The sequence below is a fragment of the Lissotriton vulgaris genome, chromosome 11, assembly GCF_964263255.1.
Source record: "Lissotriton vulgaris chromosome 11, aLisVul1.2, whole genome shotgun sequence".
NCBI classification, from domain to species: domain Eukaryota; kingdom Metazoa; phylum Chordata; class Amphibia; order Caudata; family Salamandridae; genus Lissotriton; species Lissotriton vulgaris.
Window position 1 is genome coordinate 573,923,841 of NC_141699.1, and position 144,179 is coordinate 574,068,019.

The window sequence follows — 144,179 nt, forward strand, 5'->3', positions numbered from 1 at the left end:
AAGTAAGGAGACGCAGCCAGTGATTGTGTGTGAGTGACGTAGTTTAATAGCATGTCACTACGCCACATCATGAAGAGCTTAACATAGCAGTCCCAATTCCAAATAGCTTACAAAGCCGTCATGGGTTCATTCACCCTAGTACCAAAAACAAGTGTGCCTGGCATTACCTCCTGCACCCACGCACAACATTGCTGCTTCCTCTGTGTACACTGTCCTCACTGGTAATCTGTCCTGTGCCACCACTTTGTCATCCGCTGCGCCTCCTGGACTCGGTAACAGGGGGCGTTTCACTACTGCGGCTATTTGTCTCCTCACTTTCCGCCACATCACCTGCACCAGTATTGGCAGTCTCACTATTTTATAGCACTTCACGTGCAGTGGTCACTGTTACCAGCCCCCTTGCCACATCCCGGCTGCATTGTGCCAGCTCCTTCTGCATGGCCACCGAGCACCTGCAGAGCAGAGAAGTGGCAGTGGAGAGGCGGTTCACCGCCTTGGTGTAGTTCTCCATTTTATGGATCTCCCTGTGCCTTGCCATTCTGTCATCATCCATCTTGCTGCACAGCAGCCTCACTGAGTCGGACATGTCCCTCATGCCCTCAGCCATGCCTCTCATTCCCTCAGCCAGTGTTGTGTTCATTGTGCAGATGCCCTTCTCTATGCACTGCAAGTGTGCTGTCATGTGCCCCATCTGCCGCTGAACTGATCTGATTGCCTTTCCTTGCAGGCATTGCACCTTCAACATGTTCACCTCCAGACCTGCATAGACACTCTGATCCTCACCCTGCGAAGTTGGACTGTGTGCCCTAGCCCTGCGGTGTCTGGCACCTGTGTGTGGTCGCTCTGTGGGGGACTGGGTATAAGCATTATTACCATCGTCTGGCACTGTTGGCTGTTCTTCCCCCCTGCAGTCCTCCTCGGACAACTATATCTGTTGGAGGCTGGCAAATGCATGCCTCCTGGGTCTTGATGATGATGGCATTGGTGACGCTGCTGGTGATGCCGGTGTTGATGCTGGTGGTGGCGGTGTTGATGGTGGTGGTGGTGATGGTGGTAGTGTTGTGGTGTGGCCCGCAGATGAAATGACATCCTCCTCCTCCGCTCTGTCTCTCCGGAGTGCCTTTCCTGCTTTGCCTGGTGCTGCCCAGCACAATGTCTTGCCTGTAGAGACAGATTGTATATTAGTTCACTTGTCTGGCAGCATTTTATTACAAATAAATTTCATGTCTGCCAATAAATCTGACTGTCCTCTGCTTGCTTATCGCTGATGTGCTTAACATGCCTTTGGGTTCAGCGGGCTGACTGTTATGATAGGTGTTACACTGACTACATCTCCCATAATGAATTGCTGGTGTTTAGTAAAACCTGTACTGGAGTTGGATTCACACTGCCTCATTGGGGAATGGGGTTATGGAGTGGGGGGCACAGCTTGGTGTGCATGCATCTTAACTTGTTTCGTTGCAGCTCTGGCTGAGCTGTCTTCATCCCCGATGCCGCTGACACTCTCAAGCTCAATGGGGGACTCCAAAAGCAGTTCCAGGGCAGTCGGTGCAGGTGCTCTATTTTTTCCTCCTTCTGTCATGTTTGCTTGTTTTTTCCTTTCAGACATCCTCTTCTTTGACATACTCTTGAGGTCATACCACCTCTTTTTTAGGTCGTCCACTTCACAGTGGGTCACACCTATGGAATTAATGAGGTCCTGGATTCCAATCCATATTTTTCTTTTTTGTGACTCAGGCACTTGTAGTGATTTTTTACTAAATAGCTTGGTGTGTTCCTTTGCCACCTCCTCAATTAAGATCTCAAGCTCCCTTTCACTAAATGTAAGTTTTCTATTCCTTTCTGCACCATCAGTTTCCCTGTCCTGGCTGTCCATTCTGGTGTTTTATGTCAGGTAGTAAAGTTGCTCCTGTATGTCTTTCTCTGCTGCCTGCCTCTCCAACAGCTTCTGGTTCAGTGCAGCTACTTGGGTGTGGCCATTTCCTTGTTAAGAGTAAATAGGATGCACAGGATTGGCTGATTCCTCATTTGCAGGAATTTTGAATTAGCGATTCAGTATTTACCGATTCGGTAATTAAGAATCGGTAATACCGATCGGTATTAAAGATTCTGTATTTTTTTTCCGAATTTTACCGATCGGTTAAAATGACTGAATTTTACTTACATCGGAAATACCGATTTCTTAATACCGAATCGGTAAATTTCGGTATTAAGAAATCGGTATTTCACAATTACCTACATCTGGCCCTACATTTCCTAATTAACTTTGATAATGAAATGAAGCTAGGCTCATTGGATTACATTTCCCAATAGGTTTTAGGTTTTGTATACCTCAATGTAGGATGGTAGGGTTCCATGTGGTGGTGCTGGTTAGGCTTCACCATGCAATACTCTTGCAAACCTCAAAGATGGTCTTTAGATTCACAATAATAATTCCTTAGCTCAGTCCTGTAGTGTGGCAAAGAGCAGTCAGGCTTTACTAGAGGAGCGAGTGTTAAGGATTTCAGAGTACAAACATAAATGATAAGTAATTGATATGACTCGAAAGACGTATTACACCAATTTATAAAAATAAAGCAGTTTTTTATCTTAATTTAGGCACCAAAATGAACAACATAAATGCATATAAGTGGAGTTATGCATTTTAGAATAAACCATAAATCACAGCAACTAACAACTGCAGAACTTGTGCATTTTGGTCAATGGGAAAAAGTGGTGGTGACAATCTGTCACTTGCAGGTCAAGTTGTGTGGAACCCAAGGAGGGTAAAGGTGATGCGTATCCCAGGACCAAGCCATGACAGTCAGTTCAATTTTGCCTGGCTTGAGAAGCTGGGGTGCAGAATTGTCCTGGCTGTCCTTGGTGTTGACGAGTGAGCCGCGGGAGAGTAGGTTTTACCGCATACACAGTTCTGGTGGGGAACAGGTTGCACAAATTCAACAACGACATCACGGCTGAGATCAGATGAAGGTTTTGCGGCGTTCCCTCAAGGTGCAGCGTTGAGTGAAGGGGGTAGTTGCCAAACTGGCAACCAACAAGCCTTGGCAGCAGTAAGCACAGCAGAAAATTATTTAGACGTTCGGAGGGCCTGGTTACCACAGTAGCTCCATCAAACTTTGTAGAGGTCAAGACTACATTTCCCACAATGCACTGGGTCATCTAATTCTGGTTGATCCCCCTCGGTGAAACTCTTTGATTGCAGTTCCTTTTTTTGCCTTTTGCCTATGGTTGCATGGGACAAATGCCACTTGTCCAGGGGAGTCTGGTGGTGCCATTCTATAATGAACATGGAAGAATATTAGGAAAACAGAATAGGAACGTATTTATATGGCATGACCAAGACCGTACTAAGTGGGAACATGCCAACATCTTTGTTTTTTTTGTATTTGTCACCTTATGAAATGTATAATAATACACCATCAAGGCGTGCTGCCCATACTTTATTATTTGTTTGGCATCATTGTGTTTAAATCTTTTTATTAGGTAGCCAATCCAGGAAACATATATAATACAAAATAAAGGGCAATGCCGCAAACAGCCATGAAACAAAGACGAGGGAAGAGAGAAGGAAAGATGGACGAAACAACAAACCGACCCAACCACAAGATTGGCAGAGCCCTCCCCCCCACAAATGCCGGGCAGGCCTGTGGGACCAGGGCAGCACTGAACATATAGGGAATACTGATAAGAGCCACAAAGAAGGGAGCACATGGGTGCGGTAGTCGGGGTGGGCCGGAGAGTGCCATTTGGCCAGAAACAAAGAAGAAAATACAGCACTTGTGGAGGAAGAGGGTATGTGGCAGAGGGGGCGCTCGAGGGAGGGGACTGATTTGTTTGACATTATTAATGAAGTAAGCACTAATCTCAATGAGCAAGCACCAACACAAGTGTGCACCAGTATCCAGAGGTTTGTATTGTATTGTAATGGATATATATACACTTACAACTAGGGAAACGGAAATTCTATCACTGGGATTAACATTTTGCACCTCAACTAACTTTGATTACACCCAAACCAGGATAGACCTGTTCCAATTTGTAAGGAAACTTAAACTGCAAAAACATTTTATAAACAGCACTAGCAAACAGATGGGCCCAGAGAACACAGGCCAAGGAATCGCTGAGACCCTGAGTATTGCAGACATGGCGGTACTAGGAGACATGATTACCCTGGAATATGAAGAATCCCTTAGCCAAATGACTCCAGCAGAAATAGCCAACGCAGCAGACCTAAGCACATATCAAACGGTACAAACCAAGTTCAAACCGAAATCTATATTTATGCCTGTACTGCTGAAGGATGGACTAGACCTTTTTTCTGAGAATGTCATCAGAGAGTTGAAAGAACTATCAATATTGAGCACACAACAATTTTGCACGAAAGAGCACAACAAGAGAATGGAGTACAGTGCACTAATGGCCAAAATACAAAAGAGATCTGATATTGTCGTGCGGTGGTCTGATAAGGGTGGCAATGTGGTGCTGTGGCAACTAAAAATGTACAATGAAGAAGCAATGAAGCAATTGCTTGATCAAGAATGTTACTGCAGAGTGAGCCCCAACATCATAGTGGGTATACAGGAGAGATACCACTGTGACTTATATAAATGGAGAAATCTGGGTTTAATAAGCAAAGCAGAATTAGCTTTTCTAAAAAATGACTATCCAACAATTCCCCAGCTATATCTCATACCAAAAGTTCATAAAGACCCAAAAGAGCCACCCGGAAGACCGATCATTTCTGCCATCGGCAGCCTGTTTGAAAATACCAGCACATTTGTGGATTATTTTCTCCAACCTTTTGTTAAAGACCTTCCGGCTTATATACAGGACAGTGGGGACTTTTTAAGGCATATATATGATTTACAGTGGGAGCAGGATTTTGTGTTTATGTCGTTGGATGTACAAGCTTTATACACAAGTATCAGACACACAGATGGGCTGCGGGCTTTGGAATACTATCTGAATAAACGCCCAATAGCATTGTACCAACACTCGTTGATGTTACTACAGATGGTAGAATGGTGCCTTAATAATAACACCTTTTTATTTGATAAATTGCACTACAAACAACTGCAAGGTTCGGCAATGGGCACTTGCTTCTCCCCCAGCTATGCGAATTTGCATATGGGCTGGTGGGAGGAGCAGGTATTAGCCGTCAAACATGATGTAGAAATGTCACATAATGTGGTGCTTTATAAGCGCTATATTGATGATATTTTTATCCTGTGGAGGGGCACCATTGAGAGTGCGGAGACATTCGCCAAAGACCTGAATGAAAACAGCCTAAACTTAAAATTTACCAGCACAACTAGCAAAGAAATGCTCCAATTCTTGGACATAGTAGTGTATGTGCAAAATGACAAAATCCAGACCAGAACTTACAGGAAACCAACAGCGGGTAATGCAGTGCTTCATGCACAAAGTTTCCACCCCACTAAACTAAAAGAATCCATTCCTTATGCAGAATGCTTGCGTATGACACGCAATTGCAGCACAGAGGAAGGAGTCACCAAGGCCAAAAAAGATCTATTTGAAAGATTAAGTAAGCGAGGTTATAGACCACATACCCTCAAAAAAGCTGAGAGCAAGTGTAAAACCAAAAACAGAAAGGATTTACTATTTACCAAAGATTTGGAGATAAAAACTACGCCCACTAATGTGACTGGTAACCCCCCAAGAATGATAACTGGCTACAATATGTACCACAATCAGGTCAGAAAAATCCTGCAGAAACATTGGCCCCTGATCAAAAATGATCCTATAATAGGACACCTGAGTGGAAATAGACCTAATATAACATTTAGGAAGGCCAAATCCATGCGTGATCAACTAGTGTGTAACTCCCCTACACTAAAAAAACCAGTCACGTGGCCCCCACCTCAGAAAGGCTTCAAAAAGTGCGCGAAGTGCAAAGCCTGCAGACAAGGGCTTAATATGAAGGAGGTACAGGTACCATTCAGGAACAAACCATATACCATCAGGGGCGGCTACTCGTGTAAAACGGAGTATGCCGTATATGTTCTGGTCTGCAACTGTGGCAAACGCTATGTTGGGAGTACTATTCACCAAGCACATGTGAGAATATTGCAACATTTGCGTGCCATCACTAACAACGACCAAACGTACCCTGTGGCCAGACACATAAATACTATACATGACGGGAATATCAGACATATTTCCTACTATGTGATAGACAGTGTCCCAAAGAACCCTAGGGGAGGGAACCGCAGACTAGCCTTGCGACGTCTTGAGTCAAGATACATAATCCTGTTAAATTCTAAAATCCCGAATGGATTAAACTCAGACGAAGCTATGACTGTCCACCTATGAATCCAAAGTAGAGACCTACCCGTAAAAATATTCTCATTCCAGTTTTAACTCTGTACATTTGTAACATACAATTACTGTGCAATTTGGGACACAATGTGAGCGATTATTTTGTTTATTATTTTGTTTACACGTTACTGTCACAAATACAACTATATGATAATGTAACGCTAGCACATACAATTGAATGTCAGGCACAGACACGACTATAACCTTTGTTATATATCTGCACAGCAGTAATCATGTCCACTTGGAGATAATGTCACAGGTAGCATTACCTAGGAATCGGTATTATTATTTAAATTATTTTACCTAGGCACCAAAGTGTAGCAATATGACTGGCTAGAATATTGCAACAAGACACAATGATACTTAATTGTCATAACCCAGCGTCTAGTCATGTAAACTTTGGTATGTCCACTTGGAGATAATGTCACAGGTAGTCTTACCTAGGAATCGGTATTGTTTAAATTAATTTACCTATGCACCAAAGTGAAGCAACATGACTGGCTATAATATTGCAACAAGCTATTTAAATGCTCATAACTCAGCGTCTAATCATGTAAACTTTGGCATGCACGCATATTTTATTTAGAACTGAATTTACATATATCATGTATTTAAACAATGGGTATATAATTTTACGTGCATTTCCAGCAGTAAATGTCAGTAGTAGAAATAACGTGTTACCATGCAGGTTCTGCGCGTAAAACTACAGACTCTTCTGTGTCTATGTAATTAGTGTGTTTAGCCATGACTCACTCGTTGTCATAACGACTAACAGCCTATCATGTTGTATGACTCTGCTCGTGATGTGTCAGCATGTAATGCATTATAAAAACGTATGCCCATTGCAACAGAGTTAAGTGAGCAAGGCGGAGGCTTCCGCCGAAACGCGTCTGTGCAGCATGTCGGATTAAATCTTTCCTTGAGTTTAAATCACGGTGTCAGTGCCTTCCTTTCATCCGAAGGTTTTGGATTGGTAATCAATATATATATATATATATATATATATATATATATATATATATATATATATATATATATATATTCAATGAAAAAACCATAGGTTATAGGCCATATATAGTTAGGAATTAGCATTTACAAAACCTTATTTTACTCGCATAAAACCATTGAAATTCCATATATAGTTAGAAGCGCTAACTATATATCGCGCACCCGCAATCCACTGCTGATGATGTCACATATTACATCATTCATGACATGGTCAGTGACATCACTGATGACATCTCAAATGACATCACTGATGACAACTCAAATGATTGTATGTGTCTGTAAAGTTTAAATATGTTTCACATATTGAAGAATGAGTGGATGTATAAGTGTCTGGATGAAGAATTTAGTAGGTGCATGACTGACTGTATGAGTGAGTGATTAAATGTGTCTCACTGAGTGCATGGGTTAGTGACTAAACTGTCTTAATTTGTGCATCAGTATGTTTGTTGTTGTGTAAGCTGCTGCATGTGTTGATCAGTAGCTATAAGAGTGGCCATATGGGTTATTGATTGGTTGCCCAAGTATTTGAATGGGAGGCTGAGTGTGTGTGTGGGTGGCTGGGAGGTGCGTGACTCTGTGCATAGATGTGTAAGCAGTTGATTCACTAGGAGTATGAGTTCAAGAGTGCATGTGGAAACAGCTATATGGGCGGTTGACTATGCATGGGTGTGTTGGTGAGTGAATGGATTTCTCATTGCTACATGAGCAAGTAAGTACGTATGTAAAACACAATACATGTGAGAGTTGACAGATATAAATAACTGAACATAAGAGCCAGTGAATGTGTGAGTGGCTGTATCGATCACTGTGAGCTTGTATCAGGGATTATATAAGAGAATAAATATGTGTTATTATATGTTTGAATAAGTAAGATGTGTATAACTTTATAGTTGAGGAAATGGAGGTGTGATTGATTCTTTGCATGACTGAGTAGGTGTGTGAGTAACTCCATGGATGAGTGACAGTCTGTGAGTGTCTGTTTATACTGAGTGTATGTAAGGTTATATTAGAGTCTGAAGAGGTTCATTGTATTATCACATAAGTGATGTGATCAGTGATGACAAATGAGATGTCATCAGTGATGTCATTTGAGTTGTCATCAGTGATGTCATCAGTGATGTCATTTGAGATGTCATCAGTGATGTCATTTGAGTTGTCATCAGTGATGTCATTTGAGATGTCATCAGTGATGTCATCAGTGATGTCACTGACCATGTCATGAATGATGTAATATGTGACATCATCAGCAGTGGATTGCGGGTGCGCGATATATAGTTAGCGCTTCTAACTATATATGGAATTTCAATGGTTTTATGCGAGTAAAATAAGGTTTTGTAAATGCTAATTCCTAACTATATATGGCCCATAACCTATGGTTTTTTCATTGAATTTTCAAGGTTTTGTAAATGCAAATTCCTAACTATATATCCACTATAACCTATGGTTTTTTCTGTGAATTTCATTGGTTTTTTAATAGCAAATATGAAAAGCTTTAAAATGTCAAGTACGTGATAGATAAAAACATTTTCGTATTTATGCACGCTGATGTGCTTTGAACGCTGCAACCCCCCCCCCTCCCCTCTTTTGCCTTAGTAGTACTCTCTCTTTGCAGATACTGAAGGGTAGTTAACGCAGGCCTTTACCCCCGTTGTAATCCGTCGTGCCTCCTTGTCTCTCCATTTGATTGATTGTTGTCCAAGCATTTACTGTTTTAGAATTGGTTCTCTTTGGATCATTCTCTATTTACAAACAAGCACAAAGTCGCAATACTCTGTTTAGTCTTTGCAGATAGTGAAAAATCGTGTAAAAAAATAAAAGTAATCGAGCAAAATCAGTAGGCCACTAATTGGATCTCTTTTTGACCTCGCTAAAATAGAAATATTAGGAACAACCCTTCTTGAGAAATACGAAAATAGTGAGATGAACTGAGCTCCACACCATGAGGGCTGCAAGACAGCTCGGCTCCATCACCCATCCCGCACAAAATAACGACAAACCCTATGCAAATATTAAAAATATAGACAACACACCAGCAAAGAAACAGGGTAAAACATTTTATTAAAAAACTATTTACATAACGTTGGTTTATAAGATGATGTCAGTAGTGGACCGATGTGTGAATAGATCGAAAACAGCACAAGGCTCCAAGATCCAGATAGCAAGCTCCTGGATGTTGGGTGCCATAGTTTAGAGTTCTGAATTTCAGCCTTTTTCAATGCCTGTGCTTTGTTGAATCAAAATGGCGGCTTGACACAAAGCTGACTCAAGCGTTGTTACTGATGCTATGCAGACCAAAACTGGTTTTCAGTTTGTACATTTTTCTAGATTTTTCAATCCAAGTTTGGTTGACTTTGTAGAACGATGGCTTCAGATTTTCAACATACGGTGTGGTGGCGCTGACTGGGAGGGGGCGCTTCGCTCCTGCCCCCTCCCCAAGTAAGATTTTCATACGTGAAAGTACGTTAATGGTTTTGGTCCCTGAGATGCTTCGATGTTACTACCATTCTCAAATAGCATAAGTTCTGGATGTTGGGTGCCATAGTTAAGAGTTCTGAGCAGTGCTTGTAACACTGTCTGAAGCTTATTTCCACCTACTGCAGCTTCACTATTCTCAAAGTAAGTGAGTGTCGTTTGTGGACCTGACTGCATTAGAAAACAATGTGATATGTTACCTTCCTAAACAGCTTGACGGAGGCCCCTGAGGGGCGGTGTGATGGCCATGGACTCGGAGAAGACGCTTGGCTCCGACACCCTCCCCAAGTCTTATAGCACTGGTGTAGCCTGAGATCGCCCCCGACATAGGCGGCCGGCTCCCGGGGTCCGGCGGAACTTTTTGCCTTTTGATGACTCTTCAATTCTGGACCTTGTCCCACAATCCGTTTGACCTGAAGACAAGCTGTAGTGGGGCGCCCCTTTATCGTTTTAGTTGCCATTCCGCCCGCTTTTGCTACACTGTGCCTCTTCCGCCATTCAGCTGTTTACCGCCCGCTCTTGCGACTACAGCGTCTCGCTCACCATGTAGTTGAGATGCGCCCGCTCTTGCGGTGCAGCGATAGGCGGCTGCCACAGGACTCTCAAAATGGCGGCCGGCTCTTCGGTTTTGGGCCTGGTCCACTAAAATGGCCCTGGGACACCTTGGAACTCGGACGCTTGTCTGCTAGGGCTTGGGTCCCATTCTCGAAAAGCGTCCCCTCAGCCGTGAAGATTCTACAAAAGTCTTGGGGGCCTCCGACTCCCGCAGGCTTCTGGTGGGGAGCGGCTGCCATGATTGCTCGTGGAATGGCCACGACGGAGCTACGAGATGGTAGTGGTCTCATGCTGACGCCAGCTTTAGTCTGAAACATCCAGAAACACTGTAGACTACCAATTCGATCAGTTCCGGTAGCGCCCCAACATGACCCGGAAGAGAAGAACTTGCCCTCCCCTCTTTGACTGATGGTTCTTGTTGCCTGTCCCCTCTGTTGTCATTTAACAGAACTTTTTGGACTGCTGAAAGGGGTTGTGTTCTGAACGCTGGTTGGTGGAGACATTTAGACTATATTCTTGACCTACGTTGTCGCGTAATGCGTTTTATGACACGCCGCGTTAGCGCACCCGGAAGTGATCCGAGGCGCGGCGCGCAGCGCGTAACGTAAGCATAACAGGTCATGTGACTTGTTAATAAATCTTTTCATTGGTTCATTTTACTTTTGTTAATTTAATGATGAAAAGCTTGGTCATATGACCTAAAAATTACGTTTTTTATTATTTTCGAACAATATTTTTTTTTCAAACATATGTTATAATATTCCAGGCTAATGTACTTTCCCGGAAAATTTACAACTGTCTTGCAAGTAAAATATATTCCTTTTTCGAGAAAAAGGGCGTTTCTTCCTTCCATGACGGAGCCGTTGAGTAAAAGAGATTCGGCCTGCTGTCTTAGTCGCCGATACGCCTGATTATCAGATTCTTATCGATCACTTTATGTTGCAGACATGAAAAACACAACTGCCCTTGACCATTTATCTTTACTGCGTTCCTACATATTATACCTTTTATCCGTCATGTAATTGGACTGCTTTATTTCACTTGCCTTTTACTGATTCGAAAACAGTCACTAAAAGTAAAAACTTTACAAATGAAAATACTACTACCGTGTTTTGTTTTAAAAACCTTTATTGTGAAAATGTCAGTATACAAATACGGGCCTATAACCACGTGGGCCGGCCACGGAGCAAACTGAAATCGTATATGATGAGGAGACATTTACACTGTAGAAGAACGTAACGAGCGGGCCATTAGGTGACAAGAACAAAGGTGTCTAACAGTTGCGGAATCGGTGGACGTACATTTTGTAATTAAAATACGACAGGGCCACTTACAATAACATTTTCTAGATATACATTTGCGGGCAAGGAGTTACGAGTCCCATTTATACCGGCGCCATTTTGGGCGAGGCCGGGCAGGTCCAAGATATAGTCAAAATGTCTCCACCAACCATCGGCCAGACCAGAACCCCTTTCGGCCCTTTATGCTACAAGATGGTGTCTTCCATTCAGAAAATATTGGTGGCAGCATTTTGAAAGGAAACAGAAACAGCCGTTCTCGAGTTTCACATTGTTACATTTAGGAAGAATGTTGAAGAGTAGTATGTGGAAAATCTGAAGCCATTTTTCTACAAACTCTCAATCAGACTTGGATGGAAAAAAAAAACCTGAAGAATGTACAAACTGAAAACCAATTTTTGTCTGTATAGCACCAACAGTAACGCTTGAGTCAGCTTTGTGTCAAGCCGCCATTTTCATTCAATCAATAGCGTCCCCCTGCACACATTCAGGGACCTGGTCGTGTCTTCAGATGAAACGCATTGTAGGAAAAGAAGCAGAAAAGAAAAGGCAAAAAGTTCCGCCGGACCTAGTGAAGCTGCAGCAGGTGCAAATAAGCTTCAGACAGTCTTCAACTTACTCTGATTCTTATAATAAACTTCAGATAGTCTTACAAGCACTGCTCAGAACTCTCAACTGAGGCACTCAACATCCAGGACTTGCCATTCGGATCTTAGCGCCTTGTATTTTTGTTTTGTTCTTGATGGAGGGGAAACAACAAAAAACAGGCATTGAAAACGGCTCAACTGGAGCAAAAAAAAAATTACTTCTTGGGTGCATTAGGGCATTTATGATTTTCGAATGCCGTATTCATCAGGTTGATGCTCATGTTGCCATAGGACAGCATAGCATTCACCTTCTTTGATCCAGGAGGGATGGAGAAAAACTGCCAGATGAAACTTGAAACTTGGCCATCCAGATCTCGGCGCGTTCGACTCACTGTACCGCAACAGTGACCGCAACTCAGCTGGACACGCCGTCTTTCGGCGCAGCATTGTAGGATGGCCACACCAGTGCGGCAATTTGCTAGACACCACCTCGGTGCCATCCGGATCTCGGCGCGTTCGAGTCACTGTACCGCAACAGTGACCGCAATTCAGCTGGACACGCCGTCTTTCGGCGCAGCATTGTAGGATGGCCACACCAGTGCGGCAATTTGCTGGACACCACCTCGGTGCCATCCGGATCTCGGCGCGTTCGAGTCACTGTACCGCAACAGTGACCGCAATTCAGCTGGACACGCCGTCTTTCAGCTCAGCATTGTAGGATGGCCACACCAGTGCGGCAATTTGCTGGACACCACCTCGGTACCATCCGGATCTCGGCCCGTTGTGCTGCCTTCGGCCTATTCGCACATCGGTCTGCTACTGACGCCGCCTCACGTGCCAACGGATTTTCTACGCTTTTTGTAGCCCTATGTCGCATAACAGGTCATGTGACTTGTTTATAAAACTTTTCATTGGTTCATTTTACTTTTGGTTTCCTAAAGATGGAAGGCTTGGTCATATGACCTAAAAATAACACTTTTCATTGGTTTAGAACATTTTTTTTTCCCAAACGATGAAAGCCCCACCTTGTTTCTGGATCATTCAGACTGAAGCTGGCGTCAGCATGAGAGCACCACCATCTCGTGGCTCCGTCGTGGTCATTCCGCGAGCAATCATGGCAGCCGCTCCCCACCGGAAGCCTGCGGGAGTCGGGGGCCCCCAAGACTTTTATACAATCTTCACGGCTGAGCGGACGCTTTTCGAGAATGGAGCCCAAGCCCTAGCAGGCAAGCGTCCGAGTTCCAAAGTGTCCCAGGGCCATTTCAGTGGACCAGGCCTAAAACCGAGGAGCTGTCCGCCATTTTAAGAGCCATGTGGCAGCCGCCTATCGCTGCACTGCAAGAGTGGGAGCAACTCAACAACATGGTGAGCGAGACGCTGTGGCCGCAAGAGCGAGCGCAACTCAGCTAGATGGCCGCCACCTGGGGAGGCCCGTTCACGCCGGCTCCCCCACGCCCCCCCCCCCGAGCCGCCGCACGCCAATTTTCGGAGCAGCATTGTAGGATACCAAAACCAGTGCGGCAGTTTACTGGACATCACCTGGGTGCCTGTCGTACATGTTGTGTCAGCCATGTGACACTGGACACAGACCGCTACTGACGAGGCCTCCCCCCGCACCACCCGGGACGCCCCACGCTGTTTTTCTGTGCTGCATTGTAGGATCCCTAAACCAGTGCGGCACCCAGGCGACATCACCTGGGTGCCGTCCAGAACTCTGCACGTTGTGCTGCCTTGGGACTATTCGCACAACAGACCGCTACTGACGAGGCCTCCCCCCGCCCCACCCGGGACGCCCCACGCCAATTTTCGGAGCAGCATTGTAGGATCCCTAAACCAGTGCGGCACCCAGGCGACATCACCTGGGTGCCGTCCAGAACTCTGCACGTTGTGCTGCCTTGGGACTATTCGCACAAAAGACCGCTTCTAACCATTGTTGCTTTTTGTGTTGAGAAATGTGTAAATGTTTTTAGTTTTTGTTCCGTTTGTTAAAGTTAGTAGTTAATAAAGTTTTATAACCTTACTTTGTTGGAGTGTTATCTATTTTTTTAAAAACGGGTGAATGGGGCCTTGAATCGGGTTATTGTCATGTGTGGGCTTTGGAAGTGTGCTGCTGCAGGATCGGACATTTCAAACTCAAATGCACGTTCTTTTTCTTACCTTTCCGAAGCATGGAGCGCAATAGCAGGCAGAGAAAGGGTGATGCACGTGTTGAACACTACCTGACCTGGCAAGTTGCTGGCAGTGCCCCCCCGCCCGCTCCTGAAAGAGGGCACACACACACCGCCGCCCCGAGTACTTCACAAATCTTTAAAAGACCATGCGCTTGTTCATGAGGCTTAAATGGTTTATCACCTCTTCTAGAACCCCTGCATCGACCCTCTGACGTTTCATGGAAAAATTACCATGTAACACAATACCAAGCCCTGTCGGCTGAAACCCCCAAGGAATCGTGGGGCATATTATCAAGGGGGTTTATCTCCGCTTTTTTTGGCTTTAAAAGCCATGAAAGCGGAGATAAAATTATCTCCCTATTACCAAGCTGTCGCTAACACCAGTTAGTGACAGCTAAAAGGAGATAGCGACCATCTTGGGCCCCGCTTTGCATGTCAGTGATATTTATCACTAATGACATGCAAAGTGGCGTGCCAAGATGTTAGCGACTGGAAACAGTCCCTAACATCGCTACCTTCTATTACCAACTTTTGGAGATATTCGCGCTAAGCGCGAATATCTCCAAAATCTAACACCTGCCCTGAGCAGTTCTTAGCCATGTTATCCAATGGGAGGTGGATAACATGGCTAAGAGCATTAGGTCAATAATACATGAATATCGCTGACTTTTCTGCGATAATAGCAAGGTTTATCTGCGATAAAAATCGCCGATGTGCGGCGATAATTTTTGTCTCTAAACAAGTTAGAGACAAAAATTATCGCTAGTTGTTCTTAATATGCCCCCGGGTTTTTGCTTGCAGAAATCGGGAGGCGGGAGACTAGCACTGAAATCAGTAGTCACACGCCTGAATCAGGAGGATTGGCATGTCTGAATTCTCTACAGCTGGGGCCATAAACTACATCCGCAGGGTTAGGTGATATCCTGGGACCAGCCTGGCATCTAAAATGGCTGCCGTGCACGACAAAATTGTGGCATTCGAAAAAAAGGCAAGATGGCGCAGCCGCTGGAAGAGATGTATCAACATATATCAGCCTCCTCAGCCACCCTCAGGAAACATAGGGGATTAGGATACCTCTCCCGCACCCCCTTATACCTAGTAATTTAATTAACGAAGCACAAAATGGCGAATTCCCGTTTCGCTACCAGTTTGCGGCCCAGTTCGCGGCCCGTGAAGCAAATGGCGAATTCCCGTTTCGCTACCAGTTTGCGGCCCAGTTCGCGGCCCGTGAAGCGCTTCTACCGTGAAAAATCATTTTTTTTTTTATTTTCCCCACGGGACCCTTTAATAACCCCAACAACATTCCTAGGGGGTGAAGAGGGGGATACCTTGCCCCCTTTCATTAAATTCCCCCTTAGTTTTTCACCTTTTCTTCTCTCTCGATCCTACCGAGAGACAAGATGGCGGCCGCTCCGGACTGTCACGCAGCAAAAAAAAAAAAAAAAGCTCACGCACAGCCGCTGGAAGAGATGTATCAACATATATCAGCCTCCTCAGCCACCCTCAGGAAACATAGGGGATTAGGATACGTCTCCCGCACCCACTTATAACTAGTAATTTAATTAACGAAGCTCAAAATGGCGAATTCCCGTTTCGCTACCAGTTCGCGGCCGCGCTTCTACCGTGAAAAATCATTTTTTTTTTATTTTCCCCACGGGACCCTTTAATAACCCCAACAACATTCCTAGGGGGTCAAGAGGGGGATACCTTGCCCCCTTTCATTAAATTCCCCTTTCGTTTTCCACCTCTTCTTCTCTCTCGATCCTACCGAGAGACAAGATGGCGTCCGCTCCGGACTGTTTAGAATGTTGACAGACACCGGAGAGCCAATCAGCTTTCTGCGCGCAAAGTTCCGATAAGCGAAAAGTAAGCGGACCGGATCGCTGCCCAGAGCGCTGTTACAGATATATATCTTGGTTTGAACGTTAATTTCTCAAAAACTACTGGAGCACATATATTGAGACCTAGCAAAGGCACATCGGGCTAACAGTCCCTACAATTTTGCCAAGTTTCGTGCAAATCCATTCAAACGTTCGAGCTAAAAGTGAGTCCAACCGCCCTATGGAAAAATGAATGGGAAAAACGCGTTTTGGGACCCCCCTTTTTTCTCGGCCCCCCCTTGACGAAACCCCCCCAAATTTGCAGGGGCTGCTCAGAATCAAAATGTGCCATTTTCCTGAAAATTTCAGCCGATTCCGTCCACAAACGCCAAAGTTATTAGACATAGAATTTTCAAAAGTCCCATAGAGAAAAAATTCTAACTATATATACCTACTGGCGATAGCCAGTAGGTAATATATATATATATATATATATATATATATATATATATATATATGTATATATATATTTATTTATTTATTTTATTTATTTGGGCATTTGTAAAGCGCCTGGTTACGCCACTGGCGTGTCCCCGTGCTGGGATAGGTGAAGTGGCTGCCCCCCCCCTCCTACAGAAGGCTACCTGCTGAAAAGGTGGGTTTTAAGCTTTTTCCTGAACAGGACTTCAGATGGTTCTAGTCGCAGTTCTAAAGGAAGGGCATTCCAGCGTCTGGGAGCGAGGTGTCTAAAAGATCTTCCTCCCATACGTGCCTTTCTTACTCTGGGGACTTTTAGCAGCCCAGTCTGCGAGGACCGTAGACTGCGTGTGGGCTCATAGTAGGTCACCAGACTCTGGAGCGGAACAGGGGCTTTACCACTCAGAATGCAGTGACATGATATATATATCTGCTCCAAGAACCCCCCCCCCACACAGGGAAGGAAGCGGCTGCACTCGCGCGGTCAGTTAAAGAAATTTCTATTTATTAACGCACAAACAGGACGCGTTTCGGCGAATGTGCCTTTTTCTCCTGTTATATATTTTTATATATATATATATATAAATATATATATATATATAATATATATATATATATAATATATATATATATATATATATATATATATATATATATATATATATATATATATATATATGTAACCTCCTGGCGGTCGCCAGTAGGTAGTTATAGTTAGGACCTTGTTTCTATTCAAAAAGTGTTTTTTCTTTTCCCAATAACTTTGGCTGCGACTGATAAATGTCTGTGAAATTTTAAAAACTAGTGGGGCGTTTTGATCCGCTCCTATCTTGAAAGTTTTGTGGTGATTCGGCAAGCGGGGAACGAGAAAAAAGCGGGTCCCAAAACATGTTTTCTCCATGGTAATTCCCATAGGAAACTTTAGACACGGCTACAGCCTGAACTGCTGAACGGAATTACACCAAATTTGACAAAAAGGTAGCCCTTGCTTCAGAAAGAACTCTTACTGTTAAATGGTGTAAATCCGTTGAGTAGTATCTGAGAAATTAAAAAAATAGAGGTTGAAAAATGCTTTTTTCCGTAGGAAACTTTAGAGACAGCTGAGAAAATAAAAAAATAAAGTTTTGATATATAGAGGCACGGAGTATCCACGCACCCTGCCGATCACAAGCTGTATTCTAATTAGCTGTTAACACTTCAAACCAGGAAGTGTTGGCAGCCATCTTGTGCCTCAGTAGAACTGAGGCACAAGAAAAGAGAAAAAAAACATGCAAAAAAAGAAAAGGGGGCAGGGTAGAAACAAACTGACCCCTTAGGCCTGCTCAGAGGGTCCCACAATGACACCCAGGGCCCTTAAAATCATTAAAAAAAAAAGAAATCAGCACCACAGATCCGGCTGAGAAAATTTAAAAAACGAAGCGTAATATTTAGACCCCGGGTGGGCCAGGATCTGGAGGCAGTGAAAAAAAAGTGTGGGGGGTCTCAATCCCCCCCCAACACTGACCCGGGGACCACCACCCTGGGGCTTTCATTCTTTAATTTGCAGGGGCACATGGCCCCCCCACTGCACCCGGGGCTTTATTAAAAAAAAATAACACCTGTTTGGGGGGCTCAAGCCCCCCAAATGCCCCGGGCGCTGCTACCTCACCGGGGCACTAACATGCAAATGTAGGGGGTCTGTGGCGGACCCGGGGACCACCACCTCCCCGCGGCCCCCCTCCTGGAGCCAGTGATGGTCCTGGGGACCGCCACCCCCCAGGTCCAGCTCCTGCAGTGTCCCGGGATGCCACCCCTGGGACACTGCAATTTTCTATGGCAGGACGGGAGCCGTGCTGCTCCTGCCCTGTCATAGCAATCTTGATTTGAGTTTAGGAAGAGAGAGCAGGAAACCTGTTCTCTCTTCCAAAATCTAAACCACATTGCTTTTTCACACGGGGAGCTACATGTCAGCAGCTTCCCATGTGGAAAAGCAATGCCGGCTCCCGCAGGAAGCTGGAAGCCAGCAGGGATGGTGGGGAAATTGAGGCTCCCCCCACGGTTCCCAATGAGGTGGCCAGGCCCCGGGGGATGGGGTCCCCGGGCCATAAATGGCCTGAGGAGGGGGGCAACGCAACCCCTCTCCATAATAATAAAAAAAAAATTGGCGATGGCCTGGGGGATGGGGTCCCTGTGGCCCCATCCCATTAATATAATGATATTTTTTTAAATGGGGCTCAGGCCCTGGGAGGTGGGGTCCCCAGGGCCCAAACAAAGTCAAAAGAAGGGGGGGCCACACAGCCCCCATTCCAAAAGAAGGTAATTTAAAAAAATCTCAGGATCGTGCAGGAGGCCCCACTCTCCCCCAGCAGCACTCCGCGAACGCGCCCCCTGGCACATTGTGAGATGGGGAAGTAATTCACCTTGAATACTGGTGGTCTTTGGTGGCCATCTAGCCAATCAGGTACCTCCAGTATGCACCAGGGAGCTGCGTTGCAGAGAGGTTTTCAGAGGTCAAGCCCCTTTTTACACCTCTCTGCAATGCAGCTCTGGGGCGCTTACTGGAGTTACCTGGTGGGCTAGTTGGACCCCAGGGACCCTCAGGATACAAGTGGGCTTAATCACCCAACTTAAAATGTCGCACCGGGCGCGTTTGAACAGTGGTGAAGGGAGGAGGCAGGGCCTTTCTGCACCTGTGGCTTAGAGGTAGTTTTAATCACCCTGCCCTATTATGTACTGGGCCTTACAGAAAGGTCATGCTAATCACAGGGGTACCCCAACGCATAGTGTTCCCGGGCGTGTTTGCACAGTGGTGAAGGGAAGGGGCGGGGCCTGAGGTGACATGTATGCAAACACACTCTGTGGCGCTTTTTAAGTTGGGGAATTAATTCCCCTTCAATCCTGATGGCCCCTGGGGGCCAACTAGCCCATCAGGTACCTCCAAACAGTGCCAGAGGCCTGGTTGCAGGGAGTTGGTCCAGGCCACGCCCCGTTTTACACCTCTCTGCAATGCAGCTCTGTGGCCCTTACTGGAGGTACCTGATGGGCTAGGTGGACCCCAGGGACCCTCAGGATTAGAGGGGACGCAGATATTGTTGATGGACATTTGCGCAAGGTCAAAAAGAAAACGCTATCGCTGGTATCAGAACCTTGTACTTTCATACTATATGAGTCGATCTAACATCTCTTAAAATGAATTACATACACCGCTCTTAGCAGGGCGCCCTTAGTGAAGAGCTGCATGGTCAATCATTTCACGGCGCATGCGTGGAGTTAATACACACGCTGGTCCCATGGCACACGCATGCGTAGTCGATATGACATCTCACATGGCGCAAGCGCATACCAGCGATAGCGTTTTCTTTTTGACCTTGCGCAAATGTCCATCAACAATATCTGCTACAGCTGTAGTCAATTATCCTCTCACTACGGGTATAAAAGGACATGCGCGTTCATCAGCCAGTTACCTCCACTCCCTCTCGGATGTTGGTGTAGAGGTACCGACGGACAGGTAGGGCATCTCATTTTGTTGCCCCCTTTTTCGTAGTCATCATACTGCCAAGCTTAGCTTTGACTTCTTTTTAACCTTCCCTGCATGGTCTTAGTCACTAGCCCAATTGAGGTCGAGTCTCTCTTTTTATACAACTAGTTTTTGTCAGGAGATTGTTGGAAATATGTAATTACATGCATGTACATATTTATTTTATTTTTATTTATTTATTTATTTTATATGCTTCTATAGCGCAAGAATCGAGCCCGAAAGGGTTATCTCCGCGCTTTGACAGCAACAGGCTACGAAGGTACTGTATAGGCAGCAATCCTAAAATTATTTCTCCATAAACAGATTCGTTTTTAACATTTTTCTAAAGGTAAGGTGATTGGAAATCTGTCTTAGACTAAGGGGCAGGTTGTTCCACAAGGCCGGCCCCACTGATGAGAGGGCTCGACCGCCTTGTCTGGCTTTTTTAATGAATGGAGGTTTGAGCAGGAGTAGGTTACTTGACCTTAATTCTCATTCTGGTTTGTAGGGCTGGAGTAGTTTGGCTAGGTATTTGGGACCATTTCCAAATAAACACTATGTACAGTGCAGCAAATTTTGAATTTAACCCGTTGGCGTATTGGTAGCCAATGAAGTTTTTTCAACAGGGGTCCAGAAGATGTTCTGGGGGGCGCATTCAGAATCAGTCTTGCCGCCGTGTTCTGGACCACCTGCAGGCGATTGATGGCATCCTCATTGGCCTGTATCAGAAGCCCATTGCAATAGTCAAGGCGACTTATTACAAGGGCTTGAACCAGAGTCTTTCTGTAGGTGTCAGGTAGCAGGGGGAAGACTCGCCTAAGTAATCCAATGGTGTGAAAGCAAGCACCTGCAATTACATTTGCATGTTCTTTAAGATTTAAGTTTTGATCTAGTTTCACACCCAGATTTTTGATGGTAGGTTTAGGAGAAGGTACAGGTCCCAAATCTTGGGGCCACCAATCAGGGGACCAAAGCATGCTAGCTTTTCCGAAACACATTACTTCGGTCGTCCCGACATTGCACTGGAGGTAGTTGGCAGCCATCCAGTTGGAGATGGCCCTCATACCTTCCGCAAAGTTTTCCCTAACATTAGGGTCAGGGGCATGGAAAGGGTAGAGGAGTTGAGTGTCGTCGGCGTACGACACTGGAGTGAACCCGTACTTCCTCACAATCTCAGCAAGGGGGGCCACGTATACATTAAATAATGTGGGGCTTAAACATGAGCCCTGTGGCACCCCCTTAGTGAGCGCCCTAGAGATGGAATGGTAAGGGCCCAGGCTGACAGATTGTGAGCGACCGGAGAGAAAGCTCTCCAACCATGCAAGTGCCTGACCTCTGATGCCCACTCCTTGTAGCCGGTTCAGCAAGATCTTGTGGGAAACAGTATCGAAAGCAGCTGACAGGTCTAACAGCACCAGAATCATCGAGCCTCCTCTATCCTGTGACATCTTGATGTTATCGGTCACGGAGAGGAGTGCAGATTCGGTGCTGTAGTTGGGCCTGAATCCGGATTGGGATTGGTCCAGACCCCCTGTCGCTTCGATAAAGCTAGAGATCTGAGTGTTGACATGTTTCTCAGCCAGTTTGGTCAGGAGGGGCAAGAGAGAGATAGGGCGGAGGTTGGAGAGTTCAGTCCAGGGGCAGGTGGTATTTTTGTCGTATCGGGTTCACGGTTGCCTCTTTCCACTGTTGCGGAAGCTTACCTTCTTTAAAAGAAAGGTTAAGGATTTTAGTAATAGTAGGGCATACCTCGGATATCTCTCTGAGGTTGTTTATTACATTTCCACCCTAACAGAGCGGGGCCTCCTTCTTCCCGAGTGGGTGCCGGGTGAGGTGAGGCATACTCCCACACAACGCTGGGTGAGTTTATACGTGTCTAAATTGTTAGTGATTGTAGATGCATTAAAACCAGTAAACCCGATTGTTTACTGTGTTCGCGGGGAGACAATTTCTCCACCGTACTGTTTGTGTGCTTAGTGTTTGTTTCTTGTTTCCCTGATACCGTTAGACACTTATTTCTTTTCTGTTGTACACTTCTCTCTTTTCTCTTTAGGAGATACCACAAGATCTGGATTACCACCAGTATACATCTGGGCTCAGAGGAGCTGGTAGGATTTATCCAATATACAGTGTACACAGTCACTATTTTGTTTTTGCAGTCGCAGTTTTCACTTGGTCCTGAAGAAAGCTTGGACCAAATAGTCCATCTAGCTGAAACATGTCGACCTTCACAAATTCTGCCTTTACATAGTTATTATTTAAAACTATTTTGGCATTTTATTTTTGACCTTAGTACCATACCTATTAAACTTATTTTTGGTCCTATGAGTCAATTTTATCCTCACTTTTTCCTCACACTACTTTTTCACTTGCACTACACCCCATTAGCATCACCAGTGAAGCACTGTGGTTTGAGTTTACATCACTATAATCCATCTCCGCATCATTAATAGGTGCATTGGTTGAGATCTGGATTGATGATACATCTCCCAAGTGACGATCCTCCACCAGATGAGTGGGCTGATGGGAATTTTTTCCAGCCCGGTGCTATCACTCTAGTGCTACTAATGGATTCAAGGTTCTAGACTCAATACGGCACACTTACAGTCACTTGGACCAGGCTATTTCTTCTTTTTTGCTAGTTATAGTAAGGGCACAAATAGCTCTGGTCGTTAAACATGCCCTGTTGACCCTCACTACAATATTTTTCCACCTCCAGTAACTGCCAAAGGCCTGCGGTGCAGAGAGGTGGTCCAGGCCACTCACCTTTTTACACCTCTCTGCAATGCAGCTCTGTGGCGCTTACTGGAGGTACCTGGTGGGCTAGTTGGACCCCAGGGACCCTCAGGATTCAAGGGGACTTAATCCCCTAACTTAAAACGCACCACAGGGCGCTTTTGAACAGTGGTGAAGGGAGGAGGCAGGGCCTTTCTGCACCTGTGACTTAGAGGTTGTTTTAATCCCCCTGCCCCATTATGTACTACGGTCTTACAGAGAGGTCATGCTAATCACAGGGGTACCCCAACGCATAGTGTCCCCTAGTGTATGTAGGTGTTTTCACTGTATTCTAAGTGTCTTCAGTGATGTCATGAGTCATGTCACTGACCATGTCATGAGTGATATAATATGTGACATCATCAGCAGTGCATTGCGGGTGCGCGAGTCATATTTAGCTGAACTAACTATAACAGGGGAATTTCTATGGTTTTGTACGAGTGAAATGTCCAACTAACTATAACGCCCCTGAAACCTTTGTTTTTTCAGTGAATATATATATATATATATATATATATTTATATATATATATATTTTCACTGAAAAAAACATAGGTTATATATATATATATATATATATATATATATATATATATATATATATATATATATATATATATATATATATATATATATATATATATATATATATATATATATATATATATATATTCACTGAAAAAAACATAGGTTTCACACCAGTTATAATTAGGTGGAAATTTTACTCGCATAAAACCATTGAAATTCCCACGTTATAGTTAGTTGGACTCACTATAACTTGCGGGTGCAATGCACTGCTGATGACGTCACATATTACATCACTCATGACATGGTCAGTGACATCACTCATGACATCACTGATGACATCTCAAATGACATCACTGATGACAACATCCTTGTGACAAAGTGGCAGACCTCCTATCAGCATAAAATAACCTTTGACACACACTTTCAAAAATAGAAACTAACATTTTCTTAAAAAAGGAGAAACCAATACCAATTACAACAACTTATTAATTATTCCAACATCTACATACACATCCACTCATTCACCAACAGTTCTATATAGTCACTCATGCATGTAATTACTCGTCATATGTACTCGTACACCTATACATCCTGTTACACACTAATACTCATCCATATAGTTACTCACACACAAATTCACACATGCAAATAAACTATCAAAAAACCATTTACTTGATTATACTGCTATATACACACCACTACACATACTTCTACAGAAACGGAAACATATTTACTCTCTTAAACAATCAATTATAAAAACACATACTCCCTAACCCACCCATGCACACAATCATCCACCCATACAGTCTTGCACACATGCTGTCTTCAAAATACATACAAATAGTGAGTCACTCATTCATGCATCTGTGCACTAAGTAATATCCCCCACCGAACCATACAGACACTGATACTGATACTCACAACTAATAATCCATATAAACACTCATGTAGCTACTCACCAACCCATGCAGCCACTTATACACAAAGTGAGACACAGATACAGATATTTAAATATTTAAACATTACTCGCTAATATATGTATTCACTAAGATACATTTAATAAGTCAGTTAACCAATCAATTTTACACAAGAAAAACATCCATTTAGACATTTATTTACCCATTTATTCTTCCATCAACCTTTAGATATACATATAAAAAAAATGTATTTTTCAGAAAGATACACATTCACTGGATCATGTCATCAGTGATGTCATTTGAGATGTCATCAGTGATGTCATGAGTGATGTCACTGACCATGTCATGAGTGATGTAATATGTGATGTCATCAGCAGTGCATTGCACGCGCAAGTTATAGTGAGTCCAACTAACTATAACGTGGGAAATTCAATGGTTTTATGCGAGTAAAATTTCCACCTAACTATAGCTAGTGTGAAACCTATGGTTTTTTCAGTGAATTTAATAGGTTTTTCAAATGCTAATTCCTAACTATAACTGGTGTGAAACCTATGTTTTTTTCAGTGAATATATATATATATATATATATATATATATATATATATATATATATATATATATATATATTGAACAAGTGCAATCTCCCGAGCTCCGACCACAGCGACCCAGGAAATCACGCGAATCCAGTAATTTATAAAGCACAGATTTGTATTCAAAAGCTGAACCAAGCAATCTGACGCGTTTCGGGCATCCGCCCTTGCTCACAGACAGTCAGAGTTGGAAATGCTTGCGTTTTAAATAGTAACCGCTGAGCAGTGAAAAAAGTGCATTTTTTTCTTTTTTTCTTTTTTTCAACATACACCTCGTGATAATAGACAGCGAGGACAAACTACTAGCAAAGAATAGCCTAGTCTGTTTTCCAAACAGTTTTGAAATGGCAACAGTTCGAAAAATGCATTAACTGGTTTAAATCCATGTATTAAATTGACCAAGATAAGAACCCATGATATAAAAGTTAAAAAGATTTTAAAAAACTTTTTTTAGCAGCTTAGAATGCAAATACCAAAGAGTTGTATATAACAAATATATATACATACATACAGCCCCCACCTATATTTGATATTGATAGTGCAAAGTAGCATATTAAAGTGCAAAGTGCATTATTAAAAATAATAGTTGTTGTTCTAACAGATGCATTAAAAAACCAGCAGTAATACTATTGGTTATGTGCAAAATACGCTTGAATATAAACAGTATAATGTTACATCTGTGTCTATCAAAGTGCAAAACAGCATAATAGGTAAACATATGACTGTAGCAGCATAATTCTAAGGCATGGGCTATTTGGCATAATAATCAAGGGGATATCATAGTCAATAAAATGAACTGTTGCAAAAACATATTTCCACATGAATTACAGAGAAAAACTGTTGTCTATGTCCTCAAATGAGTGTACCCAAAAAATAAATGCAAATACCTAAATAATAAACCACCGTGAATTAATATATACAAATGATACGTGCAACAACCCAACAAGGAGACAAATTATTGGACACGTGGGGGAGGGCAGCAGCCAACTAAACCCCACCACCCAAAGTAATGCGAAACGAAGTGGACAAAGCAAGGCTTGATTTACAGAAACACATGTAGGTCTTCCGTGTTATTAAGACCATTAGGAGATCTACTGTCTAATTCGAGAATGAAGTGAGACTCCATTCTTCTCAGCATCTTAACCCTATCTCCGCCTCTTCTGGGTTTGTCTATTGCGGAGATAACAAAGTAAGATAGGCACTCCAGATTATTATTATGTATTGCCTTGAAGTGCCTAGCTACAGGGTAGGCTGGGTCATTATTGACAATGGCACGTAGATGCTGGAGGATCCTAACGTGTACCGGTTGTCGTGTACTACCGACATACCTAAGTGCACATGTGCAAGTTAAAACGTAAATGGCAAATTCAGTTTTACAGTTGTATTGGCTCTTGATTTGAATTGGGTCTGGACTGAATGGCGTGTTGTATTGCCTAGTGCTTTTGCCAAATTTACAAGCCCTGCAGGAGGTGCAGCGTATAAAACCTGATCTTATTTTCATCCATTCCTGCTTTTTTCTAAGTTCAGGAAATTCATGGCAGACGTGAGATCTAAGTGAGGGACCTTTCCTGAAGGTGACAATAGGGACTTCTGCTAGTAGGGGTTTAAGTACAGGGTCTGTGGCAAGAACCGGCCATCTTTTGGACAAAATAGATTTTATTTGTCTGGCCTGTCTGCTGCATGGCGTAAGGAACCTGGGGTTAGTGGTATCTTCATCTGAAGTGCAAGATGTATTAGCACTGCTGTTGATCTCAAGCAAAGAAGCACGGGATCTAGTCTTGGCTTTGGCCATAGCTGTTTTAAGGACTGATTCACGATAACCCCTAGCACGAAACCTAGTCAAAGCTTCATTGGTGCAAGATTCCAAGTCAGAATCTGTACTGCAGATTCTCTTGATTCTTAAGAGTTCACCTAGGGGAATATTGTCTACCACATGGCGCGGATGTGCACTGCTAGCGTGCAAAATACTATTGCCCGCAGTGCTTTTCCGATGTAGTTTGGTGGTAAACTGGCCATTGCGGATTTGGATATTAACATCCAAAAATTCTGCCTCACAATCACTGATGGAACTAGTGAATTTAAGATTTTCATTATTAACATTGATAGAATCAATGAACAGTTGTGCACTGTGTTTGTCACCCTGCCATAACAAAAAAACGTCATCAATATAACGAAGCCAAAATAAAACATGATCAGAAAAAGCTTGAGCGTGTTGCCGCCTGAGGACATGTTCCTCCCACCAGCCCACGTGCAAGCACGCGTAGCTGGGAGAGAAACATGCCCCCATCGCGACCCCACGCATCTGCAGATATAGATCACTCCCAAAAAGAAAGAAATTGTTGTTGAGACACCATGATGTAAGCTCAATCAATACTTTGTTATGCTGGTAACAATTTATGGGCCTTTTACCAAGAAAAAACTCAAGAGCTTTGATACCACACATATGCTCTATGCTCGTATAGAGCGATTCTATGTCCAAAGTAATCATGAGCATTTGATCATTCCACTGGACGTTTTGGATTTTGGCCAGGAAATCGCCTGTGTCTCTTACATACGTAGGTAGTTCATGGACCAGACTTTGCAGGAAGTAATCGATGTATTCAGTGACGTGTTCAGCCACTCCTGCAATAGCCGAAATAATGGGTCGGCCTGGCACTGGTCTCGATAGTTTGTGTATCTTAGGGAGTAAATAAAGTTTGGGCAAGACAGGAAACTCGACATGGAGAAATTCAAATTCTTGTGAGGAAATCATACCTTCCATTTTATATTTGAAAAGTAATTTCTTGAGTGATTCCCTGGAAGTTTCAAAGTGTCTCATGTTGGTGATCGAATAGCAAGTACCATCACTGAGCTGTCGCTTTGCTTCCTTAATATATTCCTCCTGGGGCCAAATGACCACATTGCCCCCCTTGTCAGCCATGGTCACTATGATGTTGTGGTCATTGCTTAATTTTTTAACCAAAGCATGATATTCAGTTTCTTGTTTGCTTCTATATCGCTTTTTATGCTTAATCTGGTGATGTAGTCGCTTTAGATCTTCTACTACCACGTCCTGAAAAACATCAATGGAGTCTCTGGGCATGGTAGGATTGAATTTAGACGTTTGTTTAAAAGGACTGGTATTGGCTCCAATTTGGGGAATGTCAACTGCCCTCAATTCATCCTGTGTGGATGCAAATTCGTTAGTGAGAGCGTCATTGCCCAAAAGATTCAATACTGTAAGTGCTGTTCGAGTGTCACTGGCCGGAAGCATGGGCACATTTGGAAGAACATTGATGGTTGCTCCAATTCCTTGTGGTGTTTTATTATTCAGACCTTCCTTGATCTCAAAGAATTTTTTGAGCTTCCATTTTCTTATATACATGTAGACATCTATGCGGGTCTTAGCATAGTTGAAGTCAGTAGCTGGACAATATGAGAGACCGAGGCTTAAGAGTTGTTGCTCAGCCTATATATATATATACTACTACTATTATAAAGAGAGAACTGTGTCCTTTGAGCCAGGTAAACTCGAAAAGTACACCACCAATCCAAACACCCAAGACATCTTTGGAAACCTCAGGGCAAGCAGAAGGACATAGGCTATATAAAAAAAAAAAATATACGTTCTTTAAAAAATTTAGGAATAAAAAAAAAGTAGTCCCTTGCAAGTAGCGCCAGCCGCGACGTGCGTGATGACATTGGGAGCGCGGGGAGGAGCGGCATTAAGGAGCAAGAGGAGCTGCGGACAGGCAGGGAGGAGCGGCGAGCTGCGGACAAGCGGTAAGGAGAGGCGGAGCAGTGGAGTGGTAAACTCAGCAGCGCGGGGAGAAGCGGCGGCTGATATAAGTGAAGCAGCTGCGGGTGCGCACCGAGGGACAGGCGTGGGCCATGAGTGCTCGCAAGCCTTTTACTCAAAGTCGGGACATCGGGGGGGGGAACATCGGACACAAGCGTGGGCAGAAGCGGCCAGGACCAACAAAACCGGAGCAAGGAAACGATGTAAGTACGCTCTGCTGCTCCCGGCCACTCTGCTGCGCCTCTCCTGCTGCGATGCTGCCCCCAGCCACCTTATGCCCCGGGCAACGCCGGGGCGGGCTGCTAGTATATATATATATATATATATATATATATATATATATATATATATATATATATATATATATATATATATATATATATATATATATATATATATATATATATATATAACATTTCTATGGCAAAATGAAACCCCTCATTTTGTTCCTTTTCAAATTAAATGTATTAAGTGTTACCACTTTATTCCAATCAAGATGACTTCAGGTGTGTCATAAGTAAGACTGTTAGCATTCTAGTTGTTCTTTAGAACACTCTGGGACATTCTCTCATTGGGCTATAGTTGGGCTAAATCTGGCTGACATTTGGGCTACATTTGGGGCCCGATGTAGGTGGCAAATTCCGGTCAGAAACGGCAGAAATCGGCCGTTTCCGACCGGTATTTGGCACTTTGAGATGTAGGGGGCCAGTATTTACCTATTCGGTATATTTACCGAATCGGTAAATTTACAGAATCTGTAAAATACCGAATCGGTATTTTTACCGATTCGGTATCTTCCAGATGTAGGTGGGACTCTTCTGAGTCCCACAGGCCTTTCAGATTCGGTATTTTAACACCCAATCCAATTGGGTGTTAAAATACCGAATCCAGGTGTGCATGCACATGTGTGCATGCACACCTATGCCATGTGACAGACAGACATGCCCTTAGGGCATGTCTGTGTGCCACATGGCACACAAGCCAGTATTGGGGGTGCTAGAGGGTGTCAAAGTGACACCCCCTGCACCCTTGCTGGAATGGGTATTTACCGATTCGGTAAATACCGAATCGGTAATGCCCATTGATTCCTATGGGCTTCAATGCCCATAGCAATCAATGGGCATTACCGATTCGGTATTTACCGAATCGGTAAATACCGATTCCTTCCGATTCGGTAATTTTTAAAATAAAATTACCTACATCTGCCCTTCTCTTTTTTACCACTTTTTAAATACCGATTCGGTATGAATCGGTATTTATGAAGTGGTAAAAAAGATTTACCTACATCGGGCCCTTGGTCTCTTTTGTCTCTGGTGGCCATCTTGGGAGACTGCATATCAGAATTTTTTTAATGAAATATAAGAGGATTTGAGAAGTCACTCAAAATGTGCCCTAATTTTTCTTTCTTCAGCACTAATCATAATTTCTATGGCAAAATGAACCCCCTCATTTTGTTCCTTTGCAAATGAAATGTTTTAAGTGTTAACACTTTATTCCAATCAAGATGACTTCAGGTGTGCCATACTTTTGTCATAAGTAAAACTGTTAGTGCTCTAGTTGTTCTTTATAACACTCTGGGACATTCTGTCATTGGGCTATAGTTGGGCTACATCTGGCTGATATTTGGGCTACATTTGTTTTTTTTGTCTCTGGTGGCTATCTTTGGGCTACATTGGGCTACATTGGGCTACATTTGGGCTCTAACATATATATAGCCCAATGTAGCCCAATATATATTTTTTAAGTTAATTTTCTCAGCAACTACTGAACAGATTTACAACATTCAAAGAAAAGCGTAATCTGCGAGCCGGACTCTACCTTTCTACCAAATTTCTTATACATCCATTCAGCCGTTCGAGCTGTAGCCGTGTCTAAACGTCCTATGGAAAATAACATGGGGAAAACACATTTTGGGACCCCCATTTTATCTCAGCACCCACTTGACGAATCCCCCCCAAACTTTCAGGGAAGGAGCGGAGCGGAGCAGGCCATCTTCTTTGAGAAATTCACAAAGATTTGTCCACCGGCGCCAACGTTATTCTCAATAAAATGTTGCAGGTTTCCTATGGAAACTAGGTCCTAACTACTGTCATTGGGCTATAGTTGGGCTACATCTGGCTGATATTTGGGCTACATTTGGGCTCTTTTGTCTCTGGTGGCCATCTTGGGAGACTGCATATCAGAATTCTTTTTAATGAAATATAAGAGGATTTGAGAAGTCACTCAAAATGTGCCCTAATTTTTCTTTCTTCAGCACTAATCATAATTTCTATGGCAAAATGAACCCCCCATTTTGTTCCTTTGCAAATTAAATGTTTTAAGTGTTAACACTTTATTCCAATCAAGATGACTTCAGGTGTGCCATACTTTTGTCATAAGTAAGACTGTTAGCACTCTAGTTGTTCTTTAGAACACTCTGGGACATTCTGTCATTGGGCTATAGTTGGGCAACATCTGGCTGATATTTGGGCTACATTTGTTTTTTTTTTGTCTCTGTTGGCCATCTTTGGGCTACATTGGGCTACATTGGGCTACATTTGGGCTCTAACATATATATAGCCCAATGTAGCCCAATATATATTTTTTCAAAGTTAATTTTCTCAGCAACTACTGAACAGATTTACACCATTCAAAGAAAAGCGTAATCTGCGAGCTGGACTCTACCTTTCTACCAAATATCTTATAAATCGATTCAGCCGTTCGAGCTGTAGCCGTGTCTGAACGTCCTATGGAAAATAACATGGGAAAAACACGTTTTGGGACCCCCCTTTTATCTCAGCCCCCACTTGATGAATCCCCCCCAAACTTTCAAGAAAGGAGCGGAGTGGAGCAGGCCATCTTCTTTGAGAAATTCGCAAAGACTCGTCCACCGGCGCCAAAGTTATTCTCAATAGAATGTTGCAGATTTCCTATGGAAACTAGGTCCTAACTATAACTACCTACTGGCGACCGCCAGTAGGTACTATACATATATATATATATATACCAACCAACAACGAAAGACTGACTTGGGCGTGTCGTTTGTGTCCACGCGCTGGATTCTGCGTTTGGGATTTCTGCACGGCTACCGGCTGGATTGTAATATATATATATATATATATATTACAATCCAGCCGGTAGCCGTGCAGAAATCCCAAATGCAGAATCCAGCGCGTGGACACAAACGACACGCCCAAGTCAGTCTTTCGTTGTTGGTTGCTTTATTAAATCATGAAGTGCAGGGTGCAAAAAGTCGAACAGACGCGTTTCGGACAGAGCGTCCTTGCTCACTGTATATATATTTCATCATTAAGATGATATTTCTGGTATTCAATTGTATATAGTGAAATTAAAAGCTTTGAAAACAAGTTCAAGTTGTGCCTTAGTTCACATTGTTGGCCGGCTGGTGGGATGTTAGGACCTTTTCCTGGTCCACCCAAACCTTGGCATACAGTGTTAAATTATTTGGTTGCAGAATGTCCAAGCATCAAGACTGGAGCGAGATCCCAGTGGTTCTGGACTATTTGACAAAGATCGATCATTTTATAACATTGCTTGGCTTACCATAATTTAATTAATATGTACTAGATTGTTCACCACATGTTGTTCACCCTTCATGCACTGAGGCTTTTTTCCTCCAGTGCACAGCCCTTTTTCATGTTTTCAGCACTTATCCCTTAAAGGAAAATCCAAAGTGTTTGACCTCTTGAACAAAAACCCCTAAATGTATCACTTTAATGAAACTTAGAAGTAAAACTTAAAGTGACGGTGGGATAGAGTCCCTTCAGCCTTAGACAATATGATTCCTCTAACACTGAATTCGATCAGATACAGCTTGCATTGCACAACTTACATGCAATGTACTAACGAAAGTTTCTTTCACATTTCCCAATAGCCCTTGAACCATAAGCCCTTTTGTTCCATTGCTTTTGTTTCAAATTCTTTAATTACATTTGTTCTTTGCTAAATTCTAATTTGAGAAAACAAGCTCAGAAATGCGATCCAACAATGCATTTTGGGGGCAACCATTCACAAGGGGGTGCTTGTGCTAATTAAACATTATCTACATCTTGCAGATAAGCATAACACTGAAATCATGGTATGGTATCCAGAAACAATCACATACCCGCGGAGTAATGCAGTGTCTTGGAATCTTAATCTATATTCCTGTCGCAAACTTGCTGCTTTACATATGCATATTTTATTGTGATGCCAGGATTTATATGCTAAATCTACATGTGCTCAAATGTAATGGATTTGCACAGTATTCCCAGTTGTGTTGTTACCCACCAATCTTAACATGTCAGTGTTGCCGGATTTTAGGAAGCATATGCTTGCCACTCTGGGAGCTGAGATCGAGAGGATACAATAAAAGCACTGGCAAAGCTAATAGGTCTGCCCTTACCTTCTTCAGTTATGAGGTTTTCCCTTAGTGTAGACCCCTGTTTTATTTTCTTAAGCCTTAATAACCTTTCTTTCATAAATGGGATCTAGGTCAAATTTGTGTGCTTTTTCACAAATGTTGAATATTCTAATAACACCCATGTTTTGTAGTTTTTCTGAATGGAATTAATAAAATAACCAAAATGTGATTTATTTATTTTTAGTTTGGAAAATGTGAAAAAGCGTTGTGTAAGTAATTGTATGAGTTTTTCTAAAACTGGCCTCAATAAAATGATTGCTGTTCTAAAATCGCCTGTTTCTCAGATTTCAAAAACGGAGAGATTTGTAAAAAATATATGCATATGTATTCACAGTTTTTGTTGTAATTTTCTGTATGGCAAACGATTTTGTGGTTTCTACCTATTTGCATTTTGTGTTGGAAGCAGGTGTATAGGTCATATCTGAACACAGATACCTATACATTTATGAAAAGTGGAGAAAAGTATGACTTTTACAAGGGTTCATTTTGTGTAGATCTTTCATGATTTTCCTAAAGAAACTAATCATTGAAATAAAAAAACTTATGAAAATAAGCAGGAAAAACAGACATAAAGGACAAGATTTTTTTCTGTAATGTTTTAGACCTGATTGCAGATTTCCTAAGATAACTATCATTACATCTGTCAGAACCTTGTGGTCACGGGGATGGAATCTTTGATGGTTGTCCGAAAACATGTTCTTCCCAGGTTTGGGCCACAGTCCAATTCCAGCACAGACATCGCTAACCCACTTTTTGTTATAGCTATTAGAAGCTATTAGTGACCCTTGACCCTCGGGTAGGTCACTTCCCCACCGCTGCAGCTCTGCCTGTCCTGATCGCTGTGCCGCCAGCTCCTCCCTCTAGATCGGCACTCTCCTTCCTGCGCGATCGCCGCCTGGACTGCCTTTGCCCTGCTTCTGTGCCCCGTGTGCCTGCCTGCCCCCTTCTCTTTTGTACCATGAGGGATTGAGTGAGTGTTTTCTTCTTGGCTCCTGCCTCCCCTAGGATCATTGCGATCCTTGTAGGGCTCCTCAGCCCCATCTCTCCCGCCGCTGCCTCCTGTGCGGCCCCGCCCCCCTGCACCCATTGGCTACTACCCTCCCGCCTCCCAGCTGACCCCTCCTCCCCTCCTTCCCTCTTATGGCAATGCTGCGCGGCGGAGACAGTGACCCTTGACCCTCGGCTAGGTCACTTCCCCACTGCTGCAGCTCTGCCTGTCCTGACCGCTGTGCCGCCTGCTCCTCCCTCCAGATCGGTGCTCTCCTTCCTGCGCGATCGCCGCCTGGACTGCCTTTGCCCTGCTTCTGTGCCCCGTGTGCCTGCCTGCCCCCTTCTCTTTTGTACCATGAGGGATTGAGTGAGTGTTTTCTTCTTGGCTCCTGCCTCCCCTAGGATCATTGTGATCCTTGTAGGGCTCCTCAGCCCCATCTCTCCCGCCGCTGTCTCCTGTGCGGCCCCGCCCCCTGCACCCATTGGCTACTACCCTCCCGCCTCCCAGCTGACCCCTCCTCCCCTCCTTCCCTCTTATGGCGATGCTGCGCGGCGGAGACAGTGACCCTTGACCCTCGGCTAGGTCACTTCCCCACTGCTGCAGCTCAGCCTGTCCTGACCGCTGTGCCGCCTGCTCCTCCCTCCAGATCGGTGCTCTCCTTCCTGCGCGATCGCCGCCTGGACTGCCTTTGCCCTGCTTCTATGCCCCGTGTGCCTGCCTGCCCCCCTTCTATTTTGTACCCCGAGTGATTGAGTGAGTGTTTTCTTCTTGGCTCCTGCCTCCCCTGGGATCACTGCGATCCTCGTAGGGCTCCTCAGCCCCATCTCTCCCGCCGCTGCCTCCTGTGCGGCCCGCCCCCTGCACCCATTAGCTACTACCCTCCCGCCTCCCAGGTGACCCGTCCTCCCCTCCTTCCCTCTTATGGTGACCACTGCGTGGCAGAGACAGTGACCCTTGACCCTCGGGTAGGTCACTTCCCCACCGCTGCAGCTCCGCCAGTCCTGTCCACTGTGCCGCCTGCTCCTCCCTCCAGATCGGCGCTCTCCTTCCTGCGCGATCGCCGCCTCGACTGTCTTTGCCCTGCTTCTGTGCCCCGTGTGCCTGCCTGCCCCCTTCTCTTTTGTACCCCGAGTGATTGAGTGAGTGTTTTCTTCTTGGCTCCTGCCTCCCCTAGGATCACCGCGATCCTCGTAGGGCTCCTCAGCCCACTCTCTCCTGCCGCTGCATCCTGTGCGGCCCCGCCCCCCTGAACCCATTGGCTGCTCACTCCCACTTCACCTCATATGGAGCCCGCACGTACACGTAGCATTCACGCGCAGCAGGCGCGCCGATTGTGCGCCGAAGGCGTGCCAAAGGCAAGCCCGTCTACGCCCGTCCACGCCTGGACCGCGCCCAGCGCCGGGTTCCCTGGTCCTCGACGATGCCAGCGCACCCGATGAACTTACGACACCGCCACCCTCCACGCACTCAACGCCGGCCGGAACCCCGCCTGCTACCGAGCCACCCCGAAACGCACCCACGGACCCTTCACCTGCAAAGCCTGCCAATTCACCTGCCTCCGAACCTGCACTGCACCTGCCAAGCCGAGCACCAGCAACAACCACCTCAAGTGCATCCTGCTGAACACCCGCTTTGTCCACAGGCACGCCGTCAAACTCTGGAACCTCTTCGATACAACCTCACCAGACGTCGCCTTTCTCACAGAAACCTGGATGACCGCCTCCTCAGCCCCCGACATCGCCATAGCCATCCCAGATGGCTACAAGATCAGCCGGAGGGACCGCGTCAACCAAACTGGAGGAGGCATCGCCATCATCCACAGAAACACCATCCGCATCACGACGAACTCCGGCGACACCCTCACCGCCGCTGAGCACCTTCACTTCCAGATACACACCGACCCCAAGAACACCATCAAAGGAACCCTCATCTACAGACCCCCGGGACCACGCACACAATTCAGCGAAGCCATCGCAGTCCGCACGCCCTCACCTCCACAGACTACATCCTCTTAGGGGACCTCAACTTCCACCTGGAGAACAACAAGGACTGCAACACCACCGCCCTGCTGGACAACCTCGTCAACCTCGGACTCAAGCAACTGGTAAACACCCCCACCCACTACGCTGGTCACACCCTTGACCCCATCTTCTCCTCCAGCAAGCACATCTCCTTCAGCCACTCCACCGGACTACACTGGACAGATCACAGCTGCGTCCACTTCAACTTCAGGAGAACCACGACCCACCACCACCCGCATCAGGTTCCCCGCAGAAGCTGGAGCAAGATCACCGCCGACCAGCTCACCACCACCCTCAGCCAGAACCCGCCCACCAACATGATGGACCCCAGCGAAGCAGCCCACAACCTCACACAGTGGCTCACCAACTGCGCCGACGAACTCGCACCACTGAATAATCCTCCCAGCAGACCCGGCAGCAAGAAAGCCTCTTGGTTCACCAACGACCTCAAAAACTCCAAGAAAACCTGCCGCACCCTCGTGAAAGCCTGGCGCCACGACCAGATAACAGAAAATATGACAGCCCTCAAGAACGCCACCCGCAAACACCACCAGCTGATCCGCACCACCAAGAAGACAACATTCAAAGAACGACTGGACAACAACACCCACAACAGCAAGGAACTCTTCAACATCGTTAAAGAGCTCTCCAACCCCAGCGCCTGCAACAACAACATCACACCCTCGCAAGACCTCTGCGACTCACCCGCCTCGTTCTTTCAGCGCAAGATCGCCGACATACACAACAGCTTCAGCCCACAAACCACGCACCCAACCACCGAACCAGTGCCCCCCACCACCAGCCTCAGCACCTGGACCCTTGTCAGCACCGAAGACACCACCCGCCTGATGAACACCATCCACTCCGGCTCCCCTACCGACCCCTGCCCACACCACATCTTCAACAAAGCCGACTCAATCATCGCAACGCAACTCCGGAACATCATCTACAGCTCCTTCGCATCCGCCACTTTCCCGGAGAGCTGGAACATGCTGAGCTGAGCGCCCTCCTGAAGAAACCCACCGCGGACCCTACGGACCTCAAGAACTTCAGCCCCATCTCGCTCCTCCCCTTTCCAACCAAAGTCATCGAGAAGACAACAGACAACTCTCCTCTTTCCTCGAGACCAACGGATCCCTCGACCCCTCACAGTCCGGTTTCCGAGCAAACCATAGCACCGAGACCGCCCTCATCGCAGCCACTGACCACATCCGGTCCCTGCTCGACAACGGGGAAACTGCTGCCCTCATCCTCCTGGACCTCTCAGCAGCCTTCGACACCGTATGCCACCGCACCCTGTTACAGCGCCTCAACAACACCGGAATCCAAGGAGCGTCACTGGACTGGATCATCTCGTTCCTCGCCGGAAGAACCCAGAGAGTCCGCCTCCCCCCGTTCCGATCCGCGGCCACCTCTGCGGCGTTCCGCAAGGATCCTCACTCAGCCCCACCCTCTTCAACGTCTACATGAGCCCTCTCGCAGCCATCGCTTGCCAACACAACCTCAACATCATCTCCTACGCCGACGACAACCAGCTGATCCTCTCCCTCACCAACGACCCGGCCACCGCCAAAGCCAACCTCCAGGAAGGAATGAAAGCCGTCGCAGAATGGATGAAGATCAGCCGTCTGAAACTGAACTCAGACAAGAAGGAAGTCCTCATCCTCGGACCATCTTCTTCTGCCTGGGACGACTCTTCGTGGCCCCCTTGCCCTGGGCACCGCCCCCAAGCCAACGGACCACGCACGCAACCTGGGCTTCATCCTGGACTCCTCCCTCACGATGACCAAGCAATTCAACGCCGTCTCGTCCTCCTGCTTCAACACCCTGCGCATGCTCCGAAAGATCTTTCTATGGATCCCCACCGAAACCAGGAAGACGGTCACCCAGGCCCTCGTCACCAGCCGTCTGGACTACGGGAACACCCTCTACGCTGGAACCACAGCCAAACTCCAGAAAAGAATTCAGCGCATTCAGAACGCCTCAGCACGACTCATCCAGGACATCCCTCGCCACAGCCACATCTCTGCCCACCTGAAAGACCTGCACTGGCTCCCTGTCAGCAAGAGGATCACGTTCAGACTCCTCACCCACGCACACAAGGCTCTCAACAACATGGGCCCGAAGTACCTCAACAGCCACCTCACTTTCTACACACCCACCCGCCAGCTCCGATCCGACAGCCTCGCCCTCGCCTCCGTCCCACGATTTCGGAAATCCACCGTCGGAGGAAGATCCTTCTCCTACCTGGCAGCCAAGACATGGAACTCCCTCCCCACCCACCTACGGCTGACCACGGACCATCTCTCCTTCAGGAAACAACTCAAGACCTGGCTGTTCGAGCAGTAGCAACCCCCCCCCCCCCCTCAGCGCCTTGAGACCCTTACGGGTGAGTAGCGCGCTATACACATTTTTGTGATTTGATTTGATCTGGTATGTATTTTGCTTTTTGCCCCCCGTGTGGTGCAGTGTAGGGGGAGTTCCTGGGGAATTTTGGCACCCATGGGGCACAGAAAGACTGTTGCTATCTTTAGGGGGATTTAGCTCAATGTCAGGCGTCTGCCCGCACCCCAATTTGTGTCTAACTGTTAAAATCCCTGGTGTTGAATGGCTTTTCTGACCTACCAGTGAGGGAAAATTGGAGGTAATCCTCAAATTCTTCCTCCACAGGGGGCAAAACAGTATTTTGATATTTATGCATGATGTTACAGCATGATGCCTTTGCAGGTCACCCCAGCTATTTTCAATTGTATAAAGGTAAAAACCAATGGTGTCTCATGGACTTTCTGTCCTCCCAAAGGTTGCATATTAGGGTAAACCCCCAATCTGCCCCCAAGAAAGCAGAACAATTCTTGGGGCCTTTAAGAGCGAGGGTATACTCTGATGTCTGCATAGGCCATCCCTCACTGCATTTCTTTGCTTTTTGCCACCCTGCCCCTGAAGACAGATTGAGGTTAAGCTCTTACATTTGCACCCAGAGGGACAGAAAGATGCCCCTGTATTTCACACTTGAGGTAAACTTCACAATAATTAATGCCATCAGCATGTGATGCGCATTGAACTTCATTCAGAAAACAAAAAGAGCCTTAGACTGCAGAGGAAACTTTTTCATGGCAGCCCAAGCTCTAGAGTTTAAAATATCAAGAGGGCATCCTCTAGTGTAAGCACCAGAGTCTTTTCTTCCTTGCAGTGGGAGGATGAAACTTTCACATCCTCTGTACTGCATAGGTAGTGTGGAGTGGGTAAACATCTTTCCCTCAGCTTTGCAGGGGTTAATTACTGACAGGAGATCCCAGTTCATGTCAAAGATATGGTCTGCCATTTTCAAAGACTTAGATATCGAAGTTTGCCTGTCCACCAGTTATCTTTAGAGAAATGAACAAACTAATGATTGAATCAGTGTTTTGGAAAGTATCTGTGATATCAAGCTTTGGCATAGGTTGATTTGGAGCAAGAAGTTATCTTTGGCATTGGTAATGGACACCAACATAGAGCATTAACCTATTGGGCTATAATCCTTGTTGTACACTTATTTTCAACTTCCTTGTTTATTTCCTTTGGGTCAGTCTTTGTCAAATTCAAAAACTTTTAACTGATTTAATTGAGATCCATACATCTGCACAAGAAACCTTGAAAAAAACTGTAGTATACAAATAAGTTGTATTCTAATCAACGAGAAGGCATGCTCCGCAGTCTGTAATAGGTATGAAAGTGCATTGCTTACACAGACTTTGAATTTTTAAATTACCTCTAAATACAGTTTAAATATGTGGGCCAATTTACCATAGAAATTGTTAATCCGTTTAGTGCAAGATTGAAGCTGCTTCAGTCTTGTAAATCCAACCATTTTTTGTACCTCTTTAAAAGCTTAAGCCTACAAAGAAACAGCCTTCTTCTTGTCTGTGCCAGTTGAGTTTAACACAGAGAATGAGTATGCGGTAGATAAATTGTGGATGCAAGAGTTGTAAGGGAAAAACTGCAGTAAATTCATGGGAACCAGCTTCCAATTTGCATGGTCCACAACTGCTATGAGACATCTGTGTAAGATATCCTGATAAACTAGGAGCCCCACGGCTGAGACTGTGGCCTGGAGGCAGAGGCACTGCAGGATGAGAGGTCAGAAGTGATGTTCACTGTCAGGTTGGGTTTGAGTGTAAAGAAGCAATATCTAGAGACAACACTAATCTAGAGACAACACTAATATGCAATCTCTTTATTGTTGTCATAACTAAACTTTCACAATTGCTTTATTAACCTTGCCTTGCTTGAAAAGGCACCATTTGCCCACTCTTTTTTCGAAATGTTCTTGGGGTGAGAATCCCCGCCAATCACTCCTAATGCGGATCGTGCTTGTTCACTATGCTCGCTAACAACATTGTACTCAGCTACAAACTTTACACCCCACCAATTTCAAATGTCACCAACCACCACTGAACACTATGGTGTTAACCCCTGAGCAAGGGAAAGATATGCAGTAACTAAAGAGTATGGGCACTGACTCAATTCAACCTGCACACACATTGGTAACATGTCACATGGTAGAGCACCAGCAATTTACTACATTTTCCATGGGGCCATGGACTCTTGCATGTCTGGAGAAATGGTCCTCTTGGATATACAGGTATAACTGTTTCCATGATGCTCTGCATAATTGCTAGACAATTGTGCTATTATGTTGCGGAAGCCGGAAATTGGAATGTGAATGTGGATTATCAAGTGACAAGACTTCTAGTTCTCTAAGGACTGGATTATGGACATTATTATTTTCATAGAAGTCTTGTGTAATTTGAAAACAAAAATGTAACTATTTCTGTGCAGTTGTTTATACTTTGAATACAGGCGTTACATTTTCTGCTGAGAGTTACTAAGATGAAACAGGATTAATTCTAAGAGGACATGTATATAGATGTGAAAACATGTATGCCCTGATTCACAAAGGTTTAGTGCCGAATAGCATTACTTTTTTAATGCACACCTGATGCTAAACTTGTTTGGAGATTAACAAACCAACGCAAATTGGTATTTGCTTTGATTTGTATGAAGAAGTAACGCAAACAGTGCCAAACTCTGCATTGCATTACTTTGCTTCAAGGGGGCATTACATGGGTGGTACATGGGCATTCCCAATCAACCACCGATGCTTTTTGATGCAAAACCTTATAGACAGGATTTATCGCCAAAAACTAATGGAGCTGAAAACAGGCATTAAAAGGAGAAGTGTTTTAATTTCTCCTTTCTTTTCCGTCTTTGCATGCGTGCTGCACTGTACAGCAGTGGCGGTGCGTCTCTGAACTTAAGTAAACTCTCAGTTTACTTAAGTTCAGAGTCGCTGAGGGAGAACTGACAATCATGTCAGTCAGCATGACGTCGGACCGCCCACCCCCTTCTGAGTCTGAAGGGGGTGGGCGGTCCGACTTCATATTGAATGACATGCATTGTCAGAGTGAAGACCAGGGGCAGGCAGCAGCACAAGTGCGCATGACTGGTGAAGGTCGGCGAATTTTTCTGACCAGCCAGTCATGCTCACTAGTGTCTGCTCAGGCTGGCGGCTGCGCATGAAGAGACCGAGGGTTGATCAAAGGCTCAAACTTCAGTCTCCTAATGGGCAGGCGGGCGGCGAGTATCTCCGCTAACCCAATCCTGGCACTGTTGGAGCAGCGCCAATATTGGCTGAGAGGGGTTGCCAGCAGTGATGCAGCTGTTCCAGTAGGCGCCCCCGGGACCCCGGAGTACAGGCGGCACGGACCCAGTACGTATATTTTATTTTATTTTAAAACTCCCCCGGCCCACCCACGGTGAGTATTGCTGGCTGGGACTGGACCTAACTCGATTGCTGACCATAGATGTTTTAGAGCACTTTTATGATGGTGAATTGCGCATCGCTCTGGATCTGTGAAAACAGGTTCATTTATTTTTGGGCTTGTGCTTGAGAAAGAACTTTGCTGAATGTTTTCAACTCAGGGTCTCACACCTCGTTTAAAAGTTGTTCCTGTGCATTTCATGGAGACAGTGGGAAGCGTTATCCTTTTTCAGGAGATGTTTGTTGAAAGTTGGCATCGCATCTGAACCTCTATGTGTACAATATGATGTTAGGGCAACTGACTGTGGCAGAAAAAGTTAATAATTAAACAAGTCCAATATAATCCTATATATTAACATGTGAGTTGTTTTAGAGATTTTGGGGATAATTTCACCCATTTCAGATTTTTGGACCATCCTGGGAGACTTGGGTGGGGGTAATGGAGGAGACTGAACAGCGCACCTCATTTGTGTCCTCACCTAACTGTTCATTCGCGATACATGTAACCAGTTGTGGGCACCAGTACCTTGAGGCGGTACGGTTTGTCCAGAGCGCTGTAAGTGTTAACACACGATCACATTGGCAGAGCATCCATTTCCTTTTCAGTCCCATATCAGTAAGTCTGGAACTGGGTGGGCATGCCTGAGTGTTGTGCCTTCTGATGCTGGCATGTGTGCGCTTCGGCAGGCCTTGCTTAAAGTGCTTCCTTCCCTCCCACCCTTTCCTATCTCCTTTGCATTAAGGTATCAAAGTACTCTGAAGAGGCCAAAAAGTTTAGTTTTGGTGCTATGCCAACATAAAATAAAACAATTATATTTCTCACGGGAGGGCATTAGACCCCCTGCTCCGCCTTTGCACTGTGGTCACAGTAAACCCCAGAGGTACCTAGGAGGACCGTCTCTCCTCTTGGTGCATCTCAACGGACAATAGGGCTGGGGGCGGGGCAGTCACATGTCCTGTCAGAGACAGGGCGGCGCCGGACCCGGTCAGGTACGTTTTTCATTTTATTTTAATTTCATTATTAATTGGGTCAGATGTCAGTTGTCGGGTACTGGAGAGTTATTCAGTCTGTATGGAGCCTGCCACAAAGTGATGAAATGTCCACCGCGGCTTGAGCTGCTTTTAGCCGGGATTCACCAGGCTGTCTAAGTGGTGATCCACATTTGGACTACTACATGTCCTCTGGGCTAATGTGAGATGTTTCACTTGTCTTAGAAATATGCGACTTTAGTTTGTGACTGTTTTGTTATATTTTTGATAAAGTGCTGAGCAGCACACGGTTTAAGGGGTCCCCAAACCGGCCCTGGAGTGCCGGATACATGCCAGATTTTTAAAATTACCACATGTATCTCAAAGGGGATATCCAAAAAATCTGGCATGGATCCGGCCCTCCAGGACCGGTTTGAAAACCCCTGGTCATAGGTGTAAGGTTTGTGCAATTCAGTCGCACAATAAAAACATTGTGAATGTGAGTGAATTGTGGGATGTCTGTATTTGGTTTACTTTAATATACAATTGTCTGCAAATGTATAGGAACATTGAGTTACTAAAAGATATTTGTGTCTTTCGGGCTGACGTGTTAGTTACAATATATTCTTTAATATGGGAATGCATTTGGGGGTATTGATTCACCTAATCTGGTTATGTAGTTTGAGCAGCATGATTAGATTACTATCAGTGCAGTTCCAGGTTGTTGCGTTACAATATTGTGTGGAACTCAACGCATTAATGTCTTAAGTGGGACTTTATATACATATTCTTTTAGATATTTTCGGTATGCCTGGATTTTATGTCCAGTTTAATTTAGCCTGTTACTTTGATTTGGAATACCGGGAAGTTTTAGACTGGCTCCTATAGTGTAGTTGATGGCTTTATTATGGTCATATGGGTAAAACTCCTGTTGATTTTATTGCAGCAATGTGCATTAGGCCAACTGTATCAGGCCGGCACTGCATTTTCTGTAGCACCAATGCTCCACCACTTTGCATCCCACTTTTGTATTTGGGACAACATTTTTATAAGCAGATGATTTTCCGCTTTGGAAATATATAGCTCCTAGGTAATGTGACAGACCCTGAATCATTGCGATATTACATGCTGTCCCCCATGGACCTGACTGAATATTGTATGGCTTCAAGCCAATGTATTTGATTAATTGTGCTATAATTTTCACCAATTAGACCCATTTTGTATAAAACCAACTTTGTGGCTGTATCTGCATGTTGTTATATGACATCCTTTTATTAATCTAATAACTGCATTTTCACAATTGCTTTTTTAACCTTCTTGCTTCTCACTTTGCTTGAAAATGCACCATGTAGCCACTCTTTTTTCAAAATTTTCACAGGAGAGAACCCTCCTCGATCCCCCTTAAGATGTTGGTGCTCACTAGCTGCGCTCACTAGCCATGGTGCACTCCTACAGAAAGATTACGTCGCACCACTTTCAAATGTCACCAGCCACCACTACTGTACAGCACGCATACAAAGTAGGAAAAGGTTTTAAACTGGCATAGTCACTGTATTTTGCACAGGAAGATCCCTTCATGTACAAAACTAATAGTAGACTCAGGCACGCACCCTAGCACGATGGTGCTGAAGTGTGTGCCTGACGCACGCCAGCACAAATAAGCCTTGATTCTAGGGAGAGGGGAGGAGAGGGAAAATCTCTGTAGATATGGTGCTCTCAGGCCCCCTCCCTGTCATCATGCAACACAGCACAGCCTCTTTGGGTGCTGCACTGTATTGCGTGACACCTTCGTGAATCTGGGCCACAATGTATAAAGTTAGAAAACCAGTTTGCATAAATGTCGCTTAGTGGAGGAAATTACAGGATGTTGATGAGGCTTTTTTTTCTTCAATTCTATAGCAGTCGAGTAGAGCCAGTATTCTATAAAAGAGAGTATAGTGACACAGCTTTAAGTAGTCACTCTGACATCTGACAAAGTGTAGGCGTATATACGTTCAGCAAGATATTATATTTCTTTATGTTAATCGGTTAAACAGAGGTCTTATTAAGGTATATCATTTCATAAGTACAGTAATGGTCAGAGTTCCAATGTTGAGTTACCTTTCTTTATCTTGTAGAGGTCCACTACAACCTGCAGACCTCCTTAACACCAAAAGTGGGAAGACAGTGTTGAGTCCTGTATCTCTGTTTTCTTTCCTATCCCATTCCCCTTTTCCCGCTTATACCACTGACTAACATGTTCCAGTATAGGTGGTTATTGATGATGAGATATGGAAAAGAACATCCATTCCGCTGGATTCGGCACGCAAAGTTAGTGCAAAACCTGACATTTACTACAAATAGGTATGATTTTGTCAAGGAAATTCTGTCAGTAGAGCTTTCTCCCAGTTTAGCATTTATTTCAGTAATCAGATGTTTTCCTATATGTTTTACAAGGATTTCTAGTTCTTGTGATTAAAACCCTGCCCTGCTTTCATTGCCTCTTTGGGTACTAATACTGAAATGTTTATATTGCTATGGAGGTACAGCCTCCTAAACATAATAAGAAAAATATCCTGGCTGCACAGTGAGAAATATAAACTTGTGGGCAAATATGTGTGGGTCGATACATTTTTGGACTTTCCTGGATTTTGCAAAGAAATACAGGAGTATTCATGGGTGGCTGTGTCACTGAGCTGACTCGCCAACTTAGTGGTGCAGATAGTTAGCACCAATTTTCAATTTTTTTTAATACTTAAAAAAAGATTGCTGTTGCATCAAAGGTATTCTTTATTAATGCATATACAAATATATACTTTCTCACCCAAAAAAATTGGGGACCTTATTTATGAAGCCTTGCCACACTTTTACGCTGCCGTTGCGTCACTTTTTACTATGTGATGCATCTAGGCCGATGCGTCTAAGCATGGGCGAATTTTGCGAATCTGGAGTTCGCGAATTTGCGTATTTGGGAACTCGCAATCCGCAAAATCCGCGAATTCTCGCGAATTTCCGGATTTTTTTGTGTTCGCAAGGGTTTCTGCCAGTTCGCGAGGGTTTTGTACCAGTTCGCAATTGCGAACTTACTTGTCGGCTCGCAACGGTCGCAACTTTGTTGTTTCTACGTCTGGTTCATCATCACAGGTTCACAGCACCCTCTGTTTCACCACTGCCATCCTCTGATTCACCCATGCCACCCTCTGGTACATCACTGCCACCCTCTGATTCATCACTGTAGACTATGGGGGGGGGGGGAGCAAGCACACCTGCCCTGCTTCAACTGACATGAATTAATTTGGGGTTGATTAATGTGTCACTGAATTAAACTTCCTGTCTGGCACCTGCTTCCTTATCTGTAATTTGCTTTCTGTTGCAGTGCAATTTTTTTTCCCAGGACCTTTGGGGCCTACTTGTAGCTATTCTATGAGGCTGCTGTGAGGGTCAGAGCAGGGTCATAGAATAGTTAGGCAACTGAACTCTGGAGGGGCCCCTCAGGAAGCACTACAGGGAATGGTTACTAATCATGAGTTTGAACTTTTGCACCTGCTGAGTGCTTTCAGTTTTGCAAAATTCGTTTTTCTGCAGAACAGCAACTGTAATGCCCAAACAAACTTACTTGTGAAAGTTGATTTCTAATCCAAAAGTGTTCCAAAGAAAGTCAAAAAGGCCCCAAATCCAAAAAAGTGCAGGCAAATGTCAACCTGAGGAGTTATTCTGATAAAAATCATCATTTTCAGAAGGTTTATGCTGCTTGCTGTTGGATTTCTTGTGCAGAATTGCAAATTTTGTAATTTCGCGAGTGCGAGATTGTTGCTGCCTGCCGCATCTACATGTTCGCAGTTGCGAACTCTCGCGATGCGTCGCCAAACTCCCGCGGGATCAAGCAGCAAGATCCAAAATGGCGCAGCACTCGCAAAATATCGAGAAAAACATCTCGGCAAATGCTGAATGACGGTAAGTGAACGCCGCACACCGCAATATTGTATCACCAAGCAAAAAAATCGGCTGCGTGCGAATTTGCGGATTTTCGGTAAATTCGCGAGATTGCGAATTTACCGAAAATCTGCAAAATCCGCGAGTGGAACGGATTTTCCGCCCATGCTTAGATGCGTCACTTTGTAAATTCCTTTGCTACATTATAACAGCATCAGTTATAATGTATGCAGGGTGGGAGTTACCACGTGAAAAGCCTCGTAGACGTAGCGCAGTGAAGTCTATCCGATTTCACTGTGCCACTTCCATAATACTACTGCATCAAAACGTTACGCCTGCTTATATCAGGCATAAGTATAAGGCATTGCAATGGGAATAGGCTTACCCCTGCATTTCTCGAGTTGCCTCATGCTTGCATCACAACTCCAGCAATGTGTGACTTTTGCACAGACAGATACATCAGGAATCTTAAAGTATCTGTCATTCCTTGCGACATGGAGCACTGTACATTAAATACGGCGCATTGATTGTGTTACAAGGGGGAGCGAAGTGAAAACTGTTGCATCGCTGTTTTATCGCAGCAATGCAACAGTTTTCATAATTGAAGCCCTCAGTGAAGAGACAAAACATAGGCATTGCCCCACCAGAGCCCTAAAGCATTCACAAGAGAAAAAATGGTTTTACATTTGCGAATACTCTAACTTAGCAAACTTTCCCAGCTCTACTGCCTTCTCCATTTTCTTCCTCACACATTTGCTACCTCACACCATTACTGACTACACAGCGACATGGCAATTTCACTAGGTTGTAGAGCTCATTGATGTAATGGTAGCATAGTTAACACTTGAACAGCAGCGTCATATTATATATCAAACACATGAGGTTTGCTGGTGCAAAAAAAACTCACCTTCATTCACAAAAACAGTGCAAATTAGGAATGATATGTAAATTCTACACAGAAACCCTAAAATGAGCGAAAAAGGGGTACAAAAAAGGCAGGTTTTTTTGGGGGCATATTTTTGCTGTATCTGCTTTTATAGTCAGTTGTTGGAATCTATGAAATAGTCAAGACATGCCATATAAGCTATACTAATAACTATACATTTCTATGAAACAAACCTTCAACCATAGCTGTCAATTGTTGCAGGCCTATTTGTAAGAAGTGCATGTGGAGTTTTTTTCCCTTAGAATTCTGGCACTTGTAGACCTGGTTTTATAGTAGGATAACTAAGACTATAAGTCACAGAACTCTAAGAAAAAGGCTAACTAGTCATGCTTGGACCTTAAAAACGTAGAAGCGATGTGCAAATGCAGAATACAGCCCACAATAGAGTTGCAACAGTCTATTGCGGCCAGCATTCCACGCATTCACATAACATTTTACAAGCATTTGCAATGCAATATGTCTCTCATTTACGAGAGTTTGAGCTATTGGCATTGTAAATGATTATTTATGTGTTGTTTTTAATTCAGATAAATAAAACGAGTTGTCATTTACAAGTAGAATGGTATGCTTCTTGCAATCCTTCCAGCAGCTCTCTTATTACATTTAGAAACACTTCTACAGTAGATAATAGATAGCACCTTCAAGTATAGACATTTGCGGAGATTGATTTAAGTGGAGAATGTTGTAAATGGCTGGATCTGTTTCCACTATTCTCCAGGTCTATTTTGTAGGACCTTTTAGAGCAGGCAGAATATCAATGAAATGTACTGTTTGTGTCGGAACACTTTATTCAGTTGGCAGGTTTAGTTTCAAGTTTCAAGTTTATTGTATTTGATTTGGTTCTCCACTGAGAACCACAAATATTAAATGTACAATTTCAATTTAAACGGTTTTGTGTAAAAAGTTTCATTCTAATACAGAGTTAGAAATGGTTTAAAAATTTGTAAAAATTGTAACATACAAATTAATTTGGCGGAGCTTTACATAAAATAATCAGTTCCTCTACTGAGTTAATTCTACATTTAAAATAGATTGGTTGAAAAAACCTTTTCCTTGCTTTTACCACTATCGCATTTGGGCAGGTAAACAGTAAATGCTCCAAGTCCTGCTCTCCACCATTACACAAATTACATATAACACTTTCTTTTAGGTACCACCTAAATGTAATAGTTTTTACCGGAAGTATTCCGAATCGGAGCAAAACAATCAATCTCCTGGCTCCATGGTTTAGGTTAAAATTAATATACTGTTGAGGTTTCTTATACTCTACAGATTCAGTAATATTTTTATATAAAGACAATTTAAAACAATGCTGAGAGTCAAGGTCATAGCTGAGTCTTGAAGTAAAGTGCTTTAGAAAAAGTTTCAGCTGGGCAGGAGTCCAAGAAAGTAACAGCTTGATATTAACCTATGATAACTTAAAAGCAAATAGGATATTTCTTGAAAATACATTCTTCGATGATTCGCATGCAAATGTTTCTATTTTAACAGGGATTGGAGCGTTCCTTCTTCAGCATGGTGGAGATTATACGCCCACCTGATTATATTGGCGATTGCTGGGGCATAGGAGCTGGTTAGTGAAAACTCAAGGCGGAGAGCTTGCACTGGTACCGTCTGGGACAACTTTATTAGTTTCCGTAGGATCTTTCCTTCTTTTAAGTCTAAAAAGCTCAATTGAGTTATTGGTATATGTTCAAGAGCGTATGACAGTACTGGTGGAACCTTGGCACTGTATACCTTAAGCATAGCCGAAAAATGTCTTTGTCCAGATGCAGCGTAAAACCGTGAAAGTGCTCCCACATGCACATCAGATTTCCGAGTCAAATTCAGAATATGGGGCCTATTTTGCAAAGTCTTGGTGAAGATTCTTCCCAAGTAGGTATATTAATTTACTGCTTCCACCGTTTTTCCCCCTAGTGACCAGAAGAATTGAGTGCTCCTTTTCCTGCCAGAGAATGGTACTATTTTTGTTTTCGCGATGTTCGGTATTAGATAATTTTCCTCTGCATAGTTGTGGAGTGCCTAAAGGCTTCTTTGCAGACCAAATGGAGTTAGATCTAATAAAATATCATCATCTGCATACAGCAAAGTATGTATTTTGTGGGAAGCAATTTTTGGTGGGAAGTTGCATATCTGCTGAAAACATTGATGCAAGTTGCTTAGATAAAGGGAAATAGAGGAGCCAGAAGGCATCCCTGCCTAAGGCCATTTGGGGTTGGGATAGGACTAGTGAGACCCTTTTCCCTCCCCATTTGGACCTGGCACCAGGTATCTGTATGTAGTGATGATAGTATATCTAGATAATTGTCCGGGATACCCATTTTGCTGAGTTTTCTCCAGAGTGTTGCTCTGTCCACTCTATCGAATGCGGTGGTAAAGTCGATAAAGGCAGCATATACGACCTGAGATTTTATTGTGACGTATTTATCTAAGATGGTTTGCAGGAGAGCGATATTGTCAGTGACTGAGTGCTTTGGTCTAAATCCAGCCTGGAATAGGGGAATTAGTCCAGATGAGAAGGCCCAGTCCTTAAGATGATCTAATACTGTTGCTGTGAAGATCTTTCATGTAGCATCCAAAAGGGCTATCTGTCTATAATTGCCAGGATGCAGCCTTGTACCTTTTTTGTGTATGGGTATTATATTTCTCCCCTTCCAAGACTTGGGAATGTCCCCAGTAGTGAAAATATAGTTAAAAAGGGGGGATAACATCTTACTCCATTCCTTGGGGTTGCATTGAAGGGCCTTGATCGGAATTTGGTCCGGACCTGTTGCTCCTGTTGTTATTGCCTTTCTTATATGTAACTCAATAGAAAACGGACTGGAAACTCCACTGTCTAAAGGTTTTATTTCTGGGTTCCTAGCTAAGTGATGACTCATTTTAGTGTTAGTGTTTAGTTTATATAAATTGGCAAGATAGAGTTCCCATTCTGATGGTGGCACTGGGATAGCTTGTAATGTTTTTTTCGTACACATTTCTTTAGCAATAATATTCCAATAGGAACGTTGGTTATTTTGTTTCGCTGCTATCTGTAGGTGTAACCAATTTTTATCTTGGGTTATTCTCTTGTTTTTTTCTTTTTCTCTCCTGCGTTGATTTTTCAATTTGTTGATTTCTAACTGTCTACCTGGTAATTTTTCTAAAAACTGTGCTCTTATCTGTTTATTTAGATGATTTGTATTAGTAACTAACTTTGATTTTTTATTTTGTATCTTTGTTGGTTGCATCAACTTTTCGTGTAATTTTTGTGTTAGCTTTTTGATAATGATTTCAAAATTTGTTATCGGATTTGCTGAATGCATTAAATGCAAACGTTGTGTTGAGTCTATTATGGTGATTATTTTAGTAAGAGTTGTTGAATTCCAATGAATCCGTCTTTGGGCTGGGTTTACCAGAACTGTACTGTGGCTATACATAATTTGGTTTGACTGGGACAGTTGTGTTTTCCACTCTGTACTTAGCTGTAGAATAGCATGGTCACTACCATAAACAGAATTAATTTTAAGTTGTAAGACTGATCCAAACAGATCGTAACTACAGATCATGTAGTCCAGTAGTGAAGGATTACAATTTCCCTGTCTTATGTTTGAGGCAGGGATGTCTCCTTCTATGTTGCCATTTAGTATTATTCCATTTAACATGGGTAGTGATGCTATTAGGATCTTCCCTCTTTTATCCGCCTAACTTTCTTTAGGAAGAAGTGGAATAGAGATTCCCAGGGCCTCTTCTGAGAGCCAATTTGCCCATTTAAATAGTACCTCATTAGATATTTTCCAGTTGAGATCACCCATAATGAGAAGTGATGGAAAACCATGGTTTTCTATGGTTTGTTCGATATCCTTTAGGATTTCTATAAAAAGTGCATCCATTTTTACTCCAGGAGGGATATAGATGTTATAAATTTATAGATCTTTTAGAGATTCTGAGGGTTTGTCTCACACTTGATCTTGATACATTGGTGATTCTTTGAGTTAGTTGGAATTATTTCTTGGCCCATTTGTAATCTTCATTTGAAAAGATCTCTATCCCACTTTTCGCATGTCCCCGATCGACCTTCTCTGCAGGGATATCATATACCAAATATTTCTCTTGATTGAAGTTTTGTGTAGACCAAGTTTCTTGGAGGGCCACTATTGCTGGAGAATTTTTTGTTATTTCAGCCATTTTTTCTTTAGTTTTCCCCACTATGTTCCAAGAGGAGATCGTCAAGCCTGTGCTAAACAGAGAATTTGTTATCCTTGATTTGTTTATTACTGTTCAGAGTTTCCGAGATCCAGGCCCAGGAATGATCTCTCTTTGTTGTTTCCATGCTGTGGATATTTTTACTCCAAATTTCTCTTTCGCCATTCTTTATGGACACAAATAAATTTTCTGCAACTTGATCTGAGGGATTGGTCATGGTGTTAAATGATTGCTTCAATTGCTGCATTTTGAGAGGTACTTCTGCTATATGTCTCTTTTGAGGTTCGTTCTTTAATACTGCGGTCAGATCATAACCAAATTTGTGTAAAGTCTCACTCTCCTGCAATATAATTCCTGGTATTACTGGAGACCAAAATTCAACAATCGCTGTATTCGTTTTTGTTTTTTCCGGGAACATAACTAGTTTTATTTCATTTCGCGCTAAAGATTGTAACGACTGAATCATTTGTAGCAGACTAATAATTCGGTCGCGATTAAGTGGAGCTTCATCGGAGGGGAATAAGTCTGTGATTTCCTCTGTTTGTGGATCCTTTTTCTCAATAGAGAAAGGTCTTTTTGGGATCTCTCTTAAGCCGGACTTGTCGGACCATGTCCTGCTGGTAAGAAATGTGTTGCCTTTGGGTTTAATTTACTCAGTTTGTTAAGGATGTCTCTTTGGGTTTTCACCGGCGACTGCAGCTCCTTTGTCTTCGTGATCTGGGACATTTCTGCACTCTCCTCTTTATCTAATAAAAGAGGAGGGTTATTCTGAAATCTTATTGGCACGTTTAGTATTTCATTGAATTGCCAGGTGTATATGGTTTGCTAGTGATCACAACTGTGGAAATATATAGTGCAAGCCTCATTATCTTCTTTATCACATCCATGTTCTCTAGTCTGTTGAGTTCTTGCACTACTTTTCCCGCCAGGAAAAATGGGGTGGACATGATTGTATGTTCAGTACGCAAACCTGACACAAACTTAAATCTCTACGTACACTGGGATGGACCTTCATCTCGAGCTGAGGCTAAAATCATGAATTCAGCAATGCATCAATGACAGTGAAGCCGATTTAGCCCCACAGGAATGATAGAGAAGGGAACATTTGGAAACCATGAAGATGTATTAACAAATTAGCAAAGTTACAATCTAAAATGGAATCAATTATGCATACATTAATTAAGACAGAAGGCAAAATTAGATGAATTCCCATACCCATGAAGGGAAACTCTCTAATGCTAAGCTAAGATTGTGGGTACGTCTGAAAATGTTAACTCCATCCATGCTGCTGACGAGCTCAGCTCGTCATGGAGTACAGTGGAGCTGCACTCATGACGAGCTGAGCTCGTCACGGCCGTTGGAACGTTCGCACGTGGGGCTAATTTCCCCGCTGTGCTGAACGTTCCAAAAACGGGTGCGGGCGTGACGAACTCAGCTCGTCATGAGGACAGCTCCGCTGTACTCCATGAGGAGCTGAGCTCGTCACCAGCATGGGGGCGCTGCGCGCGCCCCCCCGCACAGGAGGTGAAAAACCCCCGCAGCGAAGGGGTTAAAGATGCCGTGTCAGCAAATATAGCATCGAAAGTAGAACCAAATGAAGGTTCCAATCAAGAAAAAGAGGAATGTTCTTTCTCTGAAGAGTGAGGAGCATAGGTCTCAGAATAGATAGGGAACATCTGCTTGCAAAAGTGGACAGGAGCACGCCTTCTAACCAACGAATTCAGCTTCACACAGTTAACAAATGGCATTTCATCGAAGGGAAACATTGCATAGGTTCCTTGCAAAAATGGACAGGGGCACGCCTTCTAACCAACTAATTCAGCGTCATACAGTTCGCAAATGGAATTGCATGAAAGGGAAACATTGCATAGGTTCCCACCAAGTAAGAACCAATCACAAATCAGTTTTTCCACTGTACTTGTTGTCAGCCTACTTTTCACAGACAATACAATACCAGGTTGTTTCATCATCACGCCCTCCACAATATCTCACAAAGGAGTATTCACCTCCTCTGCCTCCCATCCTGTCTAGGTGCAGAGAATCATCCTCCCACCAATTAATTGCAACAAATATGACCTTCACACAGTAAGCTAACAGAAAATAATTTCTAATTAGAACATGGTGACTCTGGTGCCATTGTTAAGCACCTCAAGCAGAAAGACATTTACTTTTCAAGTTGGAGTCGGGCACCAACGCCCACTCATGTCAATGTTACCATGAATATATTCTATCTATAGTAAATAGAAAACATATAAATCAATGTATGCACACATATAAGTAATGATTATGCATGTTACAAATTACCATTTCATTAACTGCAAATACATGATGATGACACTGCGTCACCATAGAAGAGAGATCACAAAAATATTAATGTCTGTTGATGTGCGGCGTCGCTGTTTGGATCTGGGTTTGCTCATTAGTACTAAGAATTGATGACAGATGATAAAAGGTAAAGACAATGAAAGTGTAGACAAGTAACAGTGAGAAGTAGACGGCAAGAAGGAATAACTGATGATGGGATTAAGAGACAGGGATAGAGAGAGAGAGAGAGAGAGAGAGAGAGAGAGAGAGAGAGAGAGTTACTTTTTTGAAAATTAATCCACACTCGCTGTAGCAGATTCCTACAATGCCTTTGAATTTGCAGCAGGGTCCAATCTGCCACGCCAGCTCTTCCTTACCTCACAGAGGCAAAAACGGGAAAGTCAATTTCTCCTTTATGATTACACAAGCTTTTGAAGCAGAAAGAGACTTGTGAGGCGGGAATTCACATATGACTGAGATTCAATCAACACTGGGGACCAGGGAGCAGTTAAACTACTGGCGGAGCCCGCACCCATCAAATCACCCTCCCTTTTCCTTGCCCTTCTCCTCCCCCTGTGTGATGAAATTAATTTCTGGATCTGTGCCACTGTCAAGAAATCCTTTCATCGTCTGGAGCTCGCGCTATGATAAGCGTCTCTTTCCCGCCAAGTTCTTGAAAGGAAGGCCGCCTTATTGGAGCTGTGGCTGGAATTGTGTCGCTTTACAAGTGGCTTTTGACAGGGTTCCCAGGCTCGAAGAGACTGCCTTAATTGACTAGGAAGTCATGGCTGGTGTCTCTATGCTGTCTTTATCTTCGGGAGTTGCTTGTTCATAGTTGTGTATTCGTGGGAAGGTTGCATGAGTTTCAGTGGGGATTCGGTTGAGATGGAAATATTCAACAATAATAAGAGAGCTGTGGCACATCAGGAGCACCAGGGTCCCTCCCTAATTGAAGCAAGGAAAATGGGCCCTATCTCCTCGTTTGGTAATTAAAGAAAGACTATATTTGGGTTCATGACTGGATTGGCCATTTATTCCATTTTACATTTCCTTTGGGTTCTGAGCTATTGGAGGTCTGACAACAACAAATGTCTGTAAAAATATATTAAAGATCTTCAAAATAAAAATAAAGTGTATTACTTTAACAAGCAGGTACGTTTAACTGTTGAATGTTACATTATTTCACTATTCTGAGTGAGATTTATTAGAAAGAGTAGTTAGTAATTGCCTAGGATCACGCAATACGATCAAGTGGCGAAGCTGGGATTTATCCTTGGTATTCAGGTTTCACATTGTGCAATTTATTCCTTAGATAGATATATATAGATAGATATAGCTTTCTATCTCCTATGTTACATTAAAGGTTAATGCTTATCTTATCTTGTTGAATTTTTTGGGAAGGGCTACATCAGTACAGTGAGTCAAAAATATATATGATAATTACGGTTTAACTTAAGGTATTTCTAGAAAAAAATATGTTTTGTTAAGGTGGTACAGGGTACCCTTTTTTAATGTTATCACTGGCTTCCCCTGGCTTATGAAAGGGATGGATTTGAGGCGATTTCAGGAAAGACTCTACAACTTCAGGTAAATAAATTGCACACATTAACAAGCACTGGCAAACCCAATCATCTTGCCTATACAAGAGCTATTGGCATTTGCAATGTGGTTTTGCCATGTTGTACACCGTTATGGCTGTTGTTCAGCATGGCTAAAAGATAGTGACGTGCAGTATCCTATAGCGTAGTGGAGATAGTAGAGTGTCACAGACAGATTTGTTGAAGTTGAGTGTCGTACAGTGGAGTAGAGGGAGTAGAATGTCGTAGAGTTGGGTAGAGGGTAGTAAAGTTCAGTGATTCAATGGCAGAGAGTGTCGAAGAGGGTGTTATCATAGAGTGCAGTGCTGTAGAGTGGAGTTGTGTAGAGTAGAGTTGCTTAAAGTGGAAGGGCGTCGAGTGGAGTCGAATGGAGTGGGTTGGAGTGAATTGAGGTAGTGGGGTGGATTGGACTGGAGTAGATTGGGGAGGACTGGATTGGGTTGGAGTGGGTTGGATTGAGTGGAATGGGTGACTGGTTAGAGTGGATTGTATTGGAGTGGGATGGATTGAAGTGAGGTAAGGTGGATTGGGGTACATTGGTGTGGGGTGGATTGGATTCGTTTGGGATGGGGTGGGATGGATTGTATTGGGTTGGATTGGACTTGGGTAGGTTGGTTTGGAGTGAAGTGAATTAGAGTGGGGGGGAGGGGGTGATTGCACTGAACTCGAGGGGGTGGATTGGATTGGAGTGGGGTGGACTGGGTTGGAATAGGGTGGATTGGAGTGAGGTCGATTTGATTGGAGTGGGGTGATTGAACTGGAATGGGGTGGATTGGATTGGAGTGGGGTGGGATTGAATGGGATAGAGTGGGGTGGATTGGAATAGAGTGGGATGGGCTGGACTGTAATTGAGTGGGGTGGATTGGAGTAGGGTGGACTGGATGGGCGGATTAGATTGAAGTGGGGTAGAATGAAATCGGGTGGAGTGAATTGGATTGAAGTGGGTGGAATGTAGTGGGTGGAATGGAATGGAGTGAGGCAGAAGGGAGTGTAGTGAATTGGAGTGGATTGGAATGGAGAGGGGTGAATTGGAGTGGGGTTGATTAGATTGGCATGGGGTGGATTGGATTGGAGTAGAGAAGAATGGATTGCAGTGGGGTAGATTGGGTTAGATTGAGGTGGATTGGATTGAGGTGGGATGGGGTGAACTGGGTTGGGGAGACTTGGATTGGATTGAGGTGTATTGGATTAGGTTGGGTTGGACTGGAGTGGGGTGGGTTGTGGTAGATTGACTTGGAGTATATTGGATTTGGCTGTATTGGGATGAATTGGATTTGTGATGGGTGGATTGGGGTAGTTTGGAATTGATTGGGTTGAGGTAGATTGGATTGGAGTGGGGTGGGGTGGATTGTTTTGGAGTGGGGTGGGGTGGATTGTTTTGGATTGGAGTGGGGCAGATTTTTTTGGATCGGAGTTGATAAGATTTTAGTGGGGCAGAATGTTTTATATTGGAGTTTGGCTGATTGGAGTGGGGTACATTGTTTTAGATTGGAGTGGTGTTAGAAATGGAGTCTCTAGTTGGCAGTGGTTTGCACTCTGTCCAATTAGGGATCTTCACTCAAGTCAGGCTAAGGGAGTCACACATCTAAGATAACCCCTGCTCATCCCCTTGGCAGCTTGACACAAACAGCGAGGCTTACCTCAGAGGCAATGTGTAAAGCATTTGTACGTACACACACACACAGTGACACAGTGAAAATACCACAAAATGAGTAAAGCAGTTTAGAAAAATTTGCAATATTTATCTGAATGAAACAAGATTAAAATGTATAAAATCCAATATACTCAAGTAAAGATATCAGTTTTCAAAGATTAAATCAGTTCAGTCCACAGAAATCTATGGATGCGTAATTTTTAGCACAAAGTACCTTGGATACTCAAAATCCAAAGACGAAAAAGGCGCATAGGAGGTGAGGCACTGGAAAAGACAAGCAATGAGTCAATTCCTTACTCCCAGGGGAGCTAATGCATTGGTTCCTTACTGCCAGGGGAGGTGATGCATTGGTTCCTTACTATCAGGTGAGGTGATTTGCCAGTGCCCTACTGGAAGGGGAGGTGATGCATCAATCTCTGGACACATGGCCTCAGTTCGTTACTGCTGGGCAACATCGATGAAGAAGTCAGCACCCAGGGATGATGTGTCAAAAATCCAGAAACGATGTGTTAATTCCACAGTGAATAACCTGGCACTGCGTAGGAGTTGGAGCAGTGCGTTACAGGCTTTGGTGATGTGGTGCCCCAACTCATGCTGCAGCAGTTCTTCTGATGCACTGGGATGGAAAGCTGGGGCCTGCAGTGAAAGCTGTGGTTTATACGCCGATCAAGAACCATGCTAAAATGCTGGCAGCACCGATGTGTGGATGTTTGTAGCAGTCCGTCAATAAAAGCAGATGCTGGGAGTCGATTGGTGGATATACTCCTTTAGTTCACCAGATTCTTTTTCCAAGGGACCATGGACTGGATTTGGCACAACTTGGTAAGTCAGGACTCTCAGCAGAAGAGCCCAGGCACTGGTAGGTGAAGATGTTGATGGCCCTGAGGCTTCCTAACAGGAGGCAAGCACATACAAGAAGGATTGCAGTTCTTTCACTCCCAGGACAGAGCAGAAAGCAGCAGGCCAGCACAACAAAACAACAGGCAGAGCTGCAGTCCTGACTATAGCATCCAGCTCATCCTCCTGCCAGAATGTCCGTTAGTCCAGAAGTGCTCTTATTTGAGAGATTCAGAGGTCCAATACGTATACCCCTTTCTGCCTTTGAAGTAGGCAAATTTCAAAGAAAGGGTTTTGTAGTGCACAATACCCTGACTTTCCATGACCTGGCTCCAGATACACTACAGGGGGCTGGAGACAGATGTGTGTGAGTATAGGCAGAGCCCTATTCAGGTGTCAGTAACAACTCCTCTCACCACTGTAGCTCAGGAGGGCCCACCAGCCTGGTGATGGCCCATCAGGATATGCAAGGCAACCTATGCTCCCTTTGTGAGACTATGTGGAGTGAGTGCACAAGAGCTCAACTGTCATTCTAAACCCGACATGGATTCTACAGACAGACAGAGGCCAGAATGGTTAATCTAGAAAATACCCACTTTCTAAAAGTGGCATTCTCAAACACACAATTTAAAAACCAAATTCACCTAAAGATTGATTTTTAAATTGTGAGTTCAGAGACCACAAACTCCAAATCTCTATCAGCTCTCAATAGGAAATTACTCTTAAAAGATATTCCAAGTCAATTCCAATGTTACCAGAGAGATAGGCCCTTTTTACTAGTGAAAAACAATATTAGCAGTGTTTTGCTATTAGGACATGCAAAAACACACCAGTACATGCCCCACCTTTTAACTACATTGCACCCTGCCTATGCCCATGTTCTGCCTTGGGTCTACCTTAGGAGTGCCTTACATGTAATAAAAGGGAAGGATTGGGCCTGGCAAGGGGGTGCACTTGCCAGGTTTAAATGGCAATTTAAACCAGCACTCACAGACTCTACAGTGGCAGTTCTAAGACAGGTTTGCAGGGCTACTCATGAGGGTGCCACAGGCAGTGCTGCAGGCCCACCAGTGGCATTTGATTTTTAGGCCATGGGCACACCTGGCACACATTACCATTAAATCAAATATGCCAATCATGGATACACCAATCACCAATATAGTTTACACAGGGAGCACTTGCAATTTAGCACTTGTTAGCAGTGGTAAAGTGCCCAGAGTCTTAGAAGACAGGGGAAATCATGCCAAAGATGCCATGTCTAACATGTTGAGTGGGGCAGATAACTTTGGGTTGGAGTGGGGTAGATTGTTTTGGATGCAAGTGGGGCAGATTGGAATGCAGCAGATCATTTTGGATTGCTGTGGGCTGAATAGTGGTGGACTGTATTGGAGTGGGGTGGTTTGGGGATGGAGTAGGGTGTATTGGATAGGGGTGAGATGAGGTTGATAGGAGTGGGGTGGACTGTGGTCGATTGGAGTGGGGTGAATTGGGATGGAGTGCGGTGAATTGTGATGAAGTGGGGGAATTGGGATGGAGTTGACTGGATTGGGGTGGGGTGGATTGGATTAGATTAGGGTGGTTTGGAGTGGGGTGAATTAGAGTGGAGTGAAGGGGTGGATTGCACTGGATCATAGTGGGGTGGATTGGATTGAAGTGTGGTGGACAGGATGGATTGTATTGAGTGGGATGGAATGAACTGGAGCGGGTGGATTGGGGTAGTGTGAGGTGGATTGGACTGCAGGGGAGTGGATTGGATTGGGTTGGACAGGATGGGGTCGATTCAATTGGAGTGGGGCAGAATGGAACAAAGTGGGGTAGGGTGGATTGGATTGAGGTGGAATGGACTGGAGTGGGGTGGAGTGGACCGATGTGGGATAGAGTGGCGTGGATTATAGGGGGGTGGATTGCATTGGAGTAGGGTGGACTGGAGTGGGGTGAGGTGCAATGGAGTGAGGTGAAATGGAATGGGTTTAATGGAATTGGGTGGAATGGAGCGGGGTGAATAAGAGTAGGGTGGATTGGATTGGCATGGGGTGGATTGGATTGAGGTGAATTAAATTGGGGTTGGGTGAAATGAATTGGGGTGGATTGGATTGAGGTGGGTTGGATTCAGATGAGGTAGGTTGGAGTGGGATGGGTGGGGTGGATTGGATTTGATTTTGTTGGATTGCTGTAAATTCGATTGGCATTGGCTGGATTGGATTTGAGTAGGGTGGATTAGAGTGGGATGAACTGGATTGGGGTGAGGTGAGGTAGATTGGAGTGGAGTGGGGTGGATTGGATTGGATTGGAGTAGCGCAAACTGTTTTGGATTGGAGTGGGGCAGACTGGAGTGGGGCAGATTGTTTTGTATTGGAGTGGGGCAGATTGGAGGGTGGCAGATTGTTTTGGTTGGGTGTGGGCAGACTGGTCTGGGGCAGATTGGAGTGGGGCAGATTGTTTTGGATTTGAGTGGGGTGGATTGTGGAAGATTGAATTGGAGTGGTGTGGATTATGGAGGGATTGGGTTTGATTGGATTAGGGTGAGGTGAGGTTGATAGTATTGGAGAGTAGTAGATTGGATTGGGTGGAATTGGGGTGGATTGGGTTGGTGTGGGGTGGATTGGATCGGAGTGGGGTGGATTGTGGTGGATTGGAGTGAGGTGAATTTGGATGTAGTGGGTGGATTGAGGTTGAGGTAGATTGGATTGGAGTGGGACAGATTGGAGTGGGCACATGGAGTGGGCAGATTGTTTTGGATTGGAGTGGGGCAGATTGGAGTGGGGTGGATTAGAGTGGGGCAGACGGTTTTGGATTGGATTGGGGCAGATTGGAGTGGGGTGGACTGCAGTGGGGCAGAATGAGGTGGAATGGATTGGAAAGGGGAAGATTGAAGTGGGGCACATTGTTTTTGATTGGATTAAGGCAGATTGGGTTGGATTGAAGTGGGCAGATTTGAGTGTGGTGGATTGGAGTGGACAGATTGTTTTGGATTGGAATGGGGCAGATTGGAGTGGGGTGGACTGGAGTGGGGCAGATTGTTTTGGATTAGAGTGAGGCAGGTTGAGGTGGGGCAGGTTGAAGTGGGCAGATTGGTGTGGTGCACATTGAAGTGAAGCAGATTGGATTGTATCGGGTTGGGCAGATTGTTTAGGATTGGAGTGTGCTAGATTGGAATGGGCAGAATGTTTTGGATTAGAGCGGGGCAGATTGGAGTGCAGAACATTGGGGTAGGGCAGATTGTTTCGGATTGTAGTGGGGCAGATTGTTTTGGATTGGAGTGGTGTGAATTGGAGTGAGGCAGAGGTAAGTGGGGAACACTGGAGTGGGATGATTTGAGAGGATAAGAGTGTAGTGGATTGGGGAGTATTGGATTGGGGTGAGTGGTTTGGAATGGAGAGTAGGGTGGATTTGATTGGATTGAGGTGGATTGGATTGAAGAGGGCCAAGGGGTGTGGGGTGGGGTGGAGTGGTTTCTGTGGACTGAAGTGTTGGGCAAAATGGAGTTGGGTTAATTGGGGTGTACTCCACAATTACTTGTTAAAGCATCATTTCAGAGATTTCAAATAAGAAAGAAATATTGTTGCTTTGCAATAAAATAATCCTCATCTTTTGAGATCAGTGCCCACGATCAACTCCAAAAGAAAATACAATTGCAAAGTGAGAAAGACGACTTGGCAAAATAAAGAAAGTTAGCTATAGAAAATAAATCTTTGCAATTTTGTTTGTCCTGCTGGGCACGATTTTGCCAGTCACATGCCTTCTGTTTGCAGGGAACTAAAAGTTGACAAGAACAATTAATTAGTGCCTAAATCACGTCAGGAGAAGTGGATGAGCATTGATTAAGTTGAATCAATGAGTGCTTGGTCCCTGCTCCTCTGAGAGGAACGGAAAAGATGTTAGGCCTGCCTTGACGAATTATGTGGTTGTAAAAAAAGAGTGCCACGTAAGCCAAAAAATGCTAAGCAACAGCCGTGCTCCAAGCTCTTTTCTGTATACAAGAGTGTCTCACAAACAAGATTCGTGTGCTAGCGCATGCTCTCGAAGGCTCAACTCTTAAAACAAAAAAGGTTTGCGACAGTCAACCATGTTACCGGTCTTCACAGCCACAGAAGAGCAGTGTTAAGCTCAACTGCAGAGACTTTCACAAGGAGCTCAGCTGTATCTGCTTTTAACTTTTTTAAGCTTAGCCACTGATGGCGGGGTGCAGTTCAGATGGGTTTATCAATGTCACAGCTCTGGCAGCACCTCCTCTGCTGTGAGTATGGATGGGGGTGAGGGCACACGGCAGTGGCATAACATAATATGATGGGATCCTCATGCAGAATTTGTTGAGGGCCCCCTGAGTTTCCAATATCCCACAAAGATTCATTGACCTTGGACTGAATGGGGCCCTTTGTATGGCTGAGGGTCCTCTTGAGAAAAGGTGGTCTCCCTGTGTCCCAGGGTGAGCAAGGGTCTGTGTCTCAACCCTGACACTGAGGTGTGAGTTGTGAGGTTGACAGAAGCCACATTAAGTCTTGTTTGGCTTGGGGATCTAAGAGGACCTAGAAGTGAGCCACATTCAGGCTGGCATCTGGCTGGAGCCCTCAGTGGCTTGGCCATCTCTAACCCATATGACAGGGGAACAGGCATAATGAGCATGGACATTTCTTAGCTTTCTGGATAACATAGAAGATGACAGCCACTCAATTAAAAAGATCCTGCCACTTCCCTACAGAAAAAAAGATATTTCATTGGATACAGTTTTATGATGAGCCCTTGAGACAAGGGCTGGGTGGAAACTTTTTGAGAACCCCAGAAAGTGTGCCCTTTTTCTCAGTTTGCACATGGAGAGAAATGTGGCATTTAAAAATTTCCCACATTCACTTTGCAGGTAAACAAAAGAAACAGCTGGTTTCAGACATTTCGTGATGTGGTGTGACTCTCCATGGTGAGCAAAACATGACACAAGGAGGATCACAGGAAGTGGGCAGATTGTGATTCTTGGATGATCTATTACCTGCCACGTGCCTTTTCTCATCCAAGGCTGCAAAAGTGAATCTGGAAATTTCAAGCATTCGCACCTTGATCATTTCCTACTTCCAACGTAATGAAAACAAATGCCTATTTTACAGGAGACATAATTTAACATTGTTACTAATGTACACGCCTGGAATAAAGAACAGAGGGGCATATTATCAAGACAGGCAATACAATTATTGCCGCTTTAGTGGCAGAAAACTGACGCTAAAGCGGCGATAATTGGCTTGATAATATGCTCTATGGAATTCCAATTGAAGCCCATGTTAAATGTGAAGGACATCTAACATGAGATTCTATTGGAATTCCAAAGAGCATATTATCAAGCCCATTATCGCCGATTTAGCGGCAGTTTTCTGCCGCTAAAGTGGCGATACTTTTATTGCCAGTCTTGATAATATGCCCCAGAGTTCTGTGTCCCACCTTCTCTAGATGGCCCTAGTAATCTGATAATACTGCGATTGGGTATACTCGAGCGAGTCTGCTGGCGCTCCGCCCGCCTGCTGAGGTAGGATCGAGTTGTGTAAAGATAGATCCAGTTAGCCTTAACTCCTGCTCTGCTTGTGGTTTTTCTTGCAGTACTAATAAGACTATTTTTTCAGATTCTACCTTAGGTTTAGGCTCTATTTCTGCTGCTTTAATCAATGCTCGCTCAATGAGGAAACATACAGCAGAAATCTTTTCACTATTGGAAGATGGTACATTGGATTTGCTGTTTATCACAGAAACGTGGCTGAAAAGCTCATGTGCTCCTGACATTGAGCTGGCCATTCCCAGAGGGTTTAAGATACGGAGGAAAGACAGAGCCAGCGGTAGGGGTGGCGGATTAGCCATTATTTTTAGGGATTCATGGGTCCTCAATATTGAAAATACTGATGATATAGCTGAGGGTGAGATTGTGAACTTCTCTTTGATTTTTTCCCGTCATTTTACACTGGGTGGTTCCCTCATCTATCGACCACCAGGCCCTTCGGGTCCTTTTCTTTAAGCTCTCCTGGAGACTCTGGTTCCCCGAGCAGTGAGGTTTTCGCGTTTTTTACTGCTTGGTGACCTGAATATCCATGTTGATCATCCTGAACTTCAGGAAAGCAAGATTTTACATGATTCTTTTGACCTGGCTTCACTAACCCAATGGGTTTCCTCCCCCACACATATGGGTGGGCATACTCTAGATGTTATTTGTTCTAACTTTCCTTTGAAGGTCGATGCCCCTCAAATCCTAACTTGGACTGATCATCAGTTGATTAGATTTACATGGTCGGTCATGAAAGATACGCCCAAGTCTTGCAGGAATACGTTCCCCCCGAAGATCAATGTAGGCAATTTTATTGCCTGGCTCGTTCAAAACAGACCTATCCTGGGAGCGGAATTGGATTCTGCACTTCAAGTTTTTGATGGATGGCTGGGAGCAGGGATCTCCGCCTCATCAAAAGGGTTCAATTCAGGTAGAGATAGGATGACCCCCTCACAACCCTGGTATTCGCCCCAATTACGCATACTTAAGCTTGCTTGTAAGAAACTGGAGCGAGTGTGGCGGGCGGCCTATTGCCCACAAGCCAAGGTAGCTTACCGCACGGCACAGCTGGAGTACTATGCCAGTATTAAACTGGCCAAATCTGAATACTATGTCAGAAGAATTGAGAAAGCCAATAATAACAGTCGTGAAATTTTTTCCATTGTCAAGAGTTTTCTCTCCCCCTGTGCAGATCAAATGTCGGTGAAGCCTTCTACTGAGTGGTGTGAGAATCTTTCCTCTTTTTTCTAAACAAAAATTGCTACAATACAGCAGAGTCTTAGAGCGGTCAATGGTGGGAGTAGGACTGCTGAAAATGTTAGACCTATAGTACCGCCTACCCATACTATGGAGACATTTACACCCCCCTCAGTGGAAGACACCTTGTTTGCGATTAAGTCTTTGAGATCCGGTGCCCCTGGTGATACATGCCCGGCCCGGGTGTTGGCTGCAGTGGCAGAATCAGTTGCAATAGAGGTTTCGCAAATAATGGGCCTATCCTTTAAAACATCTAAGGTTCCCGAGGAATGGAAACAGGCAAAGCTTCTTCCTTGCTGAAGAAGACGGGTGCTGATCCTGCAGTGCCGGGCAACTATAGACCTATTTCCCTGCTTCCAGCCATGGCGAAAATTGGAGAGAAACTTGCTTTTCATCAGCTGAATGCCTTTGTGGAATCCTCTGAGGCTCTCCATCCTGCCCAGTCTGGCTTTCGTGCAGTACATAGCACGGAGTCGGCTTTGGTGGAGATCACAGCGGCGATTAGGGAGTGTTTGGACAGTGGCGGCAGAGCGGCTCTAATTTTATTGGACCTCTCTGCCGCGCTTGACACTGTCCCGCACTCACCCCTCCTGACTCGATTGGCTGAGATTGGTGTGCTGGGCTCAGCACTAGAATGGGTGAAATCTTTTTTGTCTGATAGGTCCCAGCAGGTTTGGATCCCACCTTTTTCTTCCTCGGCCAAGCCTCTTACCACCGGGGTACCCCAGGGGTCCACATTGAGCCCCTTGCTTTTTAATGTGTACCTTACCCTGCTTATAGTGATGGCTGAACAAATGGGGGCCAAAATTATAGCGTATGTAGATGATACGCAACTTTTATTTACATGGCCTGATACAGCACTCGACACTGAGATCATTTGTTCCTGTCCTTCTTCGGTTTTTAATTGGTTAGCAGCGGCACAGCTGAAATGCAACGAAGACAAAACAGAAATTTTGTTGTATGGTCAATTTCCGCCTAATTTCAGAGAACTCTTGTGGCCTCCGGATTTTCCCCAGCCAAGCTCAGTTACCATCCCTGCAAAGAACTTGGGAGTATGGTTTGGGGAGGATCTGAGATTTGAGACACGCATAAAAAAAACTTACAGGGGTGTGCTTCGGATCTCTCAAGGCTATGAGAAAGTTCTTTCCATATCTTCCATCTTCAGCAAGAGAGTCGGTCGCGAGGGCTTTAATACTATCACGGCTCCACTATGCCAACTCTCTTCTTAGTGGAACCCCAGCCTTCCTATTCGCCAGATTACAGATCATCCAAAATGCGATGGCGAGACTTCTCTGCAATGTGCCCAGTAGAGAGAGTGTACGAATCCATCTGAAAGAACTACATTGGCTACCAGTGACTCAAAGGATTACTTTTAAAATCCTAAAACTAGCATTTAAAGCAGTCAATGATCTTGGGCCTTCGTATCTGAAGAAAAGATTTGGCCGCTACACCCCCACTCGATCTCTACGCTCAGCTGATTGTAATTTACTGAGTGTACCCCGCTTTCGGCGAGTGCGCCTTGGAGGCCAGTCAATTGCTGTCCTTGCGGCTTCGGCCTGGAACACTCTGCCTTTGTTCTTGAGATCAATTCAGAATTTTGTACCTTTTAAGAGGGCACTGAAAACGCATCTTTTTAGATTTGCCTATTAGACTTTTTAAATTTCTTCTGTTTCCTTTTGGCCACCTGCTTGTTTTTTTCCTTTTGCGCCAGGATACTCTGGTAGTAACAGAGCGCGTTATAAAACAGCTAAAATAAATAAATAAATAAATAAATAAATAAATTAGCAAGCACCTATAGGCCTAGTAGCTTGTCCCATCTGAGAAATTAAGAACCAGTAAACGTTTAGTCTCTATTTCAGTGGTGCTCCGCCACTTATACTCTCTTACTAGAATCTGGTGGCAAAGAGGGATAGGACGTGGGGCATGGGGGTGGGAGGTGGATGGAACATGCCACATAAAAGATGGGGAGCAGACATCACCGCTTTAAGAGTGGAGACCATATGGTATGCCCTGGTGTGGTGCAAGGCAGTCACAGACAGATTTCCTTCAATCCTATCCCAAATTCAATGATGGACCGTGGGCTACATTTTGTAGTGGCAACTCAATTCTTTTGGCACAACCCTAAATGGACTTTCCTTATGATTATCCAAGTATTGGCAGCACTTCCTTCGTTTTTTTTGTTCTTCATAGTCACAAGCTGGTCGCTTCTTGGCACTCTTTGTGTATATAACACTGCTTGCAGACAGACGTCTATTTATTCCGTCATACACTTTTTGTATCGGTTGCACAGAGTGTATTTCAGGCACATTAGGCGGCAATCTGTTGTGCAGTGAGTTGAAGTGGGGTGGTTGAGCAGAGTGTAGGATTGTTAGATTTGGGGAAGGGTGGTTGTCAGACTGATATGTTTTAACTGACTGAGTCACGAAGTTTCATAAATCTTTTGATAGTTATTTTGTGTTATATTACACAGATTTGTGTAGCGCCTTTCTACGAGTTGAGTTTTGGTATGTTCTATGCCAACAATTAGAGAAATTCCAGAATGTCATGTAATATTAATTCGCATAACTTTACACAAGCATATACTTTGCATTAAAAAAGTACCAGTGAGAGAATATTCATGGTGAAAAGGCCTTGCTGAGAGACATTTTCTTCTCGAATTAGTCTAGTGCTAGTTATCTTCAAAGACTTTTTAGCTAGAGTTTCGTACTCGTATAAAAAAAAGTTACACAAGACACAGACGAACCACATTAGGCTACAAAGGCGCAACTTTGCAAAGTTTCATAGATTTTCAGGAAATTTTACATGAAAAAAAAAACGACTTCACACACCTCTAGTATTATGAGCATTAGAGATACAAAATTCATGAACCTCATTTACAAATATTTACAAATATTTAACAATGAGCTGGGGTAACCTATTTTTATAGTACTCCTGGCTGCCCCATGAATTTCTGCTTTACTCGTAGATTACATCTGGGCTTCAGGAGTTAGCCAAGGATATTACAACAACAAGAAACAACGCAGGCTTTGTGAATTGGGATCTACGTCATCTCTCTGAAGGGTTATGTATCAGAAAATTGTTTACAGAAATATCTTCTCACACAAATATTGTAGCCTCAATATAGTTTAAAAAATATTGCTCCATTGGGTAAAGATTTTGTATTATTAATTCATTTAATTATCTATTATTGATGTGAAACGGAGAATATTATTGTCAACAACATTTAGGACACAATATTTTTGGCAGACATATTCCGATCATTTTTGTCTGCTGCCTTAGTGCCTGGGTAGGACCAGGGGAATATCTACCAATCAGACTCATCGGTTCATGGATTTGTGCGTGTCTAGGCTGTACGTTTCATGACTCCTGATCTCACTCCTCCTAATTAATTGAGTCACCAAGGAGTATTGCATTTCTTTCTATTGGAAAACAGTCCGGCAGAGCTCAAGCGGCTATAGAGGCAACTTCATTAGTCACTGGGAGAGGCAGGCTGGCTGATACATCTGTCTGGGTGCCAAGTACGGGATGCCAGCTCAACTGAGCCTACAGGAAATTTGAGGTTCATTTTATGGACAGTGAGAGGGATCCCAGTCTGAAGAAGCACATATGGCATATGTACGGTCTCTGGTCTTTGGGGAAGGGGGAGGAGGGAGGCAGGTACAGCTGCAGGAATGACCCCCTGAAATGCAACCTTTTAAGCAACAGCAACTATTCTCAGGAACTCTCGTTCAGCTGATGTAATGACAAACTCGCTCGCCTGACATCTCCTTACACTTAAAAGCCCACCTCTTCGGCTATTACCTGATTTAAGAATTATTTGTTTTACTCCTAACTTTGGGTTTTCTTTCCTATCCTAACTCCCTCTTCTTGCTATTGTATGCACCTGTTGTTGACAAATTTCTTCAGATCAAGGTAAAAATCCTTGGTATTTGGAAAAAGGCCAGCTTTAGCACTGGTGGTATCCCTTGCCACAATCTTTTTTGCCGCCCCCCTCATGGCCTTCACCTCGGATTCCCCACACTACCACCTGGCAAAAGTGCCCCTCATCTCTCCTTAGTCCCTCTTTCATATACATTTCATTTATTTTAAAGTGCTGGGGAAGGCTGGCTTTACTAATCCACTCAGCTATCCACACAAAATACAGATCTGTTCTTTGCTACAGGCATATTAAACCTCCTCGCTACAAAATGGCGAGTTTATTTATTTATTTTTGCCATCTCGCCATTTTTGCGTCTCGGCGCTAAACATTTGGTGGATGTTATTGATTAAAATGCCATGCATTTAAATTCTTGCGGAACTGGAGAAGTGAAGGGCTCAGCCTAATGTTTTGAGGCAAAGTGTTCCATAATTTGGGTGCCGCCACTAAAAAGCGGTGGTCGCCCCAGGACACTGTTTTGGACCGTGGGATCACTAGCTGGTTAAGGGCGGTGGAGCGAAGCTGTCTACAAGGTTTGTAGGGTATCAGTTGGTCATTAAGGAAGTGAGGTCCTTGATCGTTGACTGCCTTGTACACTATACACAGTGATTTAAACTTAATCCTATTCCGGATCGTCAGCCAGTGGTATTTTTTAATGGTATCTGATATGGCCGCGAATTTAGGTGTTCCAGAAAGCAGACGTGCTGCGGCATTCTGTATTGCATGTAGCTTCGTCGTGACCCTAACCTGAGCATTTAGGAATAGGCCGTTACAGTAATCAAGGGACGATAAGACCAAAGAGCTGACCAATATTTTAGTAGCTGCCTCTGGCAGGAACAGGCTGATTTTCCTAATCATTCCAAGTTTGTGGTGGGCTGCAGTTGCTACTTTGTTTGCGTGATCCATGAAATTGAGACCCTCATCAAAAATGACTCCCAAGTTCCTGACCTTAGCTGTCGGACTCGGGGTGCTCCAAAGGCTGGTGCCCACCAGAATGATGACCAAGCTGGTGAGAGGGGTCCAAAAATAACTACCTCGGTTTTTTCAGAGTTGAGCTTGAGGCAGTTTGTAGCCATCCACTCTCCAATTTCCAGCATTCCATTTTCGAAGCGTTGTGCCACCTCGCCTCCGTCACCTTTGATGGCCAGTACCAATTGCGTATCGTCCGCATAGGAGGTTAGGCTCATCCCATGTGCTTTGATAACATTAGCAAGGTCCGACACGTAAATGTTAAATAGTGTCGGACTGAGGGATGAGCCTTGGGGAACCCCACACGGCAGCGAGAGCTGTGCAGATTTGTAAGGTCCCAAGGTGACAGCTGGTGTTCTATCTGTCAGAAAAGATGCGAGCAAATCTCTAGCAGAATGGCAGATACCCATCTTTCCGACACGGTCGACCAAGATCTTATGGTCGACCGTGTCGAAAGCTGCTAATAGATCAAGCAGTACCAGGACTGCTGTCCCGCCATGGTCCCGGATTGCTCTGACGTCGTCTGCGGCTTTGATCAGGGCAGTTTCGGTCCCGTGATACTTTCGGAAACCGAATTGTGTATCGTTCAGCAGTTTGTATTTCTCAATGTGCTCCGATAATTGTAGATTCATGGCCTTTTCGGCCACTTTGGCTATAAAAGGGAGACTTGCTATGGACCTGTAGTTTTTTAATTCATTTTTGTCCAGGCTTGGTTTCTTTAATAGAGGTTTCAGCAAGGTGTTTTTTAGCGGGTTAGGATATATCCCGGAGCTCAGTATGGAGTTACAAACTTGTGTAATGACTGGAATGATAGAGTCCATCACTGGTGGGAGGACTGAGAAAGGACAAGGATCGAGAGCTGATCCTGTTTTAATTGTAGAGACATTGGTCCTTATATGATCGGTTGTAAGTACTTTAAAGCCGGTAAAGGCATTTACTGGGTGTGTACTGGAAGAAGGGGCGTTCGTCGTGGTTGGTTTGGTTTGGACCAAACTGCCACACTGCCACACTGCCACTAGACAAACTCCGACCTCTCTCTCTCTCTCTCTCTAGCAGGAACATTAATCTTGAAATGTTTTATTGCTGCCTGAAAACTGGATGCAGATGTAACTCTACAGCAGGGGCTTGTAAATCATAAGATATTGCCCCCCTCTTAGGTCAGCGCTCAGTGTGGCTACACTGTTCCCACTTCCCTAAAGCTGGCTCTGATCTGGGAGGCTGGGAGGGTTTCATTCTACCTGGCTTGGGAGCACAGCATTTTGAATATGAGTCCAAAAAATCAGGTCAAAACCTGCAAATAAACAACAGAGATGACTTATCTCAACTCAACTAAGTAGTCAGCAAGGGTCATCTTATCACTTACTTTCCTTGATGACAGTTATGTATAGGTCAGTGCTTGTTAACCATTTGAGTTCTGTGGACCCCCATTAATGATTACTGGAACCTGGGGGCCTCCACTGAATCATTATTGGAATCCGGGGACCCCCACTGAGTCATTCCTGGATGCCGGGACATTGGCATAGGCATTATTGATTATTTGAAGTTCAAAACAATAAACAACAAATATAGAAGCAAACATATACACAAATAAAAACATATTTTATTTTATTCACAAACAAATATAAAAAATGCTACATTTCAATGGGAAGACTGGCGCTTTTAGAAGTTGAATTGAGTCCACTAATTGTCCGTACTATATTCTGTTTGCACTGCACCCACAAATTATTCTGGGGATACTAATTTAATTTTAAACCACCAATTTCAAATCCTCCACATTAACAGAACGTTTCAACATTTTCAATTTTTCTTCTTTATTTATAAGCACTTTAATAACCTGTTCATATTATTTCATTTTCTAAGCAGTTGCAAGGGAATAACTGATTGTTTTGGTATTTTCTTGAAAGAGTCACGATCATCAGTTTGCACCAATTAAAAAAGAAAGTCGTTTATTCCACAAATGCACCCCCCAATTTAGTAGATTGCCCTATATGTTCCTTTGTGCTAAAGCAAAATGACACATATAAAATTATCTTCAACAGATCTCAGCTCCTCTAGGCACAGAACATTGATTGATAGAGGTCCAATGCAGTGCTTTAAATGGGCCGGTACTCACCGGTACTGAGTACCTGCACTTCTTTTTTTTCCCACCAAGAGTACCAGCACTTCTCTGTTACCAAGGAGAGTACCGGTACTCACTGTATCAGGGCAGCATTTTAGGTCACAAATAGTCATGTGAGCATGCATCGCATTTCTACACTGCGGCGCATGCTCACATGAAGGTAATATCATTTCACGGGGTCAGTGACGCTCCACGGCTGAGCAACGTGTGACGTCCCCCTCCAGGTAGCTGTGTGGTGGGAAGAAAGGAAAGCCCTTTTAAAAAGCACAATGTGCTCTGGCTTTCCCTTTCTTCTTTGCCAGAACAGCAGAAAGAAAAAAAATGGCCATAAAATTTCACCAGCGGGCAAGAAGCAGGATTCTCATCAGCGCCAGTCCGATTGAGGACCCAGCAACAAGGAATGTTCTGCCACTCCGTAGTTGAGTGCCCTGTGCGAAGCCCCAATCTTGTCCGTGTGCACTGTAGGGGTAGGTGCAGTGCTTTACCACGGTGCACTACCTTCCAGGCTTCTAGTCGTCGTAGCTGTAGCCGGGCCAGTGAGAGCAGGTGGCGGGCCTCCTCGCATCCTTCGCAGAATGAAGTGTTTTTATCAAAAAGTTCTACTCACAAATTGTGTTAACTCTCACTGCGGCTACTTCCATGCAGTCCAGAAAGAAGCTGTGTATATGGTCTGTGGAAATCGAAATGCTGAACTGTGTGCAAGATGCTTGAGCTATGTTTTAATATGCAGCATATGACAATTACATTTCTCTTTGGTAGGGAGATAGTGATCCTTTTAGAAATGCATTCTCACTTCCTTTCTGACTGGCATGAGGGTTGAAGCAAATTTTTTATATGTTATTCCAGAGAGTGGATGTGACGATTATGAATGTTTTCCTTCAGTATTTTCTTCTTGCTGTTTTCCATCACTGGTCTGCCAGGGTCCGGACTCCTTTATTTTATTGGGGGAATTTATAGAGTGAACTTTCACCATAAGGGCTCTTGACACTAAGGTAGAGGAAGTGGGACTGTCTACCTGAAGTGGTTTTTTTCTTAGCCTGGCAGATAAATGTCTAGCCCTCCCCCTCTTCCCCGGACTCAAATGGTACATGTTACTGGTATCCTACAATAATCAGAAACAGGGAAATTCATTTTTGTCTGCTTGTCAAAGACTTTCTGCGTTGGAGGTGAGACACCTACAGCCACCATTACACATCATTTAAAATCAAATTGATGCAACTTCAAGTAACTTTCCGGGGACAATAACTGCATTTTTCAACTAATTAAAGTAAAACCATCTATTTTAGGCGTGGTTTCTCCTTCATTGGCTGCACTCCAACTTAGGAGTTCTGCACCCACAGGGTGCCACTACTGTGTTGTGACAAATGCATAATATAAAAAACAGATTTCCATCCATGTAAAAACAGTGAATTGGCAAAGTGGTATTGTCCCAAGAATGCAGCTGTCATTTCAGATGTGGCCAAAGGGTTAGACAACTCATGCCAGACAGGGAGCCTAAGAACCAGCCACACCACTACAGGCCAGGACACCTTTCCCTACACTGGAAGGAGGAAGCGGGCAGAGAACTCAAAAGAAGGAAGGATCATGGTTAGCCGTGGAATCACAGGCATGTCTTTCTTGCTATAATGCTTTGGAGGCATCCAGGAGTGTGAGGTTTTGCGCAGTACAGAGATGTAATTGAGAAGTGCCAAATGTCTGCCCCGCCCCAAATGTGGTGGTGGAGGTGGCCTAGTGGTTGTAGAAGGAGCAATTGTTGCAATTTCCACTACAGCAGCGTAGAAATCTGTAGGGTTCCACTGCACTGTGGTAGCACCAAACTGGTCGTCAGCACAACACAACACACATGACACAGCAGCTTGCTGTATCTGGTATTCATGGGAATAAAAGTGAGCCAAACAGTGGGAAAGGGATCACCATGGAACCCACAGCACCCAAAGGAGGAAACAAAGCCTTGGACTTCAGGAGAAGGAGCAGGCCTAAGGGAAGCTTTGAGCATCAAACACATGTGGAGTGCCTACCATATCAGAAACAGTGGCTACAGCAGGCATGCTGGAGATTGCTGGAGAAGCGTGGCTCAGTGGTTAGAGGCGGCAGACCCTGAAGCTGAGATTGACTGTGGACCAGGGTTCGATTCCCCGCCTCGGCGGGTCTCGGGCTCAAAGTTCCACGGACTCGACAATTCTCGCTCTGGTGCCTACTCAACTCACGGGGTCACACTCTGCGACTCTGGGCAATAGCTTGCTTAATCTCCACTACGGCCCCTCGCGGCGGGATGCCTGGCTTTCACCTTGTGGACACCCAGCCGTGGTTTCTCACAGGGGAATACCAGGACGGGTTCCCTAAGCAAGCGCCGGGACGCTTACGGGCAGCTGTGCGCTTTACAAGTCCAGCACATTTACATTTACATGCGGACCACCTTCATCTACAGTGACACCACGCTCATATGAACATGGTTATTTGTGCCTCCATCCCTTAACTAGCCCATCAGAATTTTGGACTAGGTTTTGCAGAGTGGCACACTATCTGAAAGTGAATGAAAGTGTGAAATCTTATTGCTCTGTTGTGAGACCCTAGTAACTAGTTTTTCCCAGGATCATGACAGCTGACTGCTTCCCTTTCACCCGATGTGAGTCAGAGTTGCATTTTAGGATGTAGTCTTTCTTTCTTGTAATTGATTGCTTGTTGTAGTGGAGTTGTGCTGGAGGCTACTCTCTTCTCATACGTCAGGCATACTCTGTATGCTGGCCTTTAATCCATAATTTTGCCTTCCTGTTACTATTGAGTGTTTAAGTTTGTGGCATTGCTACTGCAATCCTGATTTGTAACTGGCCTTTCTTTGGTTCAGGGACACAGCTTACAAGCCTATGGTGCACTGTCTGCTCCTACTACCACTTTTTGCCCCATTGCTCTTTTCACCCCAGCTTTGAAGCTTAAGCACATTGACACATGTTTTTGCATGTAAAATCCATATCCCTATTGAGGGTACACAGGGGGGTTTCCCAGAGGGTAGAGATGCAGTGCAATGAGGGTTCAGAGGAGAGACTTTAGAGGGTACAAGAGAACACATGGACAGTGCCACTGGATGGTGCAGGCGGAACATATCCAAGACCACCGGAGGGTACAGAGTCAGGGACTGCTGAGGGTTCAGGTATAAAGAAAGGAACGAGAAAAGGGCACTCATGGGCAGATTGGTAGGTTACCTAGGGGGCATAGAGGCAGGGCACACGCTTACAGAAGAGTATCAGGTTACATAGATCTGTGAGAAAATCAGAGGTATTCTCTACTCTATCCTTACTCTTTCACTCTTTATCAGGTTCATCTCTTAATACTCTCTTCCCTTTCCCTTAGTATTTATTCAACACACTCTGTCAGGTGCCTTCTGCCCTTCACTCTCTTGTCCTTCATCAAAAGGTATACTCCATTTTCAGGTTTTCTTTCACACCTATCAGATATTTTGCACCCAAGCAGGCAACTTCAATCTCTGCCCTGTACCATCCACTCCCCACCACAACCTTCAACTTTTCTCCAAATAGAATGCCTCCTCTCATATACACTTCTCAACCACCTGAGTCTGAAACTTCCATGTGCCAACCATCCTACCCAAGTACCTTATTTTAGGCGTGGGCATGGGAAACTCCCAAATGAGAACACCCCAAAATGTACCTCAATAACTTGACTACAGATTTGATGATTTAGAAACAGTGTTAAATCTCAAATTCATGAGGCAATGTGTCCCCAAGTTAAAGGCACCCCCACACACATAAAAAATAAAATAGATCCAGTAATGGCCCCTATCAATAATTAGGTTCTAGATCATCAGAATAAGTTTAAAAGATTTATTACAGAAATTCAAACAGTAAAATGGGGTCAGCCATAAAGTCTGTCAGTAGATACAGCATTACAGGATAGTGAAAAGTCAGAATTATTCCAAGTCCCAAATTGGCAGCAAAATGACACAGCGCTGCAGTTTAAAATCACTCAATAGTGAAGTGAAACTGACACAAACTGTGCAGCATTACACTGTATTTGTCTTTTCTTAATGCATAATTGACTTTTTCGATGCATAATTATCTTTTTCTTGATTCAAACCCTGCTGCAAAATTTGATCCTCCTCTGTCTCATAACTCTAGAGTTTAAGAACATCACATCTGTAAGTAAGCTGGAATGTTCTTGTTAATGAAATGCCATATTATAGGAACAGAATCATTCATCTTTCAGGAAAACAAGTCTCTGCACCTTTTAATGTTTCGTTTAATATACAGGTGCCTCTAACAAAAAGGGAAACCTTATAGCAGGGGTACTCATAGTACGGCCGCGGGCCGCTGGCTGCCCGGCAAGCCTTCCCTGGCGGCCCGCGGACCTTTCAGACCTCGTACCCGAGTTTTTTTTTTCATTAAAGGCTGTCTGCAGCCAGAGCTCGACTCAGAGACTCTGCTGCCTGTGGGGGCCGGGCGATTTCCGCCGTAGTCAGAGTGGGGCTGCAGGGGCGCTGAGAGGTGAAAATAGCCTCATTAACATGCTAATTGTCTTTTAACACCTTGGCTGCTAGGGGGTTTTCCCCTCCTGTGCTGGATTTGGATGATCCCCATTGTTCATGACAAGGTCAACTCGTCAAACGCACAGCGCAAGTAACACCCATGACGAGCTGACCTTGTCATGAGCATGGAAGGGGTTAAAGACCTGTGAAATGCTTGGGTGCGGCTGTGTGCGCGCACCTGGAAGCTGTCACAGCCCAGGAGGGGGAGGCACACAGGCAGGGTCACCCTTTTGGCCATGTCAGAGCAGTGGAGCACTGCGCAGTTCTTGACGCCTTTGGCCCCGTCAGTGCTCAGATTACTTAATCGGACAGAATCCCTCAGCGAATTAAACACTCACGATTGAGACATGCAGTGATCTGCAGGTCACAAATTCGAATCCTCGCAAGGCTGGCTGGGACTTCTAGCCTTCTGGTGTCGTTCAATGCAGTTCTGTGACTTTAAGAAATAGAAACATCTTTCAATCACGGCACTTACAAAGAATAGATGTGTGGCTTGATGTGCTGTATACAAATCAATAGTACTGTTGTCAAATACATGTTCAATTGGGCATTTCAGTTTATGTAATATTCTCATCATTTGGTTTAATACAATCCGGTCAAAAGAAAAGAATCTGGGATCAGGTGTGCATTGTAAAGGCACTGCGGAATCAAGCAAGGGCCAACAGCAAGACATTTTGTCCTACATTTAAAGGGAGGGGGGGCACACAGGCAGGGAGACCCTGCCTGTGTGCCCCCCCCCCCCCTCTCGGGCTGTGACAGCTTCCAGGCGCGCGCACACAGCTGGACCCAAGCATTTCACAGGTCTTTAAAAGACCATTAGCATGTTAATGAGGCTATTTTCACCTCTCAGCGCCCCTGCAGCCCGACTCTGACTACAGCGGAAATCGCCCGGCCCCCACAGGCAGCAGAGTCTCTGAGTCGAGCTCTGGTTGCAGACAGCCTTTAAAAAAAAAAAGGAGGGACACAGAGGGAGGGAGTAAGGGAAAGCGAGGGAGGGAGGGAGAGCGAGGGGGGAGGGAGAGCGAGGGAGGGAAGGAGAGCGAGGGAGGGAAGGAGAGCAAGGAAGGGAAAGCCAGGGAGGGAGGGAAAGGAAGGCAGACAGAGGGAGGAAAAGGGAGGGAGAGGGAGACAGAGGGAGGGAGAGCGAGAGGGAGGGAAAGAGAGTGAGGGAGGGAGAGCGAGGGAGAGGGAAAGTGAGGGAGGGAAAGGGAGGGCAAGGGGGAGGGAGAGCGAGGGAGGGAAGGAGAGTGAGGGAGGGAGAGCGAGGGAGGGAAGGAGAGCTAGGGAGGGAGGGAGAGCGAGGGAGGGAAGGAGAGGGAGGGAGGGAAAGCGAGGGAGGGAGGGAAAGGAAGGCAGACAGAGAATCAGAGAGTCAGAGGGAGACAGAGAGTCAGAGGGAGAGGGAGAGGGAGAGAGGGAGAGAGAGAGGGAGAGAGAGAGAGAGAGGGAGAGAGAGGGGGAGAGAGAGGGAGAGAGATGTGTGTGTGCTGGGTCTGGTGGCTCAGTGGACGAAGGCGTCCACTGCAGGGACCGATGATCAACCTCATGGTCACAGTTTTTTTTGTTGCTCTAGCCCCTTCCCTTCCCCACTGACCCCCCCCCCCCCACAGGTGCGGCCCTCGGACACAAACCACACTGTAAATTTGGCCCCGACAAAAAGTTTGTGAGTACCCATGCCTTATAATATCCTTTCAGCAGTCAGTCAACTAGTAAACTTAATATATGCAAGGGCACCAACAATACATTACAGATTGGAGCAATTTGTCATCATTTGCACCCCACAAAATTATTGTTCCCTTTAAATGTTTTTCTTTTGCCCCGCACTTAGTCCCGCCTCTAGCCCTACTCCCTTGCCATGCCCCGTAGCTCAATCTGATGAGTACCTTCACTTTTTATTTTCCATTTAAAGCATCGGTCCAATGGCTAGCCAACCAGGCATACAAAGCAAAGAGCTTTGCAAACTGGCAATATAAACCCAATAGATGACGAGCGTCCTATAGTCTGGACTGTTTTTTTTTTTTTTTTTAAACCAAATGCTGTGCATCCCTCATTGTGAGTTTATTCTTTGAGAGGTTCAAGTCGAGCAAGTCTGATTGCATTCAAACGTGGATAATTCATACTTTTCTGTCAGGTGATTAGTGACTTCTGCATTACTTCACTTCATTATTAAAAGGAGCGGATGGTCATCTGCATAATTAAAAATCTCTCACATCTGCCGAGTCCTAACAACAACTCATGAAAATAAATATTACATGGGACCGGGGACTTCCGGCTGTCATGGACACAGTGGGACGTGGAGCTAGAGACTGCTGAACATGGACGTAGACGCACACCATATTGCAACTGCCTGCTTCTTTCAGTCAGAAAATTCTGGAACCAGTCCAGTGACGTGTCTGCTATTCCTGTGGCCCATGATAGCTCGTGCTGTCGTCAGTGCTGTCAATGGCTGTGGAAAGACTCAGGAGAGCCGAAAGCGTAGCTGAACCCGGTCAGCTGTCCACATCTGTTTTTCCCTTACATAGATTAATGCTGCCAGATTTTCTTCCGGGATAAACGGGTTGGTTGTTGGATAGCAAGACTCTGTTAGCTAGATTCATGAAAGGAAATTGCGCTCGCAAAGGGCCAGATTCTGAGAATCTGGCCCTTTGCGAGCGCAATTTTTGCATTTGGTAATTCATCATCCCAAATGCAAAAATCGCTATTTGCGAAATCGCATATTTGCGAGGAATTGCATTTAAGGAATCTCTATTAGAGATTCCTTAAATGCAATTCATTAACCAATTTTAAATTGCGAATTCGCAATATTTGGCCTCTATTTACCACGAAGTCTGACTTCGTGGTAAATAGCGAAAAAATAGAAAAATTCTCTTTAGTGCATTTTTCTCTGTTGCATGTTACACACACACATGTCCTTTGGACATGTGTGTGCGAAACACCTATGTAAATTTGCATTTCAGGGGTGCTACAGGGTGTCCTTTGGACACCCCTGGCACCCTTGAAATCGATATCATATTTGCGATTAGCAAATTGCTAATCGCAAATAAGGAATAACTCCCCATTCATTCCTAAGGGCCTTTAGGCCCATAGGAATGAATAGGGAGTTATTCCTTATTTGCGATTAGCAATTTGCTAATCGCAAATAAGGAATGTGTAGGAATTGCAATTTATTTAGCAATTCCTACATGAATCCCGTTTTGCAAGTCCTTAATAGCGATTCCTTAATAATCGCTATTATGGACTCGCAAAACGGCTCTTTGATGAATCTAGCTGTATGAAGGCCCCAGTGATATTTTTGTTACCCGAGCAAAATCTCATTAAATTTCCTATTTCGCGTTTCTCACATTTCACAACTTTTTTTGTCATTGTTCAGTTGCGAATTTGCCAGAGGAAAACTTGTTCTCGCGGAAAATGCTGCTTCTGCCTCCCATGCCGGTGCAGTCACGGGAGGAAACCTCCCAGCGACCTATTTATACACTTTACAGGTTCCTTTCACCAAGCCTCTGGGGGGGGGGGGGGTTTATATCAGAATATCGCACAGATACGTCTCATCTGACATAGTTTGCAAAAATGTCACCCCAATTAAGTTAATATTAGAAACTTAAATCGGATTTTTTTTTTCAAAAACTATTCAGGACGCCATAATTATGTTAGAAGTATGCTGGTACCACTCGATGCAGAGACCTGAAAGAGATAATCTTCATAAATTAATTACACCTTAAGTGTGAACCTACTTCCTCACACATTTACATTTGTCATCTTGTGATTGGTAATCAGTCTTTGAGTCTAGCCCAATGTTGTGGAGTGGAAAGAACCACATTAAAACTTTTTGTGACCAGGGTTGATCCGTTTGTGTTTTTTCCCGTTTTCAGAAACGACCATTCTTTCAACTTAGGTGGAGTCATATGTGTGTTCCCAGCTGACTGTCGTAACAGCAGGGGGCTCTTTTAATACAAAGAGCAGCTCTGTTAGCACCGGGATCCACAAGCTGTAAACAAGCAGCGCAGACTGCATTAGAATCTGAAGGAAAATGTAGGAAGAGTTGGAAAGTATTGTGGAGCCGGATCAGGTGTCTGTATTTTTCTTTTTTACATCTACAACACAAACATTAACTCGAAAAGTCCATTAGTTAATACATGGGCTGCGGACAGCAGAGCTCGGGAAACGGAATAGACAATTACTGTCCATTGCTCCCAAACTCTGCAGTTGGAAGGAGTCGGCTGGAAATATCGAATCCTGAATATAGATAGAATATATAGAATATTAGAATAAATATAGAATATCGTTACAACAATACTGAGTGACAATATTTGAAAGCTACGTTTCTATATATTTTCTATACCTAACTCTGCATATACGTATCTTTGTGATGTTTATTTATCTTCAAGGCACGTAGATGTGGTTTTAAGAATAGTAGTCCTTACCTCCCTCTGTGCCCTTGCCTTTCCATATTTTGTCCCTCAATATTGTTGTAACAATGTTCTGTCCCGCCCATATTCAGAAATCAATACTCCCAGACACAATCCTGTCTGTAGCCCTTGCACTAACTCTGAGATTTTTCAGGGTCAACGATTTCTCTGAAGAATTGAAAAACAAACACACAGATCCTTTCTCTGTCAGCACAGAGTAGTGCTGGATTGGCCTTTCGGGCAGTCTTGTGCTGACAGATCGGCCAACTTGAAATGGCCGGTATGTGTGCGATCGTATATTTTTGGTCCTGTGGACCAAGAAGGGGCAAAAAAACAGACCACACTCTGGTGCTTTCAAGCTGGCCTGTCTACAGTGACAGACTGCCAAACAGATGAGTTTCCAGCGGCGGCTCCTCCACAATGGCGGCAGAACATTGGCTCACTGCTTGGCTCAGAGCCAGCAAATGAAAAATTAAATGATGTTGTAGCATCATTTTATTTGTCAATGCCGGCTGTAAGCAAGTCCTGTATGGTGGGGCATGGCAGAGGCTTGGGTGGGGGAGAGGAGTGCTATGTGTGCATTTGTGTTTTGGCCGCTCATCTCAGGCTGACCAAAACACACATGTGCACTTAGGTTTCTCCAGCCCGGCTGCATGGAGCAGCCAGGCTGAAGAAACCCACAGACTCCTTGACCTGAGCGGAGCGTCTTTTCAGTCCACTCAGGCCAATCCCATGATGCGGGGATTGGATGGGAGTCTGTCACAGTGGCTGCGGGGACAAGATGAGTAAGGGTGTTGTAATGCGGGAGGCGAGGCAGTGACATAGCTAAGGGGGGGTGCCCCGGGTGGCACAAGTTTTGGTGGCGGCGGCCGCCCCCCCTCCTCCCTCCCCTCGCTCTCACCTGCGGCCCCCCTCTGGTCTTAATTGCGGCCGTTGCAGCAGTATGAATAGCCAGCACCCAACCCCCCAAACGCCCCCGCTCTTCCATCGCACTGCCGTGGGCGGCAGACACAGGGGCCCCCATAGGCGGTCTCAGGCCTAGCCATGTCCCTGAGGCAAGGCGGCCATCGGCTTTAGGTAAGTTCTTTTTATTTTAATTAATATTTTATTACTAACTCCTAAAACCCAGCTCCGCGGGGTACAACCCCTCCAGTGTTCCATTCACCCACCCCACCACCCTTTAATTGTGGCGGCTGACACTGTTTGACAGTTTCTCTTTAGTACAGCGCAAAGATGGGCTCTTGAAACAGCCCCAATATTGAAAATCTGCAGGAATGTGTAACTTAGTTTGTCGTGGTAAATTGATGGATTTGCTAAAGGTGAATATATTAGTAACAACTGATATTGATAATCTTGAATGCAGTAATACAGCACCTTGCTACAGGGAGACGAATAATGGAACCAGAAGAATGCTGCCTAGTTGACAGTGTAGAGGTGAGCGAGCCAGCAAATTAATTGGGAGAACCGGGCCAGAACCGAGCCAAGAGTCTGGCTTGGCTCTAGCACCCTAACACAAACTGAGCAGAAACGTCTTTGGCATGTAAGTGGCGCAACAAGGGCTATATAAAAATCAGTTTAAGACACCTCCGCGGTTCAAGAAAGTATATTTGAATACATAGAAATGTTCCACTTTAGGTAATTAGACAATACCACTTCATTCAATTGCATAGAATATGAGTGATAATAAAAACAATCATGCCCCCTCTCCCTGCCCTGATGGCAATGCCACTAATGGTCAAAGAGGCAAGTCAGTTCTCAAGTGTAGCGTATGAGTGGCCCATGATTGTTATTATAGATTGAAGCAACATTAAAGTCTATTAAAATATATACAAGAGAGGTTTTTGTACAGTGCACATCCTGAATTGATGTTTTTCAAGGTGCTCTCAAATGTGACAGTTAAGGGGAAAAAGGCACAGTGAAGTAAGATAAATGCCTAGGATCAGTCAAATTTAATAAGGGACCCAGATAATGGTCCCAGATTTCCTGGAAGCACAATTCCACCTCTAAGTGGATAACTCTTTTCTTTCCCATTTTCTATCAAAGGTTAATGCTTTTTGAGGTGCTACATCAGTCTGCTACATCAATCTGCTGTGTTAAATATATGCATTATAAGTTAAATGAAGTTGAAAAAAAAGACCTTCTAGAAAAAGGTGATTGAGAGAAGAAGCGGGGATAGAAGCCACCTGATGGTTTGGATCATTTTTGGTTAGTGATTTCATGAGAACCTCAAGTTGAGCCACAACCAGGCACCCTCACCTTAAGTAGCCTGCACACTTCTAGACCATTGACGTGTAACACTTCAGACAGTCCTCACTTCTTAACCAGAAGCTCAGTGTGTCAGATTTAGAGGTTACCAGGCTGCCCTGTCACCCAAGTGGCCATCACAATATGCTGGGCATTGTATCAGGGTGCTGATGTTACTCTGTACAGCCAAGAGCATTGGCTTCTTCAGAACAATGCATTGTTAAGATCAAGGACGTGTCTCACAGCAATTGTTCTTTGTAGGTTTGTAAAGAACATTCTACATATACTTAAATATATTCACATTTAGCCGAAATTCCAAAAGGTGCTCTATCACCAGCAAAGACTGAGGAGCGGGAGGTAGACACACTTTAGTGGTCGAGATACCGTAACAATATTGAATATACGGTATCTGCAACACCATTTATCGTCCAGGTAAGTGGATGTGGTGTTAAGAACAGCAAATCTATACGTTTCTATGTATACTTACCTCGATGATGCAGTGGTAATCAATACTGTGGAAGTGATCTTTTTGCAGGTCAATATTGTTGCCCTTGGTATTGCAGCATACAAATGCACAGAGCTACATGTATATGACATTGGAATGCGAGGTGTGTCCTTGAATGCAATTATCATGTCAAATTCCACAGAGGGAATTTCACAAAATATCACACTGTTATGCAAACTTTTCAGAAACATTTCGTGAAATAAAAGTTAGAAATTTCACACAGGTCTGCTATCTGTAAGGCATGTATATCAATGTGGGGTATTTAAAGAGTCAATACACCTGACGTTCAAAAGAGAAACAGATAGTTTGGTATACCTCAAAGTCTGAGTACATTCGGGTAAATAGTGGAATAAAAGTTTTTATAACGCATAAGATATATTTTTGCTGTTTTCATTACATTTAAATATACAAAATTGTCCTTTGTGCTGCAGACAAACGTTTTTAGTGAAACTGCATTTATACACCGGGAGGTTACCAGATAAATCCACACACTAGTAATCTGCTATCCTTTTACCTTTACAATATCATGTTTTACATGACATGTATTTGTAAAGCACACTTTCACCCAGAAGGGTATCTTGGCTTTGAATAACAGATATTTATTGTTACCCAACTCAATAGTACTCATTTTATCGACCTCGGATGGGTGAAAGTCTGACTGTATCCACCAGGATTTGAACTTGTGACCCTGCATTCAAACACAGGCCCCTGCATTGGACAAATTAGTCCACTGAGCCACCAGAACTGGCTTTTGCCAATTGGTTTTATTTAATGGAGTCAAGTCTACAACTACCAACATGCATGTGGTTGTTAACTAAAAGCCCAGGACAGGAACACCGACACCCTGGTGTCATGGAGGGATCTGATATCCTGAGCAGTATGGGGAAAAGAGAGTCTTGATCCTGCCTCTGATGTGGTTGTGTGTGGCAGGGTGGTGGGTATGAGTGGGGCCAGAAGCATGAAACTGCAAGTGTAGTACTACTCACTGGTGAACAGGGACAATAAATTGCACCACTTTTCCAAGTGGAATATTGTGAAAAATGCTGTAGCAGATAATATACGGAAATCCTGGAGGAAGGAATCGGATGTTGACTTCTGTTGGGGTTTCCTTCACGTTCTCTCATTCGGAATTCTCTTATGTCACTGTTCCCTGCGTGAAACATAGTGTTGCAGGGATTCCTTTCCCATACAGAACTGTGCGTAGAGACTTGGAACCTCAGTGAAATAGGGTGTGCCAAAACTCACCTTAGTACCCAAAATCCCCTACCAGACTAGCTACAGTGTCTCATTGGTGATCACACACCCCCAATGCCAGAACATGGACTTAGTACACCTCAGGTAACGTGGAACACATGAACACTCTTTCGTTATTAAATCATTTCAATCCAGAACAATGAGTAAAAGAGGACACATGCATATTTGAAATGTTTATTCACTAATGCAGTGTTCTCAAACACAGTATCTTAGCTAATACAAGCAAACATATTATAAGAAACAAAGTAATCAGCATAGTCACTAGTCCATAGAACACAAAAGGTGAAAGCATGGTAAAATGCTAAAACGAATAGGGTTCAGTGACACCTAATTCTCACTGTCCCTAGCTAGTATATTATATTATATCTAAGAAGGTCTCTTTGGGTTTTTAGCAGGGCGGCCACATACTTCAAGATCCTAGTGGTAAGGGATCACATCATCTTCCACCAGCTCTCTGCATGCGAAGCACCATCAATTGTGTTTCTATGCTCTTGTGCAAAGCAATATAAAACGCGCCTAAAGCCAGAATTTCGCAGCAGCTGCATGTATGTTATTGGTATGTCTAGGAACGTGCGAAGATCAGACCTCACAACAACCACTGTGTTGCGATATCCTTGAAGGTTTCTGCACTCACTGTACAGACACAGCTCACCAAGCAAGGCTGATATCAGAGTAACAACATATTATTCTCGCATGAATCAAAACATTCAACTAGGCTCAAAGCTAAAGCAACAGCTATGTGTCGTGTGCAGAAGCAGCAGAAAGGTAAAATGGCGTTTAAACTCCTAATAAGCTCATGCTAACTTAACACAGCATATAGGCAAAGTATATCTATATGACAATAGAATGTGTTGCTCTGGCAGTTGCTGCCTGGGAGCTGCCAAGACTGGACATAATAAACGGAGTACTTACTGAGCTTGGAGGTGTACTTCTTTTCATTGGCGACAAGGATGGTACGTTGGTGGGAAGATGGGGGTTCATGTTGATCCCGCTAACGCAACTCCTCATGTTGATCCCGCTAACTCAACTCCTGGTCGTCCAGGTTGCTTTTCTTTTAACGCTGTTCCTTCAAATAGGGATGTTCGGTCAAATTGTTTTTCTTCTAAAAGGTTTCCTTCTAGGATGAGATCTACTCCAGTTAAGTTTCAAGACTATGTTAAGTATTGATGATACTTGTTTTCCTTCCAGGATTAGATTTACCTTGGTTAATTGTTTAGACATGTTATGTAGTGATGATAATATGTTTTTACTGTGATGATTCTTTCATGATTTTTTCTTTTTCATTATCTTTTTTTTTCTCTCATCTTTTTCTTTCTTCTTCTCCTCTTTTCTTCACTTTGTCGGTAGGGAGGTGTGTTGGGGTTTCCTTCACATTCTCTCGTTCAGAATTCTCTTATGTCACTGTTCCCTGCGTGGAACATAGAATGTGTTGCTCTGGCAGTTGCTGCCTGGGAGCTGCCAAGACTGGACATAATAAATGAACTACTTACTGAACTTGGAGCTGTACTTCTTTTCGACTTCCAAAGAAAAGGATTATATGAAGGCATTGGTGGTATGTATGGGATGGAAAGAACCCCTGAAAAGTTCCTGTTGGCACCCTAGCCTAAGAAAGGAAAAGAGGCCTCCAGGGTGTGACTGGCCTTTTGGTCAATCTGCAAACGCCCGAAGGGCTAGTCTGACAGATCAGTGTGAGGGGCGCCTTTTTTGGCTGTTTGTGTGTCTGTTTTATGGTCAGGTGGCCAGGGTTTACTGTTGATTTCCCTGATCAAGGGAGATGCCAGAAAATACTTACTCCTGCTTTGAATCATACCTCTACTTGGCACCAAGCAATCAAAGCACACTGGATCTCCCCAGAAGAGTGCCCATCACCCTTTGGCTATAGACAACACCGTGTATACTGGTCTTCTAGCACATTCTCCCTACATGTCATCTTTGACCTATTATATGCATAGCCCACTTTTCATAATTTTCTTTGACGAATTGCTTACTTAAACTTTCAATATATATTGAACTTGTAAATTATCCCTCGGAGTTTTGTACTTGCTTTGTGTATTGTCCACAAATTGAATCCTTTCCTTGGTTTAACTTTGATTTTGAGGTTGATATCCCTTATCTGATGTTCTTTTGACTTTTGTATGTTCAGTGATCTCTGTAAAGCACAGGCGCGTCCGGCACAGGTGAGAGCGGTGGGTCAGTTGGGGGGGCGGGGGCGGGGGCGGGGGGGGGGGGGTTCGGGGCGGGGCAGATCGGGGGTCGGGGAAGTTGACATACCACAGGGTAATTTAAATTACATTTAAAAATAACAAAACCGATTACCTTGCTCTCGCTGCATTGCCAACTCGGCGATGCGGTCGGCGGAAGCTAAGTGGTTTCATTTATTTTTTTACACTTAAAGTTATCCTGTCATATGTTGACTGCCCCTACCCCCATCTACCCGTCCAGCCCGTCCAGCCCCCGCCCCACCGGTTTTACCTGTGCCGGGCACCACTGGTAAACCACTCTAATGCTCCTTTTCCTTGCTGTATAAAAGTTCCCAATAAATAAATACATAAAGTTACCGTTCAAAGAACAGAGTGTTATCGTATTTTATTTTGATTCGGTCAGTTTATGATTGATGATTAACTGATACAAGTTTGATCACTTTTGCTGCTTATTTGAATTACAACTTTATATTGTTATTGAACTTTGGCTTGGACCTTGCAGTTCTTTTTTATGATTTGACGGGGCTGTTGTCATTGGAGGAGCATACATCATACACACGTTCCTGCCGAATGTATCCTTGCTGCTCAAACCACACTGCTAAAGGGGAGATGCTGATTCCTTTCAAGCAAAACTGACTACCATTTTAGGTTTGTCTACCCCAAGTTGCTAGGTTACAGCTCACATCAAAATTTAACATTATCTCGTCTCCATAGCCATGTGGATATTTTGCTAACGGTATTAAAGAGAATTAGGAGAAATCAGCTTAAATTGACTTTAGTTGTATATTTCAAAGCGATTTCTTGACTGCTTGAAGCTAATTTCTTCTGGTGGTAAACACCTATGCATATCGTAGCTGAGCACTCAGCCTCTGCAAAAACGTTTGTAGAACAAAGGAATATTTACCCATTTTTCATCTTCACATAGCTCATATTTCTTTTTATGAAAGCTCTTGTTATACAAATGGCGGCTGACATTTATGGTGGTGGTGGGTGGGAGCGCGAGCAAAAAAAATAAAAAATGTATAAAAACATAGGGGGACGAGACATCGTTCACTTCGGTCCTTTTCTCACAATAGTGACTGGATGCAGCAATTCCATTGACCAATCATGACACTGCTCTCTTGTAGCATGAGAGCAGCACCCTAATTGGAGGGAGCAGCCTCACTCAATGCTCCACAGCGCTCTGGGGGTTTGCCTTGCTCTAGCCCAGCTGTCTTAAGACAGCTGAGTTAGAGATGTTTATAGTACGCATGAGTGGTTGGCGGTCGCAAGACTGTCAGCCAAAAAGACATGCACACTTTGAACAAGTGCATTAGACATCCCATCCTCCTCCCTGCTGCTGTTAATTAGCAGCGGCCTGCCACTGTCCTGTTATTCTGCTCGGAACGGGGAATAATAAAATGGTAATAAATATCAAGGTTTTGGGGAGATTTTAAGTGGGGCGACGCGCCTCCGCTCCAACGGAGGAACCGCCCCTGCGTCATATATATCTGAAACCTCAGGTTTAACACCTTTCAAAGAAAGGATATCATAGGCCTTTAAGATACCAAATAATTTTTAGTCCTGAAAAATTACTTTGTTACTTTTGCAGCCAAATCTGGGATTACCGAGGGTTGCATCAAGATTGTCACTTGGGGCTCTATCATGAGTGGAGCAAACGGGCATGTGGTAATTACCAGACCTGATAACTATCCACAAAACATGGCGAGGTGTTAACCAGGTTCAGTAAAAAACCTCCCATCCTTAGTTCAAACTTGGAAGCCAGGATTCAAATGTGGAATTCAGTGACCAATTGCACCGAATTCCTTGTGTCTGAGTATTTACCAGACTTTTTTGACTCTCTAGATTTAAGAAGGTTTACCCGTAGACACTGGCCAAGGAAAAACTGTAGATATGCAGAGTTTATCACATCCAATAATATGTGTGGTACACTTGCATTACCTGGAAATCCAATTCATGTACACACTGGTTTCGCAGGGATCAGAATTTTTGGAGTCTTGTTGCGATTGGGCCTATGCAGAAGAAAGGAACAGCCATGGCTATCATTACGTTGAACCCACTGTCATTTAAAAAATATGAGTAATCTGACTAATACTACTGTGTTCAGTAGATGGCGTCAGTAGTCAGTGGCTTTTATCAATCACTGTTTAGAAACATGCTGTACTCTAAAGTTTATAATAAGGTTTGATTTATTTAAAAAAAAAATAGAATTGCTCGAAATCAGAGGTCATGTTGTATGCAGTACACATCCTCCACACATTTGATTTTGGTAGCATGACATCCCTGGATCTCAGGCTTTTGTGCAGAAGGAAAATTCATAAGGTTGTCATTCAAGATGCTTGTTTGAAGGCACATAAGGGAACTTTCTAAGTCTGGCTAAGTCTCCTCCTATCTTCCCAATTATTGGGCATTACACTACTCTCATATTGGTGCTCAGGAATGCAGTTTGGGCTGGACTGTTCCTAATGGAGCAGGATCACGGCTGGTTTCCATATGGCTGGTACTAATCTGAGGTGGCATTGTGAGTAGCACCCTTGCCGCTGGAGGGAGTTACGGTGGGGCAGAAAGGCAGGGCGGGGGAGGGGCAGGGTGGGGGGGTGCTAAAAACCGGAATATGGATAATTGGAGGTAAGTAAACAATTTAATAAATAAAACGAATTTGGTAGCACACCCTGCATCGCAAAATGTGATGCAGGTCGCGCTACGAAATTCGTTTTATTTATTTAATTGTTTACTTACCTCCAATTATCACGAGAACCCAACAGTATGTTACCTTTGGCATAAAGAGATTAACACATTTACAGAAGTGGCTGAAGGACCCCAAGAATAAAACAAATGCTGAAATGTGGCCAATATTAATTCTGGGGTATGAGGAGGTGCTTGAGCTCAAGCATGAATCCCATAGACTGAGTTTGAAAGATTCTTAGAAAAAGTTGGACCATCAAATTCGCCACCTTAAGTACAGGGTTAGGACTTATGCTCCACCTGCCCTGCCACCTCCCTACCTACTATTCCCCAGATCACTGATCCATAGGAAAAGAAAGAGCGAGGATATGAGGGAGGAGTATTTGTTGGACATATTCCGCATGCGGACAAATGGGGTTTGCTGGCAGCTTGTGCTGCACCTGGAAATTGAAAACCGCCTGCACGGCCACCACCTGCTGGAGCACAGGATGTAATGCACAAGTGAACATTGTGATGTGATTGGCTGACAATAGAATGACCAGGTGGCTGATTCCACCACTGTGGATGGGTAACAACATGCATGCATTCAACCTGGGGATTAGCAACTAACAAGAGCAAAATCCTACAATTGGTCTAAATAGTTTCAAAAAACTCCAGGCCAGTTGTGTAGAAAGCTTTCCAATTTGCTCCACTCAAGTGTTGCTGTTGATGAGGATCCACCCTCCTCTGTGGATCTACCCACTGGTCCAGGATAGATTTGTGCTTCATGTAACTTTCACCACTTCCGATTTAAGGATTATAAATAAAGAATTCTCTAACATAAAATAAAACCTGGCTTAGTTTTGGAAAGAGTCACACACTGTATTTTACGTTAACAGACTTACTCAGCAGACGTGAAGCAAGTGCTGTGATTAATGCCAAGTGAGTTGAGATAAAGAATAGTAAGAAAGAGCTATTGCCAAAGGTGGACCCTGCGAATGATGGAGGGTTGAATACAATGAAAGATGCCTTTTGAAATATGTTCCCAGAGATATGTCCAGTGAAAACGAACTGGGGTAAAATCTCCTATTGCAGGCAGAACAAGTGTGAGGTACCAGCTGTTTATTTGGACAAGTGCAATGATGTGCTTGGAAGGTAATCGGACACAGCCTTTTGGATGGAGATGGCTCAGGAAGATGCTCGGGCTGCTTTTGTGCAGGGTATCTGAGTTAAAGTTTAGAATCAATTGACCACTACATGTATTGGAATGTAGACTAAAATGTTAGCAAGGTAGTGACTATATATCAAAGAAGGGGACAGAAGGGCTTTTACTAGGTCCAACATACTTTCCCGAGACAATAAGCAAAGAAGAGGGTATGGAGTTTCTATAGGTGTAAGGGGACAAGGAGGGAGAGATACACACCAATTCCTCGTGGAGACAGAAATGTCCCACAGAAAAGGGCAGGAGGAGGATTCCTCCCTTTGGAACTAGGGCCCTCACACACCCACCCAGCTAGGTGTCATGCTTCATCATTGGGTCTGCTCCTCGTCGGGTCGGTGCTGCAATACCCGACGGGCACCCAATGAGGGACTCTTTAGCGGAGATATTTTGTTCCTGCCGTTTGGTGCATTGGGGGTGCAGGGCCTAGAAAGTGTAGATGTGGTGTAGTGGTGAGAGGAAGTGAATAAAACAGGTCAGTTAGTCCTAAAAATACCTTTATTCTGGTAGGCTGACTGCCTGATTGAAACTGAGGAGTGGCAGCCATCTAAGAACAATGTGTCTCAGTAACTACGCTCTACTCTCAAGAGGTCAATATATTTCTTGCCAATGGTTTTGGGAAGATCAGAGGCAATTCTTCAGGACTATGTAAAATTACTATCTACAGGTGGACGACCTACCTCCCACATTGTAAAACTGTAGGACAGTACCCACAGATGTTGAGGAACCTATACTCTCTAGTAGCCTCGCCTCACCAGTGTCCGGCGGGATGAATCACACCAAAAGTTAGTGTCCAGCACTCCAATGGACGCGTGCCAGGAGACCTATCCCTCGCCGCCAAAACCGACTGTCACCACCAACTCCCTCTTGTCACAGAAAAAAAGAAAGAGAAAGTGTAATCAGAATTGATTTTGAAGTTACATAACATGCAAATCTGCACGTCGACCCTAAGAGGGAAGCTTTGCGATGTGATTACCTGGTAGGTTACCGGTGTATTTACTTAGGATATTTCAGAATCCGACCATATTCCTTCTTAACTTATAATGCTGGTTTAATCCTCCCTTTGCCTACTTTCGCAGGCTTATTAAGCTCACTAATTTATGGAGATTATTATTTCTTTGCAATGCGTTTTCTAATCTCCTGATTTTTTGTAATGTCCCCATTAACCTTTGATGTTTACGTTTTCGTTTTGCCCAACCTAAAGAATTTCAAAATTTGGTATATTTTGTTGTTTTTCTTTTTTCTAATTTTTTGTATATTATTGGGGCATCTGAGAAGGAGATTGCCACTTAGCAGCGGTGTACTATTATATCCATCCACTGCTACTTTTTCTAATCAGGACCGGCAAAGAATTACCTTACCCAGGTGAGGACTCTCGCTAATCTATCTAACCCCCTTGAGAGGGTTTAGGTTAATGTTAACATTGGAAGGACCATAATCCAAAATAGTTCTTAGGCCCTCCTCTCTCCTTTGTTGATTGGGGGTCTTCATACGGCTGGAAATGCAGGATTTCTGATCTGATGTCAACATGTCATTCTCCAGAATTCCGTTACAGGTCGACTAGACCTTTTTACCTGTCATAGAGTGAAATAGGCAATCTATTCAAACAAAACATGAATCACTTTAGTTTACTTCCATTGATTCCCCAAAGAATCACAGACTAAGGACCAGGTTCAAACGTTTATTACAAAGCCAAAGACAGGTGGATGTATAAGCATCTCAGCAAAAGGTTCAGAAGGTAAACAGGAACTAATACAAACATAATCCTACGGAAAAGTCTCAGACGAGTAAGAAACAATACCAAGACTAGTTCAAGGATCATTAGGCTAACAAGAATCGCCACCACCTGGGCTCTGGTAAGCATTTGGAAAATAGGAATAAAATCCAGGTTAATCTGTCCCTATACTATACTAAGTGACATCCCTACTCAACAGTGCCCAACCTAGCAAAAGGTGTCAGCCGTGGTGACTTCCAAAGAAGTTCACTCACATCCCTCAATCTCCAGGTTACTCAGTCATAGCTAAGCTCTCTACCTGACCAACCGCTCTCTCTGACTTCCAGTCCGTTTGCTCTGCCTCCACCCTCGGGGGTACTGTCCCTAATACAAAACCCCACAAGGCGGACGACACGCCCAAGGGTACGCCCTTCTCGAAGGTGTTGGTTTGCAGAAACTTTCCACTATGGCATCTTTCCATCCTTGTCCCCTCAGCCGTCCTTGGGTCCCAGACTCTTCCTCGCTTCTGGTTGCTTCCTTAAATTCTTCAGTCACTCCTCCATGTCTAGGTCTACCAACTTAACATTCATACACAATGGGCCGTTGTACACTATCTACTGAGCCTGGTGCCTTCAAAGGAACACATATGAATAGGTCCACATTCAAAATGTTGCAAAGGAATTTTAACTAAAAGCAGTCTTCTCTAAAACACTTCTATGAGTTTATTGTCGAGCAAGCATTTTCAGTCTGGCCTACACGATTCCCATGGACTAGGCCTCTGCACGTTTATGTGTACTAATCATGCTAACACAAACAATACATTTCACTCTCTAGGCCTTCATTATAAAGCAAAACCCATTTCTCTAACTTTAAGCAATTCTATCACGTTAAAGGAATATAACAGCAATATTTTAATAAAGCAACTAAATGTAATAAAAGCCTTTTAAGCATTTCTTGATCACAACAACTCTTTACTGCAATCGTCATTTCTGGTTAACATGGCATTAATGCTTTCAACACTTTACGTTGCTCTAAACATTTTCTAACACATAAATTCTTAGCCCTACATTACATTAAACATGATTAATAAGTCCTCTATATAGGTGGGTGCTTACTACTCATGGATATGATGCACCCCTACAGAATTTTATTCATTTTCACGCTCTCTCACGGCCATGGAGAGAGGCCCTCTCCATTTTGTTCGCTATATGAACAATTATCCCCTTACCTGCACTGGACGTGTGTGTTTTTTTACTGTTCCCTGTATTATTCTTGCCTTCTTGTTTTTCAGCACGACAAAATTACGCGTGTTTTTATCATGTCTCCATAAAAATGTACTGATAAGACTACTGCTTGGCCATCGGATGAGCATGATGTTTACTTTTTGCAGGGCATATTTTTGCTTCTCCTTCTGGTTACTCTAAATTCGATCTTTGTCAATTTTTTGTTTTAGAATTACATCACCAGGATGATATAATAACTTGTCATTTGACCAATTTTTCGATATATATACGGACTACCATCGTCCTGGGGTACCACTCCAGAAGTCCACAAATCTTAGGAATAGGTGAGGCCGGTGTCTATGACTATCTTGGTGACTTTTTTAGTAAAGAATCTTCTTATATTAGGGTAGGTTGAGCGTCAGTACTTATGGGGTCGGTGTGTTCATGCAGAGGGTGATTAAAGGAGTAGGGCCAAGAGTGCCACAGAAGGGTGTGATGGGGCAGAAAAGGTTAGGGTGGTGAAAGATTTGTAAGGGAAAACAGGAGGGACAGAAGAGTTGGGGTCCTTGTTTTGAAGGTAGTCAGCTGGGGCACTGGAAGTGAGATTGTCCTACACGGCTTCAGGTGTGCCTGGACCTGTGGAGCAACTAGCGTACGACCAAACTGTTTCACAAACCATACCCCGAGTTTTAGGACATCCCAAGTTTCTGATGATAAAATATTTTATTTTATTTATTTATTTAAAGTTTTGTAGAGCGCGTAGTCACCCAGTGGGTATCCCAGCGCTAGAAAACCATATTACTCACGAGGGGGTGTAGTCCGGAAAAGTGGCAGTTTTAGGGGAAGAGAAGAGTTTTGAGGGCTTTTCTGAACCGGAGGAGGTTAGGTTCTGTTCTGAGACTCAGAGGGAGTGCATTCCACTTGTTTCCAGTGTTTACCGAGAAGCGGCGGCCACCTATGCGGGCCTTTTTCACCTTAGGGATCGTAATCAGGTTTCCGTGCTCCGAGCGAAGCGCTCTAGTGGGTCTATAGGGGGTGATCCAGTTGTTTAGTATAGGAGGGCCGGTGTTATGAAGAGTCTTGTGGGCAAGGCAGAGGGCCTTAAAAATGACCCTTTCCCTGATCGGGAGCCAGTGCAGCTTCCTGAGGGCGGGCTTGGCAGATGATCTGGCCGGGGTGTTTGTAAGGAGTCGGGCGGCGGCATTTTGGGCCTTCTGCAGAGTTTGAAGAGTGGATTCTGGGGCGCCCAGGTAGATGGCATTGCTGTAATCCAGCCTAGATAGAATTAGGCCCTGGATCAGCATGAGACGCGACTGAAAAGGTAGAAGTGGAATTACCTTCCTGCAAGATTTGAGTAAACCGTAGCAGGTGCCGGCCGTCTTTCTAGCCTGGGTCCTGAAGGTAAGGTCGGTCTCCAGCCACACTCCGAGACTTTTGACCTCCTTCTTGGGATAAGTACATTGAATCCTGTAGATCAAAATGTCTCTATGTAGATTGCATTATCAATGGTAAAATCATCACTTGCCTAATTGATACAGGAGAAAGTCACTCGCCCCATAAAACCCAGAATTCCTTTTTGCTGCTCTCAGGCTTTTTCATACGTGCAGTCAGAATTTTAAACCAACAATTTATCCATCATGTCACGGATATGTCTGAATGGATCTATGCCTTTTTCCATAGGACCTATTAATGACAAATTTTATTTCCTGCTCAGCCTACTTTCTACACTAGCCTGCTGATCAGGGACATCCTCAGTAAACTAAACTGCATAGTGTTCTGTACCCTAGAGGGAGTGTTCTTAAATATACATCAGAAACAAGAGAGTAAGGTACTTGTCTTGTTACATGAGAGTTTAAAATGTGTAGGAGATGCTAGACCTTTTGTCATGTCTCCTGATTTAACTGAATTGGTATTTTCTGCACTGTGGTCCAGAGGGTCCAACGATGGGGAATTGACGAACAGAAGAAGCTCTTCGGAAAGCTTTACTGTGGTACAATAACGTACTACCATTCTTTCCTGAATCCTAACCAGCACTCAATGGTGTACCGTGATTGATTTTTGTTCTGCCATTATAAATATTTGTCAGATGAGACATTGTGAACCCTTGCAGTGGTCTAATGTAGCCAAAATTGCATTTGCAAAGATAAAAAAGGCACCGACTACAACACTAGCCTTGTGGCTCCTTGACTATGTAGTATCCTTTACTTTATATTGTGGGAAGCTAAATGTATTTGCACTTGGGGTTTTAGTAAAAAGCCACAAGGATCAGAAAAGATCCATAGCTTGCTATTCCTCTGTGTTGAATCCAGTCGTGGCTTGGCACTCACTCAGCATATGTTCTATAGTGGTGGCCACCAGTCTTGTTGAAGTCTCTAAAATATTGTGTTGAGTTCCCCATGTACTGCTGTTGCAACCTGCTCTGTAGATGCTCTTCTCCTTACTACGAAACACAACATCTGTCCAGAGCAAGGTTGTCTTGCCTGCCTCTCATAGTACTTTGGTTTGCTGGTCTGCTTTTAATCCTGCTACTTTAATGCCTACTCGTGAAGAATGAGATACTCAGTACTATATTTTAGCCACACAGGTTACTAAGCCAAGTATTGACTTAACAGACATGCCTCTGATAAACGTAAATTAACTTATTTTCTTAATGGTCTCGACTCAGAAATGAAGAAGGTACTTGTTACGTTATTAGTACTGTATATTATGTGATGGGAAGTTGCAAACTGTCCACAATAAAATCGGTTCAGGTTGTGGAGCTTATTACACTCACAAGAGCTTATACTACTGCATAAGACAATCTGTTACTGTATATACCGTCTCAAAGTATACAATAACAGTGATGCATGATTTTGGGTTCATTTGGATGCAAAGGGAGTTCCTGAGATTAACAGGGTGTGGTATCTTGCTGTTTGTGAGTTAGTTAACATGCAGCATGCATGACTTCATTTAGTCCAAGAATGAGTGATGTATTGGAAAGGTAAAGGGCTTTGGAATGGGTTCATGTTTGGGTTAGTGGCTGGCAGTTCTGGTGGATGGGACGTGTCCTATGTACCACAGTACCAAATTATAACTTCTCCTTCCAGCGCTATTTGTGTGGTGCCGGTGTGCAATTCACACCCAGACTTCCTGTAAAATTTAAAATAAAAAACAGGAAACAAGACAGAAACCAAACCCTTGACTCGGGTTTTCGACAGAGGAATCGTGCAGATGCCCCCTGTGCAGATGCCTTACTGAACTTTTTCCCGGACTTACAAGCTGTCAATGGGGTGCTAGGGGGAGAGTTGCTGTCCGTTTCCTTCCATCAGCTGGGGTCGCCGCCTGCCTCCCGCTGCCCGCTCCCACTTCCACCTGGGGAAGCGTAGACAGCCGTGCAGAGTGCAGGTCAGAGGACTGCAATCCCCAGCAGCCCACGGAGCCCACGGGAACCACGTGACAAGAACACAGCGCCAGGAGGCGCATAAAATCACCGTTAGTCCTCCCTCGCGGGACGCCAGGCTAAGCCCGGGCAAAGGGCGGGCCCTCTGTGGCCCTCAGAGGCACAAGGAGGACGGGACGGGACGGGCCACCACTCTTGGCACCAACACAGGAGAAGGTACAGTCAGGCACTACCCTTTCAATTCCTGCTGTTTTGAACTGTCTACTCTTGCCTCCAGGATCCTGTCTTCCAACTACTATGTCCATCCGGGAAGAGCTGAATGCCCTCTGTGGCACAAACTATATCCCGGATGCATTAACCCCCCTCATAGTGACCAGTGTCACTGATCAACCAATTTGCACTCCCCAGGCATCCCCCGATACAACTCTCCCTCTATCGAATAACTGCAGCCCCTCTTTACCTGGCCCAACCCAGCCTCATTAACGCTGGATAATGCTGAGACTCGATCAAATGACTCTGTATCCCCCCTACAATTGACCCTTCTGGCCCAAATCGAGCGATTGCTAAACACTGCTCTATCTCCACTGGTAGCAAAAATTAATGATTTGGGGGATAGACTGTCCAGGATCGAAAAAACTGTAATACGGTCATATCCACTAACTGGAAACACTGTTATACCCACACACGCTACCCCCACTAACAACCAGGAAAGGTCTACGAACAATGCTCCCAGGATACTTCAAACTTGTGACCCCCCTGTTATACCACCCATTCAAAGTGGTCGAAATGATACTCTTAATACCGAACATGCCCCACATAGAGCTCCTATGATCTCACTAGAAAGAAGGCATTGCATTGATTTACCCCCCGAAGCCGCCCCATTTGTTACCGTTCTCTCTGGGGTCCCTGCACTCAGTCCGGGCAAATGTGAATTACGTCAGGATCTACTGAACAAAGCCATCTTTTGGCTCAAAAACAATAGACCATTACCATCCGCGCTAGATGGCGGGATACTGAGTGTCAGAAGGGTGGGGTGGCTTGGTCATCTGCCCAAAAATGTTCCGGGGGACTTGATTTTAATTAAATTTAAACACAGGAACATTGCTCCCTATTTGCGATCTACCCAGCCTAAACTTGGAGATGGTTCCATCTGTATTTGGGACCTGCATGACTTTTACCCTGGTCCCCGAGCACCGAATCACTGTAACTCCGGGTGAAAAAGGGGGATTCTGTGTATCTTGGGCTATTATTTTGAATCGCCGATTTGCTAAACTATTTTAGTTGGGTTTAAATCTATTTTCTTTTTAATTATGCAATGTTATGTTGAGTTATTTTTTTGCTGCTTTTATGGTTTTAAACTCAAAAGCCGAATAAAGCTTATTTGATTTGATTTGATTTTGCCTTACTGAATAAAAGGAGTTCGGCATTTACTTTTGGCTTGGTGAAGCTGGCTGTACGGTTGCCCCAGCAACCAGAGAAGCAACCTAATGGATTTGAGAAAAGCACATCTTAGTGATGTTTCAGAAATTCCCAAGATTCTTCGCACATCACTGCAACACAATGCAGGCAGAGGTGTGTTGCAAGCATTGGAGAGAGCGCACACCAAGTACTATTCTGAAGTAGTGTGGAACCCACTCTCTAGGCGAACACAGCGTGGGCAACGAATGTAAGTTGGAAGGTACTTGCACGCCTGCGTGTTTACTTTTGGATTATATCTATCACGCGCAGTTTAACAAGCACAGAAAGATTTAGAAAAGTCACGAAAAGCCTCCGCATATCCGCGCGCCCCACAGCCAACACAGTCCCTTAAATCACTTTTGTTTTGATAAAATTACTTGGGTGTTTCCTAGAAGATCTTTAGTATAAATGATGCTTGACCATTGGTAAAATTTACATCTCTTGTAAGTGTGAGAACATTATTAGCTGTATTCACCAGATGGAACTCAATGGCATGCTGCATCCCAACAGTGATACTTCTATTGCACTGAAAGACATGCTACTTTCTGAAGAGGCTGTGCTTGATGAGAAATTGGAAGTTAAAGCCAACACCTTAGACAAAGAGCATGGTGGCATGGTCCATGGTCTGCACTGTGAGTTCAAGGAAGTAACTATTAAGCAAAAATGTAGGTTGTCTTTCTGACTATACTCACAAGATCGTACGTAAGGAAAAGGTTACTCCTGTAGTGTGTAAGCTGTTTGGAGTACCATTGGCCCTGAGGGAGATGATGCTCTCTGAGCTTAATACGTTGAAAAGGGAAGGTATGATTGTAGAGACAGAAGCAACTGAATGGCTGATGCCTGTAGGTATTGCACGTATGGCTTCAGGGGAAGTAAGGCTCTGCATAGATTTGAGAGCCCTTAAGAGGTGTGTAGTTGCACGTAAATATCTGTTCCCAACATAGCGGAGATGCCTGCTCAACTTGATGGTGTGGTTGTATCCTCTACATTAGACCTCAGAGCTGTGCATAGTCAGATCAAACTGGATAGCAAATCCACTGACTTGACATCTTTCATCACTCCTTTTGGATTGTTTAAGTTCCTGAGATTGCCCTTCAGAATAAATTCAGCGGCCTCTTTGTTCCAGAGGTCCATGGAAGAGTCAAGATTTTCCAGGACAATGTTTTGATTTATGACTCCTCTCAAGAAAAACATGACTGTAGGTTACGGTCAGATCTAGAAAGAGAGACCAAGTGTAAATGTATTCTCTTTGAAGTTTCTGGGCCACAAGCTAACTAAGAGTAGGTTCAGCCCAAGAAATGATTGGTGAAAACCATTCAAAAGTTTTCAGTTCTGAGGTGCAGAGATGACTTGGTCACCTTCTTGGAGATGTCCAAGTATTAGAATAAAATAAAGATATCCAAGTATTAGAATAAAATTGTGCCAAATTTTGCTAGTCACACCTTAGGTCCCTCATAAAAAGAGGAGTGACATATATTTTTGTCGTCCCCTCAATGTGAATTGGCGTTTCAGGACATATAGGGCACTTTGAAGGGTGTTCCCTCTTTACAAAGTTTGACAGCACATAACAATTTCTTCTAGTTCTGATGTAAATTTATAAGGGTTGGGTTCAGTACTCAAACAGGTGAAGGATGAGGGAGAAGAGACCATTATATTCTTATCCAGGGTTTTGGTTGCTCCCAAGAACCATTACTCGGTAATGGTAGGAAGCTTTGTGCATTGCCTATTAAAACGTTACAGAAGTTTCTCTGAGGCAATACCTTTGTGGTTAGGTCTTATCACATAACCCTGAAGAACATTGTTTCCATGAGCAATTTGGATACCATTTCTTAGAATCTACAAATGGGTTGTCATGCTGCAGGACTATAATTTGAGTGTATCCCAGAGAAGGAAAATAGGGTGGCAGAGTGCCTGTCAATTTAGAGTGTGTGAGGACACTGATGGTGTCATCAGTGAGGAAGAATGGAAGAACCTATTGTGGAAGGATGAAGTGTTACAATATGTGATCAAACTGCTCACCCAGGGCTGTTGTGTTCAAATAAGTGGGTGAAGAAGTTCATAAATACTGGAATGTGAGAGAGGAGCTGTCTGTGAGTGTTAATTTACTCTGGAGATGCACAAAACCAGTCCCTCCTGTTCTGGTCAGGGAAGGACTCATTCATTTGGGTCAACAAGCTCACAGAGGGATTTAAAAACCCAAAGAAATGATCAGGCTATATTTTTGATGGCCTAGTACTGATATGCAGGTGGAAAACGTTGTGAGATATTGCTTTGAGTGTAGTACCAGTGATAAAATTGGGAGGACTAGGGTACCGCCGATGGATATGAGGGAAACTACAGTGAGGGTTTGGCAAGAGCTGCCCTTGGAAATTTTGAGGCCTCTCACTAGCAAATCTGATCATTCTTATGTATTAGTTTTAATTGCTATGTTTTTAAGATGGCCAGAGATATACTTTGCTCAAAGCATAGAAACAAACAAAGCCATCAGGTTTCTTGATGACATTATTAGTAGAGATGAGCTTCCTGAGTGCATTTAATGGACAGTGGGATGCAAATGGTCTCTAAAGAGATTGAAGAGTTTTTATAAAAAGGGGGAATTAAACACAGTAAATGCTCTTTGATGTTTAACAGAGATCTCTCCCGAGCAAACTAAGCTAATCCCATATTAGATAGTAATGTCCTGATCCCTGATGCTATCCTCAAACATCCAAGTACTGTCTGCTAAACTAGATCTGCAGTTAAATGGTGATGCTGTGTTACAATATTGCAGAAAGTGTATACAATGCCTTTACTGATTGTATTCTCAGGTGCAAGATACCTTACCTGAGTGTCCTACTGAGACCTGCCATTTTCACCAGCCCGGGCATTGGGTTTATATGAGAGTGACCCAGAGGAAAAGTGCCTTACAGACCATCTGGTGTGGTCCTTACTAAGTCTTGCTCTTGACTAACACTACTATTAAAAGGCAATGCCAGACAATTTGGATGCACTCTTCTCACTATATGTGAGTTGGTCTTCCTAGAGACAACTGTGCTCCTGATGTTGGTTAGAGGGCTGGGGCTGTTCATGCAGCACCCACTTACACAGACTCATAATCATCTGTCATTGGGTCATGGTCTCTGTGCCAATAGCCTTTTATCATTTCTACCTCTGTCCTCATTAAGCAACCTTCTTATTCCAGATACCAGATTCCTCTGTGGGTCTGGCCTGCTATCTTCATCTCTGCCCTGAGTATCTGGGACATGGTGGGTACATCCTGGTGGAGGAATGGGGCGTTATTAACAAACAGAACCATGCTGAAGGTCACAAATGCTGCTTAGATTAGAAGGGTTACTCCTATGTTGCTTCTGGAAATTAAAGACAGACCGTTAACTCTTCCTCTTGCTGGATTTGTAGATACTTACCTTGCCAATGAAGGAGACAGTCTCCCTTTGATAAGAGTACCAAGCAGTTTAATACACTTTCCTATCTTGAGCACAGATTGCTAGAATGCTCTGAAATCTCTCCCAATTCTTTCTCAGGCCTTGAAAAGTGCAATAATCCCTTTAATCATAACATTGCAGACATGACTCATCTCACAATGACTTACTAAGGAATCATTTGCGAGCATCAACGAGCAAATGCTTTCAGTACCATTGTCGGACACAGCAAATGTTATCTTACAGCAAAGATCATTCCTTCCAACTCACCTAAAATTGAGTCTTGCCTTTCGCATGGACTGTTGTTTCTTATGTGACACCCCCTAGGCGGTCATACATATTTTATTTGTGGTTCACAAGTCTTTCCTTAGCTGCCTCTAAATTGGTCTGGAACTAACTATCCCGGGTATATTGTTCCAACCATAAGACTTTTGATGATCATCTCTTAGAACGAAAGAGTGTTAGAAGAGCTGTTTCACCTGCCTACATTTTTCTCCGCTCTGATACCCATGTATAGAATGACTGTGTCTTTAGTTGAAATAAATGCAGAGATCTTTGAAGAGATAGTGAGTTCCGCAACAATAGCTTTAGGATTAGTAACAGGACAGTGAGATGTTTATGCCAAAACAATGATGCAAATTACAATGGCCAATGGGGCTGAGGAATGGGGCGCACTCACCTTCCCAGGACATCCCTCAATATGCATCAGCCAATAGATATTATTCAGCAGATGGGGGATGTAGTCTATTTTAGGCATTTCCAGCCCTCCAGTGGGTCCAGTCCCCATACCATAATCTAAGATAAGTTTATATAGCCTAAGTAGACTACATCCCCCAGCATACAGTAATTCAAGAAAACGTGATTTCACGAGCACATCAGAGGCTAATTTGAATTCATCAAGCATTGCAGAAAGGGGTTGTTAGCGGCAAAGCAGCCTTTCCTCAGGCCGGCCTCTGAAGAGATGTAAAACATCATCGAAACGCGTCAGGCCAAAGGATTAATTTGCCAGGGGGGATACAAAATGCCTGGAAAATGAAAGTTTGTTAACTTACTTGCGGCGGAGTGCGCCTTCAATTACATGTTTACACGGCTCCGGCCATGGAAGCGACGCACCACCTACAAAACCAAAGAAAGGACCGGCTGGGTGTGAACGTGCCCTTCACTACGGCGCTGCAAGCTCATGAAAGGGGTAATTTGCATCTCGTTCTGGGAGCCACTGGATGGCCATATAAATTTATCGTAGATTATGGTATGGGGACTGGTCCCATTGGAAGGTTGGAAATGCCTACAAATAGACTACATCCCCCAGCATGCAGTAATTCAAGAAAACGTGATGTCACGAGCACACCAGAGGCTAATTTGAATTCATCAAGCATTGCAGAAAGGGGTTGTTAGCCGCGAAGCAGCTTTTCCTCATGCCGGCCTCTGAAGAGATATAAAACAGCATTGAAACGCGTCAGGCCAAAGATAAATTTGCCAGGGGGGATACAAAATGCCTGGAAAATAAAAGTGTGTTAACTTACTTGCGGCGGAGTGCGGCTTCAATTTCTGAGCACCTATGGAAACATGTTTACACGGCGGCTCCGGCCGTGGAAGCGACGCACCACCTACAAAACCAAAGAAAGGACCGGCTGGGGGTGAACGTGCCCTTCACTACAGCGCTGCAAGCTCATGAATGGGGTAATTTGCATCTCGTTCTGGGGTCCACTGGAGAGCCATATAAACTTATCCTAGATTATGATATGGGGACTGGACCCACTGGAGGGTTGGAAATGCCTAAAATAGACTACATCCCCCAGCATGCAGTAATTCAAGAAAACGTGATGTCACGAGCACACCAGAGGCTAATTTGAATTCATCAAGCATTGCCGAAAGGGGTTGTTAGCGGCGAAGCAGCCTTTCCTTATGCCGGCCTCCGAAGAGATGTAAAACAGCCTCGAAACGCGTCAGGCCAAAGGATTAATTTGCATGGGGGATACAAAATGCCTGGAAAATAAATGTCTGTTAACTTACTTGCGGTGAAGTGCAGCTTCACTTTCTGAGCACCTATGGAAATATATATATATATATATATATATATATATATATATATATATATATATATATATATATATATATATATATATATATATATATATATATATATATATATATATATGTATATATGTATATATGTATATATGTATATATATATATATATATATATATTTATTCACTGAAAATACAAAGGTTACGGGGATGTTGTGGATAGGCTCAGATTTCACTTGTACAAATCCAGAGAAATTCAGCAGTTACAGTTACCAGAGTTAACTATAACTTACGTCACACAATGCACTGCTTATGATCTCACATTATACATCAATCATGACTGCTGAATTTCTCTGGTTTTGTATGAATGAAATTTGAGCCTATCTATACCATCACTGTAACCTTTGTTTTTTTCCGTGAAATTCTAAGGGTTTTTTTAATTCCATTTCCTAAATATAACGTCCCTGTAACCTTTTTTTTTCACTGAATTTCAGATTTGTTTTTAAATTCAATTTTCTGACTAAAACGTCCCTATAACGTTTGGTTTTTAGTAAGAGCCTGGGCAGCCCATGTGCTTCTCTATGAGGCATGCTGTATTAAGGTAGGGACTTGTAACCACGCCCATGTCCCGCCCATCTTTTCATTTAGCTCCTGTCACCATCCTGGCGAATTTCATTCCAGAATACAAAAGGCTACAATTGGTTCTGTCGGGTAAGGTCAATTGCTTATGCGGTCAAGAGATAATCATAAACCACAAGTTGAGCAAGTAACATCAATACTTTACAAATTATGTTGGAACACATGAGACAAACAATTTTTGCATAGGAGTAAGTATTTTTTTTTCTGTAGGTCAATTATTTTCTGTGACTGTCAACATTTCAGTAAAAAAGGGGCTGACAATAAGTAGAGTGAATAAAGGGGACCAAGTGACATGAGTGAATAAGTGTAATTGATACATTGGTGAGACAAAGACATATAGTTTATATACAAAATGTACACAGGAGGTAAACTTGAGGTCGGACAATATTGATGTGAATCAAGTGTCTCTGGTATAATTCACAAGTGCTTGATAATTTAAGACCAGAAGACCTGATGGACATGGAATGAAAAAGGACGTTGATGTTTCGACCCTGACATATACCTAATTGAAGAGAACTTCATGGAGGGTCTTCTTCAGGACAAGGTAACAGCGGGAGATACAGACACCTTCATGTGGATTAAATCAGACGTGTAGATTCATAGTGTGACCTCAATATTTATTCTGCTGCACGCAATGCCATAGCTCCTCTGAATTCAGAGGGATTGCCTCAATTATCACTGATTGGGCCAGGAGAGCCTCGAAATTAAAAAAAATAAGAGCTCCACCTCCTTAGTAGATGTGCTGCTTCTCCAGCCCATAAAACTATTTATACAATTAGATCACCAGTTGGTTTTCCACGTCACTCCATTGCCTCTGAATAATTATTGAGGTATATATTGCTCAACTTGTTTATGGTTATCTCTTGACTGCATAAGCAATAGATCTTACCCAACAGAACTAATTGTAGCCTTTTGTATGAATACCCATGTTCTGAGGGACAAAGGGTTACCCCATTGTTACTACACATTCATTCCAGAATAGGTTTGTTAGTCCCTCAGTGGTACTACCTTGACTGGGTAGGGGGTGTTGCACGGCCCCCCTCCCTGTGCTGATTTCATCCCTGGCCACTCCATCCCCTGGGATCTAGCCATATACAAATGAGGTAGGGGGCTGCGTCACGCCTCTCCCCAGGCCTATTTCAGCCCAAGGCACCCCATTCCCCGGGGCCCGGCCTTTTAGGTATTTTTTTTTTCAGATGTGAGGAGGGCCCCCTCCCCAGGCCAATTTCACATCGTGGACCATCCCTGGGGCCCAGCCTTTTTTAATGTTATTTTTAATAGGGGAGGGAGTCTGCACATCCCCCAGGCCCTGCCTGATTTTGGTCCAGGGGACCCCATCCTCTGGGCCTAGCCTTTTATTTTTTAGGGGTTGGGGGCTGTGTGGCACCCTTCCATGGCCGATTTCCACCCTAAGGACTGCGTCCCCCTTGGCCCAGCCATTATACTAGGGGGAAGGGGGCATGCAGCCCCCCTCCTTGGCTTATTGCAGTCCCTGGTGGCCCCATCCTACAGGGCCTTGCTATCTCTACTGGGTGCCCCCAGAGCGCCCAGTGTGCAGTGGGACTGTGAGGGGAGACTAAATGCCCCATCAGTCCCTGCAGGAGCCGGCATTGCCTCTGCACACAGGGAGCTGGTAAGCACGCAGCCCTCTGTCTGTTTCCCTACCCGCTAAACAGAGATCCACTTCCAGCCAGCAAGAGCATTTTGTCAGCCCTCACTTGCTGAAAGTGGAGCTTTTACTTTGACTTGGTGGGAGCTGTCAAAGCAGCCACCAATTCACAGCAAACAGTTATGTCCCGGGGGCGGGCACACAAGGACAGAGCAGGAGCAGGCCCTTAGGGGTGGCAGTCCCCAGGTCCATATATGGCTCGAGGAGGAGTGCAGTGCGGCCCAACTCCTTTAATTTAGTGCGCCTGCTATGGGGAGGTGGCAGTCTTCGGGTCTAAATATGGCCCAGGTGAGGGACCATGCAGCCCCATCCAATTTTAAAAATAGCATTTTGGCCTGGGAGGTGGTGGCATGGGGAAGTCAGCGAGGCCCCCCCATTAGACAATAGAAGTCCCGGTAGTGGTCACCGTGGCAAACAAATGGCCAAGGAGGGTGCCATGTGAAACCCCTCCTTTAAATGTTCTATAAGCCCACATGCCCCCGGACCTGGGCCACCTGGAGGCTAAACTCTTGTAGAGATGCACAGGAGCCCATGTTTCTTTTTTTTAATTGTACGGCTGGAGCCATGGATCCAGAATGACTACCAACTAAAAATAAATAAAAAAATGCCTTTTTACCTCAGGCAGGCGAATAACCCGACCCCCAAGAGGTCTACTTCACATTTCAGCATGGGGACTGTTGGATCATCGGAGGATCCATGTCTGTAGATAAAAAAATATATAATTTCCCGAAAATTTGTGAACGGATTTACAACAAATGACCAAAAGCACTCTTTCTGGACCAAGAGTTAGCTTCCTGCCAAGTTTGGTGTAATTTAGGCGCTGGCAGAGTTGTATTCTGCGGAACTTTGTGAAGTGCTAGAAAAACTCTGCCATGCGTCGTCAGTTAAGTAGCCCTGCTTGCAGTGATTATTAGCACCAGGAGATCGTCCTACACAGTAAAATCAGCACCAATGGCATTAAGAGTCACACCAGAGGGTGCTGCTGCTTTCTGCCACTTGAGTAGACATTCTACTCAAGCAACAGTTTTGCGACTGGCAGATTTCTCAACACAAGCGGTCGCGACCTGGCACGACTGATCGTATGGAGAAATCTCACTTGGAGGAGATCTAGCTTGCAACCTTTTCTAATGAGCACTCGCCAACTTAACATTGGCGAGCTGCTCGAGAGAAAGACCACCCAACCCTAGTGAAGTTCTGTCAAGCGGTTTGGACTGTAGTTCTGTTCAAAATCCCAATGGGAATTAACATTGGAAAACACTTTTTTGGACACCCCCTCTTTTTCTCAGCCCCCGCTTGACGGATTACCCCAAAACATTATATGCACAAGACTCAGTATGACACTTTCTTGGGGGATATTTTGTGATGATTCGTTAAGCAGCGCCAAAGATATAGTAAAGTAAAAAAAAACGCTTTTCCTAAGGAAATATGGAAATATGGTCCTAAGTATGACTACCTGCTGGCGGCTACTATTATGTAATATGTATGTATATAATGTATTTATGTGTTTGTGTGTATATATATATATACATATATATATATATATATATATATATATATATATATATATATATACAGCGAAGTGTGTCAGCTATGCATCACCCCCCTTTGCCAGGCACTAGCAGCCCCGTCAAGGATTAACTTGGGCCCCATCGGAGTACCTACGGGAGCAAGGACTTCTGGTAGTTGCAGTCTTCCACGAGGGCTGCGACCTAAGACTCTAAAACTTGACAAGTGGGACCAGCTGCGCGCTCATTATTGGGAGGGCCGACGAAGGTACAAAGGAGGGTGAAAATTAATTTCCGTTGTAAAGGCATCTGAAGAAGGCTAACAGTGCCGAAATGCATTATGCCGATTTTTATATATATATATATATATATCAAGTCGATTGCAGAATCCAAACCTTCGGAAGGAACCACTCGAACACATTTTCTTGCTTCTCATATTTTCAGGGCTGTGCGCCCTTTCTTCAGTGGCTTCTCGGAGGCACAGGGGGAAAAACAGTTTTCAAAGCGCTTAGTCCTTCATTTATTCCTCCCGCCCATTCGGGCGTGGCTTAGAGCATTTTGGGAGTTGAAGTCCGCTTCATTCGTAAACCTCAGTGGGGGTTTTCCCTAGTGTCTTAATTCCATTAATAACATGATGCGTACTCTTGCAAACTGTCTCTGCCCTGCTTTACGGATGCCATAGGCCGTGGAAGACTTCTCTCTGCTTGAGGGTCTGCCAGCTGGTTCGTCCCGTTGCTAAATGGGGCATGTTCCGTTGCCACACTAACGGACCCACCGGAGTAGTGGGCTCCTTCCCCGACCCTGCATTGGGCCGTCAAAAATCAAGTCGATTGCAGAATCCAAACCTTCGGAAGGAACCACTCGAACACATTTTCTTGCTTCTCATATTTTTAATGACCTCCTGCCAGCAGAGAACCATTCACTGGAGCATTAAAGTAACATCTTGAGAACTCGTGCCAGACGCGTTTCAGGGCTGTGCGCCCTTTCTTCAGTGGCTTCTCGGAGGCACAGGGGGAAAAACAGTTTTCAAAACGCTTAGTCCTTCATTTATTCCTCCCGCCCATTCGGGCGTGGCTTAGAGCATTTTGGGAGTTGAAGTCCGCTTCATTCGTAAACCTCAGTGGGTGTTTTCCCTAGTGTCTTAATTCCATTAATAACACGATGCGTACTCTTGCAAACTGTCTCTGCCCTGCTTTACGGATGCCATAGTCCGTGGAAGACTTCTCTCTGCTTGAGGGTCTGCCAGCTGGTTCGTCCCGTTGCTAAATGCGGCATGTTCCGTTGCCACACTAACGGACCCACCGGAATAGTGGGCTCCTTCCCCGACCCTGGATTGGGCCGTCAAAAATCAAGTCGATTGCAGAATCCAAACCTTCGGAAGGAACCACTCGAACACATTTTCTTGCTTCTCATATTTTTAATGACCTCCTGCCAGCAGAGAACCATTCACTGGAGCATTAAAGTAACATCTTGAGAACTCGTGCCAGACGCGTTTCAGGGCTGTGCGCCCTTTCTTCAGTGGCTTCTCGGAGGCACAGGGGGAAAAACAGTTTTCAAAGCGCTTAGTCCTTCATTTATTCCTCCCGCCCATTCGGGCGTGGCTTAGAGCATTTTGGGAGTTGAAGTCCGCTTCATTCGTAAACCTCAGTGGGTGTTTTCCCTAGTGTCTTAATTCCATTAATAACATGATGCGTACTCTTGCAAACTGTCTCTGCCCTGCTTTACGGATGCCATAGGCCGTGGAAGACTTCTCTCTGCTTGAGGGTCTGCCAGCTGGTTCGTCCCGTTGCTAAATGCGGCATGTTCCGTTGCCACACTAACGGACCCACCGGAGTAGTGCACTCCTTCCCCGACCCTGGATTGGGCTGTCAAAAATCAAGTCGATTACAGAATCCAAACCTTCGGAAGGAACCACTCGAACACATTTTCTTGCTTCTCATATTTTTAATGACCTCCTGCCAGTAGAGAACCATTCACTGGAGCATTAAAGTAACATCTTGAGAACTCGTGCCAGACGCGTTTCAGGGCTGTGCGCCCTTTCTTCAGTGGCTTCTCGGAGGCACAGGGGGAAAAACAGTTTTCAAAGCGCTTAGTCCTTCATTTATTCCTCCCGCTTATTCGGGCGTGGCTTAGAGCATTTTGGGAGTTGAAGTCCGCTTCATTCGTAAACCTCAGTGGGTGTTTTCCCTAGTGTCTTTATTCCATTAATAACACAATGCGTACTCTTGCAAACTGTCTCTGCCCTGCTTTACGGATGCCATAGGCCGTGGAAGACTTCTCTCTGCTTGAGGGTCTGCCAGCTGGTTCGTCCCGTTGCTAAATGCGGCATGTTCCGTTGCCACACTAACGGACCAACCGGAGTAATGGGCTCCTTCCCCGACCCTGGATTGGGCCGTCAAAAATCAAGTCGATTGCAGAATCCAAACCTTCGGAAGGAACCACTCGAACACATTTTCTTGCTTCTCATATTTTTAATGACCTCCTGCCAGCAGAGAACCATTCACTGGAGCATTAAAGTAACATCTTGAGAACTCGTGCCAGACGCGTTTCAGGGCTGTGCGCCCTTTCTTCAGTGGCTTCTCGGAGGCACAGGGGGAAAAACAGTTTTCAAAGCGCTTAGTCCTTCATTTATTCCTCCCGCCCATTCGGGCGTGGCTTAGAGCATTTTGGGAGTTGAAGTCCGCTTCATTCGTAAACCTCAGTGGGTGTTTCCCCTAGTGTCTTAATTCCATTAATAACATGATGAGTACTCTTGCAAGCTGTCTCTGCCCTGCTTTACAGGTGCCATAGGCCGTTGAAGACTTCTCTCTGCTTGAGGGTCTGCCAGCTGGTTCGTCCCGTTGCTAAATGCGGCATGTTCCGTTATCACACTAACGGACCCACCGGAGTAGTGGGCTCCTTCCCCGACCCTGGATTGGGCCGTCAAAAATCAAGTCGATTGCAGAATCCAAACCTTCGGAAGGAACCACTCGAACACATTTTCTTGCTTCTCATATTTTTAATGACCTCCTGCCAGCAGAGAACCGTTCACTGGAGCATTAAAGTAACATCTTGGGAACTCGTGCCAGACGCGTTTCAGGGCTGTGCGCCCTTTCTTCAGTGGCTTCTCCGAGGCACAGGGGGAAAAACAGTTTTCAAAGCGCTTAGTCCTTCATTTATTCCTCCCGCCCATTCGGGCGTGGCTTAGAGCATTTTGGGAGTTGAAGTCCGCTTCATTCGTAAACCTCAGTGGGTGTTTTCCCTAGTGTCTTAATTCCATTAATAACACGATGCATACTCTTGCAAACTGTCTCTGCCCTGCTTTACGGATGCCATAGGCCGTGGAAGACTTCTCTCTGCTTGAGGGTCTGCCAGCTGGTTCGTCCCGTTGCTAAATGCGGCATGTTCCGTTGCCACACTAACGGACCCACCGGAGTAGTGGGCTCCTTCCCCGACCCTGGATTGGGCCGTCAAAAATCAAGTCGATTGCAGAATCCAAACCTTCGGAAGGAACCACTTGAACACATTTTCTTGCTTCTCATATTTTTAATGACCTCCTGCCAGCAGAGAACGATTCACTGGAGCATTAAAGTAACATCTTGAGAACTCGTGCCAGACGCGTTTCAGGGCTGTGCGCCCTTTCTTCAGTGGCTTCTCGGAGGCACAGGGGGAAAAACAGTTTTCAAAGCGCTTAGTCCTTCATTTATTCCTCCCGCTTATTCGGGCGTGGCTTAGAGCATTTTGGGAGTTGAAGTCCGCTTCATTCGTAAACCTCAGTGGGTGTTTTCCCTAGTGTCTTAATTCCATTAATAACACAATGCATACTCTTGCAAACTGTCTCTGCCCTGCTTTACGGATGCCATAGGCCGTGGAAGACTTCTCTCTGCTTGAGGGTCTGCCAGCTGGTTCGTCCCGTTGCTAAATGCGGCATGTTCCGTTGCCACACTAACGGACCCACCGGAGTAGTGGGCTCCTTCCCCGACCCTGGATTGGGCCGTCAAAAATCAAGTCGATTGCAGAATCCAAACCTTCGGATGGAACCACTCGAACACATTTTCTTGCTTCTCATATTTTTAATGCCCTCCTGCCAGCAGAGAACCATTCACTGGAGCATTAAAGTAACATCTTGAGAACTCGTGCCAGACGCGTTTCAGGGCTGTGCGCCCTTTCTTCAGTGGCTTCTCGGAGGCACAGGGGGAAAAACAGTTTTCAAAGCGCTTAGTCCTTCATTTATTCCTGCCGCCCATTCGGGCGTGGCTTAGAGCATTTTGGGAGTTGAAGTCCGCTTCATTCGTAAACCTCAGTGGGTGTTTTCCCTAGTGTCTTAATTCCATTAATAACACGATGCGTACTGTTGCAAACTGTCTCTGCCCTGCTTTACGGATGCCATAGGCCGTGGAAGACTTCTCTCTGCTTGAGGGTCTGCCAGCTGGTTCGTCCCGTTGCTAAATGCGGCATAGTCCGTTGCCACACTAACGGACCCACCGGAGTAGTGGGCTCCTTCCCCGACCCTGTATTGGGCCGTCAAAAATCAAGTCGATTGCAGAATCCAAACCTTCGGAAGGAACCACTCGAACACATTTTCTTGCTTCTCATATTTTTAATGACCTCCTGCCAGCAGAGAACCATTCACTGGAGCATTAAAGTAACATCTTGAGAACTCGTGCCAGATGCGTTTCAGGGCTGTGCGCCCTTTCTTCAGTGGCTTCTCGGAGGCACAGGGGGAAAAACAGTTTTCAAAGCGCTTAGTCCTTCATTTATTCCTCCCGCCCATTCGGGCGTGGCTTAGAGCATTTTGGGAGTTGAAGTCCGCATCATTCGTAAACCTCAGTGGGGATTTTCCCTAGTGTCTTAATTCCATTAATAACATGATGCGTACTCTTGCAAACTGTCTCTGCCCTGCTTTACGGATGCCATAGGCCGTGGAAGACTTCTCTCTGCTTGAGGGTCTGCCAGCTGGTTCGTCCCGTTGCTAAATGGGGCATGTTCCGTTGCCACACTAACGGACCCACCGGAGTAGTGGGCTCCTTCCCCGACCCTGGATTGGGCCGTCAAAAATCAAGTCGATTGCAGAATCCAAACCTTCGGAAGGAACCACTCGAACACATTTTCTTGCTTCTCATATTTTTAATGACCTCCTGCCAGCAGAGAACCATTCACTGGAGCATTAAAGTAACATCTTGAGAACTCGTGCCGGACGCGTTTCAGGGCTGTGCGCCCTTTCTTCAGTGGCTTCTTGGAGGCACAGGGGGAAAAACAGTTTTCAAAGCGCTTAGTCCTTCATTTATTCCTCCCGCCCATTCGGGCGTGGCTTAGGGGATTTTGGGAGTTGAAGTCCGCTTCATTCGTAAACCTCAGTGGGTGTTTTCCCTAGTGTCTTAATTCCATTAATAACACGATGCGTACTCTTGCAAACTGTCTCTGCCCTGCTTTACGGATGCCATAGTCCGTGGAAGACTTCTCTCTGCTTGAGGGTCTGCCAGCTGGTTCGTCCCGTTGCTAAATGCGGCATGTTCCGTTGCCACACTAACAGACCCACCGGAGTAGTGGGCTCCTTCCCCGACCCTGGATTGGGCCGTCAAAAATCAAGTCGATTGCAGAATCCAAACCTTCGGAAGGAACCACTCAAACACATTTTCTTGCTTCTCATATTTTTAATGACCTCCTGCCAGCAGAGAACCATTCACTGGAGCATTAAAGTAACATCTTTGGAACTCGTGCCAGACGCGTTTCAGGGCTGTGCGCCCTTTCTTCAGTGGCTTCTCGGAGGCACAGGGGGAAAAACAGTTTTCAAAGCGCTTAGTCCTTCATTTATTCCTCCCGCCCATTCGGGCGTGGCTTAGAGCATTTTGGGAGTTGAAGTCCGCTTCATTCGTAAATCTCAGTGTGTGTTTTCCCTAGTGTCTTAATTCCATTAATAACACGAAGCATACTCTTGCAAACTGTCTCTGCCCTGCTTTACGGATGCCATAGGCCATGGAAGACTTCTCTCTGCTTGAGGGTCTGCCAGCTGGTTCGTCCCGTTGCTAAATACGGCATGTTCCGTTGCCACACTAACGGACCCACCGGAGTAGTGGGCTCCTTCCACGACCCTGGATTGGGCCGTCAAAAATCAAGTCGATTGCAGAATCCAAACCTTCGGAAGGAACCACTCGAACACATTTTCTTGCTTCTCATATTTTTAATGACCTCCTGCCAGCAGAGAACCATTCGCTGGAGCATTAAAGTAACATCTTGAGAACTCGTGCCAGACGCGTTTCAGGGCTGTGCGCCCTTTCTTCAGTGGCTTCTCGGAGGCACAGGGGGAAAAACAGTTTTCAAAGCGCTTAGTCCTTCATTTATTCCTCCCGCTTATTCGGGCGTGGCTTAGAGCATTTTGGGAGTTGAAGTCCGCTTCATTCGTAAACCTCAGTGGGTGTTTTCCCTAGTGTCTTAATTCCATTAATAACACGATGCGTACTCTTGCAAACTGTCTCTGCCCTGCTTTACGGATGCCATAGGCCGTGGAAGACTTCTCTCTGCTTGAGGGTCTGCCAGCTGGTTCGTCCCGTTGCTAAATGCGGCATGTTCCGTTGCCACACTAAAGGACCCACCGGAGTAGTGGGCTCCTTCCCCGACCCTGGATTGGGCCGTCAAAAATCAAGTCGATTGCAGAATCCAAACCTTCGGAAGGAACCACTCGAACACATTTTCTTGCTTCTCATATTTTTAATGCCCTCCTGCCAGCAGAGAACCATTCCCTGGAGCATTAAAGTAACATCTTGAGAACTCGTGCCAGACGCGTTTCAGGGCTGTGCGCCCTTTCTTCAGTGGCTTCTCGGAGGCACAGGGGGAAAAACAGTTTTCAAAGCGCTTAGTCCTTCATTTATTCCTCCCGCCCATTCGGGCGTGGCTTAGAGCATTTTGGGAGTTGAAGTCCGCTTCATTCGTAAACCTCAGTGGGGGTTTTCCCTAGTGTCTTAATTCCATTAATAACATGATGCGTACTCTTGCAAACTGTCTCTGCCCTGCTTTACGGATGCCATAGGCCGTGGAAGACTTCTCTCTGCTTGAGGGTCTGCCAGCTGGTTCGTCCCGTTGCTAAATGGGGCATGTTCCGTTGCCACACTAACGGACCCACCGGAGTAGTGGGCTCCTTCCCCGACCCTGCATTGGGCCGTCAAAAATCAAGTCGATTGCAGAATCCAAACCTTCGGAAGGAACCACTCGAACACATTTTCTTGCTTCTCATATTTTTAATGACCTCCTGCCAGCAGAGAACCATTCACTGGAGCATTAAAGTAACATCTTGAGAACTCGTGCCAGACGCGTTTCAGGGCTGTGCGCCCTTTCTTCAGTGGCTTCTCGGAGGCACAGGGGGAAAAACAGTTTTCAAAACGCTTAGTCCTTCATTTATTCCTCCCGCCCATTCGGGCGTGGCTTAGAGCATTTTGGGAGTTGAAGTCCGCTTCATTCGTAAACCTCAGTGGGTGTTTTCCCTAGTGTCTTAATTCCATTAATAACACGATGCGTACTCTTGCAAACTGTCTCTGCCCTGCTTTACGGATGCCATAGTCCGTGGAAGACTTCTCTCTGCTTGAGGGTCTGCCAGCTGGTTCGTCCCGTTGCTAAATGCGGCATGTTCCGTTGCCACACTAACGGACCCACCGGAATAGTGGGCTCCTTCCCCGACCCTGGATTGGGCCGTCAAAAATCAAGTCGATTGCAGAATCCAAACCTTCGGAAGGAACCACTCGAACACATTTTCTTGCTTCTCATATTTTTAATGACCTCCTGCCAGCAGAGAACCATTCACTGGAGCATTAAAGTAACATCTTGAGAACTCGTGCCAGACGCGTTTCAGGGCTGTGCGCCCTTTCTTCAGTGGCTTCTCGGAGGCACAGGGGGAAAAACAGTTTTCAAAGCGCTTAGTCCTTCATTTATTCCTCCCGCCCATTCGGGCGTGGCTTAGAGCATTTTGGGAGTTGAAGTCCGCTTCATTCGTAAACCTCAGTGGGTGTTTTCCCTAGTGTCTTAATTCCATTAATAACATGATGCGTACTCTTGCAAACTGTCTCTGCCCTGCTTTACGGATGCCATAGGCCGTGGAAGACTTCTCTCTGCTTGAGGGTCTGCCAGCTGGTTCGTCCCGTTGCTAAATGCGGCATGTTCCGTTGCCACACTAACGGACCCACCGGAGTAGTGCACTCCTTCCCCGACCCTGGATTGGGCTGTCAAAAATCAAGTCGATTACAGAATCCAAACCTTCGGAAGGAACCACTCGAACACATTTTCTTGCTTCTCATATTTTTAATGACCTCCTGCCAGTAGAGAACCATTCACTGGAGCATTAAAGTAACATCTTGAGAACTCGTGCCAGACGCGTTTCAGGGCTGTGCGCCCTTTCTTCAGTGGCTTCTCGGAGGCACAGGGGGAAAAACAGTTTTCAAAGCGCTTAGTCCTTCATTTATTCCTCCCGCTTATTCGGGCGTGGCTTAGAGCATTTTGGGAGTTGAAGTCCGCTTCATTCGTAAACCTCAGTGGGTGTTTTCCCTAGTGTCTTTATTCCATTAATAACACGATGCGTACTCTTGCAAACTGTCTCTGCCCTGCTTTACGGATGCCATAGGCCGTGGAAGACTTCTCTCTGCTTGAGGGTCTGCCAGCTGGTTCGTCCCGTTGCTAAATGCGGCATGTTCCGTTGCCACACTAACGGACCAACCGGAGTAATGGGCTCCTTCCCCGACCCTGGATTGGGCCGTCAAAAATCAAGTCGATTGCAGAATCCAAACCTTCGGAAGGAACCACTCGAACACATTTTCTTGCTTCTCATATTTTTAATGACCTCCTGCCAGCAGAGAACCATTCACTGGAGCATTAAAGTAACATCTTGAGAACTCGTGCCAGACGCGTTTCAGGGCTGTGCGCCCTTTCTTCAGTGGCTTCTCGGAGGCACAGGGGGAAAAACAGTTTTCAAAGCGCTTAGTCCTTCATTTATTCCTCCCGCCCATTCGGGCGTGGCTTAGAGCATTTTGGGAGTTGAAGTCCGCTTCATTCGTAAACCTCAGTGGGTGTTTCCCCTAGTGTCTTAATTCCATTAATAACATGATGAGTACTCTTGCAAGCTGTCTCTGCCCTGCTTTACAGGTGCCATAGGCCGTTGAAGACTTCTCTCTGCTTGAGGGTCTGCCAGCTGGTTCGTCCCGTTGCTAAATGCGGCATGTTCCGTTATCACACTAACGGACCCACCGGAGTAGTGGGCTCCTTCCCCGACCCTGGATTGGGCCGTCAAAAATCAAGTCGATTGCAGAATCCAAACCTTCGGAAGGAACCACTCGAACACATTTTCTTGCTTCTCATATTTTTAATGACCTCCTGCCAGCAGAGAACCGTTCACTGGAGCATTAAAGTAACATCTTGGGAACTCGTGCCAGACGCGTTTCAGGGCTGTGCGCCCTTTCTTCAGTGGCTTCTCCGAGGCACAGGGGGAAAAACAGTTTTCAAAGCGCTTAGTCCTTCATTTATTCCTCCCGCCCATTCGGGCGTGGCTTAGAGCATTTTGGGAGTTGAAGTCCGCTTCATTCGTAAACCTCAGTGGGTGTTTTCCCTAGTGTCTTAATTCCATTAATAACACGATGCATACTCTTGCAAACTGTCTCTGCCCTGCTTTACGGATGCCATAGGCCGTGGAAGACTTCTCTCTGCTTGAGGGTCTGCCAGCTGGTTCGTCCCGTTGCTAAATGCGGCATGTTCCGTTGCCACACTAACGGACCCACCGGAGTAGTGGGCTCCTTCCCCGACCCTGGATTGGGCCGTCAAAAATCAAGTCGATTGCAGAATCCAAACCTTCGGAAGGAACCACTTGAACACATTTTCTTGCTTCTCATATTTTTAATGACCTCCTGCCAGCAGAGAACGATTCACTGGAGCATTAAAGTAACATCTTGAGAACTCGTGCCAGACGCGTTTCAGGGCTGTGCGCCCTTTCTTCAGTGGCTTCTCGGAGGCACAGGGGGAAAAACAGTTTTCAAAGCGCTTAGTCCTTCATTTATTCCTCCCGCTTATTCGGGCGTGGCTTAGAGCATTTTGGGAGTTGAAGTCCGCTTCATTCGTAAACCTCAGTGGGTGTTTTCCCTAGTGTCTTAATTCCATTAATAACACAATGCATACTCTTGCAAACTGTCTCTGCCCTGCTTTACGGATGCCATAGGCCGTGGAAGACTTCTCTCTGCTTGAGGGTCTGCCAGCTGGTTCGTCCCGTTGCTAAATGCGGCATGTTCCGTTGCCACACTAACGGACCCACCGGAGTAGTGGGCTCCTTCCTCGACCCTGGATTGGGCCGTCAAAAATCAAGTCGATTGCAGAATCCAAACCTTCGGATGGAACCACTCGAACACATTTTCTTGCTTCTCATATTTTTAATGCCCTCCTGCCAGCAGAGAACCATTCACTGGAGCATTAAAGTAACATCTTGAGAACTCGTGCCAGACGCGTTTCAGGGCTGTGCGCCCTTTCTTCAGTGGCTTCTCGGAGGCACAGGGGGAAAAACAGTTTTCAAAGCGCTTAGTCCTTCATTTATTCCTGCCGCCCATTCGGGCGTGGCTTAGAGCATTTTGGGAGTTGAAGTCCGCTTCATTCGTAAACCTCAGTGGGTGTTTTCCCTAGTGTCTTAATTCCATTAATAACACGATGCGTACTGTTGCAAACTGTCTCTGCCCTGCTTTACGGATGCCATAGGCCGTGGAAGACTTCTCTCTGCTTGAGGGTCTGCCAGCTGGTTCGTCCCGTTGCTAAATGCGGCATAGTCCGTTGCCACACTAACGGACCCACCGGAGTAGTGGGCTCCTTCCCCGACCCTGTATTGGGCCGTCAAAAATCAAGTCGATTGCAGAATCCAAACCTTCGGAAGGAACCACTCGAACACATTTTCTTGCTTCTCATATTTTTAATGACCTCCTGCCAGCAGAGAACCATTCACTGGAGCATTAAAGTAACATCTTGAGAACTCGTGCCAGATGCGTTTCAGGGCTGTGCGCCCTTTCTTCAGTGGCTTCTCGGAGGCACAGGGGGAAAAACAGTTTTCAAAGCGCTTAGTCCTTCATTTATTCCTCCCGCCCATTCGGGCGTGGCTTAGAGCATTTTGGGAGTTGAAGTCCGCATCATTCGTAAACCTCAGTGGGGATTTTCCCTAGTGTCTTAATTCCATTAATAACATGATGCGTACTCTTGCAAACTGTCTCTGCCCTGCTTTACGGATGCCATAGGCCGTGGAAGACTTCTCTCTGCTTGAGGGTCTGCCAGCTGGTTCGTCCCGTTGCTAAATGGGGCATGTTCCGTTGCCACACTAACGGACCCACCGGAGTAGTGGGCTCCTTCCCCGACCCTGGATTGGGCCGTCAAAAATCAAGTCGATTGCAGAATCCAAACCTTCGGAAGGAACCACTCGAACACATTTTCTTGCTTCTCATATTTTTAATGACCTCCTGCCAGCAGAGAACCATTCACTGGAGCATTAAAGTAACATCTTGAGAACTCGTGCCGGACGCGTTTCAGGGCTGTGCGCCCTTTCTTCAGTGGCTTCTTGGAGGCACAGGGGGAAAAACAGTTTTCAAAGCGCTTAGTCCTTCATTTATTCCTCCCGCCCATTCGGGCGTGGCTTAGGGGATTTTGGGAGTTGAAGTCCGCTTCATTCGTAAACCTCAGTGGGTGTTTTCCCTAGTGTCTTAATTCCATTAATAACACGATGCGTACTCTTGCAAACTGTCTCTGCCCTGCTTTACGGATGCCATAGTCCGTGGAAGACTTCTCTCTGCTTGAGGGTCTGCCAGCTGGTTCGTCCCGTTGCTAAATGCGGCATGTTCCGTTGCCACACTAACAGACCCACCGGAGTAGTGGGCTCCTTCCCCGACCCTGGATTGGGCCGTCAAAAATCAAGTCGATTGCAGAATCCAAACCTTCGGAAGGAACCACTCAAACACATTTTCTTGCTTCTCATATTTTTAATGACCTCCTGCCAGCAGAGAACCATTCACTGGAGCATTAAAGTAACATCTTTGGAACTCGTGCCAGACGCGTTTCAGGGCTGTGCGCCCTTTCTTCAGTGGCTTCTCGGAGGCACAGGGGGAAAAACAGTTTTCAAAGCGCTTAGTCCTTCATTTATTCCTCCCGCCCATTCGGGCGTGGCTTAGAGCATTTTGGGAGTTGAAGTCCGCTTCATTCGTAAATCTCAGTGTGTGTTTTCCCTAGTGTCTTAATTCCATTAATAACACGAAGCATACTCTTGCAAACTGTCTCTGCCCTGCTTTACGGATGCCATAGGCCGTGGAAGACTTCTCTCTGCTTGAGGGTCTGCCAGCTGGTTCGTCCCGTTGCTAAATACGGCATGTTCCGTTGCCACACTAACGGACCCACCGGAGTAGTGGGCTCCTTCCACGACCCTGGATTGGGCCGTCAAAAATCAAGTCGATTGCAGAATCCAAACCTTCGGAAGGAACCACTCGAACACATTTTCTTGCTTCTCATATTTTTAATGACCTCCTGCCAGCAGAGAACCATTCGCTGGAGCATTAAAGTAACATCTTGAGAACTCGTGCCAGACGCGTTTCAGGGCTGTGCGCCCTTTCTTCAGTGGCTTCTCGGAGGCACAGGGGGAAAAACAGTTTTCAAAGCGCTTAGTCCTTCATTTATTCCTCCCGCTTATTCGGGCGTGGCTTAGAGCATTTTGGGAGTTGAAGTCCGCTTCATTCGTAAACCTCAGTGGGTGTTTTCCCTAGTGTCTTAATTCCATTAATAACACGATGCGTACTCTTGCAAACTGTCTCTGCCCTGCTTTACGGATGCCATAGGCCGTGGAAGACTTCTCTCTGCTTGAGGGTCTGCCAGCTGGTTCGTCCCGTTGCTAAATGCGGCATGTTCCGTTGCCACACTAAAGGACCCACCGGAGTAGTGGGCTCCTTCCCCGACCCTGGATTGGGCCGTCAAAAATCAAGTCGATTGCAGAATCCAAACCTTCGGAAGGAACCACTCGAACACATTTTCTTGCTTCTCATATTTTTAATGCCCTCCTGCCAGCAGAGAACCATTCCCTGGAGCATTAAAGTAACATCTTGAGAACTCGTGCCAGACGCGTTTCAGGGCTGTGCGCCCTTTCTTCAGTGGCTTCTCGGAGGCACAGGGGGAAAAACAGTTTTCAAAGCGCTTAGTCCTTCATTTATTCCTCCTGCCCATTCGGGCGTGGCTTAGAGCATTTTGGGAGTTGAAGTCCGCTTCATTCGTAAACCTCAGTGGGTGTTTTCCCTAGTGTCTTAATTCCATTAATAACACGATGCGTACTCTTGCAAACTGTCTCTGCCCTGCTTTACGGATGCCATAGGCCGTGGAAGACTTCTCTCTGCTTGAGGGTCTGCCAGCTGGTTCGTCCCGTTGCTAAATGCGGCATGTTCCGTTGCCACACTAACGGACCCACCGGAGTAGTGGGCTCCTTCCCCGACCCTGGATTGGGCCGTCAAAAATCAAGTCGATTGCAGAATCCAAACCTTCGGAAGGAACCACTCGAACACATTTTCTTGCTTCTCATATTTTTAATGACCTCCTGCCAGCAGAGAACCATTCACTGGAGCATTAAAGTAACATCTTGAGAACTCGTGCCAGACGCGTTTCAGGGCTGTGCGCCCTTTCTTCAGTGGCTTCTCGGAGGCACAGGGGTAAAAACAGTTTTCAATGCGCTTAGTCCTTCATTTATTCCCTCCGCCCATTCGGGCGTGGCTTAGAGCATTTTGGGAGTTGAAATCCGCTTCATTCGTAAACCTCAGTGGGTGTTTTCCCTAGTGTCTTAATTCCATTAATAACACGATGCGTACTCTTGCCAACTGTCTCTGCCCTGCTTTACGGATGCCATAGGCCGTGGAAGACTTCTCTCTGCTTGAGGGTCTGCCAGCTGGTTCGTCCCGTTGCTAAATGCGGCATGTTCCGTTGCCACACTAACGGACCCACCGGAGTAGTGGGCTCCTTCCCCAACCCTGGATTGGGCCGTCAAAAGTCAAGTCGATTGCAGAATCCAAACCTTCGGAAGGAACCACTCGAACCCATTTTCTTGCTTCTCATATTTTTAATGACCTCCTGCCAGCAGAGAACCATTCACTGGAGCATTAAAGTAACATCTTGAGAACTCGTGCCAGATGCGTTTCAGGGCTGTGCGCCCTTTCTTCAGTGGCTTCTCGGAGGCACAGGGGGAAAAACAGTTTTCAAAGCGCTTAGTCCTTCATTTATTCCTCCCGCCCATTCGGGCGTGGCTTAGAGCATTTTGGGAGTTGAAGTCCGCTTCATTCGTAAACCTCAGTGGGTGTTTTCCCTAGTGTCTTAATTCCATTAATAACATGATGCGTACTCTTGCAAACTGTCTCTGCCCTGCTTTACGGATGCCATAGGCCGTGGAAGACTTCTCTCTGCTTGAGGGTCTGCCAGCTGGTTCGTCCCGTTGCTAAATGGGGCATGTTCCGTTGCCACACTAACGGACCCACCGGAGTAGTGGGCTCCTTCCCCGACCCTGGATTGGGCCGTCAAAAATCAAGTCGATTGCAGAATCCAAACCTTCGGAAGGAACCACTCGAACACATTTTCTTGCTTCTCATATTTTTAATGACCTCCTGCCAGCAGAGAACCATTCACTGGAGCATTAAAGTAACATCTTGAGAACTCGTGCCAGACGCGTTTCAGGGCTGTGCGCCCTTTCTTCAGTGGCTTCTCGGAGGCACAGGGGGAAAAACAGTTTTCAAAGCGCTTAGTCCTTCATTTATTCCTCCCGCCCATTCGGGCGTGGCTTAGAGCATTTTGGGAGTTGAAGTCCGCTTCATTCGTAAACCTCAGTGGGTGTTTTCCCTAGTGTCTTAATTCCATTAATAACACGATGCGTACTCTTGCAAACTGTCTCTGCCCTGCTTTACGGATGCCATAGGCCGTGGAAGACTTCTCTCTGCTTGAGGGTCTGCCAGCTGGTTCGTCCCGTTGCTAAATGCGGCATGTTCCGTTGCCACACTAACGGACCCACCGGAGTAGTGGGCTCCTTCCCCGACCCTGGATTGGGCCGTCAAAAATCAAGTCGATTGCAGAATCCAAACCTTCGGAAGGAACCACTCGAACACATTTTCTTGCTTCTCATATTTTTAATGACCTCCTGCCAGCAGAGAACCATTCACTGGAGCATTAAAGTAACATCTTGAGAACTCGTGCCAGACGCGTTTCAGGGCTGTGCGCCCTTTCTTCAGTGGCTTCTCGGAGGCACAGGGGGAAAAACAGTTTTCAATGCGCTTAGTCCTTCATTTATTCCTCCCGCCCATTCGGGCGTGGCTTAGAGCATTTTGGGAGTTGAAATCCGCTTCATTCGTAAACCTCAGTGGGTGTTTTCCCTAGTGTCTTAATTCCATTAATAACACGATGCGTACTCTTGCCAACTGTCTCTGCCCTGCTTTACGGATGCCATAGGCCGTGGAAGACTTCTCTCTGCTTGAGGGTCTGCCAGCTGGTTCGTCCCGTTGCTAAATGCGGCATGTTCCGTTGCCACACTAACGGACCCACCGGAGTAGTGGGCTCCTTCCCCAACCCTGGATTGGGCCGTCAAAAGTCAAGTCGATTGCAGAATCCAAACCTTCGGAAGGAACCACTCGAACCCATTTTCTTGCTTCTCATATTTTTAATGACCTCCTGCCAGCAGAGAACCATTCACTGGAGCATTAAAGTAACATCTTGAGAACTCGTGCCAGATGCGTTTCAGGGCTGTGCGCCCTTTCTTCAGTGGCTTCTCGGAGGCACAGGGGGAAAAACAGTTTTCAAAGCGCTTAGTCCTTCATTTATTCCTCCCGCCCATTCGGGCGTGGCTTAGAGCATTTTGGGAGTTGAAGTCCGCTTCATTCGTAAACCTCAGTGGGTGTTTTCCCTAGTGTCTTAATTCCATTAATAACATGATGCGTACTCTTGCAAACTGTCTCTGCCCTGCTTTACGGATGCCATAGGCCGTGGAAGACTTCTCTCTGCTTGAGGGTCTGCCAGCTGGTTCGTCCCGTTGCTAAATGGGGCATGTTCCGTTGCCACACTAACGGACCCACCGGAGTAGTGGGCTCCTTCCCCGACCCTGGATTGGGCCGTCAAAAATCAAGTCGATTGCAGAATCCAAACCTTCGGAAGGAACCACTCGAACACATTTTCTTGCTTCTCATATTTTTAATGACCTCCTGCCAGCAGAGAACCATTCACTGGAGCATTAAAGTAACATCTTGAGAACTCGTGCCAGACGCGTTTCAGGGCTGTGCGCCCTTTCTTCAGTGGCTTCTCGGAGGCACAGGGGGAAAAACAGTTTTCAAAGCGCTTAGTCCTTCATTTATTCCTCCCGCCCATTCGGGCGTGGCTTTGAGCATTTTGGGAGTTGAAGTCCGCTTCATTCGTAAACCTCAGTGGGTGTTTTCCCTAGTGTCTTAATTCCATTAATAACACGATGCGTACTCTTGCAAACTGTCTCTGCCCTGCTTTACGGATGCCATAGGCCGTGGAAGACTTCTCTCTGGTTGAGGGTCTGCCAGCTGGTTCGTCCCGTTGCTAAATGCGGCATGTTCCGTTGCCACACTAACGGACCCACCGGAGTAGTGGGCTCCTTCCCCGACCCTGGATTGGGCCGTCAAAAATCAAGTCGATTGCAGAATCCAAACCTTCGGAAGGAACCACTCGAACACATTTTCTTGCTTCTCATATTTTTAATGACCTCCTGCCAGCAGAGAACCATTCACTGGAGCATTAAAGTAACATCTTGAGAACTCGTGCCAGACGCGTTTCAGGGCTGTGCGCCCTTTCTTCAGTGGCTTCTCGGAGGCACAGGGGGAAAAACAGTTTTCAAAGCGCTTAGTCCTTCAAAACTCCAAGGTTCCCACCTGTTAGAGATGCACTCTGACATCCACTGCAGGAACCTTCATGAGTGAAAAGCCGGATCGGTGGGCGGATCCAGTTTACAGCATGCCTGTCGATTCACGCCGGACCCGTTTCATTCTCATTGCACTCTTCAGCAGCGTGACAGTCATTTTGGCATAGAGGCCACACCTTATATATATATATATATGACCAAGACCACGGACGTGGTCATAAGGCGTCTTTCTGTCATGCAATAAACTCTACATACCTGATCAGTGGGCTCATGAGTTGTCTTTGTGTGCACTAGTTTCATTTGGAAATATATATATATGGAACTGGAGGACGTACGCAGTGTGCTTCCTTACCTCCGTGGGTGCTCGTTAGCGTCTGTGTGGGGCCCCTGTATACATTACGGCTCCCAAAAAGAAACTGCTTTGAAGAGATGGCACTCCCGTGGAATGGGGATAATCTTTTACTATAAGTCCAAATAGTGGCGTGTAGAACAGACAAACGTTTGGACAAAATGGACGCGAGAATGAACTTTGCACCAAGAAATAGAGTTAAATGCAACAGTACTCACAAAATGTGATCTTAGGAAAGCATTCATTTAGCTCCCTTTTCCTATCTCAAAATGCATCCTTACATCCAAAATGGACAGAAGGATGATTTTTGCACTAAGAAACAGATCTAATAAAATAGTGAGCATGAGCAGCAGTTAGCAATTACTAAATGTGCTTGCAGTAGGATGTTTTCCCAATTTATTCCTTATAATATAGGCAGGAATAATTGCATAATTATCTGTAATCCCATGTCAAAGATTAGCAAGAACTCACCAAAATTACTTCAATCACTCTGGTGTAAGTCCGGTATTCGTATATAGAGCTCTATGCTGCGGCATCCCCTTGGGCAATGCAGTGCAGCAAATATGGATGCTGATCAGCTTAACATAAAAAAATAGTAATTCTGGGCCTCACTATTCTTAACTCCACTGTTCAATCTGTTCAAATGTGGAGTTATGAATAGTAATTCTATACTTGTCTATACATCACGGTTCGATCCCCGTGCCGGTGACAGATTAGCACAGCACCATGTGACTCTGGGCAATAGCTTGCTTAATCTTCCCGACGGCCCCCAGTGCCTAGAGACCCTCACGGGTGATTGTTCGCGCTTTACAAATGTGTATTATTATATGTACCACCACAATATTGTGGCAGTCTAAAGTCTGGTTGTACTATTGTGGCATACCAATATTTAATAATTGATATTGTGCTAAAACACCCCACTGGGTCACTTGTCTCCTAAAAATTTAGATGACTATTAACACTGTCCCAGGTAGTCTTTTTGCTGAGGGTAGTTAAGGAGCTCATTCTCAAACCCTATGGAGCATAACTCTGCAGGGTTTAAATTTAAATTGTTTAAATTGCATTTATATCATGCTTACCACCTCAACGATGCGTTGAAATTAGTGGTAGTCCATTCGTTTTTGGAGTTATTTTGCATGCGCATTCCATGCATTCACACCAGTTTCTTTGTGGTACCTTATTGACACGTGTGATTTTAGAGGGGGCTATGTGAGAAGCAGTTGCTTGCTGGAATTGATTAGATAATTATGGTTTCCAAAAGAGTTTTTGACGGATAGGCATACATTTAGAGAAACTTGTATACAAAAGAGGCAGGCAGAAGGAAGAAGCGAAACAGTGGTGCACTTTAAAAATATGAAGTGGCATAAAAGTAAGTAACAATAACAAACGTTTGTTAGAAATCTAATTTTTAATGCAAGATTGTAAGGAATATATGAAGTGGAGCATTTTTGGATGCAATTTATGAATGTTAATGTGTTGAAAAAAACACTTTTCAAATTCTGCTCCTAAGAAATCTTTCTAGAGGCAGTTAAGACTTGACATAGATAACAGTGCAAAGGAAGCCCAGTGCTTGTTGAGACCGCTTTACTGTCAAACAGTGTGACAAATAGGCACATTCTCTTACCTGTAATTGCAATGAGAACATCCAGAGAGACCTGTTTATATACCTACTACAGCGGGGTGTTTAATACTGTAAAGAATTGTTACAGTGTTTGCAAATCATCTGCTCATACATAAACTCTCCATATCATATAAAACATATATTATGTAAACACCCATCAACTTAAAAATATAACAAGGCGATAGATAAACACATTGCAGCAATCATTAGTATAATCAGTCTATGTTTTTGACTCATTCAATACCTGATTCAGAAGATATGGCCCACAGCATCCACCTGAGGAGCACCTCCATGGAACACACACCATGTCCAGCAGAATTAATGTGTCCAAGGTCACCTTCCCATTCAAGCATCCACCCTGCCAGTGAAAGGCAAGAGCTAAAGCACAACGGCCTTTGATATTTTTCAGTACATTTCAATACACTACTAGACCGAAAGACACCATGCAGTGGATTCTAACTGCAGAGAGGGCTGTATTATCTGATATCGAAGGAAATTAGAGAAATAAAGAGTGACATTCTTAAATGCATAATAACAACCATGTAAGTGGTTCTCCCCTTACAGTGCCCTTCAAATTCTATTACAGCTAACACTGTGAAGATGTCTCGAATAGGAATGCTTTTTCTTTGTTAATTTCAGCATTTGGTGAAACTGCCTGTTCTTCCTGCACGAATGAGCACAAATTTAGAGAAGCACACATTTAGAGGAAATTGCTTTATTTCTTTTGTGTCAATGATTGTTGTAGAACAAGGTACACATTCTTGGATTCTGATGTGATCAAAATAAATGTAAAAATGTGTGTGTGTGTGTGCGCATATTCCCTACTGTGGAGTTTCACACATGCCCATCTGTTAGAGGACAACAGACATGGGTATAATACAGGACTCTGCTGTGTTGGGGGCACCTAAATCTTCAGAAGTCCCCCACTTCCTCAGAAGGCCCGCATTCAGCCGAGGGTCAATGATTATCTGTGAGATATGGAAAACTCAGTATCTCCTCATCCCATTTTGCAGGGGGCATCAATTTGTGTTATGCCGCTGATAAAGCTACTGATTAGTTATGGTTCAAGAAACACACCTTTCTTCCCACTCATCCTTGCCAGTTTCTCAGCTGACACATTATCCCCAAGAACCGGTCTTGAGATTCAGAAACAAAGGGACTGATTCACAAAGAGCCTCCTCAGTCATGGTGGGATCTCCGCATTCCTGGCAAGATCTCTGCAATGCGAAACTGCAGTGTGGAGTACCTGCCACGACTGCGGAGTCTGCGCCACAACTGTGGAGGCTCTTTGCGAACCGGGACCTATGTGCTCATCTGGGCTGAAGCCTTCCTCTCTCGACCTCAGACTTGTCAGAAGTTAGCAGAAGGGCTGGGGCTAAACCTTCATGCAAGATCATGTGGATGCTTCTTCAATTTTATTTAGGTGTCATAAGAAACTGTTTTTATACAAATATTATTTTTTTATTAAAGCAAAAACATGGCACCTGGCACCATCTAGAGATGTGGCCAAGTAAGATTGCTTATAATTAATGAAGACACCAGGCCTGCATGCATATAAAGAACTATAAATACATGTTGCTGAAAAAGAGAGGAATCCTGGAAAACCTGGGGCCTGGAACATAATCGCCCTTCTGACTCACTATCCACTCACCCTTTTTTGAATGACCTTGCTCCTATATGCATTAGGCAGGCAGGAGTTTGTAAAAAGACTGGGTGTAAGTGTAAGTTTACGGTGTAATAGAGTTTTAGGAACGGGCGGGCCAGAGGAAGAGACAGACACAGGCACAATTCTGTGTTCTTGGACGGCTATTCACAGGCATGAGAAAGTGGGGGGCACTTGTACATGATCTATCTGGAGACAGGGAGGAGAGGAAAAAAAGTAACATATAATGGAAAGGGGCGACCATTCGGTCCCCCCGAACGTATGGTGGAGTACCCCGATCCCCCCGGGAGGCCATCTTGGGCGGGAGGCGAGTCTCGGCTGGTATGCCCGAAGCGGCGTAGCTGGGGCGCGCCTTTTCCCGCCCTGGAGTGGGTTGTCCTAGACACTGACGCGGCCGGCCACGCCCCCGGAGGCAGGCGGAGGCGGGTTTACGCCCGCCCGAAGACGGATAAAAGGAGCAACAAGCCAAGAAAGCATCCTCTTGTTCCTGTGCTCTGAAGCTGCACCTCCCCGCTGCACGTGAGCTCGAGACGGAACGAAGAGCCAATTTTGAGCGTTGTAATTTTGTTTTTGTTTTACAGATATCTTCGTTTGAGAATGCCGGGCAAGAAGGTCGGGACCGATCAGATGCTCCGCATGCTCATAAAGGAGGTAGCCGAGTTGAAGAAGCAGATGGCGGTAAAGAACGGGGAGGGAGGACCGAAGCGAATCGTCGGACCAGCATTGCCGGGAGTAGTCCCTAGCGGGAGAGGCAAGAGGTCCAAGAGGGGGGCACCTGGGGGGGAGGCCCCGGTTCCCGATACTCCGATAGAGGAGCCAATCCCGGTTCCGAAGGAGGGGCATCCGATCCCCGTGGTAGTCACCCCCGTGAACGGGGAAGATATGCCTCCCGAGTTGGCGGCACAACTGGCAGCGTGGTTGGGAAAAGATAGTGAGGGCACCACGGCTGACGACGCCAGGGCTGTAATGAGACAACTGCGGGAATCTAGAGAGGCTGCGAAGGCACCATCTTCTGTTCCCCCACAGGTTCCGGTGGCTGAGACTGCAGCAGGCGCGAGTTCGGCAGCAAGTACAGCTCCTAGTTCAGGTAAGCGGCTACTGCCGATTGCGGGGGAGGGGTCTGTACCCTCACGAAGGGAGAAAGTGGCCCAGCATGTTCCACTTGAAATTAAGGAAAAGATTTGGGCCGATAAGTATGTGAACATGTTTTCTTTGCTTACTGACCATTACGAGATGGAGCATGTGAAGGGCCAAAAAGAGCTTATGCATCCGAGTGTTTGGCGCGCAAAAATGGCCGCCTTTAAGGTCGACGAAAACATAGGTACTTGGGGCAGAGCGTTTGGCATTTTTACCTCCATTATGGGTGAGCGAAGGTCTGAGTTGTTGACGGAGTTGCCTATTTATCAGACACGTATCATGGAGTATTCTCTAGCATACGAGGGCAATCAGTGGTTTTGTTATGACAATATTTTTAGGAAGGCTAAGGAGCACGACCCAGCTCTAACATGGGATTGTTATGACTCCATTTCTTGGCAAAAAATGGAGAATTCAGGTATGTTGAAAGTACCATTGTCGGGGAGTAACGGGGGTGAGTCTTCCCGCCAATCCTCTGGGACACCCTTTCGGACGGGTGCAGGTAACGAGCACCACTCGAAGTCGAGTGGCAACGCAGGTAAAAGGGGGATTTGTTGGAATTTTAACAGGGGAAAATGTACGAGGCCCCAGGGGTCATGCAAGTTTAGACATGAATGTGGGGGGTGTGGACAGTCCTCCCACCCTGAGACCATGTGCAGAGCCAAAACGGGTGATAACGGTGGTAGGGGAAGCGCCAAACAGGTCTGAAATAGTCCGAGGGGCGCCTTTACCTACCCCGATTGATACCATGGCAATGATTCCTTGGCTCAACGAATACCCGGATCATGTCTCCGCTGGGGTGTTGCGAGACGGTTTTTCATATGGTTTCCGCATTCCAGTGGGGGATTTTCGGGGTGAAGCAAGTTGTAAGAACCAACTGTCGGTCCTGCAGCATACGGCGGTGGTACAGGTAAAGATTGGGAAAGAGGTGACTCGAGGGCGTGTTGCCGGTCCATTCGATTTTCCACCGGTTGCTAACTTTGTTTGTTCCCCATTAGGGGAGGTCCCCAAGAAGGACCCGGGTGAGTTTAGGCTAATACATAACTTGTCAGCCCCACGAGGTCTTTCCGTGAATGATGCGATAGACCCGGAAGTGTGTTCGGTGCGGTACGCATCTTTCGATGAGGCTGTCGCCATGTTGAATCGCCTGGGGCCCGGGGCGCTGATGGCAAAATCAGACATCGAGTCAGCGTTCCGGTTGCTCCCGGTACACCCAGACGATCAGCGTCTTCTTGGTTTCATGTTTCAGGGTCGCTATTACATGGATAGATGTATGCCAATGGGATGCTCTATATCTTGTGCTTATTTTGAAAAGTTCCGTTTTTTTCTACAATGGATATTCACAAGAAAGACGGGTTTTCAGCATGTTATGCATTATCTCGATGACTTTCTGTTCCTGGGGGCAGCCGGGGATCCAGAATGTGGACAGGCTGTAAAAGAATTTTGTGTCTTAATGAATCATTTTGGTGTGCCATTGGCACCAGGTAAGTCTGTGGGTCCCTCGACTTCACTCGAGTTTCTGGGGATCGAGCTCGACTCGGAGGAAGGTTGTTTTCGGTTACCCAAAGAAAAAGTGTTAAAATTCAGGGCATCCCTTGAAACATGTATTCGAGAGTCTAAGGTAAACCTGCATCAATTGCAACAAACGGTGGGCCAGTTGAATTTTGCCCTCAGAGTAATGCCAATGGCCCGCCCCTTTTCCCGCTCGATTGCACAAGCCATGGTCGGCCTTAAGGAGGGACACCACCGCACGAGGCTCTCGGCAGAGATTCGCCAGGACATGCGCATTTGGCTGGCATTCTTGGCGGATTTCAATGGTCGAATTGTCTGGAACAAACCGGCGGTGTCCTCCGAGGAGCTGGGGCTGTGGACAGATTCGGCGGGGAGTATAGGTTTTGGCGCCATATTCGGTATGCAATGGTTGGCTCAAAAATGGCCGTCATGGTGGCACGAGGGCGGGCTGACGAGTAACATTGCTTTTCTCGAACTCTTCCCTGTTTTGGTGGCCCTGAAAACATGGCCTGAGGGGTTCCGGGATCACTCTGTGGTGTTCTGGTCTGATAATATGACCGTGGTTGAGTGTATCAATAGTCAGGCAGCACGTTGCAAATGGATTCTGAGACTGCTCAAGGAAATTGTGTTATTGTGTATGCAGTTGAATGTGCTCTTTAGGGCGCGACATGTCCCGGGGGTGTTTAATCAAGCGGCTGATGCGCTTTCTCGTTTCCGTATGCAGGCCTTCTGGGGTTTTCTGCCCACAGCGGACCTGGTGGCGGCACCCTTTCCCGAAGCTCTCTGGTCTCTCGGTGCCCCGAACTACAAAACCTCGTGGGAGAGAGTTTAGCACCCAGGACAAGGAAGGCATATGAAGGGGCGTTTTGTTCCTATTGGTCCTTTTTGGGTTCTGCTAGGGGGGAGCTTTGGGGCCAGGAAGAGCTTGTCGTCAAATTTTTGCTGTCTCTACATCAGGCAGGCAAATCAGTAGCTACGGCCCAGAGGCATCGGGCCGCCATTTCCTTTATGGCAAGGGCTCATGGGATCCAGGACCCGACAGCGTCTTTCGTGGTGCAGAAAGCGCTACGTGGGTGGCAACGCCTGGAGGGTCGCAGAGTAGATGAGAGGCACCCGATAGGTCTGGATAGGTTGGCCCTGTTATTTTCTGTACTCCCTGCGACATGTTCATCCCAGTATGAAACAGTGTTATTCCGAGCCGCTTTTGCGCTAGCATTCCATGGGGCTATGCGGGTAAGCGAACTGGTGGCGAAGAACAAGCAGGATATGGTGGGGGGACTGTGCCGAGAGCACATTCAGGTTAAGGTGGAAACGATGACTGTCTCGTTTGTCAGGTCCAAGACCGATCAGGGTGCGATTGGGGACTGCATAGTTATACATAGGATTCCCGGGTCTCCCATGTGCCCTGTTGTTTGCGTAGAGGAATATTTGGCGCAGAGGGTGGCATCATGGGGGGGGACTTTGTTGAGACACGCTGACGCCACCCCACTGACGAGGTTTCAGTTCCAGCGGGTGCTTGCGATGTCAATTTCGGCCGCGGGCTTGAACCCCGGCGAGTTCGGGACCCATTCCTTTCGGATAGGGGCTGCTACCGAGGCTACAGCCAGGGGTCTGAGTGTGGAAAAAGTGAAACGTTTGGGGCGTTGGTCCTCGAATTGTTACAAAAGGTATGTGCGGTTGCACATGTTGTGAAGCTGTAATGATGTACTCACGCTTCTTGTTTTTGTTTGGTTTACAGTTTCGCAAGCTTACGAGGCGGGGCGCACTGTGCAGTCGACCCGACACCTGGGAACTAGCGGTCAGACATCACCGGCTGCGGAAAAAGAGGTGTGGGTCGTGGGCCACTCATACGTGAGGCGCGCCGCGGACGTATTCAAAGCAGGTGACATGATTCACATGGCTGGGGAATACGGGTACAGGGTGACCTTCTACGGAAGGGGCGGGCTCTGTATTGACCAGTTTCAATCCTTTTTCGAGGGTTTGTTAGGGCGGACAAGGTCACCGCCGTCTATAATCATAGTCCATCTTGGGGGCAACGATTTGGTGGCCACTGGTAGACGACTTCTTCTCGAGGCAATGGTCTCCACAGTAAGTTGGTTGGCGAGAAGAGTTCCAGGGTGCACAATTGCATGGTCCCATATGATTCCACGGAAAGTGTGGCGGGGGCGAATTCAGTTTCTGCTCTGAATCACTCAGTGAAGAAAGTAAATAACAAATTGGGTAGATTGTTTCGTTCAAGTACACTGCATTCTATTCCGCATGGTTGTATCAAGGGGGACAGTATGTATCTGGGAGATGGGGTACATTTGTCCCGGGTGGGGAATGAGTTACTCATAGGAGACCTCATAGCTTGGCTAAAGAGTTTAAAACATGACCTTTAGGCAGGAGTTGTTGTGGGGGGTCCGGATAGCCGGTCAACTATCCGGCCTGTGGCGGTAAGGTCATGATCGGTGAGCAGTAATTGGAAGATCCCTATGGGGGGGCGTCACCCATTACGGATGGGAGCGCTCGGGGGAGGTGGCCATTGGCCCCTCAATGGGGAGGCGGTCCCTTCTAAGGATGGGCCGCCGAAAGGAAAGGAAAGGCGGTCAAGGCCCCTTCCTGGATAGGAGGGGCTACGGGCCCCTCCTGGGGAATTTCCCGGGGCCAGGACACCTGCGACGGCAGATGTGGTAAGTTGTGTGGGGTGGGGAGGGGGTTTACGCTACCTTCTAGACACCTCACACGAGTCCTCGGACGACCTTTAAATGGCGTCGAGTTCATTGGGGCCCCCGTCAAGTCAAGGGAAATTGGTAGATGCACTTGAGGTACGCCTCTGTGCGGTCGCCCCTCCCAAGTGGGGGGGGGGGGTATTTCTGGTTTAGGGATCTGACACCGGTTACGACCTTGCCGTTGGCCCTTAAAAGTTAGGATGTACAATTTCAAGTTAAATGTTTTGTAGGATGTTAGTTCGGCTAGGAGAACCTTTGTATTAGAAATATGTTAAGGTTAGTCAAACATCGTAATGTGGAAATGAAATTGTACATAATATGAAACTGTTATTTTAATGTTTTGATTTTGTTTCATATTTTAATAAATACGGCCGGGAGGGTCACTCCCTCCCGCCTTCCAAAAGTTCAGAACCGTTTCCGGTTTCCCATCCTTGGGGATTGTGTCGAGAGGGGGTGGCGGGTATCTCAGCCATATGGAAAGGGGCAACCATTCGGTCCCCCCGAACGTATGGTGGAGTACCCCGATCCCCCCGGGAGGCGAGTCTCGGCTGGTATGCCCGAAGCGGCGTAGCCGGGGCGCGCCTTTTCCCGCCCTGGAGTGGGTTGTCCTAGACACTGACGCGGCCGGCCACGCCCCCGGAGGCAGGCGGAGGCGGGTTTACGCCCCCCCCCCCGAAGACGGATAAAAGGAGCAACAAGCCAAGAAAGCATCCTCTTGTTCCTGTGCTCTGAAGCTGCACCTCCCCGCTGCACGTGAGCTCGAGACGGAACGAAGAGCCAATTTTGACCCACCCACCAGCCCCTGAGGACAGCCAGTTGTTTTAAATAAAGTTTTGATGTGGTAACTCTATTTCTTACAGGTTGTGATGATTGTCGTATTATTTTGAGTATGCAATAAAGAATGGTCATTTACAGTATGTTTTTTCAAATAAAGTAATTCTGCACTAGTGTTGATCAGTAATCATACGTGAAATAGTTATGGTTGTTTCGTAATTTAGTAATTTTAGTTAAATTGTCGTATTTATTTTGGTCGGGCGGTAAGGTCATGATCGGTGAGCAGTAATTGGAAGATCCCTATGGGGGGGCGTCAGCCATTACGGATGGGAGCGCTCAGGGGAGGTGGCCATTGGCCCCTCAACGGGGAGGCGGTCCCTTCTAAGGATGGGCCGCCGAAAGGAAAGGAAAGGCGGTCAAGGCCCCTTCCTGGATAGGAGGGGCTACGGGCCCCTCCTGGGGAATTTCCCGGGGCCAGGACACCTGCGACGGCAGATGTGGTAAGTTGTGTGGGGTGGGGAGGGGGTTTATGGAGCATGTTTGGCTGGCAGTGCTAAGGATTAGGAGTGGGCAGTGGCCAGCAGGGGCAAACTCTGCCACACAGTAGAATCTGAGGGGCATATTACCAAGGGCCTTATCGCCGCTTTAGCGGGAATTTTTCCTGCTAAAGCGGCGATAATTTGATCGCCCTATTACCTAGCTGTCGCTAACGCCAGAAAGCGACAGCTAGTAGGAGATAGTGATCATCTTGAGGCCCACTTTGCATGTCAGCGATATTTATCGCTAATGACATGCAAAGTGGGCGTGCCAAGATGTTAGCGACTGTAAACAGTCGCTAACATCGCTATCTCCTATTACCTACAAAGGCGTACTTTTGGAAATATTCGCACTAAGCGCAAATATCTCCAAAAGCTAACGCCTGCCCTGACCAGTTCTTAGCCATGTTATCCAATGGTAGGTGGATAACATGGCTAAGAGCATTAGCTCGGTAATGCATGAATATCGCTGACTTTTCAGCGATATTCATGCATTTCGGCCGATTTTTATTGCTTTTGAGATAAACCTTGATAATAGCAAGGTTTATCTGCGATAAAAATCAGCGGAGCTCGGCGATAATAATATTGCTGCTTACCGTGTTAAGCGATAATTATCGCTTCATCTTGGTAATATGCCCCTGAGTTTTTTGCCAAACTCCATACTCTCATTGGAGCGTGCAGTTCAACAAAACTCTGCAATCTCCACTGACAAGTGGAGTTCACTGCTCACCCCTAGCTCTTACCCAGTTCAGTTGACCCTATTGAATTGGCCAAAATGAGATAAAAGATTAAGTGGACCAACTTGACTTGAAACTGTGACCAAGTTGATCAATCCCTATCTTTATTATGGATGCTATTGTTGGATGATCGATCAAGATTATCTTGCTTCACTCCTTTTGCCTGCCATTTTTTGGGATCACACCCTGAAGCAAAGTCATCTAAGAATTGCAATGATAATTTCAGGCCTCTTGAAAGAAAATGTGAATGGACTCCAGTTTGCCCTTTGGAAAAGATCACAATTTCCTTTCCCGGTGAGACTTTAGATCTACCCAATATCATTTATGTATGTATGTTTGTATGTATGATTGTATGCATTTGTTTATTAATTTATGCAGTTTTATATAGAGTAAACATTACACAAAGGTGTTACAGCTATTTAAAATAAAAAAAGAACATTACATACAAATTATAAATAACAACATATATACATTTTGATTAACTAGATGAAACAGGTATGAGGAGAAATAAAGTATCAGGCAATTTTGAGCAACATGGGTACGCCTCAAAACAAGGCTCAGTTCAAAATCATGACCGAAAGTGTTTATTAGAGACATATAGTGTGCTGTAAATTTTTTAGTCATTCCAAGATGTTCCAGTTCGGTGGCAAGATGTATGTAACTGGGAAATCTTACAACCATAATACAGGCATGCCTATGACTATTGTGGGCAGAAGCTTACTAAATAATGGAGCAGTGATGGACGTGAATCTGCATGAGCAGGGGGTAGACCACATTTGCAAGTACACACATACCGCCCATCCTCACCAATCTACATACATATTCACTCAGCCATAAGCACACAAGCATACACCCACCATTCACAAGAATATACACACACCCATTGACAGCATGCATGCAAAAATACATATACATTCATGCATACACACATGCACCCATCATTAAAAAAAATATATTGGGTGGCAAGAATGACATTCAGTAGTGGGAGGAAAGCCCATGGTTCCTGGAATGTACAATGGGGAAGGGACTGCGGGAAGATCCCACTGCTTCCTCCCATTTGCTGAACTTGTCATGGGTCTGTTATTGAGAGGAGGACCTTCTCTTATTTACTACAAAGTGAGATTGGGCCAGTGAAACTCGCCTCACTCTGTGACGAGGTGCCACTGGTGGACAGTCGGCCCTGGGCACTTCAAGGCTTAAAACTGAAGCACACAGGTTTAAGTTTATCAGTGATGTGCCCTTTCGGCATGAAGAGGAGGACCTCTCACTGCTTTGCTAGGCTGAAGAGGTCACACTCTTTGAGCCGTGAAATCTTCAGACAGTAAACGTTTGACTCATGCAGCCAGGCAACTGCGCAGTTAGGGGATGTACAGCGCCTGGCTGCCTGACAAGAACATGAAGAGTGTCTCTCAATCTGGCCTTTGCTCAGCCTGACATAGAACTATATAACAGCAGGCTGAAATAGCTGCACAGATGTTATACATGTTAAGGTGTTTACGAGGGGAAGGTCCATAAGCTCACATAGATAGAGATAGGTAGATAGATGGACTGAGAGAGGTATCATGGGTTTAACAATACTCATGCAATAAACTTTGGACTTGCCTCTTCCTGTTTCAAGGAGTAGACGGTCTATCTGAACTAGCTACATGTTCTCTCTTACTACGAATATGTACTGCCAGACTAATACAGCGTTTCCATTGACATGAATACCCCATACTCAGGGGCACTGAAATTATGCGGCAAGGGAGGATCAAATCATGCTACAGGGTTTACTAAATTATAGGCAAGAAAATGCAAATTAGGAAGGATAAAGCGGGACATTTTGTGATAGTATCAGTTCGATAATTGTCATTTTTACATGCTAACCCTGTCTGGACAAAGGTTTCACCTTATTAGTTCTAGTTAAACACCAACATACAGCAATATGGCCCTGAAAGGAGAGCAGTCAATCTTTGCGAAGTCCGTTCCTCTGCACAGCAATCAGCGTTGAAATACATTTTTTTGTAACTTTTGATCGGTTTAAGGTACAATTTATTTTGCATAAAATTGCAAATTATTCAGCAGAGGATGGATTATGTGGCAAATGCCATAGCTATGCGAAAAATGCCTCTGCACCAGAATAGCCTAATTCTATTGGGCCTGCCCCTACTCTATTCAGGAAACAAATCTCCTGCAGCCTGGGCTGTACTCACACAGCCAACTAGAAAGGAACACATGTGTTGTGAGCAACGTTCTGATTTGCTGAGAAGTTGGGGACCCTCACTGGTACGGTACTGGCGATAATGCTCGAGCCTGCATCATGGCCCTGCTAAGACCACGGAGTTACTAAAATGTGACTAGAATGGCTGCACAGGACAGTCCTGAAGGAGACACAGGGGATGCAAGTGTTGGCAGAGCCAGAAGGGGGAAGCACACTCTCAAGCCCCTGAACCTCTGATTCTCTGAAGACCAATGATAGCATGGTACTGAAGCAGGCTGCCAGGTGAGGATTAGAGTCACTAATTCCACTTTCTGACTGAGACCAACTGAAAGCAGTACTAAGCTTAGAAGAGCCTTTCAGGCCAGGACTGTCTGTAGCGGGCACCAGGTGTTTTCACAGTGGGACAGAAGGGTGGGGGCAGTTTTTGCTACTGGAGCCGGTTTTACACCCCCCCCCCTTCTCCACGGGGCATTTGCATTGCGTCTGGCCATGGAGTCTTTGTATCTCGCTGACCTGATCATGCTAATTTAATTTAAAAACCGAAAAAGTTACTTCTTTGTTCTATGTTTAAACTTCAATAAAAATATATTGAAATAAAAAAATATGAAAAAGTGGTGTTGCCTATCTCGGGAAGGTTGAGAGTTTGCTGTTTCTTGGCTAAGTATGCAGACTTTATGATTCAGACCGAAAGACCTTGGTCTTGCACATACATATGGGCAGAGAGAGGAAGGTTTAAAGGAGCCTTAGGCAAAGGTTTTTGGGAGGATACTGATGAAGTCCGGGAGGGGGGAACAGACTGGAGACTGTGTCAATGTTACCTTTTCACAGATATGGTTCCAACTTGTCAGATACCATGCTGACAGTGACACGATGCAGGTTTTGGAACAGCAAGCTTGTTTAATTAAAAAAGCTCTAAGGTAGATGACCAATAAAAATGTCAATAGGACACAGTTACACTGGGAGGGAAGTGAAATGAACTAGACAGCAGGGAACAGCAGGGGAGTCAGGATGAAAGAGAGCAGAACCAGTGCCTCACTGGGGAACCAAAAGGAGTCCTGGCAAAAATGCTCAAGCCAGCCCACTCCCTTCGTCTACTCACGGCATCTCTAAATTTCCATCCAGTTCATAGTTCTCTCTCCCTCTCTGTCTCTCTCTGTGCCATTTTCAAATGTTAGCAGTCGTTTGTGGTCCTAAGCAGTCGTGGTCAAAGAGCTGCTTCTTGAGTAGATTTTCTGCCTGAGTGGCAGCAAAATCAACTTGGATGGCCGAGCGCTCTTGCACACTGCATAGTGCCCTTTGGCCTGATTTTTCAGTACTGCTCGTGCCACTGGTGCTAAATTGCATGACATGCATATTTCTGCCCATTGGCAGAACTCTGTGGAAACTCACTGAGTTTTTATTTAACTCTGTGGCATTCCGTGGAGTGAAATTCAATGAGTTCCGCCCACCACTAAATCTATACATTAACATCTGTTTTCTTCAATGAACTTTTTCTGCCCAAAGCGTGGAAGTCAGGGGAATGACAGCTTCAACCCCCTCCTTCCACCTTCATGTCCTGAGAGAACCAATACGTATCTCTATACAGGCAATAGCTAGATGTTTGGATATGGGCAGAGGGTCTGGTAACTCAGTGCTTTCACCAGCACCACTTTTGGGTCACACAACACTCAATCCAATTTTGTTAATAAAGATCTGAGTGTTGTGAAACCCTGATGGGAAACTCCCTATGGGTATTTTGTGTATCCAAGATGCACAACTAGAGTTTAAGGAATCAGGAATCTCAATGTGGTTAAATTTAAACTTTTTTTATTGCTTCACACCTTATAAGCGTGAAGAAGAGGTAAGTGGTGGTCAAGGCTGGCCTACGAACCCAAAGCAGCCCAGGCACATTTTGACAGACCAGCCTCCGCACTGTGCATTGCGTGTGCAGCGAGCGCCCCTGACCACTACAAAGGGGAGATAGAGGGATTCTTCCCCCAAGAAAAGTTTGGAAAAATCTGTGCATTCTACAACACATTTTTCATTATATACTCAATTTGTTTAGCTTTTAAAGCATAGTAAATGATGACCTTACTGTGCACCAGGATGCAATGATCTTTGGGCAAAAGCATTTACAACACAGTCAGAGCCACGCATGTCTTTACCAGACAGGATTTACAATGCATGCATCTTTACCACACATGCCTTTACCACACAAACTTTTACAATGAATATGCCTTCCCCACACATTCCTTTAAATGCTATTATGTTGCAGGTAAGTGTATTATATATAGGGTGGTGTAATGCTAGAGGCACTCCTATATTTTGAAACTATTTGATGACTTTTGACTACCATGGTTTTAATCGACTTTTGGTGTTTTACTATATCCTAGCTTGAATGTCCTACCTGTGCATATTTCCTTAATGATTTCTTTCGTATCTCTTTGTAATTTTAGCAGATTGGGAGCTTTGACAGAGTAGAACAGCCTTGCCAGGAACAGAACGTATGGGATGAGAGAGAGAGAGAGAGAGAGAGAGAGAGAGAGAGAGGTGGAATGTACATCTTGGTCTCAAACCGCAGTGTTACAAGTTGTGTTTAAATGTGCATTGTGTTGTACATTAACCGCATGCACGCTAGCGGAATTCCGCTCGCACGCTGGGTTTTAAAAAAACGCACTTTACGTGACGAGCTGGGCTCGTCATCAGCGTGCGAGGAGGCTACGCGATGACGAGCCCAGCTCGTCATCAGCGTCGAAGGGGTTAGGAAGTATTCTGAAATTCTTACTATTGGCTTTGACATGCCATCATGCCATCTTGAATTCTGACTCTGCCTAGCTTGAGCTTTCATGTGCACAGGCAGGCCCCCAGATTACTCAATTTTTTTGGTTATTCACATTCAAGGTTGTTTCGTATTCTGCTGGATGGAGGCTTTTGTAAGCTTTGCTGGGTTGATGTGTGGGAAATGTTCTTGGTGCCTTTCAGAGCAGAGATTGCTAGAGAAATGTGTGGAATGTACAGCTCTGTCTCGGAGTCAAAATACGGAGGCCAGGCAAGCCTTTGCCGTGACCTTAACAAAGACCAATACGGTCAGGTCGGTTTTTCTTAACAGAAGAAAGGGGGCGTGGTTTCTATAACCTTCGTAACAGGTTGGGTAAAAGGTAATAAAGGCGGGGGATCTTAGCACCCAGACAGGAGCTCGCTTGTGGGGCAGACAAGTTATCGCAAGGGAACCTATATCCTGATCAAGAATCCTGCCTGGGCTGTTAAAAAGAGTCCTCTAGCTTGAGTTGGCAAGGATGTTGAGTGAACGATCAGTGACGTGTTTTGTTTTTGAGCATTTATGTTGTGATGTGTGATCGAGTTTGCATGCACATCCAAGTCTCCAGTGGTTATAATCATCTGAGGTGTTTTCATTGTGATGTGTGAGTGTATGTACACATCCAAAGCTTCAGTGGTTGGAACATCTTATGTATTTAGTGTATATATCTTTCTAATTTCTTGCAGGACGTCCAGTATTATCTGCATGTACTTGATTTCATGTTAGTATCCATGCATTTAAGAGTTGCATTTGATTGCTTGCACATATATATATATATATATATACATATATCTATCTCTATATACATCTGAATGTTGTTCATTTGACATCTGGAAAGCCTTTTTGTTAGAGATTGTTGCATAAATAAAACCCCATTCCTTATTCTGAAAATGGTCTTTGATGTGTCTCCTTTTATAAAAGTGAAATCCCTTTCCAGATGGTGATTTTGATTGCTTCCTCATGTGTGAGTCTCTCTGTGGGAGGGCGAATTTTTTTATTATCTGGTATTGCGAAGGTGGGTATGGGTGTTTGGGTGGCAAGTGTATTTTTATTGATAGTGTACATATGGGTTTTTCAGTAGTAAGTGTATATTTAGGGTTTAAGGTGGGCATGGGTATTTGGGTGGCAAAGGCATTTTTAGAGTTTAGGGCGGGTGGTGTTTTTGGGTTGGAAGGGTATTTTTAGGAGTTAGGGTGGGAGTGGGGTTTTGGGTGGCAAGGGTATTTTTAGGTTCTAGGGTAGGTATGGATTTTTGGAAAGAAAATGTATTTTAAGGGTTTAGGGTGGGTGTGGGATTTAGGGTGGCAAGGCTATTTTAAGGGGTTAGGGTGGGTATGGGTTTTTGGGTGGAAAGGGTATTTTTTGGGGTTAGGGTGGGTGTGGGTATTTTGAGTGGCAAGGGTAATTTTAGTGTGGAGAAGTGTGGCTCACTGGTTAGAGGAGGCAGACCTGGAAGCAGAGGTCAGCCCGGGACCAGGGTTCAATTCCCGGCTCGGCAGGGTCTTGAGTCCTAAAATGTCCACGGACTCGACAATTCTCGCTCTGGTGCCTACTCGATTCACGGGTTCACACTCTGCGACTCTGGGCAATAGCTTGCTTAATCTCCACAACGGCCCCTCGTGGTGGGATGCCTGGCTTTCACCTTGTGGATACCCTGCCAGGGATATCTCACAGGGGAATACCAGGACGGGTTCCCTAAGCAAGCGCTTAGATACCGGGTCGGTGATTTGCGCTATATAAAATACATTTACATTTACATGGGTTTTAGGATGGCAAGGATATTTTTAGAGTGGGTAATAGTTTAGGGGTTGAGAGTTAATAAGGTAAGATACATGTGTGTATGTATATATATATATATATATATATATATATATATATATATAAATATTCACTGTAAAAAACATAGGTTTTAGACATGTTATAGTTAGGAATTATCATTAAAAATACCTTTTGAAGTTCACTGAAACAAGGTTTCTGGGGTGTTATAGTTAGTTGGACATTTCACTTGTTCAAAACCATTGAAATTCCCCCGTTATAGTTAGTTGTACTAACTATAACTCACACGCCCGCAATCCACTGCTGATGATGTCACATATTACATCATTCATGACATGGTCAGTGACATCACTGATGACATCTCAAATGACATCACTGATGACATCATCCACGTGACAATCTGATACATCTTATCAATCACCAGTATAACTTTTTAACACTCATTATAAAATATGAAGTACCATACTTGAAAGCATTGTCACACCAATACAAGTTTCTAAAAAGCCACTTAGTGATTCCTAGATCTACACACACATCTAAACACTTACCTATAGATTCACTCATAAAATTAATCTTGGACATATGTAGAACATATACATTTTTAAGTCTTCTTTCAGTTTGCAGAATGTTACATAAGTCAGCAGCAAATTGAGGAGTTTGAAGAAAGTATATCCTCCTGTTCCAGCTGATTACACCGATGTCTCAAATATGGCATGAACTAGTTGTCTGAAGCCATACAGATTCACAAATGTTTAACGGATAACGTTAAGGTCAATACTCTCAATATGAGTAGTCGACGAAGTTAAAAAGTAACAGATATATTTACTTGAGGGGTATTTGGTGGCAGATAATGTCCAATTCACACTTGTACGGATGGGTCTGATACAGGGTGGATCTCTGTATAACTAATGATTGATTAGGTATCAGAATGGCATACAAAGCTCCCAACCTTCTTACTTTTTCTCTTAAAGGGTTCCGAATTGGTTACGAATATTAGGTTAGGTTGACAGTGTTGCTCCACTGGTACTTGGGCCTTCTCATGAAGCAATATCCTTAATTCTTCCCTTCTAAAGTTGACCGGATTCTTAGTCTGCAAGTCCTTCTGCATACTTGCAGTTCCACACCATTACTCTTTATTGGGGTCTCCTCTTGAAAGCAGTCTTGCATATCCAGCAAGTAACCAAACAAAGCGGAGTTCAAGTTGTGAACTCTGTTGGCCACAGTGTTTACACAAGGTAA